Source organism: Ochotona princeps, chromosome 18 (genome assembly GCF_030435755.1).
Source record: "Ochotona princeps isolate mOchPri1 chromosome 18, mOchPri1.hap1, whole genome shotgun sequence".
NCBI classification, from domain to species: domain Eukaryota; kingdom Metazoa; phylum Chordata; class Mammalia; order Lagomorpha; family Ochotonidae; genus Ochotona; species Ochotona princeps.
The window spans coordinates 40,584,316-40,728,494 of record NC_080849.1 but is presented as its reverse complement, the minus strand read 5'-3'; the positions used below and the strand labels follow the sequence as shown (position 1 = coordinate 40,728,494).

The 144,179-nt window shown below is 42.4% G+C and overlaps 1 protein-coding gene across 1 annotated transcript; it reads left to right on the top strand.

The window, feature by feature from the left end:
* Nucleotides 1-23,593: 23,593 nt before the first annotated feature.
* On the top strand, nucleotides 23,594-142,944 carry MIB1 (MIB E3 ubiquitin protein ligase 1). Its single transcript, XM_004579605.4, has 21 exons — nucleotides 23,594-23,823; nucleotides 53,259-53,430; nucleotides 57,616-57,745; nucleotides 59,034-59,138; nucleotides 60,442-60,508; nucleotides 62,070-62,274; nucleotides 67,903-68,086; nucleotides 70,778-70,922; nucleotides 74,021-74,154; nucleotides 76,772-76,879; nucleotides 82,858-83,055; nucleotides 93,354-93,505; nucleotides 117,450-117,582; nucleotides 120,681-120,767; nucleotides 122,338-122,499; nucleotides 124,379-124,560; nucleotides 127,788-127,980; nucleotides 129,965-130,043; nucleotides 136,533-136,646; nucleotides 138,909-139,009; nucleotides 140,374-142,944. Exons 1-21 carry the CDS (start codon nucleotides 23,595-23,597, stop codon nucleotides 140,512-140,514), a joined length of 3,021 nt encoding a protein of 1,006 aa, XP_004579662.1. The 5' UTR covers nucleotide 23,594; the 3' UTR covers nucleotides 140,515-142,944.
* Nucleotides 142,945-144,179: the final 1,235 nt, after the last annotated feature.

Below are 144,179 nucleotides of genomic sequence, written 5' to 3'. Positions count from 1 at the left end.
ACACAGGCGGTGCTTGAACAGGTTTTCCTTATTATTATGTGTAACTAGATGGTTAGTTTAGGTCTGAGTGAGCCGGAAGTCCCTGCAAGCTCACAGTGTAATGCTGTCTGTCTACTCATCAGTCAAAACACCCCTTTCACAAGAGGCACCTGTTTTGCCTGGGACCAAGAAGGAGTGAACACCAAGAAAACTTGGATATTAAGCTCCATGTGGAATTTATGGGAAGTATATAATTCCCACGTGGCTTCATGCATGTCGAGGAGTTACTCCCTGCTTCACAGAAGAGGCTGACACACCAGGAGTGTCCACTCTTCCCATTCTACAGCTGCAGGTATTTCTCTGGTGCCCTCTCTCTTTGCCCTTCACTGCCTTCTCCTTTGGGCAGTCGTCCGGCGCCACCATAATTGGTATTGCTCCATGTGGGGCAGCCCACACTCACGTGTATATGTGTGTTCATTTTTTTTAACTTTTTAAATGTTTAATCCTCTGTCTAAAAGCCCTGGCATCCCATATGGGCACTAGTTCCTATCTTGACTGCTCAGCCTCCCATCCAGCTCTCTGCCTAGGAAAGCAGCAGAGGATGGTGTGATACCTTAGAATGCTACATCCACGTGGGAGACTTAGAGGAAACTCTGGCTTTGAGCAGCTCAGCTCTAGCCGCTGCAGGCATTTGGGGAGTGAACCAGCAGATTGAAGATTTCTCTGTCTTTCGGTTCTCTCTGTAATTATGCCATATTGGATGCTGGCACTTGGAGTTTGAGGATTAGCCAGTTGATCCATTGCTCCGGTCCCCAAAACAATTGTTTAATACACCCAAAATGATAACATCACTAGCCTAAATACACATGTTTCTTATGAAAATGTGTATCCTTAGCAGAATGTTTGCTTTTTGAATACCTAAACATCATCCAAATATCATCAATATTAGTCACAAACATGGGTGAAAATACAGAGTGGATATATGCAGAGAGGCAAGACAGTGGTGCAGGAGGAGAAAAAAACTAAGGCAGAGGTGGAGATGATGAATGGTCCATGCATGTGCAAGTGAGACGCTCAGGGCTGACATGAAGAACTCAGCCCCATGATGGTTAACTTTACGTACCAATCTGTTTAGGTCATGGAGTGCCCAGATACCCAGTTAAAGATTGTTCCTGGGAGTGCGGCTGTATGAGATTAGCATTTCAAACCACAGACTTGAGTAAGGACCATCTTTCCCAGTGTGATAGGCTTCCTCTCTTTTGTTGAGGGCTTGAATACGGTGTAGGGAGTAGGAAGGAGGAGGTAGCATTGTGGCATAGTGAATTAAAGTGCTTGCTGCAGAGCCAGCATCGCATGTAGGCACCGGTTAGTGTTCCTGCTGCTCCACTTCTGATTCAACTGTGCCAACGGCCAGGGAAACACAGCAGAGGATGATCCAATGGAGGATCATGTGGGAGACTTGGGTAATGCTCCTGGCCCTTGGCTTCAGCCTGTCACTGTTGTGAAATGTTGAGGTCACAAGCACAGAATCAGAAAGCTAAATTAAAACATGCGCTTTTGAGTCCTTAACAAATACATACTAACAGAAAATAAGGCAGATGAGTGTCTTAGGTGACATAACTGCATGAACCAATTTCTTAAAATAAATCTCTGTATCTTTTTTTTTTTTTTTTTGCTTCTCTCTGTAGAGAACCCTAACACATTACCCTCCATAAAAGTTTACTGACAGGGATGGCAGTATGGCACAATGGTAAAGCCACTACTTGTGACACTGGCATCCTATATGGGCTCTGACTCATGTTCTAGCTGCTCCACTTCTGATCCCACTCCCTGCTAAGGCCTCTGGGTAAAAGAGCAGAAGATGGCTAAGTGTCTGTCCTCCTGCCATCCATGTAGGAAACTAAGTGAAGAGCCTGGCTTCAGCCCTGCCTAGCCTTGGCTCTGTGTCCATTTGGTGAGCGAGCCAGAGGATGGAAGATCTCTCACTCTCTTTACTCCCCTCCCTGCTGATACCCTATCTATAACTCTGCCTTTTGAATAAGTAGGGGCTGGCACCTGGCTCAGTTGGCTAATTTGCCTTCAAGTACCAACATTTCAAACTGGTGTCAATTTAGGTCCTGGCTGCTCAACTTCCCATCCAGCTCCATGCTTATAGCGTGGGAAAGCAGCAGAAGATGGCCCAAAGCCTTCGGACCCTGCTGCCATGTGGGAGACCTGGAGGAAGCTCCTGGCTCTGGTTTCAGATTGGCTCAGCTCTGGCTGTTGCGACCATTTGGTGAGTGAACCAGTGGATGGAAGATCTTTCTCTCTGTCTCTCCTTCTCTTTGTAAATATGCCTTTCCAATGAAAATAAATAAATTTTTAAAAAACTAAAACAAATAAATATTTCAAAATGTAAACATAAATCAAATGCTGTAATTGTACAGTTGAGGATACTCAATAAAGAACATCAAACCTTGGATGGCAAATATTAATTTGTTACGATTTATTTATTTATTTATTTATTTAATTGAAAGGTAGAATTACAGGGAGGAGATCCAGAGAGAGAGAGACTCTCTCATTGGAAGGTGGCTGCAGCAGCAGGCAGAAGCCAGTAGACAGAAGCCTCATCCAAGGTCTTTCTTGTGAGTATAAGAGCCCAAGTGCTTAGGTTCTCTTCTGCTCTTTTCCCAGGTGCATTACCAGGTTGCTGGATGGGAAGTGGAGCAGCTGGGAGACCAAACTGGCACCTACGTGACATATTGGCACTGTAGCAGTTAAACTCACTATGCCACAATGGCAGCCCCTGGATTAAAAACTTGACATTTCAGAGTAGAAGCCAAAGATGGAAATAGTTCATTTAACTGGGAACATCCTGTTGGAATCTGTATCTTCAGTCATTGAAAATCTGATCCCTGATTTAGAAGCTCCAGCTGCAAAAACAAGGGATGACATTTTCCTACAATCTTGGATCATGACCAAACTGAAGGTCCAGTCTTGGAAGTTCTTGTCAGTTGGCTTTAGTTATCTGGGTTTCTAGAATGGCTTCCTTAGAGTGGAAGGCTAGCTTTCCTCCCACCTGCCTAGACGCAATAATCCTTGGAGAGACTTGCCAGAGGCTCAGGACTCACCCTGTCCACAGGTTGTCTGTTACTCATCTCAGGCCCAGCACTCGCTGTCCTCCAGGAGCCCACTCTACCCCTGCGGACAAGGGCCAGTCATGACCTGATCAGGACGGTGATCTCGAACCAGAGTTAATGAGGAGCTTCCGTTTCCAGAACAACAGCTTACTTGGTTGAGGTGTTGGATGGTTTCTCATCTCTTCTTTCTTCTTTCATTTTTTGAAAAAAGATTTATTTATTTTTATTGGAAAGGCAGATTTACAGAGAGAGAGAGAGAGACAGAGGAAGATCTTCCATCCACTGATTCATTCCCCAAATGGCTGAAATGGCTGGAGCTGACCTGATCTGAAACCAGTAGCCAGGAGCTTCTTCCCCATCTCCCACATGGGAACAGGACCCATGCCCAATTGGGATGCTGGCACTTTTAGGTAGAAGATTAACCAGCTGAGCTATCGCAACAGCCTGTCTCATCGCTTCCTCTAAGAACAGCTTGACTAATGGGGTGTAATCCTGGCTGGTAGTCCTTTAGTGTTTCCAGATGAAAACTGAATTGGTGCTTAATCATTCAGTCTCATTTTACACACATGGTAACAGTTTTAATTTTAGTGGTTTGTAATTGTATGTTTCCAGGTATAGCAATGCTCTTGGAAGAATCTGTCATTCAAATCCAGAAAGTAAAATGTCTGGTTTACCCACTAATTTGGCACAACAGAGACTGCATTTCTTATTGCTACAGAAAAATAAAATTATCTATATGTCACATAATAACAAGAGTTGGTGAGAATGTGAAAATGGGAAGAAATTCTCATCTGTTACTAGTGAAAAAGTAAAATAGTGCAGTCATGTTGAAAAATAGAAATTGAAAAAACAGGTGAACTGGGCAGCATGTGAACTTAAGAAAGTTAAAGAAATCCAAAATGTTAGCAGCATTTCCAAATATATCTCATAAAATGTTAGAAATCTAGTGGAGAAAAATCATAATTACCCAAAATCAGCTCTTCTGTTACACCAAATTCACTTGAACTATACATTTATCCTTTAACACTGACATCAATCTACATGGTTCTCTATGCCAGGTCAAGTAATCTGGCTACAGGTTGCAGCAAGTTTATTATGACTTACTCACCATGAAGAAAGAGTTGGCTCTCTACACTCATGGTTTCTGCATCCCTGAGTTTAAGCAACTACAGACTGAAAAAACAAGGTGTGGAGGCACAAGGCTAGGGAGGGGGACAGGGACAGGTATTTGGCACAGTGGTTAATTTGGCACTTGGAATACATGCATCCTGAGTCAGGATCCCTGGGTTTGAGTCTTGGTGTCAATTCTGATCCAGTTTCCTGATCCACGTGTTCTCTGGGAGGTAGCAGACTCAGGACTTGGCTCCTTGATGCTCACCTGGGAGAGCTGGATTGAGTTCAAGGCTTCTTGCTTCAGCCTATCCTAGCTCTAGTTATTGCAGGCGATCAGTGAATGAATCAATGAATGGAAGATCTCTCTAGTTTTTCCTGCATTTCAAATCAGTAAACTGATTATATATTTTAAGATTTAATTCCTTATTTTGAAAGAAGTATAGAGATGGGGGAGAGACACACACAAAGAAATATTTGATCTGCTAGTTCACTTCTCTGATGGTCACAACAGCCAGGAGTTTCATCCAGTGCCCCATGTGGGCACAGTGTACCAAGCCATTGGGTCATCTTCTGCTGCTTTTCCAGACCATTAGCAGGGAACTGGATCAGAAATGGTGCAGCTGTGACATGACCGTATGGGATGCTGGCATCACAGGCAACAGCTTTATTCACAACACTACAATGCCACCCCCGAATGCATTAAAAATATCTTTAAAAATTAGAAAACTGGGGCTCTGCATGATGGCTCAATTGACTAATACTCCCCCTGGAAATGCTGGGATACCATATGGGTACTGTTTCATGTCCCAGCTGCTTCACTTTCCATCCAGCTGCCTGCTTACGGCCTGGGAAAGTAAAGCCTTGGGATCCTGCACCCATGTAAGAGACTTGGAAGAAGCTCGTGGCTTCTGTCTTTGGATCAGCTCAGCTCCAGCCATTGTGGCCATTTGGGAGAGTAGAGCAGCAGATGGAATATCTTTGTCTCTCCTCTCCGTAAATCTACCTTTCCAATGCAAATGAATAAATCTTTTAAAAAAACTACATCTAGGGCCCGGTGGCGTGGTCTAGCAGCTAAAGTCCTCGCCTTGAACGCCCCGGGATCCCATATGGGCGCCGGTTCTAATCCCGGCAGCTCCACTTCCCATCCAGCTCCCTGCTTGTGGCCTGGGAAAGCGGTCGAGGATGGCCCAAAGCTTTGGGACCCTGCACCCGCGTGGGAGACCTGAAAGAGGTTCCTGGTTCCCGGCTTCGGATCGGCACACATCGGCCGTTGCGGTTCACTTGGGGAGTGAATCATCGGATGGAAGATCTTCCTCTCTGTCTCTCCTCCTCTCTGTATATCTGACTTTGTAACAAAATAAATAAATCTTAAAAAAAAAAAACCAAACTACATCTATACCAAACATGTACAGACTTTTTATGGTTATCATTCCCTAAACAATATGAAAATTATTTACATAGCATTTTTGCTATATTAGATAATGTAAGTAATCTTCAGAAGAGTTATACTAAATGGGGTATATTGGCTTTTATTATTGTTAAAATAGTGAAATATCTAAATCTGGGTAATTAAATGAAGAGAGCAGATGTCACCATTTTGGAAGTTCAGGGATGTGGTACTGGGGCATCAGCTCAGCTCTACTGAAGGCTTTTTGAGCACCATCATCACATATTGTGGCAGGAAGCCAGTATCTGTGATCTTGGTCTTGGACCCAATCATCCTTATGAGAACTCAGGATCCCCTGGGAATCATTTTAAGCCTTTTTCAGGTCAGTGACTTCAGCGACTTAAGGACCCTCGACTAGGCTCCACCTCTGAGAGTCACACCTTCCCCTCGCAGTGCTTCTCCTAAGTGCATGAGCCTTTTGGAGACACATACAGACCACAGCATAGGAAGATGCGCATAGTTTATGTATAGAAAAAAGCCATTGTCTCTGGGGTGTGCGCAACCACAGACCCGGCTCCTTTAAACACTCCCTTGTGGCTATAAAGAGATGACTGTACTCCTGAGAAGTCTGCATTCCATGGGTGTTTATTGTCAGCCACCCACACTGCTAGAGGGCCTTAGTTCAAAATGATCAGTTTACACACCTGAAAGCAAGAGGGGTAACAGGATGAGAACTGAAGTTGTTCCAAGACTGTGAATTTTTGTGCAAATTTGGCCCAGGGGAGTCAAAAGTTGAGAAGTGACCAGAAAGGCATACAAATAAGGACAATAAAAATCCAAAGCAGATTTTACTGGTTGCTATATATCACTCTTAATTTCTGGGTCTCTTATAGGCTAACTATCTCAAACCTATTTCCAATTATCCAGCTAAACCATGAGCTGTGGGGTTGGTGTTGTGGCATAGAGGGCTAGACTTACACCTTTGGTGCTGGTATCTAATACGGATGCTGCTTCAATGAAAATTGTAGGAGTATCAGGAGAAATTAATCAAAATTTAATATTTTTAAATACTTCGACTTTTTAAAAAAATGTTTTGATATTTTTAAGTTTAGAAACCACCAGCTCCTTTTTTTCTAGGAAAATATATCCTATAAAGCATTTTAATTCTTCAGAAACAGCCCAAGAATTAGTCTTCTAGTCAGAAACACAGGGTTCTTGGCTCCAGATATGCGTCTAATTTCCAGCTATACTGTTTAAAAACTAAGCCTTTAAACAAATGCTTGAACTCAAAGTAGCATATTTACATCCCTTTTGTTGCAGATACCAGTATTTCATTCTTTTTTATGACTGAATATGTTTCCATCATGTGTATCTCCCACCTTTCCTTCATCCATTCATCAGGTGATGGACATCTAGGTTAATTCCAGGTCTTAGATATTATGAATTGAGCTGCCATAAGAGGTGAGTGGTGGGTCAGGTGACTCTTACATGCTGATTTCATTCCCTTTGGAAATGGTCCCAGGAATAAGGTAGCTTGGCTATAATTTTCTGAGAAACACCATACTGGTTTCCGTAATTGCTGTAATGGTTTACATTCCTGCCAACAGTGTATTAGGGTATCTTTTTTCTCTGCATCCTTGCCAACATTTTTATTTTTTAAAATGTTTAGATAATAACTGTTCTAACTGGGGTGAAGTAATAGCTCATGGTGGTTTTATTTGCATTTCCCTGATGGCTAATGATGCTGAGTATTTCCTCTTGTGTCTGTTGGCCATTTGTATGGAGTCCCTTGAAAGTTGCTTATTTGTCATCCTTTTCCAGTTTCTTTATTGGATTGTATCTCTTGCTGTTGTTGAGCTTCGTACTGAATCCTGTATTGGATGCACAGTTTGCAGATATTTTTCCCATTCTGTCAGTTGCCTCTTTACCTTAATTGTTTCCATTCCCTAGTTTGATTTAATCCTGTTTGTTCATCTGTGCTAGTACTGTTGTGCTTCTGAGTATTATCCTAGATAACTGGCCTTTCTTCAGGGAATGCTTCTAGCCCATTTGTCAAACATTAGTTGGCAGCAGATGCATGGCTTCATTTCTGAGGTTTCTCTTCTGTTCCATTGGTCTACATGTTCTGCTTTGTTTGTTTATTTTTATGCCAGTACAGCCCCACATCATGTCTTGAAATCTGGTATTGTGATGATGCCCCTGGCTTGGATTTTATTGTTTAAGATTGCTTTGTCTATTCTGGGTCTTTTGTGTTCCCATCTGATTTCTAAGATTTTTTTTTTCCTAGATCTGTGAATAATACTGTTAGCATTTTGATTTGGATTGCACTGAATTTGTAAATTGCTTTGGGTAGTAGTAACATTTTGGTGATATTAACTCTTCTAAACCATGAAGATAGAAGATTTTCCGTTGTGTGTGTGTTTCTTATACTTCTTTCATTAGTGGTTTCTGATTCTCATTGTAGAGATCTGTCACTTCCTTCATTAAATTTAATCTTGAGATATTTGAATTTGTCTTATCCATTGTGCATGGGACTGATCTTACAAGTGTTTTCTCAGCCATGGTGTTGTGGGTGAATAAGAATGTTATTTGTGTGTGTGTGTGTGTGTGTGTTGATTTTATATCCTGCCACTTTACTTAGTTCTGTTATAACTTGTGAAGTCTCAGATTGGCATTTTCTGTATACAGAGGACCATGTCGTCTGCTGATAGGTATAATTTGACTTTCTTCTATCCATGTGAGTTCCTGTTAATTTCTTCATGCTGAATGGCTCTGGTTAAAACATCCAGAACTCTACTGAGTGATAATGGTGACAGCAGGCATCTTGTCTTCCTAGTAGGAATGCCTCCAGCTTTCCTCCAATCAGTACGATGCTGGCTGTGGGTTTGTCATGCATTGCCTTGATTGTGTTGAAGCATTTTCTGATACTAAAATTAAACTTTTTTTCATCATAAGATGATGTAATATATCAAAAGCTTTCACTGCATCTATTGAGAAGACCATGGCTTTTATTTTTCATTTGGTTGATATATATATATATATATATATATATATATATATATATATATATATATATATATTCAGCTTTCCCTATTTTTTTTTTGGTAAATCCCACTTAATTTGGGTGAACGAATTTTTTATTTATTGTTGGATTCTATTGCTAGTGTTTTTCTTGAAAATTAAAAAAAAAAGATTTTATTTCAAAGTGGTGTTTACAGAGAAAAGGAGACACAGAGAGAAAGATCTTCTCTCTACTTCCCAAATGACCATAATGGCTAGTGCTGAGTTGATCCAAAACCAGTAGCCAGGAGATTCTTCAAGGTCTGCTATATGACGGCAAGGACCCAAGGACTTGAACCATCCTCTGCTACTTACCCAGGTCACAGCAGGGAACTTGAAGGGAAGTGGAGCAGCTGGAACATGAACCAGTGTCCATATGGACTACTGGTGCTTGAAAGTAGAGGATTAGATAATTGAGCCACAACACCAGTCCTGTTGAAGATTTTTACATCTGTGTTCATCTGGGGGTATTAATCTATAGTTCTCTTTTTGTTGTTGTATCATTTTCTGTTTTTGGTATTGAGGTGACACCAGTCTCATATAGTGCACTTGGAAGGTTTGTCTCTCTTTTGGTTAATTTTTAAAAAGTTGAAGTTGAGGGACATGCCTGGCTGGGCTAGGCTGTGCTACTCAGCTGCGGGTGTTGGGGTAGAGGGTGAATGCCACTAGGCTGAGAATGTGAAGGAACCAGATCTGGGGGCATAATCCAGCAGATTATAGATGCGTGTCTTTGGGACTACAGTACCTGCTGGTTTGCATGAGAGCTAGTCATGGTGATGGGCCCACCCTGGCTAGATCACAGAATTCACCTGAGTGTCACAAGGGCGTGCAAGCAGCTGATGTCACAGGTCCCGGAAGACCAGCAGTGCGGGGAAGCAGATAGGTGGCTGAGTGGAGCCGCTCCCACTCACTGCATTACCCATGACACAGTGCTCCTCAGCACCATTCCCAGGGGTCACCTCACCGGCGACACTGAGGGCTCTGACAGCACCTTGGAAGGCCAGGCCCAACCTCGCTTGCCCTAAAGCTGCCCAAGGCTATCTCCATGCTACCTGCGGAGACCCTACTGGCACCAAAGGCAATATTCTCACACCACGCTGCCAGGGCAGGCTCAAGGGGTGGAAGATGCCCAGGGCACAGCTGCAGGCAAACACCAAGTACACACCCAAGACCAGGGAGAAGACACCCAGGGCAAGCAGCCACCTCTCAGGCATTCCCCATGCAGCCGGCCACACAGCCCTCAACACCAAGACAGCACTGAGGCCAGGGCCGCCCAGCGAGCTGTGGACAATCCACCGGCTCAGGAAGCTTTGTAAGCAAGCCCACTTAATATATCACTGCTGTCCCCTTTGGAATATGTTCTTGAGTTTCCAAGTATGTTTGTGTTTCTTGTAATTTTCTTTTGCTGTTAATTTGCATTTTATTCTGTTGTGCTAAGAAATGACACATGAGGTTGGTGTGAAGGCCTGGCGCCTAAAGTTTTTACTTTGCATGCACCAGGATCTCATTTAGACACCAGTGCTAATCCTGGAAGCCCTACTTCCCATCCAGCTCCCTGCTTGTGGCCTGGGAAAGCAGTTGAGGATGGCCCAAAACCTTGAGACCCTGCACCTGCGTGGGAGACCTGGAGGAGGCTCCTGACTCGTGGCTTTGGATTGGAACAGCTCTGGCACAAGCAGTAGCTTGGGGAGTGAATCAAAGGCTGGATCTTCCTGTCTCTCCTCCTCTCTGTTTATTTGACTTTGTAAGAACAAAAATCTCTTTTTAAAAAAAGGGAAAAAAAGAAAAATTACATGATACACATAAGCAACTGCCAAGGTTGCTCTACCTAGAAAAGTGATATGCTGCTGGGGAAGAGCAGCCAATAGTTGGCAGCCATTCTAGGCCTGGTTAATGCCAAATCTGTGTTAACTATACCAGTGTACCAGCATCGTTGCCTCTTCTATTGGGAAAACAAACAAACAAAAACAATAAAGAAAAGAAAGAAAACTGCGCATTTCAGTGAACTCTGTGACAATTGCACGGGAGAAGGCAAGATATGCCAGGCCAAGAAACGCCACCCTACTCAACAGACACAACTTCCATGGCCATAAAATGAGGATGCAGGTTGTAGATCGCCAAGGGAAGGGGGTTTAGGGGCTTGTTGGAGTTGGGGCTACTGAAGGAATGTTTGACAGTTGAGGACTGACTGCTAGGGACATCCATGGATGGAGCCGTTGCATTTGCAGTCAGGTGTGGGAACTGAGACAGGGTGGTTGGAGGGGGAATACCTGAGGGCATTAGGGGTCAGGCCAAGAAATCCACTCATGTGGAAGGCCCTGGGCTGGGCCAAGTAGTATTGCTCATGGTCCAGTGGTACATGCAAAAGCTGGAGTTCAGAAAGACACCTGGCTGGGCTAGGTTGCAGTACCCAGCTGCAGGTGCTGGGGCAGATGGGGGGCTCCATCGTGCTGGGCTACAGCACATACAAGAATGTTAGAGAACCAGATCTGGGGACGAAGTCTGCAGGATGGTTGTACTCACATATGTGGGACTAGAGCACCTGCTGGTTTGCATGAGAGAAGGGGTAATAATGGGCCAAGCTATTCTAGACCACAAAACTCACCTGCTAGGAATTCGCCAAACTTGCAGAGCCAGTTATGTGATCCAGCACTGGGAGGAGACTGGGCTGGGCCAGGCCACAGCACTCACTGGCATGCATGAGAGCTAGGACTAGGAACAGACCTAGTAGGGCAACTTGAGGAACTATCCTGCTAGACTGAAGATCCTACTTCTGAGCGTGAGAGCTGGGGCTGGGGGAGGGGCATGCCAGGCCAGACCAGGCTGCAGCAGTTGGTGGCATGTGTGTGGGCTGTGTGTGTGTGTGTGTGTGTGGTGGGTTGGGGGCAGGCTAGGCCAGGCCACAGCACCCACTGGGATGCATAAAAACCAAGATGTGGTGGAGGTGCTGCTGTATTCACCCTGCTGTAAAGGCTAAGGTCAAGTTCTGCCTTCAGGCAACAAGGCTTCAAGGGCACAGGAATAGGCATTTCCCAGGAGCTTCTGAATATGGGATCTGAGCCTCCTGAAGGAAGCTTGACCTTTCCAAACAAAGCAAGAATGTATATGAGCAAGGGGAAAAAGTTCAATTCCACCCCTGTCTGGCAAGGTTCCCATGCTGCAGAAAAGCAAATAGACGCTAAATTCTGTCCACTGAGCACAGATGAGTGAGTCCGCCGGGGCTTCCTGCCTTGGTTGGCATTTCTTCCTTTACTAGGTCAAGTCAGACCTTCCATGCTAATGTAAGTAATGTATTCTTCTCCTCCAAGTTTCATGTTTTATCAGAATTGGAAAGCTTGTGATTAACATTTATTTTAAAACTTTTTAATGGCATATTGACTCCTAAGATGTTCTGAAAATGGAATGACAGGTAAATCAATTACAAAATCAAAGAAAAAAATACAGTTTCCTATCTCATGTGTATGCTGATTTTAAAAGGTAGTTTTGGGCAGCGGTTCAGGGAATTGGAAGCACTAGTAAAATGCCAGAATCAAAGTCTGCATTTCCTTAAGTTCACTGTCACTGGAACACATCTGTGATTACTGGCAGACACAGCCTAAGTAAGAACATGGCGAGGAAACGTTCCAAATCTGCCCCAATGAAATGACAAAGTGTGTGCACTGTAATAATTTGCACACATTTCACACAGTAGCTGGAGTAGGGGATGAACAACAGAATTTCAGTTTCTAGGAGAACATTCCACAGCAGGCCCTTCTGCCCAGCAACAAAACAAAACAAAGCCAAACACAATCCTACCTAGGGAACAATGACTTTGAAGGCTACTGCCATTGGGAAAAGCAGTAGGTGATTGTGATTTCTGTATTGAATGTCATGCTACACGTTCAGCCTCCTGGCAGAGAGGGCTCTGGGAACTGGAGGGCAAAGTGGCAGCTGCAGAGTGAGGCAGGTCAACTTCAGCACATCCAGACAAGCTTTAAGGCTCAGAACACTCCAAGGACCCTGGAGAAGTGCCTGTCTCCTCCTGCTCACAGAGATCATAGTCAAGGAAGATCTGCTTATTCACCCAATTGGATCGCTCCATTCATGCATTCACTCAGCCACATGGCAGCAAGTAGGATGCAAGTCAACCACTGACTTTGCAATGTCCCTGGACTCACACCCAGTGCTCTGAGACAGTGGGAAGATCACTTGTGTCTGCTCTTTGAGAAAGGGACAGCCTTACCCTCCCATGGAAACCCCTGCTGCCAGGAAAGGCGCATTGGGGTACAGGCTGTGCACATGCTCAATGACCGTCTCCAGGTCCTCCGTGTTGGCGCAACAGTAAGTCCGCGGCGTCTGTAGGCAGTGGGGAGGAACAGCACAAGGATTAAAATGTGAATGTACCAAAGAGTAAGAAATGATAAGAATAACACTAATTCATCACTTTCATATCTTGCAACACACCTATCTGCTAGAGCCGACATGACTGGGATTGGCATTAACAAAATGATTTTAAACCTGTAAACAGCAGGGCAAGACTCACACACAAAAAAGTGAACAGATACAAAGAAAAACACTTAAATATGTCTCTAATTTCACAAGAGCAATTGATTTGGGAAAGTAAAGAGGAGTGTTATTATTGTTTCAACAGGAAAAATTTAATTTTATGCCCTCCAAAAGCTGAAATAATAGTTAATCAAAAAGCAAGAAAGCTGGAGAATCAAGATGGCAGAATAGGCAAGGACATGTTTAAACAGATAGAGAACCATTTAGCAAGGTGAAGCAGAGTGGGCACATTCCAGGAAGTAGGAGAGGACAGACGATGGTACAGGGGCACCTGGAGACTGACAGTCACAGGAATCAGGAGAGACAATAGCGTGGCATTGCAGTGACCAGATACCCCTGTGGCAGTCAGCAAGCGTGAACTCCATCTGCAGCCAGTTCACATTGATAGGTGGAGTTCTAGCAGTAGCCACGCCAGTACAGGAATTCACCTGGAGTTTAGCCTGCCGGTCCTGCTGATTTGTTGGATTCGACCAGGAGCACAGATAGAGCAGCAGATCCCAAACAGGTGGTGTGGGAACAGGGTAGATTTCATAGCCCAGATCCCCACCAAAACCACCTCTGGCACATTTTGTATAGGGAGGCAAAGGCTGTGGGATGGGACAGCATATGCACTAAGCTGGGAGCAAACTTACTTCCAGTTCAGTGTATCGCACTGACATGCCATCCTACAGGTTCCAGTCAAAATAAATCTGGGTAGTCACCAGACCTAATGGCCGGCGGATCCAGAACCTCATGAGTGGCACATTAAGTGCCACCTTGTACACGGTGGCAAAGGCTGAGATTGGAGGGACAACAGTGAGCTGCACATGTGCTGGGATAAACTCACTTCCAGCTCAGTGTATCACACTGACTTAAGCATCCTACGGGGCAAAACAGGTCCTGCTGGCCTTCACACATAATGACCAGCAGGTCCTGGCATGATCAACACTAGCAACAGCCGAGTTATTTAGGACATCTAGTGTCTCCCTAATCCTGGGAACTGCTTGAACCAAAAGTGGGAGAAAGGTTGTACAGACAATGGTCCAGCCACAGCATGAAATCACTGGAGAAAAAGAATGTTACAATAGTATAGGGGAAATCAGTGGTTGAGAGGGAGTGTGTTTGGGGAGGTGGTAAAAGAAATTCCAGAGCAAATGGAACTGTATCGTAAAATAATGATAATAATAAGGAAAATGTGATTACTTGGCTTTAAAACAAAAGTTGATACTTAAACCAAGAGAACAGGCATTATGGACAGCAGGTGACCATTTCACTGGCCTCTTTTCTGTGGCAGCTTTTTGTTTCCCATTCTATATCCAGCAACTCATTCTCATGGAAAACCATTAGCCCTGGCAAGAGTTATTCTTAAAAATTTATTTTTGATGATGTTTACATAGTTGATTAGGGTGGCAAGGATCAAGAGTTAGAGTAAAGTGGAGACCACTGTTTCCAAATTTTATGTTTATTCTTCATGTCCCCGGGGCAAGAGAAAAGGTAAGAGGAGTAGCTGGACTCAGCCTCCCAACAACCTCAGTACCTGTGAATGGGGAATGCCACCCAATGTCATCCCAGGGTCCTGGATGTAGAGCATGATCCAAGGGTTCTGCCCAAGTGTTTTTGATAGTTCTGAAAATGCTGTCAATCTGGCCACTCCAAGGATGAGGAAATCCTTCCAAGGTCCATTGGCTAACATAGTTCACCTTAGAGTTTAAATTCTCCCAGATATTTGCTGTCAACAGTTGGCTGGGGTAGTAGACCAAAATTTTTTAAAAGATTTATTAATTTTTATTGGAAAGACAGATATATGTAGAGAAGCAGAGACAGAGAGGAAGATCTTTCTGACTGAAATGGCCGGTGCTGCGCTGATCCGAAGCCAGGAGCCAGGAACCTCCTCCAGGTCTCCCATGCGGGTGCAGGGTCCTAAGGCTTTGAGCCGTCCTCAGCTTCTTTCCCAGGCCACAAGCAGGGAGCTGGATGGGAAGTGGAGCTGCCAGAATTAGAACTGGCACCCAAATGGAGTCCCGGCGTGTTCAAGGCAAGGACTTTGGCTGCTAAGCCATGGCGCTGGGCCCAGTTGAAAAATTTGTTCTGCCCTCCTTCCTCTGTTTTGGTACCAGATGTCCTCTCCAGGTTCCAGTGGATTGCCCTATCCTCCATGTGCATCTGAGTATGCCATCTACTGCTCCAGCTAAGCCACTGAAGAGACCCAGTTTTGTCACATGCACTCCATGAATCTTAAAAAAAATAATTAAAATGGGAGATATAAATGCATGACAAATATAACTTTGTGCTAATTGTTAAATTTTGAAAGGAAGAAGATGGAAAGCCTAGAGAACCAATTTGTGAGGTAATGCATTTCAAGATTTACGTATGAGTCAAGAACTCAAATTAGTTTGGATTGCTTCTAGCTCCAAGTTACAAAACACTTTCTAAAGTAACATATACACAGATCTAGAAGAAGCCTAGAAAGCAGAGCTGCAGGACAGTACCAGAATGGGCTAATCCATCCGTGCAACGGTACCATCAGAAATCTAGAGTCTGTTCCATGAAAAGTGGGGGTATAGACAGAGAAAAGACGGGACTCTGAGACTTCAGCTGAAGATATCTCAGTAGACTCAGACAAATCAGAGAAACTTGAACCCAAATTTCCCCAAGATTCTTTCTATACTTCCTTCTTTCCTAATTTCTTATCTTGAAATAGTTTAAAACACACCTTAAGTTGCAAAAGCAGCACAGAGTTCCTGGGTACAAGTTGCCATTTTCTCCAGTGATAGTATCTTGTATTACCAAAGGAGCTAATAACCACTTGGCAGCCAGGGTGGGTGCTTTGGTGTGGGGGAAGCTCCCTGGGATGGCCACACCCACTGGAGTGCCTGCTTGCAGCACTCTGCCTCTGAGCCAGCACCTTCCCGACACATCTGAGAAGCAATGGATGAAGGACTTTAAAAAGCCACTTCTCTGTGTATTTATTCATTGGAAAGGCAGAAAGACAGAGGCAACAGATGTCATCTGCTGCCTTCCCAGAGGCATCAGCAGGGAGTTGGACCAGAAGCAGAGGAGCCAGGATTTGAACTGGCACTCTCATGTGGCCAAGTGCCACATTAACCCTCTGCGCCATAATGCTGGCCCTGATGTAGGCATTGGAATTGCTACATGCTTACTTGGTCACTATAGTGCTGTCACCTTAGAGTGTTACATAAATGAAATCATACAGCATGGAGTCTGATGAAATCATGCCCTTGAAATCCAACCAACATGCTTCTTTCTTGCTTTCCTTCTTATCCTTCCTTTCTTTCTTCTTCTGTAGATTTCTCCTGCACTGTTTTTGCCAGCCAAAACCTATTTTCCAAAGTCTGAGGAGACTAGCCTTCTTTTGTATGGCATACATATTTATTTATTTGTTACTTTAATTTTTTCTTTTTTAAAAGATTTATCAACTTTTATTGGAAAGGCAGATATACAGAGAGGAGGAGAGACAGAGAGGAAGATCTTCCGTCCACTGATTCATTCCCCAAGTGACTGGAGTTGAACTGATCTGAAACCAGGTGCTTCTTCCAGGTCTTCCACGCAGGTGCAGCATCCCAAGGCTTTGGGCCGTCCTGGACTGCTTTCCCAGGCCACAAGCAGGGAGCTGGATGGGAAACAGAGCCACCAGGATTAGAATTGGTACCCATATGGGATCCCGACGCGTTCAAGGAGAGGACTTTAACCACTATGCTATTGTGCTGGGCCCCTGGAATCTTTTTTTAAAGCTTTTTTTTTTTTTAATTGGAAAGTCAAATATATAGAGAGGAGGAGAGACAGAGAGGAAGATCTTCTGCCTGTTAATTCATTCCCCAAGCAGCTGCAATGGCCGAAGCTGAGCCAATCCAAAACTAGGAGTAAGGAGCCTCTTCCAGGTCTCCTATGCAGGTGCAGGGTCCCAAAACCTTGGGCTGTCCTCAACTGCTTTCCTGGGCCATAAGCAGGGAGCTGGATGGGAAGCAGGGCACTGGGATTAGAACCGGCCTGTATGGAATCCTGGCATGTGCAAGGCAAAGACTTCAGCTACCAGGCTACCACACCGTACCCTTTGTTCGGAATTTTATAACAAATTCATCTGAAGTAGTTTCTTGCTTTATCTCAAAAAAAAAAAAAATAAAAAGATTAAAAATGAAGAAATATTAACGTTTAAACGAACACATTGCATATACTTTGGTGGCTACATCATGTAATTTGATGTGTTATAGAACATATAACTAGACCATATAGGTTTATAATTATACATTCTATGTCTGCAGAATAAAATATAATCATACATTTCTCAGATTACATTTTTGTTCAGTGACACATAACTTTATTGTGAAAATTTTCTGGATTTGCAACGTTAGAGAAGTGAAAATGGATTTAGAAGTGCTAGATGAGGAAGAGAACTTACTAATGGATTGGGCAGAATTAATGAGCATGGAAGCACTTACCAGGATTTTCAAACAAAATGAGTAGCTCAAATAGAATGTTAGTTAAATGAAAATTGGTCTTTAGCTAACTTTCAATAGGATCAGATACCGAAAACTTCCTTCATACAGTTTAAAGAGGGAAACCATAAGCTTTGGAGTAAAAGTTTTCCTATAGGATATGTCTTTCTAAAATACTAAAAAATGCATTTATGGGGACCATTGTGGTAGCTTAGTTGCTAATTCCTCACCCTTCATTCACTGGGTTGCCATATAGCTGCCAGTTCATGTCCCAGCTGCTACATTTTCCATCAACTCCCTGCTTGTGGCCTGGGAAAGCAATAGAGAAAGGCCCAAAGCCTTGGGATTCTGCATACACGTGGGAGTCTCCAAAGAATCTGCTTGGTTTGGATCGGCTCAGCTCCAGCTGTTATAGCTACCTGGGGAGTGAATCAGTTGACTGAAGATATTTCTCTCGGTCTCTCCTCCTTTCTATAGATCAAGCTTTCCAATAAAAATAAATAAATCTTTAAGATAATGAAATGCATTCTAAAGATGATCACCTGTTTCTTTAAACAGTCACTGATGGCTTCCATTTGCAGGTGCAGGATGATGGCAGGACATCTCTGTATTGAAATCGGTTCCTTGCCTTCGGTTTTGAGCAACAGAGCGCAGGTGTCAGTGCTTCACTGCTCGGGAGAAGGTGAATGTGATTACTAAAATAGGCCATAGGGTCAGAGTAGCAATCAGAATGACTTACCTCATATAGTTCTTTGACGGTGGCTATGAATCATCACAGGCACTTCACCTAAGAAAGATTTAAAACTAGTTAATAATAATGAGAGAGAGAAAAGAGAGAACATGAACCCCCAAGTACTGATTCACCCCCAAATACTCACAATGCCCAGTACTGGGACAAGCTCAAAGTCAGGAGCCAGGAATCCAATCCCATGTGGGCAAAAAGGACCCAATTGCTTCACTCTCACTGCTGCCTCCTATAGCCCAGGAAGCTGGAGGGATGCATGAGACCTAGACATTCTGACACGGGATGCAGGCTGACATATGGGATGCCCTGCATGTTAGGTCAAGTGCTTGACTGTAAGTAACTTTTGAGATCAAAATTGCTCTATATTACAGAAAAGCTCTAGCTTTGACAAGCAGACACCTTACTTAAGTCACAAAGTGAATCATGACTTGATCAGTGTATGAGCATCAGCCAATCCACAGGTCCTTGAAGGAAGAAGGGGGTCCCCAGGAGGAAAGACCCTGTGATACAGTACAAGAATTTATCTCATAGTTCTTCCTCATTTCTTCTTCTCTCATAAAATGATTGGAAAACTTTTTCTAGAGCAAAGAGGCAAAGGGAAAGGGAAATTTCCTTTTAAAAATTAATATGAACTGCCCATGAAGATGGAAATTTCTACAGGACCTCAGAAGCCATCAGAGTCTATTGCCTTGGCCCGTGTACCAGTACCTAAAGCAAGAGAAGAGTCTGTTGCAGACATGGACTGTGGAGCAAGCTTTCCTGCCACCGGCCATAAAACCTCACAAAGCCAATGTTAAAGTATCTGCATGGACAGATGAAGACTCTCCATGGATTCTTCTTCTTGCCTCAGATTTTTTTGTTTGTTTGTTTGAAAGGCAGAGTGATAGAGAAAGGAAGAGACAGAGATCTTCTACCATTGACTGCAATAGCTAGGACTGTGCCAGGCCAAAGTCAGGAGCCTGGAACTCCACTGAGTCTCTCACATGGGGGCAGGGGCTCAAGCGCTTGGGCCATTCTCTCCTGCTCTCCCTAATGCATGAGCAGAGAGCTGGAATGGAAACAGAGACGCTGGGACTCCAACTGGTGCTGTAGGATGGCCGTGTCACGAGCAGTGGCTTAACTTGCTGCACCATAGCACTGGCCCAATGGATCCTCTGTGAAATGACAGTTGTGGAATTTCAGTGCAGACCACTAGTGTTTTAGGCAAAATTATGTCTTCTTCTCTCTCTAGCTATTTTGCCTTTGAGAATTAGCTTGTTTGCTCCTGAATTATTGTTGAGAGTAAATGCCAGATCACAGAGCACCAAGTGAGTAACACTGTTTGGACAGAAGACACACTTTGGACAAATACATGATGCTTCTATGACCAGAATAGATAGGTTCAGGTGTTAAGAGGTTGACATAGTTTTACTCACAATTTTACTATCAGAAAATGCCCTGGAATATAAAAATAATTCCCACTTCCCTGTATTTATTTTTTATTGGTTTTATTTCCCACACGCAGGGTGTTTAGGCTGAGGGAGACCACAGTATCTTCACAGAGTTGGAAGATGGAGCTGCCTTGTGAACATATAGGTTTCCTCACGTCATTTGACGGGCAAAGGAGAGAGGTACTCTATTGGAGAACTGATCCCAATTATCACGTGTGAATGTGTCTTTCTTGCGCTCATAATGCAGTACTTTCTTAACTTCTATGTAGCCCCATACCCTACGAAAAGAACATTTTCTCAAGAGAACCAATAAGAGAGATACATAAGCATATTTGATAAATGTTCAGGTAAACCAACATCTGATGTGTCTGTGGCAACAGTGCCAGGATCAGCAGGCAGCAGGCTGCAGACCAGGAGCGCCCAGCGTAGGCCTAGTCTGAGTTCCATGGCGTGAGTGTGACAGAGTTCATTGTGCACTTTCTAGTCCAAGAGCCAGCCGACCTGAGACTCAAGGAGGGCTGATGTGTCAGTGGGCGCCTGACCGCTGAAGAAAAGTGTCCCAGTTGCAGCAGCCAGGCAAGGAGGAGCTCCCACCTACTCAGCCTCTTGAATCTCCTCAGGTCTTCCACTGATTGGATCAGGCACATCCATGTGGGGCTGGGCCACCTGCCTCACTCAGTCTATGGATTCAAATGTTGATCTCAGGCAAACAATCCTTACAGACACACCTAGGGCAATGTTGGACCAACTGTCTGAGCACCTTTGGCCCAGCTGAGAAACAAAATTAACCTTCACGTTACAACAAAATACCCAGGGATGTGAATGAAGCCTTTCTGGAAAAAAAGCTTTAGGTGGCACACCAACTTTGAAGCTGGCCAATTAACAAACTTGAGAAGGTTAAAGGGATTGCTTATGGGCTAGATACTGGACTGAGGGACATGGACTATGAGAAGCAAGCACAGTATCCAAGGTGCTTGGGGCCCTGCATCCACGTGGGAGACCAGGAGAAGCTCCTAGGTCCTGGATTCAGGCTGGCCCAGCTCCGTCTGTTGTGGCTATTTGGGAGAACCAGTGCATGGAGGATCTCTTTCTTTCTCTGTAACTCTAACTATCCAGGTAAAATAAATAAAATACATGTTTAATAAAATAATTTAAAAATGGATTCTGGGTGGTGGAATGTAAGTGATTGTGCCATTTGCGGGCCAAGATTGAAATGGGTATGGTCCCTGAATATTCTGTACCTTTAGTTAGACATACAACATTAGGTATGAGCGTGCAGCATGAGGGCATGAGTCACCATGACAGCGTGAGCCTAGCATATAATTCAGATATTCAATTAAATTGTATCTGAGTCTGTATATTCTGGGATCTATTTGTTATGGAAGGTACTGTTACTCTAATAAAGCTCTTACTCCTGTTGTGGGGTGCAAGGGAGATCACACCAGATAAATCTAGGGTGTGTTAAGGAATCTTTATTATTCAAGCTTGGTGATAACAGAGTCCACTAGAAATCAGCAAATGACAAGTTCATATGGCAGCTTAGTCTGAACTGAAACCCTGGGAGGAAAACACGGTCATATCCTAAAGTTTGTCCGTTAAACTGAAGACTTATGCTGTAGTTTACCCTGGTATATAGGTTATCCTAAGAGACGCACAGCAAGCTGGACACACAAAGCTGCAGACATTCACTTTATTACTGGTTTCTCTGCCTACATTCCATTACAACTAGTCCTCACCTCTCTTGGCACTCTTCAAAGAACACAAATTAGAAACACGAAGCATCTCAGAATTAACAACATTACTGTCCTGCCCAAGCAGTGAACAGTGGGTGAGGAATGCAGACACACATGGGCTATGTTTGGTGGCTACCTGACCTCCGAGTCTTCCTGTAGCAAACCAGAGAACATGTAGGTACTGAGGAGGTAAAAGTCAGGGTGCCATGAACAGGAGAGTGAGCTCTTCCCTGTCATCAGCATTTGTGGGGGCTTGCGAGGGAAGTGGCTACCCAAAACTCAATAATGCCCTTCTCCAGTTCCAGGTGATGATACATGAGCTGTACAGGAGGCCAGCAGGGACCACATGGGTGGGTGGTAGAGTGGTCTCCAAGCTCTTGACCATGAACTAGCTGCCTACTCCAAAAGCACTAAAGATTTATTATCAGTTTTTGCGATCTGAAAAGTAGCCAGGAACTCATATAGTCAAATTGTGGGTAAACAGAAAAACCATTTCAATTCTGGGGCAATGTCTGATAGAAGCAAAAAATCTTGCAAGTTTTTAAAGTGCCTAAACAAAAGGACTTTCTGGGAAAACAACCACTTATGCTGTGAATCTGTACCAGGCTATGGAAACTAGTTTTAAATCGTTCATGTCAGAATATCATTTCAGTAATAGCAACTTCTGGTTGCTAAGAGAGCTGTTCAGCTAAGACATATTGTTGCATATTTCCCGTTGAGGGGATGAAGTGTCTCGGGGACTAACAGGCAAGGTGTGGCGTCTTCCCATCACGATCTTGTACAAACGGAAGCTGTGCCTTTCACAAGGCTTCACGACGTTCAACACCTTCAGCTCACTGGAAAGCCCTATCACTCATGAACCACTTTGGTTTGAAATGCTTTGAAGATAAACAACTGAGAAAGACAGGCTGTCCTTGAGTTAGAATCTGTTCTACGCAGCCCCCGTTAAAACCTGAAAGAAAACCACAGAGAAGCCCAAATTCAGACTTCAGTACACTTACGAGCAGCAGAAGCGCAGGAAAGACAGACCTCACTGGGGTTGCGGGGCACAACAGCCTGGCTCTTATCCACATCCTCACTTCCTCCAGCCCCACCTGCAGGCAAGCCCCGCCCCTTGTCCCCTCAGCCAATGGCGCGCTCCTCGGTGAGGAGAGGCCCGCCCCCTGGGTCCAGCCCTCCACCGCCCCAGGCGGGGGTGAGGCTTCCCCCCACCCCCCCACGCGCCCGGGACGCGCACGCGCACTCGGACTGGGCCCCGGGAGGACGCCGAGGGCTCGGTTTTCCGCTCCTTTCTCTCCCCGCTGGCACGACCCTCGGAAACCCTTCCCCCTCCCCCAGACTGAGCATCGCCTCCCCCCGCCCCGCGGGCGCTCCGGGCAGGTGCCGCTCCGGCCTGGGCTGCGGCGGGACCCGGATGTGGAGCCGCTCTCGGCCGGCGGGGCCTCTGTGGCGGGGAGGAGCGCGGCGGCGTGCGCGGGGGCAGCGAGCAGGAGGCCCCTGGGCCCGGGCGCTGGCCGGACGCCGGGAGGTGCCAGCGCGGCCCACGGGGGAGGCGCCGGCGCCGGCATTGGGGCGGCCACCCCTGGGCGAGAGGCCCGGGGAGAACCGAGGCCGGCCGTCCGGCTTGCTCCCCGCGGTCCTCGCTGTTCCCCCCGGGCCAGCCTCCCCCGGCCCTCTGCGCTCCCCGCGCTCCCGGCCGGGGGAGAGCGAGGTTTGCTGGCGGCCGTCGCTGTAGCCCGGCCGGGGAGCCCGGAGGAAGCGAGAGAGCCCCCGGCCCCAGCCCGCTGCTGTCCGGCCCCTCGCCGCCGCCGCCTCGGAGCCGCCGCGGGCCGGCCTGCAGTGCGAGCGGGGGGCGCGGCGGCGGCGGCTGGGGAGCGGCTGTGGGCTCGGCGCGGAGCGCGCGGGCGTCCCCGTGAGTTCCTCCCACGTCGCCCGGGGCTCGCTGCCGCCCCCGCCGGCGCCGAGAGTCCGGCCTGGGCCCGGCTCCCTTCCGGGCCCCCCGGCGGCGGCGGCGGCGGCTGCGGCGGCGGAGCCCACCGCCCGGGCCCCGATGAGTAACTCCCGGAACAACCGGGTGATGGTGGAAGGCGTCGGGGCCCGGGTAGTGCGTGGGCCGGACTGGAAGTGGGGGAAGCAGGACGGCGGCGAGGGCCATGTGGGCACGGTGCGGAGCTTCGAGAGCCCGGAGGAAGTGGTGGTGGTGTGGGACAACGGCACGGCCGCCAACTACCGCTGCTCCGGGGCCTATGACCTGCGCATCCTGGACAGCGCGCCCACCGGTAAGCCGCGGCCACCTGGCCTGGGCCTGTGGCGCCGGGGAGCAGGGGGCGGCCGGGGCAGGCCTGGGGGCAGCGCCTCCGCGCCAGAGCCGGACTGGAGCGAGAGAGAGGGCAAGGGCCAAAGGGAGTTGGAGGTTCAGTGCCGACAAACAAAAAGTTGCAGAGAAAGGCCCCCTCCCGGCCCCTGTCCCAAGGGAGGTGACCGGAATGCTTTCAAGCCAGGGAGACACAAAGCATCGGGAAGACTAGCGATGCAGATGCGGCCCCTCCCCCTCTCTGGGGATGGGGTCTGTCCAAAAAACCACTGGAATCAATGAGCCAGCAAGTGGTAACTGTGAAGGGGCGTTGGCCTTGCCATATGGTGCTTAGCTGCCGAGGGGCCCAGGTACTCAGATCTGTGGAGGTTTTCCTGTTTGTGCTGCCCCTGACACAGACTGACTTGAGCTCAGTACCCGCGTGGTGCTTAGCCTGTGCAATGATTTTAGCCCCAAGTCCTTTAATTGTATATATTTAGTATCTGTAGAGGAAAGAGGTCTGAGCACTTGAGTCATTTCCCTGTGTTCCTTTTTCCAAGTGGAAGGCAAGCATAGAGCCCGCCTTCTAAATCTTTTGGTTAAGTTTTCAGTGTGATCATGTCAAAATGCTGTCCATTCCACCGGGACTGAATCCGTGGCTCATGGTGACTAGGGGATCTGTTATTTCCATTTCTTCGAGAATTTTTTTTTTTTAAACCATGCTAAAGTAAAGACTGATGTTAAGATTTTTTACATGTAGGCCAAAACCCAGCGATGGCCTATCTGGTGGTTCATTCCCTAAATGCTGGCAACAGAGCCAGCCTAGAACTCAGTGTACCTCGGGTCCCCTCTGTGGGTGGCAAGGATCCCAATGGCCTGGACCATCACAGCATACCTTCCAGGATGCACATTGGCAGGCTGCTGGAACCTGGAGTGAAGATGGGTGGGACTCAAACCCAGACCCTGTGCATCCCAGGGAGTGTTCGACTGCTAGGCCAAGTGTTTGCCTCTCCAGTTTGTCCACTTCAGTCAGATTCATCTTTCAACCTGTATTTCATGGAAACCAGTTCAAATTTAAATTGTATACTTTTCAGTGTTTCTGAGTGAGCTACTTCAGAGAGTTGTTTATTTAGGATTCATTTATTTTTATTGGCAAGGTAGATATACAGAGAGAAGGAAATACAGAGAAGAACTGCGGTCTGCTGGTTTATTCCCCAAGTGGCTGCAATAGCTGGAGCTAAGGGGATCCCAAAGCAGGAGCTCGGAGCTTCTTCTGGGCTTTCATGTAGGAACAGGGTCGCAAGGCTTTGGGCCATCCTCTGCTCCTCCCCAGGTCCCAAGCAGGAAGGGAAGTGGAGTTGCCAGGACATTAACTGGCATATGGAATTCTGGATCCTGCAAGGAAGGATATGGCTACTAGGCTATTGCACAGTCCACCCCCTCTTTTTTTTTTTTTTTAAGGTTTTCTTCCTGTATTTGAAAAGCAGAGTGACACATTTTAGAGAATCAGTTTTTAATCTCTCTTCAAATAGCTTCTATAGCTCTGGCTGGGCCATGCTGAGCTGGGAGCCAGGAACCCCACCTGTTTCTCCATGTGGAGTGTAGATGCATAACTCTTTAGGCTTGAGGCCTGCCCTGCTGCCTCGCCAGGTGTGTGTGTTTGCAGGAAACTTGATTGGAATCCTGCAGTTGGGACTTGAACTTGCCTTCCTGTATGAGCTACAGATGTCCCAAGTGGAAGTTAACCTAGTGTACCCTAACAATCTGCCCCAGTCATTGTGCCTGAGTTTGGCAAAGCCTTGAGTTTGACCGAGTTTGAAATGAGGTGTTACTGTTAGTATCAAAAAAGGGAAACCGGCAGACGCCAATTCCATTTTTGAGCAGATAATTAATAAAATTGTGCGTATTAGCCAGCTTTTTTATCATCAGGATGTGTATGTGTGAGCAAAAGAAGATAAAGGTTGAACAAGTGGCAGCCATTGTTACCAGTTTCTTGTGTGTTCTTAGAGAATGTTGTGTGCGTTGCAAGGGCATAGATACTGAATATACTGAAACACGTGTACTGAAAATATGAACATATCCCCTTTTTAAGTATGAATGTTGATAAACTATTTACTTGCACTTTTGTTTCTCTCGTTCAATGATTGTTCCATATTAGCACACACTAACTAGATCTACCTTATTTTTGCCTTGTTCATAAAGTTTTCCAGAGACTAGATGCAATAATTCATTTAGCCAATACTTTATTGATGGGTGTTTATAGTGTTTCAGGTCTTCTTATTGAGAAAGATGGCAGTGAATAAATTCTTGTACATATATCCTTGTGTACATGTACTAAGTACTTCCGAAGTAGAATTTTATACAACAAAAAGCATTGATGTATTTAGTTTTTTTGATAGATGTTGGTTCATTGCCTTAACATTTTACCCATTTACATTGCTTGCAACAGTGTATAAGGTGTATGCCAATTTCTGCACACTGTTTAAAGAAGTTTATGATGATGTTTGCACTGGGATCTGACCAGCACTTGGTAATTTGTACGAATTCTTGGGATCAGTAATTGTAGGGTTATGGGAGAATTTAAATACCTTTCTAAGGCCATGGTAAAGTGTAATGGACCCTGTGCTGCAGTGTTTTTTGCGGGGATTATTAGTGTCAGTCTATGTTGTGGTATACAGTGTATGTGTCCTTAATGTAAAGGTGGATGTTTCTAGGGGTAGCTGTTTGACTCTTGTATGTTAACTCTTGCGTGGCAGCTCGTATTGTTCGCTGGTTCTTGCAGTGAACTTTTTCTTTTAAGTTTGTTTATTGGAAAGGCAGAGCTCGAGCCAGCAAGCAGAGAGCCTGCGAGGGAGCACTTGGATGGGCTGGTTCATTCCCCATATGCCTGTGGCAGTTAGGACTGGGCGGCTGAAGCCAGGTGCCTAGGACTCCACATGGGTGCTGAGTGTGTGTGGCATGGACTCAGTACTTGGTAGATCTTCCCAGGAAGCTGCATTGAAGTGGAGTAGCAGGACATGAATCAGGCACTCTAATGTGGGATGTGGAATGAAGGAGTTGCAAGTCCTGGCTTTACTTGCTGTGCCACAGCACCTACACCTAGCAGACTATAGACACTTGTAAGGGTGCCAGCTTTCACTGGAGACTTTCATTGAGATGGATTTTAATTTTAATGATTTTTACTTGTTTAAGTTTTATTTATTTGTTTTTGTAAGTGATTGAAAATGAAAAGCTGTTTTTGGGCCTGGCGTGATAGCGTAGTGGTTAAAGTCCTTGCCTTGAACGTGCCAGGATCCCATATGGGTGCCATTTCTAGTCCTGGCAGCCCCGCTTCCCATCCGACTCCGTCGAGGACGGCCCTGCACCTGCGTGGGAGACCCGGAAGAAGCTCCTGGCTTCGGATTGGTTCAGCTCCAGTTGTTGCGGTCACTTGGGGAGTGAACCATCGGATGGAAGATCTTCCTCTCTGTCTTTCCTCCTTTCTGTATATCCGCCTTTCCAATAAAAATAAACCTTAAAGAAAAGTGCCTTTTCCTTTTTGGTCATGACCCAAAGCATATAGTACTACCTGTGGCTTTTTTTTAAATTTAATAATTAGTGTTTGTTGACATAATATTTTGCAAGACTTTGACATTTTCTTTTTTTTTAATATTTATTTTTCTTTTTATTGGAGAGTCTGATATACAGAGAGGAGGAGAAACAGAGAGGAAGATTGTCCATTGATTCACTCCCCAGGTGGCTGCAATGGCTGGAGGTGCATCAGTCTGAAGCTAGGAGCCCAGAGCCTCTTCCGGGTCTCTCATGGGGCAGCAGTGTGCCTAAACTTTGGGCCGTCCTTGACTGCTTTCCTGGGCCACAAGCAGAGAGCTGAATGGGAAGCGGGCTGCTGAGATTAGAACCAGTGCCCATATGGGATCCTGGTGCATATAAAGCAAGGACTTTAGCTGCTAGACTACCGTGTTGGGCCCAGGTCTTTGATATTTTCTTTAGTGAATAAATGGTATTTATTTCCATAATACCTAAAAGTTAAGATTTGAGTTTTCATTTTGAAATAATGAAAATTGGAAAACTAGAAAAGGTTTTTTTTTACCTTTTATAAACTTTTGACACATATAATGTCTTATAGTTGTTGAAATTAGGAATCAGAAAATTAACTGTAGTACCATGGTGTTAACTCTGAGTCAGGTTAAGATTTCATCCATTGACCCATTGATATGCTTGAGGCTTTTTCCAGTTTGTGCTTGTCCTTTCGTCATTGTCGTTCTTGACTTTGACAGTGAGCAGTATTAGATTGCTATTCAAGTTGGGTTTGCTTGGGGGCCAGTCTGTTGGGTCAGCTGCCTAATCCTGTGTCTGCATGCAGCAGATTCTACATAGGTGCCAGTAGGTGTCTTGGCTGCTCCCCTTCCCATCCAGCTTTCTGATTGTGGCCTGGGAAAACAGTAGAGGATGATGGCAGGGCTTAGGGACCTGCACCCGTGTTGGAGACCCAGAAGAAACTCCTGGCTTCTGGGTTTGAATTGGCTCATCTCTGGCCTTTGTGTCCCACTTGGGCCATGAACTCCTGGGTGGAAGATCTTTCTCTATCTCTCATTCTCTTTGTAAATCTGACTTTCTAATAAAAATAAATAAATCTTAAATTGATTTGATGTTACTTATGATTAAATTTGTGTTCCATAGTCAGGTCAGAAATACTATAGAAATGGTGCTTTGGTGTTAATTGCATCATGATGGGAGATACATAGATACATCCTTTTATGTGTTACTAATTGTGACAATAATTTGGCTACATCCCCGCAATTTTCCCCCCATTGCTTGTGTGCTGTCAGTGTAGTGCCAACAAGCAAAGGGGGAATAACACTTTTGCCCATATGAAGCACCTACAAGGGTCTTGAGTCCTTTGTTGAGAATTAACATAGTGCAGTTTGAAAATCACTTAGAATTTCTCACTGTCCACAGAAAAGTTTGTGTAAGAATGTTCACTGCAGTGTTGTGTGTAACAGCCAGTTGGGAAAGAAGCTACATCAATAGGAGAATGAATAAATGAACTGTGTGAGTTGTATTGTGGAGTATTGTACAGAAGAGGAATGCTTTAAATGTTTTTTTTTTGTTGTTGTTGTTGTTGTTGTTGAAAGGCAGGGTCACGTACGAGAGAGAGAGAGAGAGAGAGAGAGAGAGAGAGAGAAATAGAAATAGAGAGATCTAGTATCTGGCTCACTCCCCAAATGCTTGCATCATCCAGGACAGGAGGCAGCAACTCGGTGCAGGTATCCAGCAGGGATGGCAGGGACTCAGCTAGAGCCAACTGCTGCCTCCCAGAGTACATGTTTGTAGAAAGCTGGAATTGGGAGAGGGGCTAATGCTTGAACCTAAGCACGTCTGTAGTTGTGTCTCTACCACTAAGCTGAATGTCTGCTCCACAAGAGAAAAGTACTGTTAAGTGAATAAATTAGTTGTAAAAGAAAGCCTGCATGGCGTGTTGAAGTGCAGAATAGTACTATGTGTGGTTCATGATAGGGTTCTTTCACCTTGGCATTTGAGATGATTCTTCATTGTAGGGGATGTCCAGGGCATTGTAGACCCATCATGCTTTGTCTTCTACCTGTTAGACGCGATAGCCTGGTATCTTCGTGACAGCCTACAGCATCTCTGCATATTGCCCAGTATCCCCTAGAGAGGAGGCAGAATTATGACTGAGACTGATTGGTTCAGGAATTTGTGCATATGTGGCAAAGGCATGCTTGCAAGATAATACTAAATACCAAGTTCAAGAGTTTGTGTCTCTTTATTGTGAACAGTGGTGTGTGGAAGTGTACTAGGGGCTTTAACTGCTTTGATAATTAAACAAAAATTGTTTATGCATGAGGCTGAGAGAGTGAGTGCTGGTTCACTTCCCAAATGTCCACAATGACTAGGGCTGTAGTCTACAGTGTAGTCCACAATGACTAAGGAGTTAGGAATTCAGTAAGGGTCTCCCCATTAGTTGAACCATTACCTGTTTCCTCCTGGGGTCTACATTAGAAGGAAGCTGAAGTCAGAAATTGCAACTGGGCATTGAACCCAAGCACTCCACTGTGGAATGCTGGATCTTAAGTGGCCTCTCCTTATTTTGATAATGTTTTATGTCTTAAGCTGGTCCTGTGTGCTTAGGTGCTTGTAGCAATATGTGGTGTGTTTGATGTAGTTCATCATTAAAGCCTTACAAACAAAAAGGGCAGCCTCAGGTTTCCTGGGAGAACTGAGGTTGACTCTGATCATATTCATTCTTCGTTTCCTGTTTACACCCACAGTATTGTGAGCAGAAAATGTATTACAGTATGTTTGGGAACTCGGAAATGAGTACCTTCCACCATTTCTGTGAGATCTTTCTTAGAGTTAGAATTCTGAGAGAGAAGTTTGGGTCACTGTGAATCTTTCCGATACCTTTTAGAATGTGTGTGAGGCTTTGCCTCTGAGTATATGTCTGCAGTATTCCCCCCCCCCTTTTTTCTTTATTTTTGACAATATTTACATAGTTAATTAGGACACAAAGGGTCAAGGGATACAGGAAAGTGGGTAAGACTACTATTTCCACTTTTTTTTTTCTGTGTCTGGGGTAAAGGGAAAGATAAAGGGAGAAGCCCCACCCAGCCTCCCACCCATCCCAGGTCCGCGATGTGGGACGTGCTCGAGGGTCTTGCTCAAGTGGTTTTGACAGTTCAACAGTTCTGAATTGCTGCCAGTCTCACCATTCCAAGTCATGATGAAGTCTCTGCTGAATCCACTGATTGACACAGTCCACCTTAGAGTCTCTGTTTGTCCAGGTTTACACTGCCAACATATGGCTGGGGTAGTTGATTGATTTGTTCTGTCCTCTGTTGTGGTGCCAGGTATCCTCTACAGGTTCCGACAGACTGCCATATCCTCCATGTGCACCTGGTTATGCTGTCCACTGCTCCATCTGAGCCTCTGAGGAGGCTTGGCTCTGACACTTGGCACTCCGTGGCAGTCCATGGAACCTGCACTTCTCTTCATGGTTAAGGTTCTGGGTCTGGCAATTCGACTGGGGAGACCCCCAAAGAAACTTTGTCTGAGATGTTCCCAGATACTTTGTATATTGTAATCCAGATATACTTGGCTGATTTGTAGTAAAGAAGAAGGCTGTAGAAATACATCGATTAATATTTTCATGTGGAGAAAATTTTGTGAAGTCTGTAAGTGCATAAGTGCAGTCAGTTTTGTGTCATTCAGTATTTTTCAGGTTGTGGTTTTATAAAATTTGATGAGATGTTCTGTGATCACTTGATTTACAGTGTTCAAAGAATAAAAACTGGAAAAATGAATTTGAACTTTCTGTTAAGGCTTTTTTTTTCTTTTTAAAGATTTACTTACTTTTATTGAAAGGTAGGGTTACAGAGAGAAAGATCTTTTTTCTTCTGGTTCACTTTCCAAATGGCCTCAACAGATTGAGCTAAGCTGATCCGAAGCCAGGAGCCAGGAGCTAGGAGCTTCTTCCAGGTTTCCCATGCAGGTGTGGGGGTGGAAGGCCTTAGGCTATCCCTCCACTGCTTTCCCAGACCAGAACCAGGGAGCTAAATGGGAAGTGGAGTAGCTGGGACATGAATCAGTGGCCCTATGGAATCCCAGTGCGTGAAAGGCGAGGATTTTGGCCATTGAGCCATTGCACCAGGCCCGTGGTTTTTTGTTTTAATTCATTTTCTGTTTGAGTCACAAAAGGTGAGAGGAATTGAAATTTAGACATATTGAAGACTAGCTTTTGAACATAGTTGGTTGAAGATGTTTAGGAGATAGTTCTTTGCCCTGATTTTTTTTCACCCAGAGCAAAAAATGTTTCTTGGGTCGCATGTGGAAAACTGTTAAGATGTTTGTATTCCTTTTAAGGAGAAAGTGCAGACTGAATAAAAAAAAAAATGGATTAGTAATTGTCTATTTTACCTTTTCTGAGGTCTGCTAGTCTGTTCTGATATATTTTAGAACGGTAGAAAAGGTGGTTATTAGGAGACATACATTGCCTGATTAAGGTTATCCTTAATAAAGTCCATCTGTTGAAAACAATTTTTTTCTCTTAAGACCAGAGTTAGACAGGGATGGAGAGGTAGAGAGAACCCTTGCATTTTCTGGCTTTCTTTGTTAATGTCTAGAATAGCAGGCTGGGAACTGACAGCCAGGAATGCCAGTGGAGTCTCTTAAGTGGATGGCAAGGACTCAACTACCTGAGGGGTCATCCTCTACCTTCCACAGTGTACTACTTCATCAGGAGCAGAGTCCAGATAGGATACGGCAGGGGAGCATACCAGAGTCCCAACAGGCAGCTTAGCGCTAGGCCAGACTCACAGCTGCTTTTGGGGATGAAAGTCTGTCTAGTTCTTAACGATGTGAATTGCAGCTTGGATCGAGGATCTCGTTTGCCTACTAGACCTAGAACCCTGTGTCAGTACTTCTCACACTTTGATAGGCAGACACATTACCCAGGGAGCGTCATAACCTTCCACTCTATCCTAACTACTCCTCCCACCCAGGCACTTTTTAGCAATTATTTATTTGAAAAGCAGAGTTACGGAGAGCAAGAAGGAAGGAATGTGGGGATCTTTTATAATGTATATTTGATTCATTGTGTCTGGAATTCTGTAGGAGTCCTAGTAAGTATCCAGGTGATGGAGATGTTACTGGCTCATGGACATACTTTGAATAGCAGGACAATAAATGACTATAGCTTGAGGTGCCTAGGCTCTTTGTTTCCTTTCTTCTCTTGGATTGAGGATCTCAGTGGCCTACTAGACCTAGAACTCTGTCAGTACTTCTCAGACTTGGTAGATTCCAAGCCTTGAAGGTCTGTTAGTAATTAATGACTCAAAAATTAATCTGGCGTTCTTAGTTTTCAAATAGAGGAGTGTCTGAGTGAAATCAGGGAACATGTAGCAGCTTTCTGATGTATGCATACGTGTACACACACTTTGTAATCTTAATGCCATCTTAGAATATTTGCCTGATTCTATGCTTCACAGCCTTTTCCCTCTGATCAGATTTTACTTGTTTTGAATGTTGTTCCCAGGGTCTGTTCCTATTTTGTTGCTAGCCTGTATGGTTTCAGTGCACCCCTTTGTTCATCTGTTAGGAAATACATACAGATTTACAGAGCAGGAGAGACAAAGAGAAAGGTCATCCATCAGATGGTTCACTCCCCAGGTGCCACAACGGCCAGAGCTGAACCAGTCTGAAGCCAGGAGCCTCCATGTGGGTGCAGGGACACGAGGCCCTGGGGCATCCTATTCTGCTTTCCCAGGCCACAAGCAGGAGCGGGAAAGGAAATGGAGCAGCCAGGACATGAACAGGTGCCCATATGGGATCCTGGCAGGTGGAAGGCGAGGATTTAGCCAGCAGGCCACTGCGTCAGGCCTGAAAGGTGTGTTTCACACTTGTGTCCCAATGTTGTAGGAGAGCCATGGCTGTGAACATTTTCTGGATCAAATGTCTTTCAGAGAGTTTTGGACTGTTAAAACAGGGCAGAGAAACAGGTTCAGAGAGATACAGACATCTGAGTGCCCAGCTGGTAGATGGCAGCTGGTGGGGGTGGCAGGCATTTCATCGAGGCCCCCTTGTGTCACTCTGTATACATTTGTAGTGCAAGGGGTTCAGAAATGATCACTGTGTGGAACATTTTATGTGTGGGAGGCATTTGCTAAAATTTCAAAAAATCAATTTAGAAATAAAATTTTATGGTAAATTAATAGATACCTTTAAAAATCAGTTATTTTCCTTCAGTTATTTTAGCTGGGTAAGCTGTTTTAAATATGTTTTTGTAGTAAGTCTCCATATTCATTTAAAAAGATTTAGAAATAAATGAAGGGAAAAAAGACTGCTTATGTTTCTGTTGTCCAGGGACAACTATTGCAGTATATATATTTTTCATTTTGTTTGCAAATACATTCTTTGCACAGCTGGGGTTTTACTGGATTTTTAGCACATTTTCCCTCCACAAATGTTGTAAATGGTGATCATTTCTGAACCATTGCACTATAACAACATTTTATAGAAAGTATCAGGAAAATTAGTTACAAGTTTTTGTTTACATTATTTTCCCTCTCACATTTGGGTTCAACAGCGGGTTTACTCCCCAAATGGTGTGGCTAAACTGGTCCAAAGTTAGCAGTCAAGAATTTCCTCTGGGTCTCGCACATGGGCATAGGACCCAAGGACTTAGGCCGTCCTCTATTGCTTTCCTAGGCCACAAGCAAGAGCTGGATGGGAAATAGAGCAGCTGGGACACGAACCACTGCCCGTGTGGGATCCCAGTGTGGTGTGTTCAAGATGAGGACTCTGCCACTTGGCCGTTGTGCCGGGTCCTATTTTTTATTTTTTAAACAAGGAGCTTTTAAAAAGGTTTTGTTTATTTGAAAGGCAGAACAAGATTTAAATAAATTCATATGTCTGTCTGTCTATAGAAAGGGAGAACAAGCTGTTCATCTGTTCATCTGCTGGCTCACTTCCTGAATGCCCACGGGAGCCACGAGCCAGGAGCTCTGTCCTGGTTTCCCATGTGCATGCAGGGTCCCAAGTGTAAGATTCATCATCTACTGCCTCCTAAGGTTCACGTTAGCTGAAAGCTGGCTGTGAAGTGTAGGTGGGACTTCATTTTTGGCACTCGGTAACGTATGCAGGTGTTCTAAGCTGTGACTTAAAGTGATGCAGTACAGTGCCTTCCCCTACCCTACATTTTTTTTAAAGGAGAATTTTATTTATTTGAGGGAGAGATTGATTGATTGAGAGAGCCTGTGTGTCTACTAGTACATGCCTCATATTCCTGCGAAATGAAGGGACTGTGCTGGGAATGAACTGATGTCAGGAATTCACTCCAGATGTCCTGTGTGAATGGCTGGAGTCCAGTTACTGCAGCCAGGGTGCGCGTCCCAGGAACCGCGTTTAACAGAAAACTAGAACCAGGAGTTAGCATGAAGTACAAGGAGCTCTCATTTGGAATGTGGGCATCTTAATGAGTTCCTGAACTGGTAGGTAAATGTCTGCCTAGGTTACACTCTTTTTTTTTTTTTTTAAAGATTTTTATTTATTTTTATTGGAAAGGCAGATATACAGAGAGGAGGACAGACGGAGAGGAAGGTCTGATGGTTCTCTCCCTAAGTGACTGCAACAGTTGGAGCTGAACCAGTCTGAAGCCAGGAACCAGGAACCTCCTCTGGGTCTCCCAGGTGGGTGCAGGGTCCCAAAGCTTTGGGCCATTCTCAACTGCATTCTCAGGCCACAGGCAGGGAGCTTTATGGGAAGCTGGGTGGTCAGGTTTAGACCTGGCGCCCATATGGAATCCCGGTGCGTTCAAGGTGAAGACTTTAAACTGCTACGCCATCACGCTGGGTGCATACACTCTGTTTTTAAAGATTTCTTTATTTTTATTGGAATGGCAAATTTTACAGAGAGAAGGAGAGACAGAAAGATCTTCCATCCACTGGTTCACTCCCCAAGTGGCTGCAATGGTTGGAACTGAGCCGATCTGAAACCAGGAGCCAGAATCTTTCTCCAGGTCTCTTATGTAGATGCATGGTCCCCAGGCTTTGGGCCGTCTTTGCTTCTTCAGGCTACAAGCGGGGAGCTGGATGGGGAGTGGAGCAGCCAAGACATGAACCTGCACCCCTATGGGATCCTGGCACATGTAAGGCGAGTACTTAAGCCATTAGGCTACTGTGGTGGGCCCCAGGTTACATTCTTGAAGCCATGCTTTGCTTTTGGAAAAGGATGTAGCTTTGTCCTATTTATTCAGTTGTTGGATGATGCTTTAAGTTACTGGAATCTCACCTCATACAAAAACTTCCTTTCACTCATGAAGGAAAATGGCACCTGAATATTTGCATATGTGTGGTCAGGAGCAATATAGTTTATAGAATTTGGAATCTATGGCCAATAGAGGGTTGAGTGCACTTTTTCTTTCTCTCATTTATTAAACCAGCAATGGAAATTTATCTGGTAATTTTCTTTTTTATGATGTTAACAATTTCTTTTCTTTCTTTTTTTTTTTTTTTTTTAAAGATTTATTGTTATTGGAAATCCGGATATACAGAGAGAAGGAGAGACAGAGAAGAAGATATTCCATCCGATGTTTCACTCCCCAAGTGAGCCGCAATGGGCTGGTGCACGTCAGTCCGATGCCGGGAACCAGGAACCTCTTCCAGGTCTCCCACACGGGTGCAGGGTCCCAAAGCTTTGGGCCATCCTCAACTGCTTTCCCAGGCCACAAGCAGGGAGCTGGATGGGAAGTGGAGCTGCCGGGATTAGAACCAGCGCCCATATGGGATCCCGGGGCGTTCAAGGCGAGGACTTTAGCTGCTAGGCCACGCCGCCGGGGCCGATGCTAACAATTTCTTACAAACAAGATGGAAGGTATTTCGCTTTTGTATTTTAAACAAATGTATCAAGTCCAGTAAATTTAAAATTACCTGGAAGTTGTCATAGTTAATGATGTGCATATTAAGTGCAGTGAAGATGCTTGTCGTTTGCAGCATTCAGAACTAAACAGTGATGGGAGATCTCCAAATGTTAGTTTTTCACATTGCTCACTATGGTGTCTTTGGGACAATTTTTCTCATTTCCTCCTCATTTAGTGCAAAACATCACTTTTTCTGAAAGGCACAGTTATCTTAGTATAATTAAAAAAATTATTTATAATTCTAAGGAATGTGCTGCTAACAATGACTTTTCAGGACAGAAATGTGTATTTTTAAAGCCCTGTTTTTCTTTAAAGAATTTAAATCAGTTGGGCCTGGCGGCGTGGCCTAGTGGCTAAAGTCCTCGCCTTGAACGCACCAGGATCCCATATGGACGCCGGTTCTAATCCCGGCAGCTCCACTTCCCATCCAGCTCCCTGCTTGTGGCCTGGGAAAGCAGTCGAGGACAGCCCAAAGCTTTGGGACCCTGCACCCGTGTGGGAGACCTGGAAGAGGTTCCAGGTTTCCGACTTTGGAGGATCGGCGCAGCACCGGCGCAGCACCGACCATTGAACTCACTTGGGGAGTGAATCATCAGATGGAAGATCTTCCTTTCTGTCTCTCCTCCTCTCTGTATATATGACTTTGTAATAAAAATAAATAAATCTTTAAAAAAATAATTTAAATCAGTTGAAAAGGTATGTATTTATTTGAGTCTGAGCTTCCAATATGCTTGCGGTGGCTCAGTCCAGGTTTCCCTGTGCGTGGCGAGGAGGGTCCCTGGTAGCCTCCCCCAGTGCACGCCCAGCTCGCTAGCAGGAAGCTTGAGTCAGGAGGGGAGCAGAGGCGCTGGGACTCAGGGTGTAGGCCCCTCACCACTGGGTAAATATGCTGCTCAGATTTAGCTTCTAGATGATACATTTGTGACCAAACTAACAAGAAAGCACAAGAAAACATCAATCCAGTGCCTAGTCTGATAATTTGTTTCTTTTGTTTGTGCTGTGTGTGGCTTGAGTGTCATTTTACTATGCTTGTAATAGAGGAGCAAAGTCTAAAAATATAGGAGAGACAAATTTATCCAACAGAAAAATATGGTAAGAATTGTAGATTTTGGGTGAGATACCTTCAAAGATATTTTATGTCTATTAAGGGTTGCAAATAATATTCATCTTTACTGTATGAATTTAACTGTAAAAGGGCAGTGTTCTTATTGCTAGTTTGTACAATGTATCTTTGAAGTGTTTTTCAATATTAGAGTAGGATCTATTTTAAATCCATTAGAGTGAATGGGCAGCACATACTTTGGATATGTAATTACTCTTCAGTGCTAAAAAGGAGGAATAAGAATCCTGACAGAGTGAAGTGCTTCAGAGGCCAAGTGCCAAGCTTTTTAATAAGACCCACTTGGTTTGATTTAAAAAAAAAAAGTTTTATTTATCTGAAAGTTACACACAGAGAGAGGGATAAAGGGAGGGAGAAGCAGAGAATTTTGGGTCATCTGTTTCATTTCCTGGAAGGCTGGGGACCTCTGCATTACAGGTGGCCAGGGGCCCAAACCCTTGGGCTGTCTTGTGCTGTTTTTCCTAGGGTATTAGCATAGAGCTGAGTTGGAAGTGGAGCAGCTTGTATTGGACTCTGCCCATATGTTATGCTGATGTTGCAGGTGGTGGCTTCATTTGATATGCCACAACACTGGCTCCTGATTTGAGCCTGCCACTTATTAATTTGTGAGTTTAATTTTTTTTAATATTTATTCATTTTCTTCAAAGAGTTATACAGAAAGAAAAGAGAGAAGAGCAGAGCAGACATACAGAGAGAGCTTGTGTCTGCTGATTTGCTACCCAGATTGCTGCAATGATCATAGCTGGGCTGGTCTGAAACTAGGAGCCAGGAGCTGCTTCTGGGACTCCCACATAGATGGGATTCAAGGACTTTGGCCATCCTCTGCCACTTTCCCAGGCCATTAGCAGGGAGCTGGATCTAGTAGCCAGGACTTGAGCTGGTGTACAACTTGAACAGCTGGAGGATTAGCCTGGTGCAGTACCATGCCAGCCCCTAATTTGTAACTTTATTCATGTTACCCTCCTGAGCCTCAATTTCTTCATTTGCAGAAACAGTAGTAACAACTATTTTGTTTTTGAGAAGGTTAAATAAAAGAGTGCAGTAATAATGAATAATGGCTAGTATTTTTTTCCTTGATCTTGTTCACTGATTTAGTGTTTCTTAAGAATGAGGAGTGTGGAATAAACCAACTAGCTGGTGAGTTTCAAAGACCTTGCCTGCAGTAGGATTTTTGTTATTGTTGAGATCATCTCTAAACCAGCCTGATGGTTCAGGAAAAACAGACAACTATAGTTGGTTAGCCCTCCTTAATGTCTGTAATAACTTTTGTTACATTTGATTCTGGGTTAAGATTGAGTGAATCCATAAATCAGAAATAGAATTTCTTGGTTGGTTGAATAACATTGGCAATTACACCAGTATCATTTTATTTGAATAAAGAGTAATGATTTATAAATTCTTAATGTTAGGTGAAGTCTGTATATAGGGTTGAAATTTAGAGGATTGACTAGGTATTATGCTTGTCTTCTTAGATGTTCATTTTCATTAAAAAAACCTGATACTTAATCTAGATTTGCTGCTTATTAATAATAAGTAACCAGAGTAGAGAATACAGCAAGTACCTACAAACTCATGTAGAAGCAAAGCATTAGTACTAATACATTTGAACACCCTGTGTACTTTGTAAAAAGGTTTCTGTGCTTATTTGAAAGTCTAAGTTAGGGGAAGAGAGGCAGAGAGACTTCCACCCCTTTGGGTTCACTCCTTAGATGACCACAATGGCCAGGGCTGGGCCCGGTTGAAGCCAGGAGTCAGGAGCTTCTTCTGGGTCGCCATGTGGGTTCAAGGATCCAAGCACCTGGGTCGTTGTTTCTGCTTTCCCAGGCACACTAACAGGAAACTGTTTAGGAAGTGTAGCAGCAGAGCCTGGAACTTGTGCCCATGTGAGGTGTTGGTTTAACCCATTGCAGCAGAGTACCAGTCCTCCTCTGTGTATTTCCGTTAAGGAATCTCTCAGAAAGAAATTTTGATCATTCCTCTGGATTTTTTTTTTTCTGTGTCTGAAGCAACATTGAGTAGCTTATTTACAATTCTTTTTATTATATAATTAAAAAAAAAAGTCTTGTGCCAAGCATGATGGCTTGAGTGACTAAATCCTGCCCTTGCAAGTGCTGGAATCACAGATGGGTGCTGGTTTGTGTCCTGGCTGCTTCACTTCCTACCCAGCTACCTGCCTTGGGATCCTGCATCTGCTTGGGGGACCCAGAAGACGCTCCTTCTTGGCTTCTGGCTTTGGATCAGCTTGGTTCTGGCCATTGCAGCTGTTTGGTGAGTGAACCCACTCACTGATGAAAGATCTTTCTCTTTGCTTCTCTCTGTAAATCTGCCTTTCAAATAGAGTAAATCCTTAAAAAAATTTGTTAGTGTTAGCCTTAAAAGGATCCTTTCCCAGAAGGTGTGCTACATGTCTGGGCCAGATTCTGAGGCAATGGTCAAGTACCCAATAACGTGTCCAGAAATGGCATGAGTTTAATTGTGCTCCTGTGTGTAAATTATCAAAGGCACACTCACCAAGACAATATCAGAAACATTAACTTTCAAGCTCTCATCGGTTGCAAAAACCATCTCACAGGGGCAAACAACAAAACCTCAATAGATTACAGAATTCTTAGTGGGAGTGGGGTGGTTGAGTGTCCATGTGAAAGGGGATGAACTGTCAGGGTGGTCAGAGAGAAGTGAGAGCTGAAACTGCTATGGCAATAAATATTGTTACCTCAAAGGTTAGTCTGTCTTTGCAGTTTCTTTGGAGCATAGAAAATATAGCTGTTTTAGCCACTTTTACAATTTTTTAACTAGAGAAATTATAGGGTGATTATATTAACATCATAGAGATATACTTTTGATTATTATTTGATTGTTTATGAGGTTGTAGAGCCTGCAGTTGCAGGAGGATTTAATGTTTGAAACTTTTTTCCTAGGTCATTTTGTTTTTTTCCCTTTTGATGTATTTTTCCCACTAAGTGATACATAAGTTGTGAAAATAAAATGTAGTAGGAATGTTTTACTGATTAGTAGGTTACCATCTGTGCTTTGGCCTTGGAGTTCTGGCTGTCACCTAATGGCTACTTCTGAAGAATGAATAACGGCTTGCTTTAAAGAAACTGATTATAGTAACATACAGAATTATCTTTAAGAACACCTGGTTGACCATAAAGTAAAAAATAAAATAATGAAACATCTGTGCATACCCACTTAGTCATGAAGTAAAAATAAAACAATCAAACGATTGTGCAGAGGTTTGTGATGTGTCTGAGTAAATAAAAAGGACAGCTTCTTGAGCTGTAGCAAGAACGCACCAAGAAAAAAAAAAAAAGGATCCTTAAAAAAATTGTTAGTTGATTCATCCACTCTGAATTGCATGTCTGTTGAACATTCGTTTTAGGTAGTTCTTATTTTGTTAATGAAAACTGTATGAAGTTTCTAATTTTGCTGTTACATCAAAATGCTAATTTATATGTTCTTATTCTGAGTGGAGGTATTTCATACACTAAACTTCCTATAGCAAAGTTTGTAGTTCTCTTAGTTGCTTTGTCTCTAGAAATTCAACATTGCTCTACAATAATCATTGCTTTGTAAATTTAAACTGTTGATTGTTTCAAGAGCTTTATGGTTGTTTATCTTGAGTAGCATGTTTTACTGTTTTCACAAAATTTTCCAACAGCGAATCTTAAGCTATGTAAATTTTGTAACTTACTGAACTTAGGCAAGATGTCATTAAAATAGAGCAGATGGCCCTTTGAGTGTTAGGAGAGAGGGTCAAAAGCTGTCAGGTGGTTCGTTTAATGGTGGCAGTTGTCTTCCTAAAGCTTAGTAAAATAAAAGAATATTAATTCTGTAGGACAACATGATATTCAATAGGGGAAAATAGTAATGGGCTTATTTAGGGAATTACGTTTTATGAAATGGAAGATTTAGGGAATAACTCTTGCCAGGGCTAATGGTTTTCAATGAGAATGAGTTGGTAGATATAGAATGGAAAGCGAAATGCTGCTACAGAAGAGGCTAGTAAAAACGCCCGCCCTCTGCCCACAGTGCCTGTTCTCTAGTTTTACGTTTTAAGAGTCAACTTTTGTTTTAAAGTCAGTTAATCACATTTTATTAAGATCCTTCATGCCTCTTTTGGTAGTGGAATGATTGTTTTGTTTACTTCTTCCTGTGTTAGGATTGTGTCACAGATGTTCAGTAGCTGTCCTGGCGTTGGAACTGTGGGAACTGAGAAAGGATTTGGATGTGCTTTTGTGTGCATTAATGGCTTTCCTGAAGCAGTCGTTAAAACCATGAATTATGGAAGGGTTTTTTTTTTTTTTTTGTTTAAACCAATTGTCATTGTCTGCTTAAATGAGTGCTTTCAAAGAAAGCCTGTGTGTACATTTTGATGTTGTGAATGTGTTATAGTTAATGAAAAGTGAACTTAGATGTGAAAAATATACACATAGAGCAGTAGTTGTAAACTGAGCTTGTTTTTGATTTTGAGGGGAAGGTTGGGACACATTGTTCTGAAGTCTTTGTTAACTCATTTGAAAAATCATGCAAGACAAACCTCTGAATGTGATATGCATAATGATTTGTTTAGGACATTCTGCTTTTTTTGCAATGAGAAACTGAAATTAGGGTCCTGTGGAACTTAAGTGTATGTGGTCATTTATTGTCACTTGTATTTGGTATTAATTATATTTTTGGTCATTTTTTTTGACAATATTGATGTAGTTTAGCCTCCAACTTCAAGTATATGTACTTAGGTAAGGCACATGCTTTTATAAGCATGATATATAACTCAGTGTAAGGATTTAAAGAAGTAAAATTTTGTAAGCAGCACTTAAATACTGTTGCTTATCCAATATCTGAAAATAATTTGAAAGTGGATTTCTGTAAATATTTGCTTTAGGGACCTTCATGTTTTTGTTTTTATTTTTAATTTTAAATGACAGGTGTAACATTTCTGGTATGTTGCACTTCCATTGAAAGACTCCTACGTACCCAGGTTCTTCCTGGAATTAGTAAACATTTGGGGTAGAAAACTTGAAAAGTAAATATCCTCAGCACATTTTAGAAGTTATCTTCCTGATATTTCTATCCATGTATATTATTGAATCATGTAATTTATTTGTCCAAGTGTTACAGCATAGTTCCTTGAGAAATGCTTCACACTATAATAGTTTTACTGTATCAGTAACATTTTTCTACACTATGGTCTAATAACTGCATAGAATTTCCCTGTGGATTGACATATTTTCAACATAAGTAGCCTCATGTTTTCTTTTTATAAGATTTATTCATTTTTTTAATTAGAAAATCAAATATACACAGAGGAGAAGAAACAGAAAGATCTTTCATCTGTTGGCTCACTCCCCAAGTGGCCGCGGTGGCCGGAGTTGAGGTGGACCAAAGCCAGAAGCGAGGAGCTTCTCTGGTCTCCCATGTGGGTGCAGGGTCTCAAGGCTTTGTGCCGTCCTTGACTGCTTTCCCAGGCCACAAGCAGGGAGCTGGATGGGAAGTGGAGCTGCCAGGACACAAACTAATGCCCATATGGGATCCCGGTTTGTGCAAGGCAAGTACTTTAGCTACTAGGCTACTGTGCTTGGCCCAGCCTCATGTTTTCAACATAGGTTTGTTTACATGTTTGTATTTACCTTTTACAAAGAATTGAGTATTTTGAAGACCAGAGTCAAAAGTCTTTGAAGGTGTGAAAACATTTTGAAAGTGTTGTTTATAGAGGTAGTGTCAGTTTGTTGTTTTTTTCTCGGTGGTACCTGACTCTTTCTTGACACTTGCACTGAGATGCTATTCTTTGAAGATTTCCTTGTTTTTATTTGAAAGGTAGATTTACAGTGAGAAGGAGAGACAGAGATCATTATCCACCGGATCGTATTGTTCCCTAAATGGTAGCAACAACTGGAGGTGAGCTGATCTGAAGCCAGGAGCTAGGCTGTGGGTCCACATGTGGGTGCAGGGTTCCTAGGACCTGGGCTGTCCTCCATTGCATTCCCAGGTCATAGGCAGGGTGCTTGGTTGGAAGTGGAGCAGTCAGTACGTGAACCAGTGTCCATATGGGATGCTGGTGCCGCAGGTGAATTTTTAGTCTGATACATCATCATGTCAGCCCCTTAGATAATATTAATCTGAGCCAGTGTGAGAGGATAACATTCTTTGCTCACTCCTAAAGGTCTGAAATTGCTGAGGCTGTGCCACACACAAGCCAGGAACCAAGAACTTATTCTGTGTTTCTCATGTGATTGAACCCAGGTGCTTGTGCCATCACCTGCTACTTTGCAGATGTGTGTTAGCAGGAATTTGGAATTGAGAGTAGAACTCGCATTCGACCCTCTGTACTCTGACATGTGATGATTGACCTGTCTAAAATTAATAGTATGTTTAAGGTAAATTTTAGCAATTTAATAACAGAACAAAATGTGGATGTGTTTCCCTCACCTGTGTACTTCAGCTAATGTCTGTTTCAAATGGCATTTGTGTGACTTTGAGGGTTGCTTCATGTTTGGGAAGACTTTCCTAAAGACAATAAAAATGCTGTTACACATGTTACTAGAATTTCTGTGGTTTTCTGCCTAGCATATTTAGCTCTTTATTTTACTTTGAATTATTTTGGTACCTTGTATTGCGAAGGAACTATTAACAAAGATCATAAAATTGTTTCAGCTTGCTTTGTTCCAGTGACTGTGATTGCAGAGCCCATGACCACAGTGTTTGGTGGAGTCAAACGATTTCAGTGCTCTTGACCTCTGTGGATGGCACAGAGGGATCACCTGTGTCAACTCTGCGGTGTTGTGGCTTCTGAGTCACACAGCCAGGGAGTCTTTGGCAGCTCTGTGCTTTTGAGAAAGATTTCATTTGAGTGGAAAAGGTAGAAGCAGAGAGAGGTGGTCCAGGCCAAACCCAGAAGCTTCATCTGGGTCTCACACATGGCTGTGGGGTCCCAAGTTCTTGGGCCTGCTTTCCCAGGCCCATTAGAGGGGAAGAGATTGAAAGTGGAGCAGTCAACCTTTGAAATAAAAAAAAATATGTAGGTCTTAGGGGGAAAAAAGGTATTTACAAGCCACAATTCCATAAAGAAGGAGACAGAGACCTTTCAGCTGGTTCACTCCTGAAATGTTGGCAGGGGACTAGGCTGGGCCATTGTGAAGCCAGGGGTCAGGAGTTTGTGCATATCTTTCACATGCTGAGCATAGGCCCAAGGTCCTAGTCCATCCTTTACTGCTCACTCATGCACATTAGCAGGGAGCAGGATTCCCAAAGGGCAAGTCATGGATGCACTCAGTGCCTGGGTGGGATCCTGGTATCACAGAAGACAGCTGCTTGACCCATGGCGACACAGTGCTGGTCCTCAGAAATTCCTACTGTGTTTGAACCACTATCAACCCCCTCCCATTCCACTCCCACCCTCATACAGAAACTTGCTTGCTGTGTGTTTTGTGAGTGGCTCATTTAAGGGTTCTGCAGATATTCCTCCAACCAGTTTTGGGAAGTTTAAATCTTTACTGGGACAATGTCCAGCTGGTCTTGTGGACAGTTTACGAATTTCATCTGTCTCTAGAAGTGTGTAGCCCTTCCCGTTGGACCTTGTTTTGCTCCTAGTTCTTTAGTTTGCTCTTGCTTTCTGCATTTATTTTGTTCAAGTCATCTTCTGCAGACCATTTCTTGTCAAATTGTACCCTTTTCCTCTCTCTCCATGAGTAAAACAGCACACTGATTTTCTGTCTTCTGTGGCAGAGAGCCGCAATTCCCTTTTGTCTCCTTGCTTGAAGATCCTCTTAAACCTTCCTTTTTTTTTTTTTAAAGATTTATTTATTTTTATTACAGAGTCATATATACAGAGAGGAGGAGAGACAGAGAGGAAGATCTTCCGTCCGATGATTTACTCCCCAAGTGACTGCAACTGCCAGCGCGCGCCGGTCCAAAGCCAGGAGCCAGGAGCCTCCTCCAGGTCCACACGGGTGCAGGGTCCCAAAGCATTGGGCCATCCTCGACTGCTTTCCCAGGCCACAAGCAGGGAGCTGGATGGGAAGTGGAGCTGCCGGGATTAGAACCAGCGCCCATATGGGATCCCGGGGCGTTCAAGGCGAGGACTTTAGCCGCTAGGCCATGCAGCCGGGCCCAGTCCTCTTAAACTTTCTGTGTAGGTTGTGAGAGGAAACTTGTTGGGTGTTTCCCACTTCTTAGCAGGTGAAAGTAGTTATTCCTAGCTGTTTCTCTAATATGAGAACTGTATTAGTTGAGTCAGCTTGCTGTCTTGCTGTCTTGCTAACAAGGTGTAAGTTGAACTTGACAGATTGACAAATTAAAATTCCTGAGAAATATCAACTTGCAGAGATATAAAATAATTCAGTAAACCTTAAAAGGTGTGCTGAGCAAACAAATAGATTTTCATGATTAGAAAAGAGACAGCCTTAGGTGAAACCCAGGGGCCCTAAAATGTGCAAATAGTTCTATCCATTTGGTTACATGACCAAAAAATAATTCTAACTGCATCCGGAGGATCTTAATCTCCAATATTGTGTTCTTTACTCTGAGTTACACTTCAGATTTCTTGATTGCTGGGTGAGTAAAGGGGATGGTGTTGGTAATGTTAGCTGTGGCTTCCCTACACTGCTTCGGGAGCAGGTGGATTGTCAGCAGCACTCTGGGTGGCTCTGGCCTCTGTGCTGTCTTGGTGTTTGGCGCTGTGTGGCCAGCTGTGTGGGGAGCGCATCAGAGGTGGCTGCTATCTTTGGGTGTGTTCTCCCTAGTCTTGGGTGTGTACTTGATGTTTGCTTTCAGCTGGGCCCTGGGTGCCTTCTACCCCCTGACTTCGCACCAGATCTGGAATTTTGGATCCTGCCTTCCATCCCAGTAGGGTTTCTGGTGGTTGCAGGTGGTAACCTTGGCCAGCCTTGAGGCCTGCAAGGTGGGGTTGACCTTCGCAATTCAGTAAGAGTCCGCAGTGTCACTGGTGAGATGAAGGTTCTGAGTCTGGTGCTGAGGAGTCCTGTGTTGTTGGTAGCTCCAGGAACGGTCCCACTGGGCCACATATCTGCTGCCTGCACAGCTCCACCGAACTAGGGCATGGTCCTCCATCCCACCCGTCCAAAGCACGCTAGCTCTTTGGCCTACTTGCCCCTCTTTCCAGCTCCAGGTTTAGCTCCCATCAAACCCCAAGTGACCCCCAAGTACGCTAAAGCTCCTATAGAGAGTGTGAGTGAGCGTTGGTATGAAAATACAGGGACTGGCTTGCTGATACCCGCACCCACACCCTGGTTCTACCTTGTGCCAGGGCTGAATCTCAGATCCCCACCAGAGTGCAACTTCCCACTCCTGTGTGCTCTGGGAGGCAGCCGGGGATGGCTCAAGTGTCTGAACTCCTGCCACATTGATGGAGCACAGGTTGGAGTTCTTGGCTCCTGGCTCCTTCCTGCCCTGTGCGGGCTGTGGTGCGCTTTGGGAGAGTGAGCCCTTAGTAGATGCCAGCTGGTACTCTAAACTGCTGTGTCATTGAAATAAGTAAACTTAATTTAAAAGAAAAAGAGAAATAATGAAATGAGTATTAAACCTGAAATTATATAATCCTGCAGTATCTTCCTAGCATAAAAATTTACATGAAGTAGTTACAGGATGTAAAATTGGTATGAATAAATCATAGAAGCTTACTTTACTGAAGGTAGTTAATTGTACACATTGTATATTCTTGTGTTTCATTTCTATTCCATGTACTGCCAAAAGTTACTTTTGGAAGTGTTTAGGCTTGACAATCATTATATAAAATTTGACTTTTGTTAACTGCTGTTTTTAAAAAAATAAGCACTGATTTATTTCAAAGGCGGAGTTAGAGACAGAAATGGAGAGAGAAAAAAAACAAGCTTCCAGCATCAGTGTAATCTCCAGATGGCTGTAAGGGCCATGGTTGGACCACGCTAAAGGAAAAACCTGTCCCAATGGCTGACAGGGGTCCAAGCACTTGGGCTGTGCTTTCCCACTTCAGCAGGTACATTAGCAGAGAGCTGGATCAAAAGCAGAGTGGATGCTGGTGCTGTGTTCTAACTGGTAATGCTGCCTACCAGGGGAAGCTCCAGTGTTTCCCTTCCTGGCCCACTTCCAGCCTCGTGTGTTGTGCATGCCAGCAAATGCTGAGGACGCTGTGGCGTGGCTGGTTCGGCCCGCCCCGTCCCCAAACCCAGCTCTCATGTCAACCAATGCATTCCATATAGCCTTACACAGGCCATCCTGCACCCGTTTTGGCTCTGTAGAGCTGCATGGAGTGCTGGGTCCCTGCCCAGTCTTTTCCACTCCCAGATCCAGCCCACAGGCATGTGGAAGGATATTGCAGCCTTGCCCAACCTGGTGCTCTTCCAGACCCGACTCTTGTGCTCACCAACAGGAGCTGCAATCTAATAAGACTGTCCTTAGGGTTCTCCACCAGACCTGCTCCAAGCCCCAGTCTTGGGTGTGCTGATGGGTGCTTCAACCCAGCCTGTCAGGGCCCACTGCCAGTCCTAGCTCTTGCCAGAAGGTGTAGCAGCAGAGTTTAGCTCCACGTGGGGTGGTATAGCATGGTGCAACCAGCAACCCAACCTGGCTTCTGTGCATGTCTGTGGGTGTTGCAGCATGGTCTGGCCATCCTGTCCCCATACCTGGCCCACACCAATGCAGCGACTGCTGCAGCCTGGCCTGGCAGTCCCAGTTCTCATGCTGCACAGCAGGACCTTTCTTCACCTAGCAGGGCAGTTCTCCATGGTCCCCCACCAGGCCTGCTCCTAACCTGGATCTCATGGATGCCAAGGGTACTGTGCCCCTGCTTGGCATGGTATACCCTCATTCTAGTCCTTTGCATGTGCTGGCGGGTGTTGTATCCTGACCTAGCCTCACCTCCTCCCAAACCTGAGTCTTGGAAGTTTGGGGAGGTTCTGCCCTGGGAGTTCTTTGGTCTAGCTTGGATTGGCCGATTCCTACCCCCAGCTCTCTTGGAAAGCAGCAGGTGTTGTATTCCCACAGATGCTTGCTGGCCTATAAATCTCCTGGAATCTGCCCCCAGAATTGGTTCTCTCACATTCTCACATACGCTGTAGCCCAACCTAGTTTGGTGGATCCCCAATCTGATACCCCGCCAGTTGTGTCCCTTAATGCCAGCTTTTGCATGCACCAGTGGGCCATGGGCAATATCACTTAGCCCATCACAGGTATCCTACGTGGCTGTGGGCTCCACTCACTTGGACTAGATGACAATACCTGACGGAGCTGAGACTGTAATGGGGCTATGCCAGATTAGGTCAAAGCACCCATCAGAAAGCCCAAGAATGACGGTAGGACAGGTGTGATATGTAGCCTCATCTGCTGGGTTGCAGCTAACCCTGGTGAGTGCCAGGGGTGGTACTGTGGACTGGACTGGGTAAAGCTGACACACTTGGGGGCATGTAAGTGTGGTGGGTTTGGGGGCCAGCCATACCGGGTAGGCTCTAACACATTCCAGTGATTGTGGGAGCAAGAATGGGTATGGAATAAGGTGAGCTAGGTTTCTGTACCTGCAGCAGAGTCTCGGAGCGGAGTTTGAGAGGTGGAATGGGTGTTTGTTATTCCAGCTAGACACAGTACCCACCTGTAAATGCCAAGACTGGAGGCTGGCCATGTTAGTGTGGCCAGCACCCCTTGCCAGCACAGACAAAACTTGTTACTGGGAGCAAGCCTGGTAGGGAATTTTGCTGTTAGGCTGTAGCTCCTGATGGTGAGTATGAGAGTTGGGGCTGGAAGTAGGCTGTACTAGGCTAGGTTTCAACACCTGTTGGCATATGTATGAGCTTTGTCTGAGAGCAGGTTGCACAGGGTCAGTCTATAGCACATACTGGCATAAGTGTAAGCCAAGACAAGGTACAGGCTAGGCGGGGTTGGATTGCAATACCCAACATTTTGCCTGAGGATGGGGTGGGCCATGCTGGCCTAGGCTGTTTGGTGGGAGCTGGGCCTCGGGTGAGTTGGGTTGAGCCAGGCTGTAAAAAGTCCTGGCAAATGCTGAGACTAGTTGCAGGCTTTCTCAGACTGGGCCACAGTACTTTCTGGCGCTGGCAAGACCCAGTGCTGAAAAGTAGGGCTTATAGAGGATTTTCGGGGATGCCCTTGAGGGCTGCTGCCTCCACTGGTGTGTGTAAGAACTGGGACTGGTTATGTGTTGGTATGAGGTGGGCAAGGCTTGGATGGGCCGCCACACCCAGTGGTGTGTGTGAGAACCAGACTGGGTGCAGACCAGGCGGGCTGGCACACAGTACCAACTGTCAAGTGCTGGGACTGGATATAAGTCATGTCAGGCTGAACTGCCATATACCCTGGCAGGCACAAGTTTTGGGCTGGAAACATGCCTGTCAGGGGAACTGTGGGCACTCCCCTGCTAGACGGTTCCTTTCACTAGTAAGCACAAGAATGAAGGATGGGATGGGATAGGCTGGATAAGGTAGTGGTATCTGTTAACATATGTGAGGGCTGGGTCTGGGGGCTGTCAGGCTGAGTTATGCCACCATTCATGGATGTGCACGAGAGTCTGATAAGATACTGGTCTGGCCAGGCTAGGCTGTAGCAGAGGTTGGCATGCACAAAAGCTAGCACTGGTGTTCGACCTGAAGTGTGTTATTGGAGGTTACCCTGACTAGGCTGTGGTGCCCACTTCTGTGTGTGAGGACCAGGTCCGTGGCGGGCTGGCTGGGCTAGGCCGTAGCACCCATTCCTCTGTGTTTAATATGGGGCTGGGCAGAACTGATCAGGTGGTTGAATCTACCAGTGTGTGCATTGGTTGGTGCAGGTGACAGACCATACTTGATTGTGCACTGGCTGGTGCACACAAGTCAAGTCTGAGGTTACCCCAGGCAGGGTTACTTGGGGAGCTGCAACTGGACTGCTGGATTCAGGCTGTAGGCACAAGGGAAATCACATGTTGTCTGACCTTGGAGTGTTTGTATTAGAACTGGGCCTTCTTGGTTGCTGATGCCTGTCCTCAGTGTTGAGGACAGCATGTACAGATGCACATGGGGGACATGGCAGCCAGCTCATCTAGGCCAGGAGTGGATGTCCATTGCCTCATTAGAGGATGGAAAACACAACAGGTTGGACAGTTTTCCTGGCCAAGCTTTGTAGCAAGTTCCTGGGTGTGTGGATGCACTGAGGTGGACTTTGTCTACCCGTAGACCTTGGAAAGATGTACTCAGCCTTGGTGCAACGAATTTGATGATGTCTCAGAAGTATCAGAATCACTCCAGTAATCACTCCAGAATCACTCAGAGCACTTCTCCACATTGGGGTCAATTGGGCATCATCAAGTGACTGTCCCCCATCCTTGGGATCTGATGTGGTTTGACAGCAAGGAGTGGCCCCCTCCCCCTCCTGCGCTCTGGACACAGGAGAAGAAAGAAGAATACTGAAGTGTTAGTCCCTCTTACCTTCCTTTGTACCTGACCTCCCCCAATCCTAATCAGAGTTCTATATGCCCATGCATCATTTCCAACTATGTAAACAATATATAAAAAGTTTAAAAAATGTTTGTGAATTGGGCCAGTGTTGTGGTTTAGTTGTTTATGTACTGCTTGTAATGCCAGTAGCTCATACAGACACCAGTTTGAGTCCTGTCTGCTCTGGTTCCCATCCAGATCCCTGCTGTCGTGCCTGGGAATGCAGCAGAGGATGGCCAAGTTCTTGGGCCTAGAGGGTGAACTAGTAAATGGAAGACTACTTTGTCTGTTCCTCTCTGTGTAACTATGCCTTTGAAATAAATGATTTTTTAAAAGAATTTTATAGTTTCTCTACCTTTTTACCCTAGTTTTTGCTTATATTGCACATTTATACTTGATTTTCAGGATGCCTTGCTTAAGCTTAAAGAACACATTGCGATTTCCAAAGTGGACTTGAAGTTGTTAAGAATGGAAAGGGTCCTTGCTTATGTATCTCAATACTTAAGTGAAAATAAGCTTTTTTTCTTTTTTTTTCTTTTAACATTTCTTTATTTTTGCCTGAGAGACAGATATAGTAAGGAGACACACACAGAGGCATGGGGGGGGGGGGGCGGGCAGAGAAAGATATTTTATGCACTAGTTCACCTCTAATATGGGCACAACAGCCAGAGCTGTTAACCCTGAATATAAACTCATCAATCAAACATCGTAGATTAGTAGACTGGATTTAAATAAAAAAAAAAAAAAAAAACACGGGCCCGGCAGCGTGGCCTAGAGGCTAAAGTCCTTGCCTTGAACGCCCCGGGATCCCATATGGGCTCCGGTTCTAATCCCGGCAGCTCCACTTCCCATCCAGCTCCCTGCTTGTGGCCTGGGAAAGCAGTTGAGGACAGCCCAAAGCTTTGGGACCCTGCACCCATGTGGGAGACCCGGAAGAGGCTCCTGGTTACCGACTTCGGATCTGCGCGCACCTGCCCGTTGCGGCTCACTTGGGGAGTAAATCATCGGATGGAATATCTTCCTCTGTCTCTCCTCCTCTCTGTATATATCCGGCTTTCCAATAACAATAAATCTTAAAAAAAAAAAAACAACAAAATCCATCTACTTGTTGCCTGCAGGAGATGTGTTTCACCGACAAAGATCAGTGGAATCTATATCATAGATATTTATGATTTTTTTGGTTTTAGTTTCATCTCTTCCTAGCACTTTCTTCCTCATTAAATTCTTCAGTGATTCATAGATCTTACAGTAGCATCAATTTCTTCAAGAAGGTTTTTGATTTTCTTTTTAATTTTTTGGGTGACAGATTAGTCATTGATCTAGCATGTTATTTAACATCATGACGGTTTTACTTTCTTTTTTCTTCCTGTTGTTGATCTTGTGGCTTTTCATTTAAGGGGATATATAGTAACTGTGTAATGGAGACTATCAAATCCAGATGTGAGGATACAATGCAGTATGCATCTCTACTTCCAGACAAAGGTGGACTCCCAATGAAACTGTTTACTATATCTTGACAATAGAATGCTGGACTCTTTGTCATTGTCCATGCCTGCAATGATGGACCTATGACTGTGTATGAAGAACTATACTATAGTAATAATATAGGGGAACTCAGTGAGGGGGGAAGAGGATTAGGGAGGGGATAAGGGAAATCCCAGGACCTATGGAGCTGTATCAAAAAATGATGATAATAATAATAAAAAAAAATGCTGGTTTTGATATGAAGCAAGTTACCTTCATGTCACAGTACAGTGAAGGAGCGCTACCCTCATTCCTATTACCCTAGAAAGAAGTATACTTTATAGTGGTATTTTTTATAATTCTAACATCTTTCTTATCCATTTGTGTAAACCTTTTTCCATGGACGTTGTTTTACTAAGTGCTTATTTTTTTCTTATTTTTATTTTCTTGAGTAAGGGAGAGAATCTCCATTATGGTTTACTATTGTCTTCTAAGGAAATTGCTTGTTAATTATTTTCTGAAGTTTGTTTATGAAAGTTGCAATATCTTCAGGCAAATGCTTAAATCATGTTTCCTGACATGAGGATAAAATTGACTTTTCTGTGGGAGTAGTTGTTTAGCTGGAGAATATGTTGACCTTCTTCCAGGATTCCTGAGGGTTTGCAATCTCCCTCATCTGTGTGGTGATCAAGGAGTCGTCTTTCTGTGTGTTGACTTAAATTTTGATTTGGGGACGAGAGCAGGTAGACTACTACTGAAGTATATTCCTCCTCATGAAAAAGGAAGGGCAATTAGAGTTTTAGTTTGTAGTTGTTTAATTAAAATGTTTTCTATCTGTTCTCTTGAAATCTTACGTGATGTATCTGAAATGTTTTCTCCCTGTTTATTAAAATATTTTTCAAGATGTTCTTTCCCACCCCTACCCCCATAGTAATGTTCAAATAAATAATATTTGTAATTAATGTTTGCACACATTCTTATTTTAATAGGCATCAAGCATGACGGAACCATGTGTGATACCTGCCGCCAGCAACCAATCATTGGCATTAGATGGAAATGTGCAGAATGTACAAATTATGATTTGTGCACAGTTTGTTATCATGGAGATAAACATCATTTAAGGCATCGCTTTTATCGAATTACCACACCAGGAAGTGAGCGGTAGGTGAAGCAGTTGTCTCTTCTGTGTTTGCACACGTTTTATAGGGTTTAGCTGCAAAGATTGGCTCAGGAAGTAGCTTCTGACAGCTTGTTTAGTACTAGGAGGTAGCTGAAGGTTGGCTTGAAACAGCCTGCGCCTCTGGTGCGGTGAGGAAAGAGCAGCTCTGGGAGGAGGAACTGCGTGTGTTGTCTGAGCTCCTATGGGCTAGCGTACATAGTTGAAGTTGCTGAACGTGGGAACATGTCAGCAGAGCCCGGAGAGGCTGCTTGTCTTCTCCCTGTGCTTTCTTTTTTTTTTTTTTTTTTTTTTTATAATCCATTTTATTGTATTGTTGTTGACAATCTTTACATAGTTAACTATAGTTGAAGGAAAATCAAGAAAGAGAAGAAAAAAAAAAAAAAAGGTTCAGGGGGATAGGGAGGTGGGCAATGCTCTTATGTCCATATTGTTTCCATCATGTATCTGAGGTAAAAGGGGATATTGAGGGAGAAGCCCCACCCGGTTTCCCGCCCACCCCAAGTCCCGGATGTGGGGCATGCTCTGAGATATGTGCTCAAGTGGAGTTAATAGTTCTCCAGTTATGAGTCACTGCCAGTTTCGCTCGATGAGGTGGTCCACTGATTGATATGGTCCATCATGAAGTCTCTATTTGTCCCATATTTCGCTGCCAACATGTAGCTGAGATGAATGATTGTCCTATTCTGTCTTCTGTCTTTTCTTGGTTAGAATTCTGAGTCCAGCAGTTCAAGTGGGGAGATCTCCAAAGATACTTTGAGGTATTCCCAGACCAGATTCTTGTATGTTCTAGCAAGCACAGGGCCCGGCACAGTCCATCACCCTGATCAGCTGGTGGTTGCAATTGCTGTGTTGGTTCTGTTTTCAGTCCCGAGTTGCACTGGAACCAATGGGTGTTGCAGTCCAGTCTGGTTCGGCTCCCTGTGCTTTCTGTTCTGTTCATGGCCACCAGATGAACACCAGAGGTTATTGATGGACTTAGCAGAGCTGACAGCTGCTGTGTTTGCAGAGACTTGAAACTAGGCATGCAGTATTTTTTTAAACAGATTTATTTATTAATTTTTATTGGGATGGCAGGATTACAGTGAGTGAAGGTGAGAGACTGAGTGAATTTCCTTCTTCTAGTTCACTCCCCTAATAGCCACAGTAGCTAGAACTGAGCCGATCCAAAGCCAGGAGTTAGGAGATTTTTCCTGATCTCCCTTGTGGGCACAGGGTCCTGAGGCCCTGGGGCAGCCTCTGTTGCTTTTCCAGGCCCTAAATAGGGAGCTGGATTGGAAGTGAAGCAGCCAGAACTTGAACTAGTGCTCATATGGAACTGTAGGTGGAGGATTACCTTGTATGCTACTGCTCTGACCCCCATGTGCAGTATTCTTTAGAAATCTACACGTAAAAACAAATAATGGGTCAGTGGTGATTGTCATATGATGTTTTGTGTTATGGTAGTGATAAACATTAAATGTGCTAGAGGCCTTGAGAGAAAGTATTGTTAAAGAGATTCAGAGTTTGAGGGGATGGAATCTTGTCCTGTGGATATACATGGATGAAAGAATGCATCCAGTGATAGGGAGATAGCTAGGAGTAGAAGCACAGAGTTTGTTTGGAGTTAGGTTGTTCATTGCAGATCATATTCTTGCCATTTCTTCAACAGAGTAATTTTAATAAGTTACTTCTTTGAAATGTTTATTATAATTTATGTAAAGACAGTAATGATGGAGGAGGGAGAGAGAGAAATCTTACATCCACTGGCTCATGACAGCTAGGGCTGGGCTAGGTTAAATCAGGAGCCTGGAACTAATTTGGATTTCTCATGGGACGGAGGTGGCCCAGGTTCTTGAGGCATCACCTGCTGCCTCCTTGGATGTGTTAGCAGGAGGTTGGATCAGAAGCAGTCCAGGTGGGACTCATCCCGGTGTTCCCGTGTGGGGTAGAGGTGCCCTGATACAGGCAGTGTAAGCCTCTTTGCCACAGCGTGTGTCTGCTCAAGTTACTTAATGAACATAAGGAATAGTAAAGGGATTTTAAAAATGAATAAAACAGTGAGATAATGTTTGAAATACAAAAAGAGAAACAAAACCCAATCCTTTATGTCCTTTTTTAAAAAATATTTGTTTGCAAAGCAGAGAGAGTTACAGTCTGCTCGAATGTGCACTGAAGCCAGGAACTGAATAACGCACCATGTGGGTCTGATGCATGGTGGCGTAGTCCCATGTCCTCCAGAGGTGCGCATTAACAGGATCAGTGGCAGACTGCAAGCACTCTGATATAGGTGTTGGGTGCTCCAAGTGGGAACCTCACTGCTGTGCCACATACACATGACCCGTGCCCCCAGGTTCACCTGAACCCTTTCTGAGTGTATAAATGAGGAAGGCACACAACATGGGCTGTGGGCTTCATAAGGACTCTAAAGTCATTTGGTCTGGCCTTGTCAGAGTAACTACGCGAGACTTAAAATTTAACTAATCAATAGCAGGCTAATTTGAGGTTGATAATTTTGTATGACCTATGTATGATGTAACAATATGAAAATGACCCTTGGTAGAAAGGAGGTTCCTTGCTTGCCCTTACGCAGATTAGCGATTCATGGCTTTGGAGAGAATAGAGCTGTCTGAAATAGTTGAGTGTGGAATCTTTCCAAGCTCTGTGATTTCCTGTATGGATGTGGTGCTTTGGATATCCTGCAGTATAGGTCAATTTCTTGCCACCGGTGGGTTTTTTGGTATATATGGTAGTTTTGAGTTTTTGAATAATCACTAAACCATCTCCCCTTTTTTAACCCTTTAAAAATTAGGCAGTATTACACAAGTATAAAAGATTATGTATTTTTAAAAATATTTATATATTTTTATTGTAAAGTCAGATATACAGAGAGGAGGAGAGACAGAGAGGAAGATCTTCCTTCCACTGATTTATTCCCCAAGTGACCACTTTGGTCGGAGCTGAGCCAATCTGAAGCCAGGAGCCAGGAACTTCTTCCAGGTCTCCACGCGGGTGCAGGGTCCCAAGGCTTTGGGCTATCTAGACTGCTTTCCCAGGCAACAAGCAGGGAGCTGGATGGGAGGCGAGGCTGCTGGGATACGAACCGGAGCCCATATGTATGCAAGGCGAGGGGAGGACTTTAGCCACTAGGCTACTGTGCTGGACCCAAGATTATATATTTTAAAAACACGTTTGTGGGCCCGTAGCGATAGTGTAGTTGTTGTGGTCCTTGCCTTGTACGCCTGGGATCTTGTATGGGCACCGGTTCTAATCCTGGCAGTTTCGATTCCCATCCAGCTCCCTGCCTGTGGCCTGGGAAAGCAGTCGAGGATGGCCCAATGCTTTGGGACCCTGCACCTGCGTGAGAAACCCGGAAGAGGCTCCTGGCTCCTGGCTTTGGATTGGCTCAGCGCCAGCCGTTGTGGCCGCTTGGAGAGTGAATCATCGGATGGAAAATCTTCCTTTCTGTCTCTCCTCCTCTCTCTATATCTGCCTTTTCAATAAAAATGAATAAATCTTTAAAAAACAGCAACAAAACAACAACAACAAACACGTTTGTAGCAGAAGAGTTTCCAACCTGGACTTTCAGTTGTTCTAGGGAGGAGTTGACTAAATCATCAAGATCCTACTTGTAAACAAAATGTGATGTTGAATACCCAAATCCCTCTTACTGCCTCTTGTTCTTAGCACATGAGGACCCGTGCCATTGGCCATTTGTCTTCCTAGCACTAGGCCCTTGGTTATGTGACTTGACTGGCAACTGCAGGAATTTGGGTTTACATCCTGCAGTAGTGAGAGAATAGTGGTAATAAAGAGGTTCGTTTGGATTTCTAGAGTAATTTCATTTCTTTTTAACTTTTGTGACCTTGGGCTGATTGCTTCTGTCCTTGTAGACTCAGTCTCCTCATTTGTAAAACAGTTAATAATAAGGGACCTTTTTCTTCGGGAGTGGGATGCACTGTGCAACTGTGTAAGTGCTTTTACGTTTGATAAAAGCTCAGCTGTTATTGTCATCGCTCTTACTATTATCCTCAGCTGTGGAATGTAATAGGTGTCCCTGAATGGTGCTATGTTGCTATTAACTGGAACAAAGGAGACTCTTTTCTACTTTCAGAAAATCATTTTTATGATTTGTTTTAAAAAAACTTATTGCCTGTTTGGATAAATGCTTAAAATAATTTTGTTTTTAGGGTTTTGTTAGAGTCTCGTAGAAAATCTAAGAAGATTACAGCAAGAGGAATCTTTGCAGGTGCCAGAGTGGTACGAGGAGTAGACTGGCAGTGGGAAGATCAAGATGGAGGAAACGGGCGGAGGGGAAAGGTACAGCATTTTTTGCATTTCTCACGTGTTCTAGAATGTTGTATGAGTGTGTTCAGGAGATTTTTCTTGCTACTGTAAATCAGTTTCTTAGCATATTTTCCTGTGTCAGTAAGTCTTTTAAATCTGTGTTTATTGTTTGTTTCTTTTTTTCAGGAGCATAAGGTTGCTCCTGCTGTTGTGTAGGCGTTAGTGTTCCCTGAGAGGGTTGGTTGGCTTTCTCCTCTGCCTCAGGGTTGATCCAGTTCATTGCTGTTGTTACCCAGAATGCCTTCCTGGACATTCCAGCAGGCCTCCCTAAATGATAAATGATACCTTGTATCCTGGATTTTCCTGATGCTCAGACTCATTTGAATTTGCTTTTTTTTCTTAAAGGTTTGCTTATTTTTATTAGAAAGGCAGATTTTCAGAGAGAAGAACAGAGAGATCCTCTGTCCACTGGTTTACTCCCCAGGTGGCTGCAATGGCCGGGAGCCTCTTTGGGGTCTCCCATGCGGTACAGGGTCCCAAAGCTTTGGGCCATCCTCTACTTCTTTCTCAGGCCACAGGCAGGGAGCTGGATGGGAAGTGGATCAACCGGCCTCCGCATGAACTGGCACCCACATGCCATCGCGCTAGTGCAAGGAGAGGATTTAGCCACCGGGCTATGGCACCAGACCCTGAATTTACTTTCTGTGTTTCATGTCTTCTAAGGTCTGTTTCAGAGTAGGCAGCAGCTTGCTGATCCAACCCACTTAACTGCTGAAACCGGTCTCATGTTGTGTGGATTTTTCCTTGAAAGACAGAGATGGGAGGCGAAAAGGTAGTGAGAGAGAAAGACAAAGGGAAAGAGACAGATAGCTGTCTGTAATGGTTGGGCTGGATCAGAGCAAGTGGATTTATTGTCAGATTTTGAATGCTTGGTCAAGCATTAAGGAGTGTGTTTTGAGCAATGTGCTTAAAAAAATATATAGTTCTTAAACTTTTAAGAATGCAAGAATTTCACATTTTGTATTGATACTGTTTCCTCATAACCAATTGCTGTAATTCCTAAGTATTTTGATTTAAAGATTTTAGATTGGGATTTGAAATTACTTTGTAATTTTGTAAAAATGGCTTCAGTGATAATCTAATTATGTTAGAAGGAACTTGTGTTTGGCAAGTAGGTTTTTTTTTTTTTTTTTTTTTTTTTTTTTTGATCTGTTTCATAGGCTCAGGTGAAATGACTTTTAAGATGTAAACATGATGATTCCAAGGACTGGCCTCTTTCCTCTGCTTTAAATAAAATTATTTTTTCCAAAACTTTTGTCAGGTCACAGAAATCCAGGACTGGAGTGCATCAAGCCCACACAGCGCAGCCTATGTTCTCTGGGATAATGGTGCTAAGAACCTCTATAGAGTTGGCTTTGAGGGAATGGTAAGTTATGAAGACTCACAGCAGATGCAGTGTTGACTAGATAAATGAAAGGAAGTCATAGCCTTATTGTGCTCTTTTTTCTTGTGACATTTCCTTGTGTCAAAATACAGTCATTTCAATCAGGATTTGTGCAATAGGAAGGAAATTTGTAAAGTGAGAATTTCATTCACTTGCAAGATCTTTGCAATGTTTGACTATGTCTAGCTATTTGGTAGTGAGTATGATTTTTGCTTGTAAGTAACATTTGAGTCCATTACTATATAATAATTGTATAGAGCTGATCTCTTCATCAGTATCAGTCTGGGGGAATTTAGTTTATTGACCAAAGCAATTTACCATTATTGGGAAGACCATTCCTTAGGAGTAAATTATGTAGCTCAATAATTTCATCACTGTGATAGCTGCATTCCAGATGGGGGTGCTTGGTTAGAGTCCCAAAGGTTTGGGCTGTCCTCGACTGCTTTCCCAGGCCACAAGCAGGGAGCTGGATGATAAGCAGGGCGGCCAGGATTAGAACCAGTGTCCATATGGGATCCCGGGGCGTTCAAGGCAAGGACTTTGGCCACTAGGCCACAGTGCCGGGCCTTACACTTGTCTCTTATAATCGAGAGATAAAAGGAGTTGAGCTTTTTATATTTTTCGTAAAAGTGGTTTTTAAATGGAAGAATTATGCCCATAATACCTAGATACCTAGCATTTGTTGTAGTTCTTTGTTTGTTTAGATTTGTTTATTTTTATTGGAAAGGCAGATTTACAGAGAGGAACAGAGACAGAAAGATCTGCTATCTGCTGGTTCATTCTTCAGATGGCCACTGTGGCCAGAGCGGAGCATCTGCAGGAGGCAGGGGCATCTTCTGGGTCTCCCACATGGATACAGTGCCCAGAGCTTTGAGCCTTTCTCCACTGCTTTTCCAGGTCTTAAGCAGGGTGCTGGATGTGAATTGGAACAGCTGGGACACGAACCAGCACGCCAGTAGCATGGGAAAGATTAACCAGTACATCGTGCTGGGCCCTGTAGTTCTTTTTTAAAGTATCTTTTTGCAAATAGTGTAATGTTAAAGATTCAGATATTTTCATTCCGAATTTTAAAGAAAGCTTAAGGTAACTACAATATGATTTAGCTAAAGACCAGATTTATAGTTTTTGACATGTGCTTTTGAAAGCCATACTTCATATGATTGTTAACTCAGAACTACTCTTGGCTATGTTGTGGGTGTGTTCTGAATCAACATTTATGCCTCTTGCAGATATTGCCCTGTATTTCAAGTTTTTTATGGGTGATTTTTCTGGTTTCTTTTCTTAGTCTGATCTGAAGTGTGTCCAGGATGCCAAAGGAGGTTCTTTCTACAGAGATCATTGCCCTGTGCTTGGTAAGTGTCCAAATGAAAGAGAATTTTTGAATGATGACTTAGAATAATTATGTCTCAGTTGTATTTTAAAAATCCACCACCACTAAAGTTAGTTGGAGAAATATTTCTCTTGGTTATAAACTGTTTTTTGTTTTTTATTTAGGATCAGAAGGGGTTATTAAATCCTGAGAAGTATATGCAATTTAAGCTATAATATATGATTGAAACTATTTTTTGTAACTATCAACTTACATTGTTGAAAAAATTTGTATTACATTACATCAGCTTTTATGTTTATATTGTCTTTAGGGTAGAATTTGACAAGTTAGTGATTCTGAAAGTTGCTTTCAATTTCTATAAAAATATATTTGTATGACAAGAATAGCTCAAAGGGAAAAATATAATTTCATATGTAATTAAAAGACAACTTGAACAGTATTAACTTCATTTTAAAAGTTATTGTTGCTGGGATGAACATTTCTTACAGTCTTCTGTTTAAGTATTTAGTTTCTAGATGGTTTCTCATGTACTTTGTGTTTTGTACTTTCCAAGTTACTTTTTTTTTTTTTTGATAAAACACAATTTTGTTGCAGCTTTTTTCTTAAGAAAAGGGGAATGTAGAAGAAAAACTTTTTTGATGAGATCAGTCATTTGTTTTACTTTCAGAAACTTTGTGATTTATGTTTGTGAGAATAATGTGGAATCATTGTGTATTTTAGGTTCTTCAGCATAGTGTTTGGTGATCATGAATCATATTTTGGAATGAGTTTCTGAAAATAATAAAAGGAAGGGTCTTTTAAATAGTTAAGAAGTACTCTTTAAGCAGGAAACAAAAAAATTTTAATTGTTTTCTTCAGTTCAAAAAATTTTTTTTTAACTTGTTGACTTAGTGAAAGGCAGAATGACGGAGAGAGAGAGAGACTGAGAGAAAATAAGAAAGAATGAATATATTCCGTTTATTCTCTATCCTGCGGCTTCACTCTGAATGACCCCAGTGGCCAGGATTATCCAGGACTCAGCCAGGAAGGTGGAACTTCCTCCAGGTCTCCCATATGAGTGCCAGGAACTTATGAACTTAGGCTATTATCTGCTGCCTTCTGAGGTGTATTAGCAGGAAGCTAGATCAAAAGCCGAGTATCTGGGACTTGAAGTGGCACTTCCATATAGGGTATTTGTGTCCCAGGCAGTGGCTTAATTTGCTATGCCTAGTCATCGGCTCCATCCAGGTTAGCTTTTGTGATTGTTATGTAGTATTAGTTAAGAACTGGTCCAGACAGAAAAATGAAGATTTTTGCCACCCAGACTTGTTTCCTTAAATAGGTTTCAGTAGGCTTTTGTAGATTAGATTCTGCTTAGTTTTTGTTATAAATCATCATGTTATTTCATGAAAGGTTTTCAAGTTTGAAGTTATTTTTTTAAACTGAGTTCTAGAATCTCATACAGTGAGTGGACTCTTAAAGTTCTGATTGTATGAGACCTAAGATATTAGCCGATACTCTTTAATAAACAGTGCAGTTTTATGTAATTGCTGTGATTTCTTCTCTTTTCTTGCTTTCCCTTTTCCCTTTCCTTGAAAATGCAGGTGAGCAGAATGGCAACAGAAATCCTGGTGGATTGCAGATTGGAGACCTGGTGAATATAGATCTTGACCTAGAAATTGTACAGTCTTTGCAGCATGGTCATGGAGGGTGGACTGATGGAATGTTTGAGACTTTAACTACAACTGGAACTGTTTGTGGTATTGATGAAGATCATGACATTGTGGTACAGTATCCAAGTGGCAATAGGTGAGTGATATTTAACTTCTGATAATGGTAAATAAAGTTAGTAAAGAAAGAAAAGAGTTATAAAAGCAAGCGAATAATTGGCTGTCGCTAGAGATCAATTAAAGCTAGCTCTTAGTTCATAAAAATCTCAAGTATTTTGATAAGGTGGAAAGGAAACACTAGTAAGAATTTCATATTTTGTGCATATGTAGATTTATGTGAGTATATATTTATGGTACAATATTCTGTACCTATTTTATTTGTTGTTTGCAAGTAGAACAGATCATCCTACCACAAATGGAGAGGGGTTACATGAGAGCTCCTCTTGCCCTGTCTCCAGGGTAAGTCTTTTTTTTTTTTAAGATCTATTTCATTTTTTAAAGATTTATTTATTTGTATTGCAAAGTCAGATATACAGAGAGGAGAAGAGACAGAGAGGAAGATCTTCTGCCCATTGATTCACTCGCTAAGTCTGTGGCCATACCACCCTTAATGTGCCCGATCTTGTCTGATCTCGGATTCAATCCCCAAGTGGCTGCAACAGCCAGAGCTGCTCCAGTCCGAAACCAGGAGCCAGGAGCCTCTTCTGGGTCTCCCACGTGGGTGGAGGATCCCAAAGCTTTGGGCCATCCTCGATTGCTTTCCCAGGCTACAGGCAGGGAGCTGGATGGGAAGCTGGGCGGCCAGGATTAGAACTGGCGGCCATATAGGATCCTGGTGCATTCAAGGCCAGGACTTGAACTGCTGGGCTACTGCGCCAGGCCCTCCAGGGTAATTCTTGATCACACAACTCTGTCTTATAATAGACATGTACACAACATGTGATTCCTTATCAGCAGTGTAGAAGAGCATTTGTATTCTGACTGCAATACAATGTTAGAAGTAATACGATAAGTCAAAATTCAGGATCCTACAGGTCTAAGAGAAGAGCAACTGTCACAATTTTTATTTGTAATTAGAAATTTTAAAAGATATATAAAATGTGCATATTTATGGAGTACTTATAATAATTATATTTTGTTATGCTAATATTGTTACTTGCGTAATGTTCAATCATTTAGAATAAATATATTTATTTTTTCAAGCGTTTAACATTTCCATATAGGGAAAACATTTAAGATTTATCTTGTACATTTTTCTAACTTTTAAAATTGGAATGATCATTCTAAAGTTTGGAAAGAATTAATCCTTGCAGTAGTGTATAGGGTGATGGGGCTGTTCTAGCCCAGAGGAGTCCTCTAGGCAGAGAAGGCAACTTGAGTCAGTGTTGCTATTCAGACATCAAAGTAAGGCTGGGGAATTCTGCAGATTGAGAATGAGTGTTGAAAGGTTGCTAAGATATTTCATATTGAATTTTAATTTTTAACTTGAGAGACTTTTTTTTTCATTTTTAAGACTTTTGGCAGTCAGTCTAGAATGAAGTATGTCAAACTGTAGCCCAGCTGTTTGAGAATTTAATAGTTATTAATATGATGCTTAGGATGATAGTAGCAGATGGAAACATGCCTTTATTAAAGAAATCAGAATTCAAGTTTGTTTTGATACAGTGATGAAAAACTATATAAAATATTTGATGTATGGCACTTTAAAACTAGATACCATTTGATATATGAGATTGGCAGTGATAAGGGATACTTTTTTTTAAATAGAGAAATTGGCTCTGTTTTATAAACCAATTGTGAAAAAAAGAAAATATTTATTTGAAAGGTAGAGTTGAAGAGCCAGAGGGAGAGACAGAGAAAGATATCTTCTTGCTGTGGTTCACTCTCCAAATGACTACAATGACCAGGACTGAGTCAGGTGGAAGCCAGAGGCCTAGAATGCCAGCTGCGAAGTCCTGCACGAGTGCAGTGCCCTGAGCACTTGGACCACCTGCTGCTGCTTTCCCTGCTGCTGCATTAACAAGGTGCTTGGGTGGAGTTGGAGTAGCTTGGAATCAACCAACCACTTGTAAGGGATGTAGGTGGTGACTGAACTTTCTATGCCACAGCACCAGCAAGAAACACATCTTGAATCAAGTAGTTCTTTGAAGAATTGAGTGAAATACTTATTTTATATATAGATGCATATGTAAGAATCAAGTGAAATTCTGTGTACAGGTGCATATATAGGAATGTTCTTTAGAATATCAGACATGCTAGTGAAAACTTGGAAGGGCATAAGTGATAGTAGGAGAATGGCTAAGAACATTAGTATGTCTTCTAGACAGACTGTGGGCTGGGATACTTGGTTGCTGTTAAATTTCATGACATAGCTATTTATTTGTGAAATGGAAAAATCGTATGTCATGCATTGTGTGAGGAAAAAAAGTTGCCTGTTTTATGAGGAAAGCAAGTCTCCTTTAATTCTATTAATTGTGCTATTGATAGAAGATCTGTGGTACCAAGAGAAAACAAACAAAAAAAGATCTATAATGATACACAATTGAGTATTATTTTTCTTAAGGTTTATTTGTTTCAGTTTGAAAGGCAGATTTACAGAAAGAAGATCTCTGTACAGAGTGAAAGAGCTTCCAGTTACTACTTTACTCCCCAAAAGTCCTCAAGAGCCTGAGCTGAGCTGATCTGCTGCCAAGAGGCAGGAACTTCTTCTAGGTTTCCCACATGAACCCAGGGTGCCAAGGCCTTGTCTTATGCTGCTTTCCCAGGCTATAAGCTGGGCCTGGATGGGAAGTGGAGTATCTGGGCCACAGACTGGTGCAGAATTAGCCAAATGAGTTATCACTGCAGCCAATGGAGTATTTTTTTAAACATATATTTTTATTGCATTTTATTTTTTTTTAATTAATTACATTGCATTATGTGATACATTTTTTATGCACTGGGATTCTCCCCGCCCCTCCCCCAACCCTCCCCCCCCCCCCCCCAGTGGATTGCTCCACCTTGTTGCATTTCCATAGTTCAAATTCAGTTGACATTCTTTCATTGGAGGTATTTACCAAGCATAAAGTCCAGCATCTTATTGTCCTGGTAAGTTCAATGGTTTCTTGGTGAGACCATCCCTGGTCTGAAGGTAGAGCCAGCAGGGTATCATCCTAATCAATTAAAAGCCCCAACATAATGTTTCCAACCATTTACAACATTATGGCATTAATTGACATGGTACTGATTAACCAATATGTTAATAGGAAAATGCAGGTTCTCAACCACAACCTGTGACTTCTTCATAGACATTTCAATTTTGGTTTATATTCAACCGTGTTCTATATACCTTAAAATGGCTTAGATTGCTATTCAGCTGTCTCATGCCTATTTTAATTTTAGTATTTAGCAGTTTATAGCATTGAAGCATGTTTTCGCTGAACCTGGCTGTTTTTCAGGTGGTCTAACTCTATAATTATAACAGGATATATGTCAACAGTTTAGGTGAGCATGTTTAGGAGGGGTGTGCAGAGAAATCTTCCATACCCCAGTGAAGAGTAACTAATCTTTGTGTCCCACCCAGTGAGTTATAAGTGCATCCTGGCTGACCGTTTCCTGTCTGGTTCTAAGTTTTCCTTGTTGTTCTCTATCTGTTCTAGTTTTGTTTGTTTATTTTGAGGGGTTTCTGGAGCGCTCCTGATGGTTATTACGAGAGGGGGTGGGGACCCAAAATTGGAAGCAGACAAGGACCAGAGAAAGCTCCTCTCCCTAGTCCTGAAGGAAGTTTACTGTTCTTCTGTTTCTGCGGACCGCTCAGGGATCCTGGTTGTTGTTCCGATGATCTTGGATCCTACAAGGCAGGATTTGGGCTTCTTCCATCCCATGTGGTAGATCCAAATGGGGGTGGGTGACCTCAGAGTTCTTGGTCTCCAAAGGCACTCCATTTCCCCGTGGTCTCCTTGGCAGTAGGGATGTAGTCCTTGGTGCTCATACTGATAGTCCTTGGTGAGGATCTAGGAGTCTTCAGGGTTGGGATAAAAGCCTCCTGTCTGCCTGCTCCACTCTGGGGACCCCTCCTTGCTGATTCCCTGATTCCCCCATATGCCTTTGTAGTTTTGCTATTGTCTAATGCTAATTCGAGTCTGTTGTCTATGAGTTACCAGTTATGATCCTGATAGGTTGTATTTCCCGTCTCCTTCACACCTTCTAGGGTGATGTAAGATGGAGTATTTTTTAATAGCATTTTTAAATATTAAAGACAAAGTTCACATGCCCATGCCCAATAATAATAGTATGTTAAAGACTGTATAGATATGAAACAAGCAAAAGATTACCATAAGCACTCTTAAAGGTTATATACATGGTTGTATACATAATGACGTAAAGATTATATACATCTGATTAACTAATTTACATAAAAGAGGGAAAGAAGCTGTTAAGGAGACCCTAGGAATGCTCTAACTTTTCAGTTTTTAGCTGATACTGAAGAGTACAGATAGTAAATAGACCCTTTTCTCCTGGTGAGAAGCAAAAGCAGTAGTTTCTGCAGCAGGTGCAGAATGTTCAGGAAGGCCCTGCTGCTAAAGATGAGCCTAGTGATATAGTTCCTGTGGCCTCTGTCCATGAGGCCTCACCAAAACCTGTACACACGCACAATCTCTAAGACTGGTCCCTGCATTTGTTTTCCTGAGCATCACAAGCATGACCCATGTGAGGGGAACAGCTGGTAATCTTTTGGAGGATAGTTGTAGTGTGTTCTGGGGCACAGCTTGGACTATAATGCCTAACTTTGTAGGCACAGATAAGCCAACCACAGATGAGCCAACGCAACATACGGGGCTCTGGGCTTCCCCAGTTGGTCCTCCATCAGTGACTGGTGGCGACACATGAGGCTAAAAATCTAGGAATACATCCCTGTTCAGAGAACTGTTCAGAGAACTAGGAACTGAGATTGACACTAGTGAGGGCAAGATCTCCCATGCATTTGGGCCAAGCCCTGCATGGAGGGATGGTCAGGAATCAGATGCCCTCAATGGGATAAAGGGTTTTGGGTCCTTCTTGGGCCCTCTGAGCATTCCCCTACCAGGGTTACTGGTCCCACAGAGACAGTCCTTGCAGATGTGTAGCACATGCCCAGATCCCTGGTCAGAGCCTTAGTCTTGTTGAGTCCCTTGAGGCTGTACACAGTGACCAGCCCTTCTTTGCCTAGTGGGAATAGCTTGTGGATAGGGAAGAGCCACCGTGGCATTGAGGCATGCTCAGTGTGCTTGGAGCCGCAGCAGCTGGGCCCCTGGCCCTGGGGCTCTCAGTGCAGCCCTCAGAGCCCTCGCTTGACCCGGTGCTTGTAGGCCCTGCAGCTCTCAGGCCTATAGGTGGATCCCATGGGAGGTGCCTGTCTCACAGAGGATTCCTAATGAGTTTCTAGTAAAGGTGATCTGGATTGTTTGTATAAAATTAGGATTTTCATTTTTACTTATGTGCTTCTGATCGAATTTTTAATGATTTAATATTTTTATAACATTTGAAAAATGCCTGGGATAATAAATTAAACAAAATATGTTAAATTATTAGCATATAAGACTTGGCTCCCAAAATTGTGTAATAGTCATGAAAAAGAAATACAAATCATTCACAGTATCATAAAGGATTTCCATCTAAGATTTTTGTCTTTGCAGTGTTTAAAAACTTTGTATTATAAAAATTAAAAAATCAAAAGAAGCTAAAGAAGGATGTTGTATTGAAATGTAGTAAGCTTTTCCCTTTTTCTATTTTGTCTTTGCTTTTCCAGGTGGACTTTTAATCCTGCTGTTCTCACTAAAGCAAACATTGTGCGAAGTGGAGATGCTGCTCAGGGTGCAGAAGGGGGTCCCTCACAGTTTCAAGTGGGTGACCTTGTGCAAGTTTGTTATGATCTGGAAAGAATTAAACTTCTACAAAGAGGACATGGCGAATGGGCTGAAGCGATGCTTCCAGTAAGTTTATAAAATGTAGTTGGAGGCCAGCATGATCACAGAGTAGGTTAATACTCTGCTTGCAATGCCAGCATCTATTATGGACGCTAGTTGGAGTCCTGGCTACTCCACTTCCAGTCCAGCTCCCTTCTAGTGTGCCTGGGGAAGCAGTGGAGGATGGCCCAGGTCCTTGGTTTGCTGTACCCACACAAAGCCACCCAGAAGAAGGTCCTGGCCTTGGCCTGATTCATTCCCGGCCATTGCTGCTATTTGGGTAGTGAACCAGCAGGTGATAGATCTTTGTCTTTGCTTCTCTCTGTAAATCTACCTTTCAAATAAAAAGAGATAAATCCTTAAAAAAGTCAGTTTGTGTTTAGGAACTGCATCTTGCTTTTACACTTTTAAATTTTAAAGATATATTTATTTTTATTGGAAAAGCAGATCAGGTTTATGGAGAGAAGGAGAGACGGAGAGAAAGATCTTCCATCCACTGGTTCACTACCTAAATGGCTGCAGAAGCCAGGAGCTTCTTCTGTGTTTCCCATGTGAGTGCAGGGCCCCTTGGCTTTTTGCCATCCTTTATTACTTTCCCAGACCATAAGTAGGGAGCTGGATGAAAGTAGAATATTTGGGACACGAACTGGTGTGCATATGGTCTCCTGGTGCTTGCAAGGTGAGGGTTTAGCCATTGTGCCTCACCCTGCTTACATGGTTTTAAAAGTGAATTCATTTTAGGAACTAAATTTGCATGAATCTTATTTTTTTAAGTAAGATTTTTTTTTAATTTGAAAGGTAGAGTTACTGAGGCAAGGGAGACAGAGGAGATCTTCTCTCTGGTGGTTCAGTTTCCAAATGGCTCAGCAGCTGGAGTTGGGCCAGCCTGAAACTGGGAGCCAAGAGCTTGGGCTATCCATCCTCCGCTGCTGTCCCAGGTAGCTTAGTAGGGAGCTGGACCGGAAGTGGAGTGTCCTGGACTTTGAATTGGCCCCCATACCAGATGCCCTCATGGCAGGTGGTGGTTTTACTTGCCATACCACAACAGACCCCAGCCTGAAACCTCTTAGAATTATACTCTGAAAGGCAAGCTGGTGTAACTTGTAACTTTTGTGTTCCAGTTTAGTTCAGTTTATTTAGTCTGGAGAAGTTCAGACAAGGCTGACATTTGTGTGTTTTGATAGAACTGTTAGAGGGGAATAAGATTATGTTCTCTGGCAGTAAAGGCTTTCCTGATAGTCAACCTCAGAATCAGGTAGGCTGTGCTGTGCCAGTCTCCAGCAGTGCTGGGCAACTGGGACTTTCCTGCTTTGGGGACCCACCTGTCTATGAGCTCAGAGTATATAAGAGCAGATCAGAGTGTGTAACTTTTGAGGAAATTTTGTTGCTAAAGAGCTGTAGAGCCACTTTGAATTGATTGATTCCATGCATTCATTTAGCGTTCCTGAGCTCCAAGACCTCTTGGCAGGCCCAGTAACCCTAGTGAGGGAACACTCAGAGGGCTCAACAAGGACCTGAGCCCTTTGATCCTCTTGAGGGCATCTGGTTCCACCATGCCTTCCTGCAACACATGGCCCAGATGTCTAGGTGATCTCCTGCTCTCACCAGTACCAACCTCCATTCCTAGGCCAGGTCTCTGACTGTGGAGGAATTCCAGGACCTCTTTCTCCATGTGTCACCTCTGACCATTTCTGTACTACTATATTTCATTCTGTTATCCACCCTGTTGTCTTGTCCTGTGCCCCGTCCAGCCCTGCTTTTTGCGCTTTTCCCTCCTTGTCTCACTCAGTTTGGTTGTGCCCTCATTCAGATGTCATGGAGTGCTGCCATCCTATGTTGTCATGCCTGCTTCCTCTCCTCTCCTTGTCCACGAATTCTGCCCTACTGCGTTGGCTCTTCCCTCTGTCCTGGTTAGCACTTGTTTTCCTATTTGTCCAGGCCCAACTTCTGCCCTAGTTATTCCCTTCTCGTCTTGTTTTGTCTCTCCTCCTTGTCCTTCTTGTTGCCCTGTGCCTGCATCAGTCCTTCATCTTGAGCCTGTGAAGCTTTTGAGATGTAGTCATGATCAAAGCAGAAGCATCTGTTGTAGTGTTTTCATTTTGTTATTTGTGCACCATTCATGTATGCACATGTGCGCACAGTATTCTTATGGGTGGTGGTGTGGCATCCTTAATTTAAAGATAGGACATCACAGTTGAACTGGTGGGCTAGTATCTAGGATATGATTGTGGCCATAGGCAGAGTTTTATTCTTGATAAATCTTCCAGTAAGGGGCTAGTACCTTCGCATTTCTAGTTAAGCCTCTGCCTACAATGCTGGCACCTTACATGGGAGCCTGTTTGAGTCTAGGCTTCTCCACTCTTGATCCAGCTTTGCTGAAGACCTGGGAAAACAGTGGAAGATGGCTCAAGCACTTGGGTCTTTGCATTCACATGGGAGACCCAGAGGAAGCTAATTGTTGCTTGCTTCCAGTCAGCCCAGCTCTGGCCATTGCAGTTAGTTAAGGATTTAACCAGAAGATGGAAGATGTCTCTCTCTCCGCTTCTCTCTCTGTAACTCTGCTTATGTAAATACTAAATAACTCATTTGAATATGCCTATCTTTGAAAGTATTAGTAACAAGTAAAATTTGTACTTCAAATGTACAAAAACTGGTGATTGATTTTATAGTATAAACTTTAGATTTAAAAATATAAATATTTTTTTTTCCTGTTTTAAGACTTTAGGTAAAGTTGGCCGAGTACAGCAGATTTATTCAGACAGTGATTTAAAGGTGGAAGTTTGTGGAACATCTTGGACTTACAACCCAGCAGCAGTTTCCAAGGTGGCCTCTGCAGGATCAGCCATTAGCAATGCATCTGGTGGTATGTTTCGTAATCGCATTTCTTTCAAAGTGCTCTGGTCGACATTAGAACCTTTGCAGTGATTCCACAGTTCTCATTTGTGGATAATGTTGTATATTTGCTTGACTGTATCCTGGGTTATAGAACCTCACTTGAATTTTGAAGATCTTTTCAACTTTGCCAAAAGGTATTTCTTTTCCTTTTTTGAATGTGGCAGACAGGCAACCTTGATTCTGACTGAAGCATTATATAAGTTCTATCAATCAATGCTGTTTCTTGGATTTTTCCAAGGCTTCCCTGCATTCAGTCTGACATGCTGAAGTTTGAATATTCTGCTTTTTGCTCAAAACTTTTATTTTCTGCCAAAGAATCATCACTTTGTTAAATTGTTTTTAGTTTAGTAAGAGCTGCCATACTTACCATAGTTAGGGGAAAAACCATGTGAAAATGCCAGTGTGCCTGGAACTTGGGTACACTCCTTCCCAGAGTCAGTGTTCTGTTTCCTCTACACACAATTCTGCCAACTCCTTTGTATGGAGACGTTGCAGCCTTCCAGCAAAGGGGATTGGACCACCAGGGTAGCTGACAACCCAAAGGAAATCACTAGTGAGCTTCAGTTGCATTTTTGTGTTGATTTTTGTTTCCTATTTTTTTCTCTTCTTTCCTGCTGCAATTTGCTAGTGTGTGTTAAATCAGTGTTTATGTATATTTTTAATGTTATATGATGTTATGATAGGCTACATAAAAGTAAGACTGAAGCATGGTTATTATTCTACTCTCAAATAATGCAAACTTGGCCCACTTTGTGACTTCCCTTCTTTTCAATAAGTATTCCCAGAATATAGAGTAGAATGTAGCAGCTTCGATATTGATAGTATTTAGAAAATAAATTTTATGAATGGATCTATGTAGTCATCCCAGGTTTTATCTTACTTGGAACTTAATCGAAGTGTGTTGTTAGCATTTAGATGTTAATTTTCAAGTGACAATTTATATGTCTCTAAAATATATCCCCAAATGTTGTAGAGATTGTATTACTCCTGAATCATAATCTTTGCAGTATTGAGCTCTAAGAGTCATTGTTGTATGGCTAAAGAATGAAAGGATTTGTTACCATTGTGGTCCAAAGGTTTTTCTAAACTTCATAATACCTTAGTGAGGAGTAACTGATCTTTGTGTCCTACCTGGTAAGGTGTATGGGAGTTCAGGCTGACTTTTTCTTGTCAGTTCTAAGCTTTCCTTATTGCTCTCTCTTTGATCAATATTTTGGGGCTCCGGAGTAACCCTGATGGTCTTTGCAAGACAGCGTGGGGAGCCAAAGTTAGAACTAAGTAAGGACCAGAGAAAGCGCCTCTCCTGAGTCCTGCAGGAAGTTTACTGTTCTTCGGTTTCTGAGGACCGCTCAGGGCTCCTGGCTTTTGTTCTGATGTCATTAGACCCTGTGGGCTTCTTCCATCCCATGTGGTAGATCCGATAGGGAATGGTTGACCTCAGAGTTCTCGGTCTACAAACACTGCAGTTCCCTGTGATCTTGGCAGTTGGGATGTAGTCCTTCGTGCTCATACTGATAGTTCTTGGTGAGATACTGGGAATCTCCGGGGTTAGGATACGAGCCTCCTTCTGTCATCCTGTTCCACTCTGGGGTTCCCTCCTGCTCTGTGCATATGACCTTCTGTTAAGAGACTGTAAGGATCGCTCTTGGATCCCACTGTATGTATGTCTTTATAGTTTTTCCTAATGTCTAATGCAGATTTGAGTCTGCTGCTTGTAAGTTACCTGTTACAATCTTGATAGGTTATACTTAACATCTTCCTCACACACTCTAAGAAGGTGGAAGATTTCTCTGCTCCCCTGACCCATTGCGGAATAACATAGGGCATTAAAAGCATATCAGCCTTTTCAGTTCTTTGATGTAGATCATAAGCAGTCTGTCTCATTGATTATTGGTTCATTGGTTACATCGCAATATCTTCGTATGATACAGGCTGTTTGAGAGTGTAATAGTATTACAATTTACAGATACTATTTTTAGGATTGACATCATTTCATCTTTTTTTTTTTGTTGCTCATTTTTTTTTAATTATTTATTATTTAACTTCATTAATTACATTGTATTATGTGACACAGTTACATAGATACTTCGGTTCTCCCCACCCCTCCCCAAACCCTCCCACCATGGTGGATTCCTCCACCTTGTTGCATAACCACAGCTCAAGTTCAGTTGAGATTCCCCCATTGCAAGTGTATACCAAACATAGAGTCCAGCATCTTATTGTCCAGTCAAGTTCAACGGCTTCTTAGGTATACCCTCTCTGGTCTGAAGACAGAGCCAGCAGAGTATCATCCCAGTCAATTGAAAGCTCCAACATACCATCAGCAAAAATTTACATCATTATGGAATTAATTGACATAGTAATGAGTAACCAATATGTTAAAAGTAAATGCGAGTTCCCAGCCACCTTCTGTGACCACCTCACCTATACTTCAATTTAGTTTATACACAACATATAACATTCAAAACATAACATGTTATACATAACATCATATCATCTTAAATTAAGGCAAACATGTGGTATTTAACCTTTTGGGATTGGATCATTTCCCTTAGCATAATGGTTTCCAGTTGGGCCCATTTGGCCACGAAGAAATGCGTTTCATTTTTTTTTTTTTTTTTTAATGGCTGAGTAGTATTCTGTGGAGTAAATGAACCATAGTTTTCTTATCCAGTTTTCTGTTGATGGGCATTTCGGTTGCTTCCAAGTTTTTGCAATTATTGATTGTGCTGCTATGAACATAGGGGTACATGTTGTTTTCTTATGTAACAGGTGTTTTGGATATATTCCTAGAAGTGCTATTATTGTGCAGATTTTCATTGTTTGAGTGTTCTCCATACTGATTTCCGTAGAGGCTGTACCAACCTGGAATGCTTTGAATATTGAATTTGATGCACCTTGGTGTGATAGTGATTACAACTTGCCTAAATTGTTGTAGCATAGTAGAGAAATAGCATTAATGATGTGAATTTTAGGAGAGATTCTAGGAATATGGGTAATAATTGTCTTTTAGTAGTTAATGTTTGAAATCCTGCTATTTTAACAGCTTTATTTGATCCTTTACAGAAAGACTCTCACAACTCCTGAAGAAATTATTTGAAACCCAAGAATCTGGTGACCTCAATGAAGAATTAGTTAAGGCTGCTGCCAATGGAGATGTTGCCAAGGTGGAGGATTTACTAAAAAGACCGGATGTGGATGTAAGCATTATAAAAATTATTTTAAAACATACACCAAAAACGTTGAACAGTAAAATTAACAGTCTACTCAGTAAGATTTTAGCAAATGTGCTTCCTCTGTTCCTTCTTGTTTGTTTTTTTTATTTGGGGGCAGCATGCAGGCTAAGCTTTAGCCTGTGGCGCCAGCATCCCATAAGGCACTGGTTCAAGCCCGATGGCTCCACCTCTGATCCTTGCTGATGGCCTGGCAAAGCAGCAGAGGAGAGTTCAGCTCCTTGGCATCTGCACCCATGTGTAAGGTCTGGAGGAAGTTCAGAATCCTGGCTTCGGTCTGGCCCCGCTCTGGCTGTAGCAGTCATTTCGGGAGTGAACCAACAGATAGAAGATATCTTTCTCTCTCCTCTCTGTGATTCTGCCTTTCAAATAAAAGTAAATAAATGTTTTCAAAAAATGGTATTTTCTTGCTTTACAGCATGACCTTTTCTGTTTTGTGATCAGTGATTTAGGTTTATAGGTGATTAGTGCCCTCTTGGGAAACTCAGTGAATTTTTCTCATGCAAATTCTGTTGGGTTATGTTTTTTAAATGTTTCAGTAAACTTTATAAATGATTTCTGTGTCTGTACTCAAAACATTTAAACTACTCTCTTATGAAAGTTGAATATTTCACTGCTTGTAAGCAGGTGGATTAGATGTCATACATTGATCTCTAGCTTAAATGTTGTGCTTTGACCCTGCAGTTAGTACTATGCTGGCTACCAGTATTGTGTTCAATGCCTGCCTGAGATTTATAGTTGAAGTGGTAGTTAGAATTATTCTTGTTGTAGTGGAAAGGCTTTTGCTGCTATACCTTGTGCATTTGTTTAAGTATTCTGCAGAGTTGGAGAACTACCAGGTCTATAATTAAAAGTTGTCTTATTTCTTTTACAAAATCATATGATATTTTAACTTTACTAGAGAATAGTCAGTTGCAGCATACAGCAGTAACTTCTGAATTGGTTATCAGATAAGTGACAAATTATTAGTTTCAAATATTGATGTATCACCTCCTTTATATTCCCACCCTATTTTATTATATCTTTTTTCTTCATCTTGTTGCTAATTTATTTTGATTTTTATACATGCTAACTATTTATAGGATAAAATAGTTCAATGTTTATGACATCCATTCCTTCTTTTCCCTATTTTCCCATTTTTCAAATACAATTGGTTTTAACTGTGTTAGCTATTACACTTCATCTATACATCCTCTATTATCATTTAAGCCACCTTTTGCTTTTAATTAAAAAAAAGCTTATTTGAGAGAGAGAGTGACCGACAGTGGGAGTGCCCTTCACTCCCCAGGTTTTTGCACTGGGCCAGGTTGGAGCAGGCTAAAGCCAAAGCCTGCGAACTCTGTGTGAGTTCTCATGTGAGCGGTGATCACCTGCTGCCTCCTGGGATGACCATTAGTGTGAAGCTGGAATAAGGAATAGTTGGTTACTTCCGTGGGCTACTCCTGGTACCAGTTGTCAGGTTTTTTCTTTTGGGCTCATCTGATGCAGGGAGAGCCCTGTCATTTAACAGTATGTACTTGATGGATGTTTAATTGTTGACAGTAGAAAACTTGTTTTTCCTTTTGAGAAACAGAGTCCAGGGGATTAAGACTTTGTCGTTGAGCCGAGGCGTGTGCCTGTGGTGTGGCCGGGGCATGCTGCCCTCACTGCTGGGCCCCTCTCGTCAGCCTTTTATGTGCTTGTGTTGGTACGTTTTGTTCTGGCTGGCGTTTGCTGTGTTCTGTCGCTGTGACTTCCTCCTCCCTGTAGAGTCAGTTAATGTTGTTCTGTTCATCTTTCGTTCAAAGACATGTTGCTTTTTCTCTGGGGTTAGTGTTTTCTTTGTGAATTTGTGTGTGTGTGTGCTTTATTTTACTGTCATTTTTGTATGGTTTTGGGAGAGCTATGGTAAACATGTGGCCAGGCTATCACCTTGAACCCCCTTTTTTTTTTTTTAAGATTTATTCATTTTATTACAGCCAGATATACACAGAGGAGGAGAGACAGAGAGGAAGATCTTCCATCCGATGATTCACTCCCCAAGTGAGCCGCAACGGGCCAATGCGCACCGATCCGAAGCCAGGAACCTGGAACCTCTTTGGGGTCTCCCACACGGGTGCAGGGTCCCAATGCTTTGGGCCGTCCTCAAGTGCCTTCCCAGGCCACAAGCAGGGAGCTGGATGGGAAATGGAGCTGCCGGGATTAGAACTGGAGCCCATATGGGATCCTGGGGCGTTCAAGGCAAGGACTTTAGCCTCTAGGCCACGCCGGGCCCTCATTTATGTGTTTTTTAAAAGATTTATTTATTTTTATTGGAAAGGCAGATATACAGGGAGAAGGAGAGACAGAAAGATCTTCCATCCACTGGTTCACATTTCTATGATAGTTTTTTGGATAATTGAATTTTTTTTTCTTTTTAAAATAAGTTTGTCTTTCTTCCGTAAATTAAATGGCTGTAACATGGAAAGCCAACTCACACATTAAGAAAAGCTGTAACATGGAATATGAGATTATTGTGATTGAATCATGATACTGAATTTCTGTTATATGTATATTGATTCTTTTTTATTTGTGACAATTGTTCATCCTCTCTTTTTTTATTCAGGTGAATGGGCAGTGTGCTGGCCATACAGCTATGCAAGCTGCTAGTCAAAATGGACATGTTGACATCCTGAAGTTGCTTTTGAAGCAAAATGTGGATGTAGAAGCAGAGGTAACTAAAATGAGCTTGAAAATATTTTCAGTAAAATGTCATGTTCTCAACAAATTTCTGTGTGATATACATTTTTATTCTTGACTGTTGGTATTTTCGTAATGCTTTTCTGCTTGATAATAAAATTAGAAGACAGCTTGTCTGTGAGCTCTTGGTAGTCTAGGCGTAGGTCTTGGTGAAGATACAAGTTGAGTTTTCTGTTACTGTGGTAGAACCACTTTGTTATTGGAAACCCTGTTTTGTTCACTCAAAAATAATACCAGGGTAGCTGAGAAATTGGGGAGTGTGGGTCTCCTGGTCGAAGTGCTTCATGATATCTGTGCTTTATTTTTGTTTTTGAGTTAGCATTTGTGTAGTTTAATTTTTTTTTAACTGAATGTGGGGGGCCTTTGAAGAGTTACACTGTGTTTGTATACATTATTGATTTTGAATCTGTTTTTAAGAGGGAAATAAATCTTAGGACCAAGGTTGTGGCATAATGCATAATGGCTGCTGCTTGCCCTGCCAGCATTCCATATGGGCTCTGATTGGCATCCCAGCTGCTCCACTTGTAATCCAGCTCTCTGCTAAAGTGTTTGGGAAGTCAGTGGAGGATGGCCTAAGGGCTTGGGCCTTTTCACTCAGGTGGTGAACCTGGTTGAAGCTCCTGGCTTGGTTCAGGCCCTGCCCTGGTCATTGGTACCATCTGGGGAATGAACCAAGGGATGGAAGACCTTTCTCTTCTCTCTCTCTCTCTGTCCCTCTCTGGCTCTGACTTTCAAATAAATATAATAAATCCTTAAAAATATATAAATTCAACTCATGGCCTGAGACTAAAGTAGAATTTCCTCATCCTCCTTTTTATACCGAGAGAATTTATACTGCCCATTAAATGGCAACGTAGTTTGCTTAGAACCGTGAGTCTCAAGTAGGGGGATGCTTGAACAGGACTAGAGATTTTAATATTTTTTAACAGAGAGAGAAAAAAAGAGCTTAAAACATTTGCTGGTTCACTTCCCAAATGTCTGCTGTGGCTAAAGCCTAGAACTGGGAATTCATCCAGGATCCAACCCCTTGAGTCTTCTGCTGACTCCCAGGATCTGCGTTAGCAGGAAGCTAGAGTCTTGGAGCCTAAACTGAACTCCAGGAACCCTGTTGTGGGCATCAGGCATTTTACTGCTGGGCCAAAGGCCCACCCTTTTACACTCTTGAAAATTTTGCACATGAGTGATGGAATGCTATTGACATCTGTTGGATGGAAACCATTGTCTACTACTTTCTCAGGCCATTAGTATGGAGTTGACTGGGAAGCAAAGCACCCCAGAAACAAACTGGCACCTATATGGGATGCTGGCACTTGAAAGTGCAGGATTAGCCCGCTGAGCTATCACCAGCCCAGCATATTGAATTCCATGTGCCCGTGATGCACTTCAGGCATTTATCTCCAGTTTTGTTGCATCTGGAGCTCTTCTCTTCTGTTTCTTCCGTTTTCTTCTGCTGTATTTTGGATAAAGTATCACGAAACATTGACTATTATTTACAGTTAATAAAAACTGCTTTAGACAGAATTAATTCTAGTTTTTGTCATAGGACCCAAGCTTTAACGAATATTTCATAAGGTTTAATTTAGGTAGCCTTTAGTTTCTTCATTTATGATAGTAATTTAAAGCACTGGAAATTGAAGGAAAGCAGATACTTAAGGTACTATTTAATATTCTGCACCATGGGCATTTATGTTATTCCCTATGTTTAACTCTTCTTTATTAAACATTTCTTTCCACCTGGCAGAAACAAACAGTAGTTTTTCAGTGAATAGATGCTGCTTCTGTCTGACTCTGCTTATTTCACTGATGAAAATAAAATTACGGAAGTACTTTTGTAACTGTAAAACTGAGTGGGAAAGGGCAGATGGTCTTACAGATAGGCAAATTTTAAGAGAATTGTTTTATTAAATACAAGCCAGACTTCAAAATAGTAACCACAAAAGTGGCTGTTAGATATCTCTAATTCTTAGGAATTTACATATATTTTTTCCTTTTTTTTTTTTAAGATTTATTTGTTTTTATTGGAAAGACGGATATATAGAGAGGAGGAGAGACAGAGAGCAAGATCTTCGGTCTGATGGTTCACTCCGCAAGCGGCTGCAACTGCTGGAGCTGAGCCAATTCAAAGCCAGGAGCCAGGAGCTCTTCCGGATCTCCCATGTGGGTGTAGGGTCCCAAGGCTTTGGGCCGTCCTTGACTGTTTTCTCAGGCCACAGGCAGGGAGCAGGATGGGAAGTAGGGCTACCGGGATTAGCTCATATGGGATCCTGGCGCGTTCAAGGCGAGGAATTCAACCAGTACGCTATCGCGCCGGGCCCAGGAATTTATATTAAACTCAGGTTGCAATTAGCGCCTTCCCTATCTTTCCCCTTTAAAAAAAACAAAGCAATAGAAAATGACTTGATAAAATGGGACAACAAAAGGAAGATGAATATTATGAATACGTTTTTTTTTTTTAAGATTTATTATTATTGGAAAGCCGGATATACAGAGAGGAGGAGAGACAGAGAGGAAGATCTTCCATCCGATGTTTCACTCCCCAAGTGAGCCGCAATGGCCGGTGTGTGCCGATCCGAAGCCAGGAACCTGGAACCTCTTCCGGGTCTCCCACGTGGGTGCAGGGTCCCAATGCATTGGGCCGTCCTCAACTGCTTTTCCAGGCCACAAGCAGGGAGCTGGATGGGAAGTGGAGCTGCCAGGATTAGAACCGGCGCCCATATGGGATCCCGGGGCTTTCAAGGCGAGGACTTTAGCCACTAGGCCACGCTGCCGGGCCGAATATTATGAATACTTATGAGACCCAAGGGCGAGTTGTTCAATTCCTTTTTTTTTTAAAAAAAGATTATTTTATTTTTATTGGAAAGGCAGATTTACACAGAGAAGGAGATAGAGAGAGAGATCTTCGGCTTGCTGGTTTACTCTCCCGAGAAGCCACAGTGCTTGGTGCTGAGCTGATCTAAAGCAAGGAGCCAGAAGCTTCTTCTGGGTCTCCCACATCAATGCAAGGTCCCAAGGCTTTGGGCCTTCCTCTGTTGCTTCCCTAGGCCACAAGCAGGGAGCTGAAAAGGAAGTGGGGCCGCTGGGACATGAGCTGGCACCCATATAGTGGGATTGTGGCACATGCAAGGTGATGAGTTTAGCCACTAGGCTACCACACTGGGCCCTTCAGTTGCTTTTTATAAGATGGTAGACCAAAATCTGAGTTCCCCAAATTTGAAAAGGGCATAATTACAGTTTTATAGTCTTGCCTTACTAATAAATACTTTTGTTTTTTCAGATTGAGTATTGTTGCTGATTTGTTTATTTTTTGCTTTCTGTTTTTCCACTGAGTCCTTTTGGCCTGACCTTTAAAAGTTTTGTAGAATTCTGGAAGCATGGCCCTTCCTGCTGCCAGCTCCGTGGTGTTTCCAGCTCTTGTCCTCCATCGGATGTTTACGTGGCTTTCCCTCCGGTTGTCTTCAGACACTTGCTGAGATCTCCTCGGGGGGATTGCCCGCTTAGCCAGCCTCCAGTCATTCAGCAGAGCTGTTCTTGCCCGTGACCGCGCTAGAGGACTCGGGCAGAGGAATGCTGAGCATGGCTCAGGGATACTGACTGAGTGTATCCTCTGTGATTCTGGGACTGTTGACTATAGCATCGGTGCTTCCGTCAGCTAAAACAGGGAATTACTGGGATAAGATCAGGTTTTGAAGAATTGAGAGACAGAGAGTCAAGATCATTGTTAGATTTCGTAGGAGTCCCTTAATAAATGTTGTGAGATAACCTTGGGAAAGTCATCTATAACCTGGTCTCTTAAAACTCTAATTTGGTATCTGCAACTAAGACAGGCTATATGTTAGGTTTATTTGGGATGTTTAATATGGATTCAGAAGAACACAAAAACTTAATAAATTAAGGTCTCAGTGCACCTGTACTTTTCTAATCTAGAATAGACATCTGGAAATAAATTTAAGTAATTTCTTATGTGTGTATGTGTATATGTTTCATAATCTTAAATGTTCCAGTGTATTTCCTCTTGAGATATATCTTATGCAGGTATTTTTTTTAAGATTTGTTTGTTTTTATTGGAAAGTCAGATATACAGAGAAAAGGAGAGAAAGATCTTCTGTCCACTGTTTCACTCCCCAAGTGACTGCAATGGCCAGAACTGAGCCGATCTGAAGCCAGGAGCTAGGAGCTTTTTCCAGGTTTCGCACGTAGGTGCTGGGTCCCAAGGCTTTGGGCCGTCCTCGACTGCTTTCCCAGGCCACTAAGCAGGGAGCAGGATGGGAAGTGGAGCAGGAGAGGTTAAAACTGGCACCCATAAGGGCTCCCGGTGCCATGCAAGGTGAAGACTTTAGCCGCTAGGCTACTGTGCTGAGCCCAATTTCATGCAGGTTTTAGAGCCCACATAAAATGTTTTAGGAGTGGCTTTGTAACAACCATAAATGTATAGTACACTTTATAAATATTTGGTGAGTTTTAGTAGCAGATTGCTGTTTCTTTTTTGAATGGAAGGGGAGTAGTCATGTTGGCATGAAAATAACAGGAAAATACTGCGGATTGTAGCTTAGGGAAATCTTTTAAACTTTTAAGATTCTGATATAGTGAGAGATTAATTGTAAATTATATGTGTGTATGTTTGTACATACTTATTTATTTAAAATTTAAGGTGTTCAGTATAAGGATTGAATCTGAAGTATTTCACTATGTGTGAGTTTTTTTATTCTTAGGAATGGTAGATAATGCAGCCCAGTGTGGTGGTGTAGTATGCTGATTTTCTGCCTGTGTTGTTGGCTAATGGTCTCTGGTTTGGGTTCTACCTTCTGTACTTCCAATTCAGCACCTAGTTGATGGCTTGGGAGAGCACTAGAAGATGGCTGAAGTGCTTCAGCCATTGAGCTACGTGAAATCGTTGGCTAATGGTCTCTGGTTTGGGTTCTACCTTCTGTACTTCCAATTCAGCACCTAGTTGATGGCTTGGGAGAGCACCAGAAGATGGCTGAAGTGCTTCAGCCATTGAGCCACGTGAAATCCAGGAGAAGCTGCTGGTTTCTTGTTTCAGACTGGTCTTGCTTGGGTTGTTGTGGCCGTTTGGGGAGTAAACCAGTTGAAGGAAGATCTCTCTGTGTCTCTTTAATTCTGCCTTTCAAATAGAAATAAGTAAACATTTTTTAAAGTAGTATAGATATTTCTGGATGCTATGTGGAGTTTCAGAGCTTTTGCAAAGATAGGAAATCCACCAGGAACTGGCACTGGATTGGGACCCTTGGGAAGTATGCTGCTTTCAAGATTAAGTTCAGGCTCATCCCTTCCTGCCTCCCTTTCAAACATCTTTTTCTCAAGTGAAAAAAAAATTAGGGAGATTTTTTTCCCCTCTTTTATCACTTCCTAAATATATCTGTGTGATTCCTCTGGAAGGATTTTAGAATCCTGAATATGTGTAATTTTGCTGGTTTAGACGTCCATCTTATTTTTAGACTTCCATCTTATTTTGATTTGCCACTTAATTTTTTTGAAATGTGAAAAGATGCTCATTGCTTACTGAAAATGAATGCTAGTGTAATGATGTTTCTCCTTTGAAGCTGAGATCACATTATTTTTGTTTTGGTCAACTGAAATTGGTGTGATTTTTATGTTACTGGAAATGCTGCATAGAACAGTTTGTGTCCTGTTATGTAATTTGTTTAGCATTGTTCTAATGTTCCCTAGCATTGGTATCATGACTGACAGATTAGGAGTAGAGAAGGATCAAATGATTTCCCTTACTATTAGTGTAGTGTATTTCACTATTGAACTGATAATATATTAATCTGGGCTCCTTATTGTTTTTCTTTGGAGTGAGTCACTGTTTGGGTGATAACTTTGTTGGCTCTACTCTGCTTCCTGAAACAAATATGGTTCTTGGTATATTACTGTAGCTTTGTTTTTCCTTGTAAAATATTTACTAATTCAAGTTTAAATGATAATGTGTAGGATAAAGATGGAGATAGAGCGGTACACCATGCAGCCTTTGGAGATGAAGGTGCGGTTATAGAAGTACTACACCGAGGCAGCGCTGATTTGAATGCTCGCAACAAGCGCCGACAGACACCGCTTCATATTGCTGTTAATAAAGGTCATCTTCAAGTTGTGAAGACGTTACTGGACTTTGGTTGTCATCCCAGTCTCCAGGTAAAAACCTTTATATAGATGTTCTGCTTTGTTGCTAGGATCTCCTGAAAAGGAAACGTTAAGTTCTGTAGCAGGTGTAACAGAGGTAAAGGACATGATAACATTGGCAACCATTCCTTCTCAGAAGACCCTAATTATTTTCCTTTCTTTTAAAAAAATTTTTTTTCTTTGTAATATTGTTTACATAGTTGAGAGGGCTGTATGTCCATGTGGGCCTCTGATGAGGGTAGGCAGAGTCTGTGCATGGAGGAAGGTGGGTGTAACAAATGTTTCAAATGTTTCAGTTCTTTTTTTTTTTTTCTCCCTGCTCTGTTCTCTGTTGGATAAGGGAAAGGGACCGCTGCTTGCTCTTAAACCACATCAGTACCTGGGCAGTGTCAGGAGATGGTTATTTGGTGATATCTTAGAAATTCCAATGGGGAAGAGTATTCTGAGGGTATTACTTGAGTGGTTTTGATATTTCTGAGACATTGTCAGTTTGTTCACCTGGGTTCGGAAAAATCTTTTCAAGGTCTATTGGCTGACCAAGAATACCAGTGGATCCATAGATCCATAGATCCAGGCACTTGCAAAGCTTGGCCAAGAAAGTTGTGCAGCCTGTTCTGCTTTCTATCCTCTGAGGAGGTACACTGTGTCATCGGCTGGCCTAGGAGTGTTAGTCTTCATGTTCCACATCTGCATCCAGACCCGGTGTCCACTGCTCAGGCATTGGGAATGAGGAGGCCCTGTCTGGACGCAAGCACTACCAGGTTGGACTGCATCTCTATGATTTTCCCTCTGGTTGGGTTTGAGTCGAGCGGTCTATTTGCGATGAACCCAACAGACTTCATTGGGTTGATTTCACTTGTGTGCGTGTGCCAGTTTTGGTGCACCACTCGTACCAGCCAGTGCATATACCAGTAAATGCAGCTGCTTGCTCGGTTCTGCCCTGGCCCCAACTTTCGTGCAAACTGGAGTGTGCTGTGATCGAGCCCATCACAGGCCTGGTCTTCAAGCACACTAATGGGTGCTACAGCCTAGTTGGCATGACGCCCAATAACCTGCACCAGGCTTGTCCCCCGTCTGGGTTTTTGTGTGTGCTGGCATGTGTTAAGGCCTAGACCGGCCCATCCTGTGTCCCATGTGTTTCTTATGCACACGCATGGGTGCTGTGGCTTAGTTTAGCCTGACCTGACCCCATATCTGGTCTACATGTAAGCTGTTGAGTGCTGCCACCTTGTTGATCCTAACCAGCCCCCAGCTGTGACTCTTCTACTCACCAGTACTCACAAGCAGCAGCTTAGCAGGGAAGTATGCAAAGGCCCTTTACCAGGTCCACTCCCAGCCCAGCATCATATGCTTGCCAGGGAATATTGTGGTCTAACCTGGTGTTTGCTGCACCCAGTCTTGACACTTGCCAGCAAGTGCTGTGACTGGTGGATTTTCATTAGCATTATAGGTGACCCTGGCCTGTAAGCCATCTTGGGGAGCATCTGAGAGATGGCTGCTGGATATAGGAGTCTTTCCCTAATCTTGGGTGTACCCTTGGGGTTTGTGCACAGCTGGACCCTGGGCACCTTTTCAACTCTTGATCCCGCACCAGCTTTGGAGTGTGGGAATCCTCTTTTGGGTGCCAGTAGGGTCTCCGGTAGTAGCAGATTGGGAGGCTTTGCCAGCCTTGGGGCCAGTGAGGTTGGACCTGGCTTTTGCATGTGCTCTCTGAGCCCTCAGTGTCGCTGGTGAAGTGATCCTGTTGGGAGGTGGTGCCGAGGAGCCCTGCGTCATGGGTAGTACTGGGAATGGCCCCATATCTGCTTCCCCACACTGCAGTTCCTCTGTGACATTGGCGCTCTGCATGCCCTTCTGGCCCTCAATCATGTTGAACTCCACTCTCTCACAGTTTCCTAGGTTGGACCGGTGCTTCCTGGGCTTGTGGTTCTGAATGGTGGTGTGGTGGACAAGTATGTCCTCTTTGATGTCATGTTGGCTGATGAAGCCCTTTCTGGTCTTCACATTGAACCATTTCATGGTTCCCAGAGCCTTAATGGCAATCAGCTTTTTGTCCCCCATTGTAGAAGGCTTGGGCTTGGTGTCAGGTTGAGGCTTGGCAGGTGGCTGCTGCTGGGTCTCAACATCAGCTTCAGTCTTGCTGCTAAGGGTGTCAGTGTAGGTGGCCAGGGCCAGCTGTGTCATCTGCAGCTCCCCCCAGGGTGTCAATGTCCCCAAGCCAGCATCATTAGTGGCACTGCACAGGGCTCTCAGGGGTCTGCTCTCTGCTCCCACTCCTGCTCGAACTGCAGCCAGTCCGTCTGCTTTGGGCAGGGCTTCAGGCAGGTGAGAATCTTGGGCCTGTGGAAGATGGTGGTGGTCCCTGTCGCACTCCTGGCTGAACGTGTCTTGTAAGCTCTGCAGCGCGCTCTGCAGGACCTGTTCCTGCAGGTGTTTCTGCCTCGTGGCCAGCAGCATTGCGTCTCTCTCCTGCTGCAACAGCAGGATTTGCTTGAGGATGGCCTCCGTGGCACTGAAGAGCTGCTGGGATATTTTTCTTTCAGCAACTGCTCCTGAGTGTGGAGCTCCTCCCTGAGTGCACAGGCAGCCACCTCCTTTTCTTGCAAGGATGTGAGCATCTTTGTGTTGGAGTCTCGGAGTGCTGCGTTCTTTTCCTGAGCTCTGTGTCTCTTTTCTCACATTGTTGTTTCCATTGCTGAATCTCCATCTGCAGTGTTGACACTGCCTCTTCTAATTTGGTTACAGATTGCTTCAAAATCCTGTTCTTTCCTTTCTTCACAATGGTTTTGTTTGGAACAAGTAACTGCTGTGTTTTGGCTTTCAGAATAAGCCCTTTTCCTTTCACTAGCTTCTGTAAAGTATGTTGTTTCTTCTTCAATTCCTTAATTTTAGAAGACTTTTGCTCATTTTCTGTCTTCAGTGTTAGGGTCTCAGTCACGTAGTGAGTTTGTTTTTTTTTTTTTAAAGATTTATTTATTGTATTACAAAGTCAGATATACAGAGAGGAGGAGAGACAGAGAGGAAAACCTTCCATCCGATGATTCACTCCCCAAGTGAGCCGCAATGGCCGGTGCGCGCCGATCCGATGCCGGGAACCAGGAGCCTCTTCCAGGTCTCCCATGTGCGTGCAGTGTCCCAAATCTTTGGGCTGTCCTCAACTGCTTTCCCAGGCCACAAGCAGGGAGTTGGATGGGAAGTGGAGCTGCCAGGATTAGAACCGGCGCCCATATGGGATCCCGGGGCGTTCAAGGCGAGGACTTCAGCCGCTAGGCCACGCTGCCGGGCCCAGTGAGTTTGTTTTCTCCTTGTTGCTAGTAAGTGTTATTTTTCCCTTTTTGTCTGCAAGATTCTTGTTCAGAGATTGTAGCTATTGGTTTTGGCATTCATGAAAATGTTTTTACCGTTCAGTAACTTTTGCAAGAAATCCTGTTTCTTCTTCAGTTCCTTGATTTCAGAAGACTCTGGTTGTGTTGTTTCCAGTCTTGATTTCTCAAGACGTTGGGTGGCATTCTTGCCTGCAGTTTTGTGTGTCAATCTTTGAAGAAGCCATTCTGTGCATTTCTTCCTGAAGGAACCTGATTGTGGTTTCTTTTGCTGTAAGTGATGTTCTTAGCTTTTCTGCCGCTCCAGTGAGGAATGCAGAAGACTCACTCAAGGTAACAGGATCCGTGAACTCTGGAGACTCTTATGTGAATGGTCTCCTATTTGGAGGCCTCTAGCAAGCCTCTGAGGTATCTTAGCAGATCTTCTTTGGTAGAAGAAAACTGCACCAAAAGTTTCCAGGAGAGTTCAGATTCAATTCTCAGTTCATCCAGTGTCTTCGGTAAAGTTGACTGGCAGTGTGTAGTTGTACAGCTCCCATGCCTGATAGCGTGCTTCCACACCTAGGCAGAACTTGTCAGCATGTCATCCTCACATCCTTGGAGGTGCTTCCTCCGCACGCCTTTTAAAGGTATATGTGCAGGATAGCTACCAATGTCCTTTGCCTCTCCCAGGTAGTGGGCTTAGCTGGTGCCTATGCCATAGATCCCTGAGGACATGGCTGTGGGTTGCTTAACTGGTTTGGAGCGCTTAGAGAGTATCCAGCTCAGTCAGACAGTCCCACAAAGTGTCGCCAGACCAGTATGCATTGGGTCTTATATAGGCAGCCCACGGTGGGAGTTGGTTAGCAACAAGCTGTTGCCTAGAGGTGCCTGGAACTGGGGAGTGAGTCCCTTGGCCCCAGTGCCAGACGCAGCTCCCATGAAATGCAGAAAAGCCCTCCAATACCCTGTCGTTTCCCTGGAGTGTGTGAGTGAGCGTTGGTATGAAAAATTCAGGAACTGGCCTTCCGGTGCTCCCCGTTACACACACCGCTTGAGCTATGGTTCTACCCAGGATCAGGGCTGAGTCCAAGATCTATGCCAGAGTGCAACTTCCCACTCTGTGTGCTCTGGTAGGCAGCCGGGGATGGCTCAAGTGTCTGAACTCCTATGACATTGGTGGGGGCGCAGGTTGGCTCCTGTGTGCAGGCTCTGGCGGGCTTTGAAAGAGTAAGCCCTTAGCAGATGTCAGCTGATGCTCTTTTTCTGCTGTGTGTTTGAAATAAGAATAAAGCAATATTAAAAAGAAAAAAGGAAAAATAAAGATTAAGGCTCGGGCCCGGCAGCGTGACCTAGCGGCTAAAGTCCTCGCCTTGAAAGCCCCGAGATCCCATATGGGCGCCGGTTCTAATCCTGGCAGCTCCACTTCCCATCCAGTTCCCTGCTTGTGGCCTGGGAAAGCAGTTGAGGACGGCCCAATGCATTGGGACGCTGCACCCGTGTGGGAGACCCCGAAGAGGTTCCAGGTTCCCGGCATCGGATCGGCGCGCACCGGCCCGTTGCGGCTCACTTGGGGAGTGAATCATCGGATGGAAGGTCTTCCTCTCTCTCTCTCCTCCTCTGTGTATATCTGGCTGTAATAAAATGAATAAATCTTTAAAAAAAAAAAAAAGATTAAGGCTCAAGTTGTATAGTCCTGCAGAATCTTTATGGGCTAAAATTGCCTATGAAGTAATTACAGGATGTTAATTTGGTATGAATAAACCATGGAAACTTACCTTACTGAGGTTTAGTTAATTGTGCACAGTGCATACTTTTGTGTTTCATTTCTCTTTTATGTACCTTTAAAAATTACCTGTAGAAGTGTTTAGGCTTGAGCATTGTTATGTAAAATTTGGCTGTTAACTGCTTTAAAAAATTAATTTGTTTCAAAGGCAGAGTCATAGAAACAAATGGAGAGTGAAGAACAGCCCTCCACCTGCTAATTTAATCTCCAGATGTCTGTAGTGGCAAGTGCTATACCATGCTTAAGATAAAAAGCATGTTACTCCTCTGGGTCTGCCAGTGGGTGAGAGTGGTCCAGGCACGTGGGCTATCTTTTCCTGCTTTGCCAGGTAGCTTAGCAGAGAGCTGGATAAGCAGTTGAGCAGGAGCTGGCGCTATGTTTTCACTTGTAAAGTTTCTTGTGGTGTGCCCCTAAAGTTCCTGTACCTGGCCCGCTCTCAGCTATGGTTATTGTATGTCCTGGGTGCTTTTGCTCTCCAGTCTTGCATGACCTGCCCCCAAACAGCATTTGTCAGGTGTTATAGCTTGTTTCATTTCAATTCCCCTCCCGGCCCAGGTCTCCCTGGAATTGCCGTTGCCTAGCCCAGCCTAACCTTGCACACCACTAGCCTTCATTGAACTGGTAGATGTTGCAGTGCATTGTAGTCTGGGCTACATCCTGATCTGGCTCTTGCCCTTGCTGGTGAATGCTGTGTACTGGCTCAGGCTGGCCCACCCGCAGACCTGGCAGACTCGCATGCCAACAGTTGCTGCATCCTGCTTAGGCCTGGTCTTCTTTCATCCTTGGCTCTCCTGCTCATCAGTGGTAGCTTCAACTTAGCATGGGCTTCCTCTTCTTCCTCTGCCAGGGCCTTTTGTAGCCCTGGATCTTGTGTATGCCGGTGTGTGCTGCAGTCCAGCCTGACTTTGTGACCCCCCCAGTCCTGGCACTCACCAACTGGTGTTGGCACCTAGCCTGACTGACCTGCACCTATTCTAGCCATTATTGGTTATTACTACATCCTGGTCCAGCCTGGCACACCCCTATTCCCAACTCCCATGTGAATTGGTGGGTTCTGCAGCCTAGCCCAGCCTGTCCCATATCCATTCTGGATCTTGCGAGTGCCAGCAGGTGCTGGAAGCTAACCTAGTCTGGCTCACCCCCAGACATGCCCACACACATGCTTATGGATGCTGCAGTATTGCCCAGTCTAATCCACTCCTAGCCTTGGCTCTCATACTCAGATGAACCTAGCAGGGAGTTGAACCTAGCAGGGCAGTCTCCCATGTTCCCCTTGCAGACCCATTCTCAGCCCTGCATCTTGCGTGTCAGTGGGTACTTTAATCCAGCCTGTCATGGTCTGCCTGAATTCTTAGTTCTTGCTGCTGGGTATTTCCACCTATCTTAGCTGGACCTTGTCTCACCCTGTGCTGGTTCTTCCGTGTGCCTGCGGGTGCTATGGCCTGACTTTGCCTGGGCTACTCCCAGCCCTTGCCCACACAAGTGCTGATGAGTGCTGCAGGCTTGCCTGGCATTGCCCACCCTTGGCCCCAGTTTTGCTGCTCCCTAGTGGGAGTTGTGACCTTGCAGGGGAGTTGCCTTAATTTCTCTACCATGCCCACTCTTAGCCCCAGAGTTGACGCATTTTTGCAGGTGCCATGGCCCTGGTTGGTATGCTCTGCCCTGAGTCCAGGCGTTTTCATGTGTCTGCAAGTGAGGTAACCTGGCTCAGCCTGGTCTCCCAGCCCTTGTTCCTGCAAGTGTCAGGTCAGTTCCACCATCCAGCCTGGCTGGTTCTGCCTGTCAGCATTCCCAGCTCTCACCCAAACTAGTGGGTGCAGCAGTACCTCAGAGGTGAAGGACCCCCCCCCCATTTTTTTTCTGGGAAAATGTCTGCAGATTTGATTTAGATAAGAGTGGATATGAAAATTGGGTTTTCCTGTCAGAAATGCTAGTTTATGAATATTTGTTGATCATGACATTAGTTGTGGCAGCTTAAAGAAGTAGGACTGCCTTTGAAATTTTAACTTTTGGTGATGTTTATTGGGTTCATTAGGATGGGAAGGGTTGAGGATCGGGGTAGTGGGTGGTGAGACCATTGTTTATACATTTTCTTTTCTTAAATATGGGGAAGCGAGGGATACAAGAGGAGAAACCATGCCCAGCTTCCCAAACGCTGCATTACCCTGAGGGATGGAGAACTACCACCTGATGTCATCCCAGGGTCCCCATTATGGACTATTTTCTGGGGGTTCTGCACATGTGGTTTTGATAGTTCTGAGATGCTGCTGATATCATCGCTCCATGGATAAGGAAATCCTTCCAAGGTCGATTGGTTGTCATAGTCTGCCTCTGAGTCTTCATTAGTCCAGATATTTGCTGTCAAGCTTCACTGGGATAGTTGATTAATTTCTTCTGCACTCCATCCTCAGCAATCCAATTGCTGCTGTGCCCTTGCCCAGCTCTGCCCAACACAGGCTCGGCTCTTACATACAGCAGGGGAAGCTGCAGCCTGGTCGTAGTGATCTGCAGTAATCCCCATGAACTGGCCTTCCAGCTCTGGTTCCTGTGTCTGCCATCATGTGCAATGCACTGGTCCAGTCTGCCCCACATCTTGAGATCTTATATATATCACTGGGCATTGAGGCCTAACTCAACCCAACCAACTCTACCCTCCAGCCCACACTCATGCCAGCGGGTGTCACTGCCTGTCCAGCCAGGCCCACCCCCAGTCCTGATTTTCATGCTCACTAGTAGAAGTTGCAGCTCATCAGGGAGGAGCCCACAACCTTCCCATGGACCCACTCCCAGCCTGAAACTTGCATTCTCCAGGTGGTTCTGCAGTCTAGCTAGGCAGTACTTGTTCCCAGTCCCAACACTTGCCAGCTGATACTGTGACAAATCCCAACCTGCCTGCCCTTATTCTGGCTGATGCCTGCACTAGTGGATATGTTGGATAGCCCAGCGTGGCTTTCTCCCTAACCCAGGATGCATTTAGGCCAACAGGTGTTGTAGCCCTGCTGAGCTTGGTCTGCCCCCAGTTCCAGCTTTCACACTCCCCAGTCTGAGTAGTGGCCCAGCAGTGCAGTCCCATTACTCCCCTACCAGCCTCATCCCCGTGTCCCGGTCTTGCTTGTGCTGGTGGGTGCAGCGATCCAGTCAGGTGTGGCCTGTTTTCACCTCAGCATTTGCCGGTGGGTGCTGCAGCCTGGCCTAGCCATGTTTGCCTCTGTTCCAGCTTGTGCTGGCTGGATTTGCCACCCAACCCAGTGCAGTCAACCCCCAGTCCTGGCCCTAATGTGAATTGGCTGGTGATGTGACTAGACCCACCTGTCCTACACTCCTGGTTCCCAGATCTGACAGTGGGTGTTTATTTGAAAGGCAGAATTAGAGCGAGGGAGAGATAGATCTTCCATCCCTTGGTTCATTTCACAAATGACCATAATGGCTAGGATTGGGCACGCTGAAGTTAGGAATCCAGGACCTCATCCACTTCCCCGACATAGGTGGCAATTGGGCCATTTTGTGCATTCTTAGGTTCACTTGCGGAGAGCTGGATTTGAAGTAGAGCAACTGAGACTTGAGCTGGTGCTTATATGGGATGCTGGAGTTGCAAGTTAACCTATCCTGCCACATTGCCAGCTGCAAAGGTGCAAATTTTTTTTAAAAGATTTATTTTTCATTGGGAAGTCAGATACACAGAGAGGAGGAGAGACAGAAAGGAAGATATTCCATCAGCTGATTCACTCTGCAAGTGGCTGCAATGGCTGGAGCTGCACCAATCTGAAGCCAGGAACCCAGAGCCTCTTCCAGGTTTCCCACATGGGTGCAGGGTCCCAAGGCTTTGGGCCATCCTCCACTGCTTTCCCAGGCCACTAAGCAGGGAGCTGGATGGGATGCGGGGCAGCCAGGATTAGAACCAGCACCCCTATGGTATCCCGGCACTTGCAAGGTGAGGACTTGAGCTGCTAGGCCACCGTGCTGGGCCCCAAAGATGCAAGTTCTTAATTCATCAGATAACAGGAGTTTGGAAAATGGATGGTTGGGTTTAACTCAGGTTAGGAGTTTCTCCTGTCGTTGAATGAATAAATGCCTATTTATATGTTTTTTATATAGCCGATAAGAGTATTACAGGCTTTAAATGTGTTTCTATCTTAACTATCCAGTTTTGCTGTTTTAGGATGAAACAGTCATAAATGATACCTAAATGAATGGTGTGTCTGTCTTCCAATAGAAACTGAATTTACAGAAACAAGTGGCATTTGGATTTGGCAACTTTGTGCTGCATGTCATAGGCCATACTGTTTCAGACTTAGAGTAATATCTAAGGAGTTATGAATTGCACTTCATCTTAGCCAGAAGGGTGAGAAACAGTAAGGAGCTATGAACTGAATTAAGTCAACATTATCCATTTCTACAAATGAATGATGAGTAGGAGCCTACTAAACCAATTGTTAATGTGAAAAATGGCTTGATAAAAAAGACTGACAATAACAAATTTTCCCTTATTTGTTTTTGCTTTGCTCTAACTAGTCACTTTGCCCTTTGAAAGCATTTCAGTTGAATTCTCTCATTTGGGGAGCTCTGGTAAAACTACAGGTGGAGATGTGATTGATCTGGAGAACACCTGGGCATAAGGATTTTTCAGAGCTCATCAGTGGACTCTGATGTGCACCTGAAGTTGGAAAACCACTGACTTCTAATTAACTATGGTAACCTGAGTCTGGTGTAGGTTGGATATGGAATTTCAGGGTACAGCCATTAGTAGTAACAAGGTGTAGCAGGCCGTTTAAAATTCGTTATGTCTTTTTGTGAACTTTTTCAGCTTACAGATTTTTGCTGTTAACTTACATATGATTGAGATTATTTTTGTTTTCTTTTGGAAAGCTACAGCGTGTTGTTTCTGTCTTGATTTGAGTGTGTCTAATGTGGCTAGCGTGTGTTACCTGTATTTTCTTATGAAGAGTCTTTAACAACTTTGTGAGAAAACAGACTTATGAAAAAGCTATGCATCGTTTCCAGAATTCTTTGCAGCCAAATAAACTTGTGTTTTAATTCCCCTTTTCAAAAAGGTGAGCTTTATGAAGTGAAATGCGCTCCCCGTAATCCAGAGCATAATCTTTGTTAATGGTTGTTGGATTTGGCCTGTTGCCTTTTCCTTGTTGAGTAATTCAGTGTTACTATTAGCTGTGTTGATTTGTTTAAGAAAGACTAATGAATATTCTTTAATCCAAACAACAAAGGATTCTGAAGGTGATACCCCTCTTCATGATGCAATAAGTAAGAAACGTGATGATATCCTGGCGGTTCTTTTGGAAGCTGGAGCAGATGTTACCATCACAAACAATAATGGATTCAATGCTCTACATCATGCTGCCCTGAGAGGAAATCCCAGGTAAAAAGGTCATCTTTTACTGTTTTCAGTGTACTTTAGAAATATTTTCTTGTTACTGGTTCTCTTTTTTTCTGAAACAGATGAAGAAATGATTTTAGTTTATTTTAGTATTTTGAGCCAGTTTAAATGTTAACATAGGTTTATAACTTAATTTATGTTAGTTTTGTTGGGGGATTTTGTTAGTTCCTAAACTAATGTAAGTATTGTGAGATGATTATGTTAAATGTAGATGTAAATTCTTAAACATTTAAATGCATTCCATTTGGAGACTTATATATCTTCAAGCTCATTCTCAAGGCATTTTTCCCATTTATACATCTTCATGGTAACTGTTTTTTAAACTTGTGGAAAATAAAACTACTACTTGGGTCCTTTCCTTATTCTATGATTAGTTGTATAAACTCCTACTGTTAAATGTCCTCTAATCATTGTTACAGTAACTTGTGTTACTGGAAAAATGAATTTCTTAATTAAACTTCGAGCACTTTTAGAGAGACTCATTATTTATAAATAATAGTCTCCAGAGTCTCACCAAAAAGAAGAAAAAAGAAGAAGAAAGGAAGAAAAAAAAAATAGTTTCGATTAATCTACAGATTTCTGTGAACTCATTTTTTTGGGAACAGTGTTCAATCACACTGTGTGTGTGTTTTAACACCTGTGTATCTCTACTGAGGAAAATGTTTGCTTTGATGTTTATTTTTTAAAGAAACTGTGAAAAAGAGGCAGGGTAACAGAAAGAGGGAGAGAAGTGAAAAAGAGATCTTAATATTTGCTGATTTCCCCCCCCAAGTGGCTATAGTAACTGGGGTTGGACGACTGAACCCAGGAGCTGGGAACTCCATTTGGGTCTGCTGCATGGGTGACGAGCCCAGTACTTGGACCATCTGCTGCTGCTCTCTGAGGTAGATCACATCAGCGGAAGCTGAATTGAAGGCAGAGGAGCTGGTACTTGACAGGCAGTCTGAAACGGGATGCTGTCATCACAAACAGTGGTTTAACCTGATGTGCTACAATGCGGGCCCCGATTTTGATATTTGTTTTGAGAGTTTTGTTTATCTTTTTTTTTTTTTTTTTTAATTTTAAAATATTTTTATGATTATTGTACCAAATACTTTAACATTTTACTAAAACATGATTAATTGTGAATAAAAACTTCCCATCATTAAGACTTATAGGCATTTTCCTCAAAAACTTGGAGGGGGGTTTGTTTATCTTAAGCTCTAAATTGTTTTTAATCTTTTAGCTTCTTAGGATCACCACTAGAGGGCAATCCCAGAAAACAAAAATAATTTTATTGCTGTTGTTTGTTGGTACCCATAGCAGTGTGTACATATTGTAGGATATAATGTATGACCTTGTTTTCGCTCATGTCTTGATTTTAAAATTGAAAATATTTGCATATTCATATTTTCATTGTGAAGGAGACAGAAAAGTACTATATGTTCTATAACTTTCAGACACAATTCTGTGTGCATGGCCTCACTTAATCCTTTTAACAGATTTTTGAGGCAGCTGTTAATATACTTATTTCATAGATAAAGAATATGAAGCTTATGTGGTGAATTTACTTAATCAAGATCACATAGTTGATTATTGAAGCCGCTGGAATTTGAGCAAGGGCTATGTGACTTCGATGTTTCCAAGCCACTTCATATTACTTTTTTGTGTGTATGTTCTCTGTGTGAGACAGGGCATATGAACAGTGAGTGTTTAATCAAAAGTAATTATTAGTGTGCCATTCCTATTGCTGCTTTACAGTGAGGGTTCTCTAAGTAGTTTTCAATTTGCTGTTAATCCTGTTTATTCTACCAGTTTTTCTAGTTCATTCCATTATCTCTATTCCCAGTGCTATAGACCAAATTACCTACCCACCACTTTTATCTAAACTACCGTAGTGTCTTTTTAATTAATTTCCCTGTTCTGTCTCATCACTGATTGAACTTTCGTGCAATTACAAAGTTGGCCTTGGAGCCATGATCTGCTTCTTCCCATGGTATGCATTAGCAGGAGGTTAGATGAGAAGCAGAATGGCTGGAGCCAGAACCAAGCACTCTGATGTGGGGTGTAGGCAACACAAGCAGCCACCTGACTTCTACGCCAACGCCTGCCCCCTAAATAGATGTTTGTAGAATGACAACTTTGTAATTGTATGCAAGTTGAGAGCTACCTTAGTGACTGTTTTACCTTGAATTGTAACATTTGATTTAGTTGCTTGCCATATTTGTTTTGTGCCCCAGTTATATTTATTTAGTATCCTTGGCTTAACTGTTGTACTTAATGTATAGTCAGTCCATTTTAATTGAAATGGATTATACTTTATCTATTGTAATACTGTAATAGTAAAAATATAATTCTTACCTGTTTTTGAAGTTACTTTTTTTACTTTGTATGTATTTATTTCCTACAGTAAGTTATCATTGTGAGTATATTCTAATGCCATCACAAATAGTTACTTAACATTATTAAAATTAATATTATGCTTACAAGATGTGTTCTTTTTGGTTAGACTTTATAAAGTTCTTAGTATTAAAAAATGGCAGTTACCACATGCTTCAATGTAATTGTTTTTAAGATATTTTAACTAAGAACCATTCAATTTATATACTCTTACATTTGGTATTTATTGGCATGTTTTTCTCTGCCTTTTAGCCGTATCATCTCCTAAAATTAGGAAGAATTTTAGATTTTTGTCTAAAAGAGAGATTATTTCTGCTGATAAAAATGAAAACAAAGTTTCGATAAGAATGTTACTGAATAACTTCCCTGTGAGCTGCCTACAAATTTCCGTAGTTTCTTCACAGTCATGAAAATAAGTCAGAAGTTTTCTGCAGAGGCGACAAAAATGATAGGTATTTTGAAGGTACTGATTGCCAGATTGTAAAGTTAATTTCTGTTGTGTTACTTAAGCATCGTTCATTACTATAAACTGAATTTGAAAAGTAACAGTAAAGTATGAGTGAATCCCATGATACTTTGTACTTACTGTGTTTTCAGGTTACTATTAAGATAACATGATACGCATTTCTTACTCATTAATTTATTCTTAGAAATATATGTAACTGTAATGAACATTTGAGCAACTCATAATTTTCTCAAGAACATTGTGATACCTTTAATTTTTAAATTCTAAAATATCTGTAATATCTGGTAAATAGACCACATTGAATGCAGGAAGATTTAATCATTTGAACTATATCTTATTTAAGGTTTTTCGTTACCAGTAACTCTGAACATGCTGAATGCTATATACAGATAGAGCTGACAGTTTATAAAATGGTAGCAGATTTATAATAGGTCCTTTTTCTCTACTATGTGCTTACACATTTACTTTGAAACACATGTGCCTTGTAATGTGTAAGTGTGTTTAATATGGCTGAGATTTGATTAATAGGAAGCACAGAAACGACTTATTTGAATGAAATGATGAGGTTTACACACACACACACACACACACACACCCCTACCCACCCACCCACACACATTCTCCCTCCCTCCCTGCCTCCCTCCCTCCTTTTGTCCATGTTGTTTAAGGGGGCGATTTCTTTAAAGAGTGGTCAGGAGTTGAGAATTGCCTTCAGTAACCTTCATTAACTGGTTAAATATCTGTCTGAATAAAAGACATTAAATTATTTATAGATTTATAGCTAAATTACAGTCATTAAGAAGGTTGGATGAGTATTAGATCATTTGTCACTTTCTCCTTAATTGAGTTTCTGCACCGAGAGAAGAGGAAGACGGAGGGAGGGGGGATGAGAGAGTTGTGTTTGTCTGTTTTTGTAAAGGACAAAGAAGACAAAGGTAAAGAAGTCCATCAAATGTAATGAGGAGAGTTTCACTTTACAACTGAGGAAACTGGTATTGAGAGCTGAAAGAACTTAATGAATAGTAAGGTTGAGGTTAGTATTTTCTTCCTTTTTTCAGGATTAAATACCTTGGGTTCAGGTTCAGAAGAATTAGGTAATTACTATGGGAGTCTTCGGACAAGATCTTGTATTTAATAGTCTCCCTTTTTCTTCTTTTCTGCTGTGGGAGACAGTGACATTTCTAGAGTGTAGCTTTATGTACTGTTACAGTTTTTAAAACCTGAAATATGTGTACATTGATGGAATTTGTAACCCTGCCCCTCATTGTGTCATTCTCATCATGTTTTCAGGTGGGTTTTAGGTGGCCTTCCCAGATATTTTCTTCTTTTGAAGGAAGGGTATATATTTCTTACGATGAAGTTCAGCCTACATAATTACATTTTACTTCTAAGGGATAGGAAACTTAATACCAAGAGACCATAAATGAGCAACATTGTTTTATTTGAGATCCTTAAATTTTACATACAGGAATTTTAAGGTTTTTTTTGCAAACAATTTTAAATACTAGAACTCTTCAGAAGTAGCGTTAATAGAATAAAAGTATTTTATATAAAGAACTACATTCTTATTAATTTAAGTAAGTTGAAATGTTGATGTTTGACATCCTTGCTTGAAAACATTAGCTGTCCTGTAGTAATCAATGCATAGCTACAGCTGGTTGAAGGGGACCAAATCCATTAAAGAGGCGATTTGGTTCCATTTTACCAGCTCTAGCAAAGCATTGTATGGAGTGCTGCTAGTTTGGAATCCAGAAACATTTATATTATTTTCGTTGTGCAGTTATTATTCTGGATCTTATATGAGCAATAGAAGTTCCTGCTATCAATGCTGTAGTGAATATACAACTTCTTTTTTGAAGACACTTTTTCTTAGAGTTCAGGAGTCTTTTTAACACAAGGAATTATTGTTGTACATCTTTGTTTTCAACATCTTTGCTTATTTTGAAGTGTAGACAATAACTTGTTGCAAAACCAACAGTGTTTGAAAGAACAAGTAGACCTTGGTGTAATGTTTTCTCTGTATTGCTAGGCAGCAAACCAGATTACTTAAGTGGTTAAGCTAATGCACGGATAGGTTGAGAAGAGTACTGTTAGTAACACATTTCTACCACCACTGATTTTTTTTAAAGTATTATAGTTGAGGATGAATACTAAGTTGCTAGCGTGGGATAGAGGAATATGAGTGGCCTTAAAGTACCACTGCTTCTGCTGTATGAACAGATCACACGTGTTGTCAGTGAATCTGTTGGACTTGTGCTGAAAGGAAGACTATGAATGCCAGATTTTTTTCTTTGTTTTTGCTTATGTATGGGTATTAGTCTAAAGTAGTCTTCTTAAGGTCTATTTCTTTATCTAAATTCTCTGCAGTGTTGGGTTCAGTTTACCTAGTTATTTTTTTAAATTACCAATTTAGTAAAATATAAATTTATGATAAGCTTAATCCATGAATCCGGGTATTGAAAACCTATCATGTGACTTATACTTTAAAAAATTAGCACAGTAGATTTTTCTTAACGCTGTATCTATTGATTTCTTGTCCTAAGGTAAGTTCTTACAGTAAAATATAAAGCAAAGAAATATGCTGTATAGTTAATTTGAAATTGAACTAGGTCAACACTAATTTAGGCAATATGAAAACATTTCTTACGTTCAGCATATTCTTCATTTTTTGGTCAGTGAGTATCATGCTCCTGATAAAATTAATGTCACTGCAATTCTGTCATTTTTTCTAGTAGAAGAGTAACAGGTGTTAAATGCCCTGAACTTAAGTACTGAAGATAGCAACAACACTGGCTTCTATTTTTACTAGTTACACGGGAGCTATTTAGCAGATCCAGTTGCTCAAGTGTGCTTTTGGATGGTAGTTCATTTTCATTTACTGGCCATATTGGGGCAAGGAGAGGCCATGGGGAAAAAAATAGTACAGCATTTGATAATGTCAGCATCTGTTATCCTTGTCAGGGAGACAGTTGAAATGTTTGAGTTACACCAGTGTCAGCAGATGCCCAGAGTTTAACATGCAGTCAGTTAAAAATGAACAGCTGATCTAAGTGGTGGTTGTGACATTTTAGAGTGATTGAAAATACTCTTAAATATACTAGGTTAAACTAGTAATTTTTAGAATCATTGTACAATTTTACTTTTAAATAGCGTAGCATTTTGTTTTGAGGATTATATATTCTTAATATAACAAGATTCTTAATCATGACTGCCTGTAATTTCCAATAAACATTCGGTGGCATTATTGTCTTGCTCAACAAAAATTATAGTTAAACGAAGTCATCTTTATTTTATTTTTAATGCAATGAATCTAAAATATTATACTTTTCATATGTATGTAAATATTCTAGTTGAAATTCCTTTATTTTAGAAAAGATTAGAAAATATCAACAAATGGAAATAATAGTATTACCCACTTTCCTATAGCCCTTGAACCTTTTTACCCTAATTAACTATGTAAAGATGCTAAAAAATATAATAGAAAATGAAAAAAAAAACGAAAATAGCAATACTAGTATTGTTCCTAGTAACTTTGTCATTTATTTTAGTGGCTTAAAAGAAGTACCATTAGAGGTTGTCACTAGGAACACAGTTGGTTGTGATTTTTAATGAATATGCAAGATAAACCATATCAAGCATGTTTCAATATCTCTTGTCATATCCAAGCTGTATACAGTGATCCATTATATTAAAAATGAATTGTTTTATGGTACCAATAGAAATGGTTATTTTATCTATATAAATTGGTTCTTTAGTATAGTCTTAATTTTACTTGGATCTTTTTGGAGAAAACAAATTTAAAGGTAATTCATGTAGTAAGCTAATTGGTTCTAAATATGTGACAGCTTTATTTTACCTATTGACTTAACTGTTACCCAGAATTTTGTCATTTTGCTTACTTAAATCTTGTGTTTTTTAGTTAATCTTAAATATTAGCTGCATTTAAAGCAAAGATTGGATTGGGGAACTGATAAACTTGAGGAAAAAAACACGCCACTTTAATTTTTACAATCAAATTTTACTTAGAAGAGTCTTTTGATGATTATGCCTGTTGTCGAGTAAGAAAACTTAAAACTATGTAAGTTTTGCTTCAGAACCTTTTCTACTATTAATAAATTGTAAATTTATCAAAATCTGAAGAATATTTGTTAAAATGTGAATGAATTCAGCTTTTGTTATATCTTATTTTTCATATTAAAGCAGTCAACACTCTGTGGTAAATTGATATCAGATTATGGAGACAATCTCTCGCTTACTCTGCTGTGCTGGTAATATTAGTTACCTTTATGTGGTCAGGAGTTGTCACATAAGTACATAATTTAAAAATGTCTAATAAATGAACTATGCTTTAAAATTGTGCTTTCAAAGGAATTTCTTGAGAATTTGAGATCTACAAAAGTAAAACTTCTTCATAAAATGTAACTCTTAGGAATATTTCATTTTTATCTTTCAGGAAGAGGTATGCTTGTCTTTGATGTTAGTGTAGGCAAAGGCTGTCTATTTGATAGTAGGCTAATTTATCATGTGATGATCATTCAGTTAGAAAAAAGCAAAGGCTCCTTTAGCTGCAGTTTAGTTCTGTCTGGATGGCTTATTACCTACCAAAAATACATACTTCTTTACATTCCATAGCATTGTATGTTCATATGGGTACATAAAGAAGTATGTACTCTGAGTAGGTATTACTAAGTTGTTAGCTGTAAAAACATGAAATATTTTTCCAGTTGTTAGTAAAACATTCTGTGTAACGTTGTACATCACTTGTAGGTCATTTGTAGAGACCAACTTATAAAAGACTAAGCTTTAAAATCAGGTTACCTGGTCATGGCATTAATACCACTTATGATTCCTTATTCTTGGTGACATAAATGTTTCTAAACATTTGGCCATTTATCTATTCAACTTTGTCTTGTTTTGGTTCTTTTTCCAAGAGAGTCATAGAATTAGTGGAGTTTTTCTGAAGTTGCATAGATCAGCATAGCACTTCTTCACAGTCTTCAGAATGAGTGTCGTCTTTTGGGGAGTTGCAGGGGGTGGGGGATTTGCTTCTGAGGCCTACAAGCAGATAGTAATTAATTCATCACAGAATCTTCATACAAACTGCATATCTCACTCAAAACTTAAATAATTAACCAACTTTCACATTGAAATAACAAGGTAAAAAAAGAATTACATCTTTTTAAAGTGTTGGGAACTGAATTTTTAGAGGTGGTGAATTTTTTGAAAATTTTTTGTTTAAAAAAAATCTTAGAATTCATGATCGTTTGAAACATTCTTTGTTGCTCATTTATCTTTATTAGTTACCTGAATTTTATAGTTTGATGGTTCTGTTTGGGTTGGACACAAATTCAAATAGATGTTTAAATATCTAATTTTGATGAGTTAGGTTCAATTTTTAAAGGGATTTTTAATATTAACTATGAGAAAAGTCAACTTTTCCAGTCTCAAGAGCTGACAGGTTTCAGGCTATTAACACCTCAGTTTTCCCTTAATCATTTAGCATGAATAGAAACTGTAGTTGGTAATGGTATTAAAAGATTGATTTAAAAGACCTCAAGAAGTTTCTAAATTTGACCAAGGAGATTTCATAAGGGCAGAAGTAGCAGAATTTCTGCAGCCTGTGACAGAGGCTCGTGCAGCTTGCAGAGAGCACATCAGTAGGTAGTCTAGGATTGTAGCAGTTTCAGCAATGCAGCATTAAAAGTAAACTATGCATATTCTTAATGTTTTTGCCACTAATTAATTATAAGCATGCAAAATGATCTGCTAGCATTTTTGGTTGGTTAAACCTTGCAATAAATAGTGAATCATTTTTAAAAGATAGCCTACTTTGGAGGCAAGATGTGATTTACCCGTACTGCAAAACCATCATTTAATCTGAAACAGTAGCGACTATATCTTTAATAATGTAAATGATAGTAATGAATTTGCACATTTTTGAGATCACACTGTCTGCCTCAATATTTGAACATTTCTTTTTACACTGCCTAAGCTCTCAACTGGAACTGTGAAATGAGGCTATGCCGGGATGGAATTTAACGATAAGAGCATGTATCTCAGTCAACAATAGATAAACATGCAGAAAGTCATAAGCATCCTGAGAGGTACTGGCCAAGGAGTGCCGTTACCTGTAAGCTGGGTGTAAGCTGGGTGCCGGGCGGCGTTTGCAGCAGGAAGGGTGGCAGTGACCTAGCCAGTCACAGCAGCAGCAGCCATCTCATCTCGCTCCTCACTCCGTTTGCTGATTCAGCACTTCTTTTCATGAGCAGGCTGAAGTAAGAGGGTGTATCAGTGAGCAAAGAGCCTCACCTTGTAAGATAAATTTGAAAAACAAACAAGCAGCCAAAAGGAAGCTTGGTTTTCCCCTTTCCCTAAAAAAACAGAAAACAAAACACTACAGTACAGTTGAATCGGTGTAGGCCATTTGATATGGAATGTCATATACCAGTGTTGCACAGAAATGTAGAGAAAGTTAGGCATCCAAGAAAGGTTTCTGCCAGGACTGAGAAAATAAATCTAGCTTATTTGTCAGATGAAATGCTTGGGAGGGGGTGGAGGGGAGGGAGGTCAGATACAGAGGAAGTTAATTTATAATCTTAAAAAAAAAAGCAAAGCACACGCCCCCCACCCTTACCCCTTAAGTAACTGGAAATTAGCTTCTCCTTGTTTTCATTTGCCCACCAGAATACATTTGGTTCTTCTCACTTCTCAGGAAATAGTCTGCATCTTTCTTGCTCTGAGGGTGTTTTTTTTTTCCTTTGCTTTTTAGTTTCCAGGATTAAATGGTAGAACTGTAGTGAAGCTACCTTGTCATATCCAGAGGTCAGGACTTCCACATGATCACTACAGAGGCCAACTTATATTCTTCCCTGAGTGACCACAGGCTAAACTGCTACAGCTTTATAGGCAGCTAAGCATTTGAAACATGCACTCCCAGGCAAACAGGCTCTCTTCTGCCTCTGCCTTCCCTGACCATATTTAGTCAACCATAGCAAAAAATAGTCTCTCAGCTGTCGATTGTCGATCTAAAAGCTGAGGAAGCCTCTATCTTGCTTTCTGCCTATTGATTGTTCATCCTGCAGTCCAAGCACCGATTTGCCATTTGTCCTGCCCCACCCCCCCACACCTTTTTTTTTAAGGACTGCCAAATAAAGCAGTCTCTCATGTTTCCACTTACATTTCCCAGGTTTTCACTGGGCTTGTGCTGAGCTGAGGAAAGCCTGGTGTGGCTGTCACTATACTTAGAAGCACTGTGGAGAAAAAAGAAAGAGGGAGAAAACTAGCCTGGCTAGTAGCAAGATGATTTTTAGATAGATACGGAACAAGTGAAAATCCTCCTGCTGCCAAAAGATATTTCAGAGCCTGATTTTTTTGGTTGATAAAAAGTGCTTTTGAATGTGATACATAACATAGCTGTAAGCCTGAGGGGTTCTGTAGGGTGCATTTAGAAGAGTGGGTTATCGTTGTGTATTTTGAATTTACTGAATGGTATTTGAATGGAAAATATATAAAAGTGGCAAGGAGAACCTATATATTGATGGTGGAAATTGATGGTGAAAGTGAGGGAGTAGAGGGTAAATGAAAATATTGTAAATGCTACATAAAACTTTTAATTCATTGTCAATTTCAGTTCATTTTTTGTAGTGTGTAGGTGAAAAATGGGGTCCAGAATACTTTTAAGTAATCATTTTTTGCTGAAATTAAGTATAATGTGTAAAGGTATTAAATACATTTTATTAATTCTATTTTATGTTCAAATATGAAAAGATTTATTGTCTTCCTTCAGCATTGCTATGGCTTTCTGACTTTCTGAAGGGGCATTTCAGAGTGGTCGTTGCACTCTGCCACAGAGTAGTCATTAACCTTTTTATAACTATGTTGATTTATTTTTTATAACTATGCAGTTTGTTTTTTAACCATAGAGAAAAGGATACTAAAATATCAAAAAATCTGTGGCAGTATAATTTTTGGGTGGGGGGAGTGTAAGGTGTCACCAACAGAATTCTTGAGAGGAACCATTTATACTTTGGTCTTAAATCAGAGATACTCTCTCAAGTATTGATGAAGTTGAGAAACAGGGAAAAGCCATTATCGGTTTTCTGAGCTCATTTGCTCATTTTTTTGATATTGCTTTTTTTTCTTTAGTGTTCAGCTTAATCATTTTGGATGATTAGTTTAAAACAATGATATTAGGAGTGTTTTGACTGTTTTTAAAAACCATGTTTCCTAGATTGAAAAAAATGCACACACATTTTGAGAAAATGACACCTCAGATTGTGTTTGAAAAATTTCAAGTTTCTAAATTATCCTTTTGTTAACCATTTTGACAGTGAAGTTTTTTTTTTTTGTTTTCTTGAGGTTTTTAGCAAACACTCATGTACTATATTATGTGCCATGCACTCTTCTAAGTCCTTTATAAATATTATTTCACTTAATTTTCATTCACACCCATTTGAGGAAGGATTTTTGTCTCTTTTCACATGTTACAAATAAGGAAACCGAGGAATAGAAATGAAGTTATCTGCTCCAGTCAGTAGACATTCTGACTAGGCCCACAGTTTGAGCTCATGTAGTTCATGCCATGCTGCTGCTCTAACTGTAATAATGACGTGTGCCTGGGAGTTGTTTCTGTGGAGACTCCACCAGATAACACAAGCAGGATATGGTGCTATCCTGGCCTTACTGAATTCATAAGGATGACTGTCTCGGTTCACTCCTTCCATTCAACAGAACTTTGAGCTCTTTATGCTGGTTCTGCAAAATACATATATTTTAAACAAAACATGTTTACCTTGTGTATGACCTTCATACATTTTACCCCAGAAAACCTCCCCTGCTGTTGATTAACTTTCCTGATAATGTCCTTAATGGCTCACTTGCTTTACCATTTGTAGAGATTGTTTATTAATTCAGTAAACATTTATTGAATGACTAGTGTGTATTACAGTGTTATTCTAATTTTTAAGCATTAAATAATACTAATAATTAAGGCCTCTACAGTGTAGCTCCTGTGATTTATTTGGAGAAATATTGGCTGTCTCTGAAGAAGAATTCTGAAGCACAGCAGGCCCTAAAGGTTGAGCCAGTGCCATTTGAGTTCTGCATACCAATGTGGACAGCTGCTTGTCCCCTCTGTTGCTTAGAATTCATTTGTTCATCATTCAGCAAACGTTTGAGTAGTACCATGTGCCAGGGATTATACTAGACACCACTATTAGTTGTTCCAGAACTTAATGCTGCTTTGGCAGTATTCGCAAATGCCTGCTTAACTGGTAGTAAGACCTTACCTTTCAAGCATCCATGTCCTTAACCTTTTGGAAAACAACCAGATTGAAAAGTAAAGAAGAGTGTTTGAGCATTAGGGGAGAGTCATCACATGTCTTATATTATACTCCACAGATGAGATTATAATGGCTTAATAAAATTACTGATTTACTGAGCTAGTAGCACCCTCACCTTTACTCTGGTAGCTTTGTGGGACTTCATGCCACAGCATGGTAACTTGCCTCTGAATGAAGCACAGTGCAGTGCCACACAGTGTGCAGCTTGCCTTTGTGATTACCATTTGTGTTCCTAACATTGCATGTTGTGAGGAAAGGAAGGAGACTGTTGTCATTCACAGGAGGGTGAGGGGACAGAGACAGTTCTGCTTAATTCTCTATTAGCTTCCTCCTGGCTAAGCCCAGGAATGGCCAGGCTCTCTACCTTGTTTTTTTGTTTTTCTTTTCATTTCGTTTCATTTCAAGATTTATTTATTTTTATTGGAAAGGCAGATTTACAGGAAGAAGGAGAGACAGAGAGAAAGATCTTCCATCTGCTGGTTTACTCTCCCAAGTGACCATAACAGCTTGGAGCTGAGCTGATCCAAAGCCAGGAGCTTCTTGCAGATTTTCATGCAGGTACAGGTTCCCAGGGCTTTGGGCCGTGCTCTGCTGCTTTTCCAGGTCATAAACGGAGTTGGATTGGAAGTGGAACAGCGGGAACATGAACTGGTGCCCACATGAGGTCCTAGCACTTGGAGATGGAGGAGCCAGATGAGCCATGGTGCTGGCCTAACTACCTTATTTAGTTATGTATTTATTTTGAGGGTTGACAAGGGTTTTTTTTTTTTTTAAAGTCTAAAAATTGTTACAGGTTATTTTCTAAAGATACATGTATACATTTTAAGGATTTATTTATTATTTAAAGACAGAATCACAAAAGCTGGTTCATTCCCCAAATGGTCTTAACGGTTGGGGTTGGGCTAGGCTGAATCCAGAGCCTGGATTTCCATTCAAGTCTCCCATGTGGGTGGCAGAAGCCCAAATACTTGGGCCATCTTCTGCTGCTTTCCCAGGCACATTAGCAAAGAACTGGGTTGGAAGTAGATTAGCTTGGTCTTAAACTGATATTGCAGAAAGTGGTTTAACTGGCTTTGCCACAGTGCCTACCATGCTAATTTTTAATCAAGATAGCAAGCTATAGGTCTTTAAAAACTAATCCACCTTAAATCTCTATTGTATAATAATTACAAATAATTTATGTCAGTACGCTGCCCCTGGGGAGTATTATTTCTTGCAAAATGACTTACTTCCAAAGAGTGTAGTATAGAAATGGGGTGAGGCAGGTCTGAAGAACAGCTTCACTGGAGAAGCCTGGCAGCCACTACCTCAACCAGGTGACCAGAGATAATGCGCATAGGGATAAGCTGTGTTGATGGTCTTTGTTCTTGTATGTGGTGCAGGGATGCTGCCCTGTTTGGTCCTCCCACAACTCAAAGCCCCTGTGAAATTACAAGGAAAACATGAGCGATTCCAACCAGGAACAGTCTACAGAATTCTGTTAGTACTTGTCAAAAGTGTTGGTTATCAGAAACAAGCAAAGTGTGAGAGCCAGAGGGAGCCTAAGGAGGCATTTAGAGAACATTGAATGAAACAAATGAAATCTCAGAATGTGGCCAAATGTACCATGTGCTAAATTGCTCCACTAGTAATAGGCATGAACGGTGTATGGGAGCTGTGTCCTATCATTGCAGTTTTCTGTTAACCTAAAATTGCTCCAAAATATGTGGAAGACCTAGAAAAAAATCCTGGCTCCTGGCTTTTGCCTGGTCAAACCCTGGCCATCATTGTCAGGTGGAGAGTGAACCAGAGGGTCAAAGGTCTTTGTTTCTGTCTCTTAACTGCCTTTGCAATGAATATTTAGGAGAAAAGGAGGGGGAGCAGCAACAAAAATTAATCCAGCCCTTCCTGGCAGTTGGCAGTTACCTTTCCATTAACTTTTGAATTTTTAAAAAAATCCATGAAAGGACTCTGATTCACTGGATTACTCCACAGACAGCTACAATCTCCGTTCCCTTGCACTGGCCAAAACTGTAGCCAGAAGGTAGAGACTAATTCCAGGTCTTTTACATGGGTGGCAGGGACCTACCTGTTTCAGGCATCACGTGCTATGTGAGAATACTTGAGATGCCATATTATGGCATGTGGGCATCTTTACTGGTAGGCCTCATTTGCATTAAATTTGATTTGAGACTCTGCGTAGCATTCTCCATAATTTATACTGGTAAATGAAGAGTGATTTTGCCATGATTGATTTCAGTAAATGCTAAGTTTAGTTTTATCTCTTTGAAAAGTATATTAAGGGGTCCGGCATGGTAGCCTAGTGGCTAAAGCCCTCGCCTTGCATGATCCGGATCCCATATGAGTGTCAGGGTTTTTTTGTTTGTTTGTTTAATTCTTTTATTTTGATAATCTTTACGTAGTTGATTAGGACACAAAGGGTCAAGGGCTACAAGAAAGTGGATAAGACCGTTGTTTACACATTAATATTATTTTTTTCTGTATCTGAGGTAAGGAAAGAGATAAAGGCAGAAGCGCCACCCAACCTCCATCCCGTCCCAGCGTCCCCAGTTTGAGGCATGCTCTGAGGGTGCAGCTCAAGCAGTTTTGATAGCTCAATTTTGAATTGCTGCTAATCTCACCATTCCACACAGGATGAAATCTCTTCAGAATCCACTGGCTGACATAGTCTCTTCATGGTTGAGGTTCTGAGATCAGCAGTTCACTTGGAGGGATCCCCAAAGAAACTTCGTCTGGGGTGATGCCCAGACCTGATTCTTGTGTGTGCTTGCCAATACAGAGTCCAGAACAGTCTGTCCATGGGCACCAGTTCTAATCCCGGCAGGCCCCACTTCCCATCCAGTTCCCTGCTTGTGGCCTGGGAAAGCAGTTAAGGACAGCCCAAGGCCTTAAGACCCTGCACCATGTGGGAGACCTGGAGGAGGCTCCTGGCTCCTGGCTCCTGGCTCCTGGCTCCTGGCTCCTGGCTTTGGATCAGCTCAGCTCTAGCCATTGCGGCCACCTGGGGAGTGAACCAGTAGATGGAAGATCTTCCTCCCTGTCTCTCCTCCTCTCTGTATATCTCATTGTCCAGTTTTTTTAAAAAAAGTAAACAAACAAAATGCAGAAAATGTAGAGACCCAGCAGCAGCTGCCCGCCGAGCCCGAGCCCTTTATGATGGGGAACGTAAAGCTGATCACCACCAAGGTTCCAGGAATCATTAAATGGTTCAACATCAAGACCAGATACGACTTTATCAGCCGACAAGACACCAAGGAGGACGTATTTGTCCATCGCACAGTCATTCAGAACCACAACCCCAGGATGCACCTGCCCAGCCTAGGAGCTGGCGAGACTGTGGAGTTTGATGTGGTGGAGGGCCAGAAGGGTGTGCAGGCCACCAACGTCACAGGCCCCAGAGGAGCTGCAGTGTGGGGAAGCAGATATGTGGCCGAGTGGGGCCATTCCCGGTGCTACGCACAATGTTGGGCTCCTCGGCGCCATCTCCCGCAGGGTCACCTCACCAGTGACACTTAGGGCTCTGACAGCACTTGGGAAGGCCAGGTCCAACCTCGCCGGCCCCAAGGCTGTCCAAGGCTACCACGATGCTACCTGCGGAGACCTTACCAGCATAGAAGACAGGAGTCCCACACTCCGGTGTGGGGTGAACAGGTGGATGGTGCCCATGACTTGGCTGCAGGAAAGCTCCAAGTGCACACCCAACACCAAGGAGAAGACACCCAGGGCCACCAGCCGCCTCTCAGGTGCTCCCTATGCAGCAGGCCACACAGTCCTAAACACCGAGACGGCACACAGGCCAGGGTCACCCAGCAAGCTGCTGACAGTCCACCTGCTCCCCAAGCAGCGTAAGGGAGTCCTGCTTCACATCGTCACCGCCGTCCCCTTTATTCACCCAATAACCAAGGAATCTGACATGCAACCCAGAGAAAACAACATAGTTCTAATTATTCTTTGGCAACTAAACCGACTATTATGACTATAAACATGCTTTAGGCACCTAAGTTTTATGCAGGGCTGTCCAGTTTGTGATCATGGAAACTGGAGAGATCAAACGCATTACTCTCTGTCATCAAAGACACACAGTCATTCTATGACTGATGGAATCAGAAAACACAAACTGAACAGAAGATTTCAGTAAGCAGGAAGAAACTGAACTAACAGCTTTCAAAACAAGATCCAATGGGAAGTGCTTCGCACTTTCTGGAGGCTGAAATCTAAAGTGTCCACAAGAACAGGTGAACAAAATCCTAATAAAGTTTTTAAACTTCTCAGAACTGGTTGCAGGACTATCTATAGAACCCCTAGATGGTCCAGTCACTGGACACACAGCAGACAAATACCTGCTTGATTGTGGGTGTGGAATGGGAGTGGGAGAAGGGTTGAAAGAAAGTAGGCATTTTGGAGGGCCAGCACTGTGACACAGCTGGTCAAGCAGCCATCTTCTGGGATACCAGCATCCCATCTGAGCACTGAATCTAGTCCTGGCTTCTGCTCCTGCAACCCAGCTCCCTGCTCATGTGCATGAGCAAGCAGGAGAGGGTGAACTAGGTGCTTGGGCCATTGTTCAACACATGGGAGATATGGATGAAGCTCCTGACCTTTGGCTTCACACTGACTCAGCTTAGGCCCTTGCCACCATTTTAAGAGTGAACCTGCAGATGAATATCTGTGTGTCTCCTCTCTCTGTAATTGTGCCTTTCAAATAAATACCTCCCCCACCAAGATCTATAGATTGTATAATTTGAGAGGCAACTTTTCAGAAATAGTAGGAGAGATTTAAATCATCTGTCTTCTGGTTCACTCCCCAAATGGCTACAAGAGCCAGACCTGTAGTAGTCTGAAGCCAGGAACCTGGAGCTTTCTCTTCGTCTCACCCCATGGATGCAGGGGCCCAAGGGCTTGAATCGCTCTCTGTTGGTTTCTCAGGCACATCTGCAGGGAGCTGATGGGAACTGGAGCGGTAATGACTGGAATCAGCTCCCACGTGGGAATGCTGGTGCTGCAGGGGAGGCTCCACAGCACTGGTCCCAAATATCTTTCATAAACATTTACATGCAACACGCAGGGCAAGACATCAACAGCTTTGGTTCAATGTCTAGGCTCTTCAAGGGAGGAAAGTAGTAATCGTTTTTCATTATTAATTGGTTTTAATTTGAAGTGCAAAGTGACAACAGAGAAGGTAGGAGAGACAGAGTAGCATCTTTTCATGCTATGGTTCACTCCCTAAATGGCTGCAGTGGTCAGCACTGAGCCAATCCAAAGACAGAACCAGGGCCTCCTTCAGGTGTCCTATGCCGGGACGGGAGCCCAAGGCCTTGAGCCATCCTTGCCTCTTCCCCAGGACATCAGGAGAGACCTAGATTACAAGTGCAGCAGCTGGGACAACAACTGGCATTCAAATGGGATGCCAGTGCAGCAGGCTGAGACTCCACTATACCACAGGATGCCCTCTCCCCGACTGGACTCTTAATCCAAAGGTTGATGAAGGGCACAGAATCATCACTTGTTCTGTACTTCCTGTTGATTAGGGTGTAGGGCTTGCCAATCCCTTCTTTGAAACTCTCTTTTCTGAATGGATCCCTTTCATGAGTTGGAGAACTTCCTCTCAGTGTTAAGTACTATGTTCCCCTGCATCTTCATCATTACTCTGAGACAGTGTTGCCGCCTTTGCACAGGAGTCAGCAATGTGTTTGTAGAGGCCAAACCAAGTACCCACAAGTTCTGGTTCCTGAGACAGCACAGGCTGATGTGTCTGAGGGCAGCATGAGATGAAAGGACTGCTGACACCAAAAGCCATTGGTGGGCCTTTCCCTGCGATAGCAGTTGCAATTAGCTGGCCCACAGTGGTTCTTGAGGACCCTTTCCCAGCCTGTCCCCTTTTTTAGCTGTCACACACACGCACATGTGCTATCACCTGGTCTGGAAAGGCCACAGTACTGGATCTCTTTCCTTCCCTGCCCCCGCCCCTGCCCACACCCAGCCCATGTACTTGTACAAGTCTACAGATTCAGTACCTGGCTTGGCAAGTCCATGGTCTCAATGCTGCATATTGCAAAGCATCAGTGACTGGGCCACTATGCAGCACCCATTGGCTCAAGCAAGAGCCAGGACTGGGTACAGACCAGGTTGCGTTGGACTACAATAGGTGCCAGTTCACAAAAGAGCCAGGGCTTAGGGTGGTGGTTGCACCCCCATTGGGAGCTGTGACTGGGGGCAGATTGGATTGAGTCAGGCTGCAGCACCCTGCTAATAAATGCTGAAACAGAAAGCAAGTCATGCCAGACTTGGCTGCAGCCCCCGTTCATGCCTATAAGCCCTGGGGTAGGGCAAATACCTGGCAGAAGAACTTTGTATACTTCCTTGCTGGCTGCTACTTCCACTGTGAATATGAGATCTGGACTAGGGGTAGGCCCATCCAGGACTGTAGCTCCTGTTGGCCAGAAAATGTGCTGGGTTTAGGGACTGTCTAGGCTCAGCCAGGCTACTGAGCTGCAAGCGAAATAATCCAGTGCAGGCCAGGTGGACTAGGCTGTAACACCTGCCGACAAATGCCATGGCACTGAGGGTGGGAAGTGTCAGGCTGCATCACAGTACCCCCTGGTAAGCAAAAGATCTGGGTCTGGGAGTGAGCATGGTATGGAATCTGTGGTTATTCCCCTGCTAGATTTCAGCTCCAACTGGTGAGCACCAGAGCCAGGGCTGGGGACAGGCCAGTTGGCCTGCTGGTGGCATATATGTATCTGGGTCTAGGGTTGGATCTGGCTGAGCTAAGCCGCATCACCCATGAGTGTGCATGAGGGATGGATGGGATGTGGGACCAGAAAAGGTTAGGCCTCAGCACATTCTGGCACATGCAACAACTGGGGCTGGGAGTGGCTCTGTTGGGGGTTATTGAGGGGTGCTCCAACTAAGCCATGGTACCCACTGGTGTGCTTGATGACTGTGCCTATGGTGAGCTGGGCTGGGCTGGGCTAAGCTAGGCCATAGTACCCAGTGGTTTGTTTGCCTGAGAGATGGGACTCGGAATAGAAACGACCAGACAGTAGACTGATGTACACTAGAATCAAGTCTGAGGTCACCTCAGGCCATGGTTCTTTTTTTTTAAGATTATTATTTTATTTTGATAATCTTTAAATAGTTTATTAGGCTACAGAGGGTCAAGGGCTGCAGGGAAGTGGGAGAGACCATTGTTTCCACATTGTTACTATTTTTTTTTCTGTTTCTGTGGCCACCCAGCCTCCCACCCATTCCAGGGCCCCCGACGTGGGGCATGCTCTGAGGGCTCTGCTCAAGTGGTTTTGATAGTTCAGCAGTTCTGAATTGCTGAATCTCACCATTCCAAGCACCATGAAATTTCTGCAGAATCCACTGGCTGACATAGTCCACCTTAGAGTCTCTGTTTCCTGGCCAGGGTTCTTGGGGTGACGCCCAAATCAGAACCCTGGACTCAAACCCTAGCCACAGGGAAAATCACAAGAGATGTGGTCTGACATGTGAGTGCATGTGTCGGGACAGGGCCTCCTCATTGCTTACACCAGCAGGCCCAAATGCACATGGAGGACATGGGGGACATGACAGCCAGCTCATCTAAGCCAGCAAGGGACGCTGTGTGCCTCCTCAGGATGAAAAGCTGGACAGATTGGACAAACCTCCTGGCAAATGCCTGTGTCTATGGATGCACTAAGGTGCACGTGGTCAGCCAGTAGACCTGAAAGGTTTTCTCAAGCCTGGTGTAACAAAGCCAACAGTGTCTGAGAACTCTGAAAACCACTCAGGTAACACTTTGGGAACATTATTCCCCACAATTATGTAAACAATAGTAACAATTATCCGATTGAAAAAAAAAGTTTCATTTTTCAGTGTCTCTTCATCTCTGACTCTGCCTTTCACACACACAAATGTACAAATAAGTACCTCTGGAAAATATTCAGCGGCAAGCCTTTAGGTATGTCTCAAAGAAGGCATAAGAAAGAATCTAGAAGCCTCTGTTCTCTTCAGCTGGCCCCAGTTACTGTATTAATACCTTTGCTACGATCTTATGATGTATTCTTTCTACAGCCTGGATACTAATCACAGGTTTTGCATGCAGAGCTCAACCAAAGTATCCCTCCCTGATATCCAGGGGTGACCAAACTTCCTGTAAGGACCCTACAGCATTACTCTGTTTTATCACTGCTCAATTCAGCCTGTGAAATGAGAGCAGCCACGTACAATTACTGTGGCAGCCCAGGCAATAGATAACGGCAGCAGTCAAACTGGATCTCCTAAATACTTTGACGTGTCCATGACTTGACCCTTGTCGTAACCTCAAGTTCTAGGGGAGTACCCTGTAAGGGTGAAAGTGTGTATCTCAAGAAAATATCTCATTCCCAGATGGAATCTTTCTTTTCTTTGTCTGCCGGAGTCTCTGAAAATCACATCCTGTTTCACACTGGCCTCCCAGAGAACAAGAGAGATTACAGAGACACAGTAACATAATTCACAGTGGTCTTGTTTCTCCTAGTGGTTCCTGGCAGTTGGGTTGCACATGATCAGCCAGAGTAGCTCTCAACTACAAAGTTTCCCCTGACTGCCAGGCCAAAATGTAGGCTTTTTGTGTGCTTATCCCCTCCTGTAGTTGGCCAGTTCAGAGATTGGGTGTTCCCATGCATCTGCTAAGACTCCAGAAGCATCCCTGGGAGGAAAAAGTGCCCAACCTTGAGAAGACAAAAATAATTCCTACAATTCCCCTTAGTCACATAGCACTAATGTTAGCCTAGTTCATTGGATAGTCTTATGCTCACACCAATGTTAACATAGTTGATGGGATAGTTTTTCACACGAGTGTGACAGCGGCCATTCAGGGCTGCTCCCCCCTTCCACTTGCATGGGACAGTCCACCAGCCAGTGAATAAAGACTCCTGAGGTTCTTAGAGTCTGCCACTGACTGTTTTAAGATTTATTTATTTTCATTGGAAAGTCAGATTTACAGAGAGAAGGAGAAACAATGAGAAAGATCTCCTGCCTGATTCACTCCCCAAGTGGTTGCAATGGCCAGAGCTGCACCGATCCGAAGCCAGGAGTCAGGAGCTTCTTCTGGGTCTCCCACACAGGTGCAGGGTCCCAAGACTTTGGGCCATCCTTGATGCTTTCCCAGACCGCAAGTGGGAAACTGGATGGGAAGCGGGGCTTCCAGGACATGAACTGACGGTCATGTGGGATCCTGGCATGTGCAATGGCCGGAGCCAAGTCATTCCAAAGCCAGGAGCCAGGAGTTGCTTCTGAGTCTTGCATGCGGGTGCAGGGTCCTGAGGCTTTCGGCTATCCTCTCATGCTTTCTCAGGCCACACGCAGGGAACTGGGTGGGAAGTGGAGCAGCTAGGACACAAATCAGTGGCCATATAGGATTCGGTGCATGTAAGGCAAGGACTTTAGTGATTAAGCTAACCACACCAGGCCCCCAACTCATTTGTAGAATAGAATTTGTCAACTCAAAACATCAGCAAATGCAGGTGGATGTGTCACAACACAGTGCTTTTCAAGAAAAAGCACTGTATGTATGATGGCAATGGCCTACGCCACAATGCTTGGCTCCCCAGTTTTATTTGTAAAAAGGGGCCACATTTTGCCGGCCACAGTTTGTCTACCTTTCAGTTATTCCTGTGCTGGAGAGACTGAGCGAGCTAGGACAGGTAGCCAACATGGGAACTTCCCAGAGAAGCTTTCATAGGACTTTTTATTCTGTAGGGTTTGAATCTTACCAAGTGAAGAGACTAATTCCCACCCAAGAACCAACTCTACCACAGTGAAGAAGCACATGTGGAAGTTCTTAGATCACACCTTCTTTGCATAAAATGTGGGCAAACGTATCTGCATTGTAGTATTCAGGATAACACATGAAACATCAAATTACTTTCTATTCCATAGTAAAAGGTGACTTAGTCATAAGGTACTGTGTATTCCAAAAGGCTGCAAGAATGGATTTTCAATGTTCTCACTACAGATAGTAAAGTCTGAGGAAATAGTTATGCTTACTCTGATTTATGCAGTGTATGCATGGGCATAAGCATTGCATGGTTCTAGCACATTACCTTTATTTAACCCTGGAAACTAACTACTCATGAAAAACCCCAACCCAGCGGCAGGCAGCTGCCTAGGTTGCCTTTTACCTAGGGAAGTGCTACACTGCTAAGAGAAAAGCAGCTGGACCTGGTGAATGCAAGTTTGTGTTAACTATACCAGTATGCCAACATAGTTGCTTATTTCTTTTTAAATATATATGGGTCAAAAAAGCAAAACTCATCTATCTGCTGCCTACAGGAGACACATCTGACCCACAAAGATAGGTGGAAACTGGAAACACTGATAATGCCGCCCTTCCGTATGAGCACCAGCTTGTGAAGCAGCTGTTCCACTTTTGACCCAATTCCTGACTTGTATCCAGGGAAAGCAGCAGAAGGTGGCCCAAGTGTTTGGGCCTCTGAATCCACATGGAAGATCTGAAGAAACTCATGTATCATGTTAGGAAAACCTTCCTCAATATATGTAGATCAGGGTGGGAGAGACGATGCAAGAGAGGGAGAAAGAGAAGGAGGCGGATATCTTACTTTTCCTGATGTATTCCCTAAATGGCCACAATGGCCTGGGCTAAACCAGGCCTAAGCCAGGAGAGAGGAGTTAAGAGGCCTAATGCTCTTTGTCACACCTGCCCCTCTTTTTTGTTTTAATTGGTCTTTTTTAGGGATAGGTATCCAGTTTAAGTCTGCTTTATATATGTGTATATATATGTGTGTGTGTGTACTTATCCATATCAGAGATCAGTTTTCTGATAACGTATATCAATACTGTGTGTGTCAAGTCCAATAATACTCTGCATGAATGATTATCTTAAATCACAATCTTAAAAAAATTAGCAGATGAATAGTAAAAATTTTTCTTGTAAGTTACAATTTTCCACATAAAATCTTTTAGAGGAAGAAGGGTACTATTGTATTAAAAGAAAAGTTGCCTTTTAAAAAATGATGCATTTATGTATTTTAAAGTCAGAGTTATCAAAGAGGCACAAATATTTTCTACCAACTTGTTTACCCCCAGGATGGCCACAACGGGCCAAGAAGCCAAAACCCCATTTGGGCCTCTCATGTGGGTGTGAGGGATCCAGGCACTCAGACCTTCATCTGTTGCTTTTCCAGGTGCATTAGTAGGGAGCTGGTTCTGAGGTGGAGGGTCTGGGTTTCTCAACTAGTGCCCGTGTGGGATGCGGTGTTGCAGGTGGTAGCTGACTTTACTTGCTACACCAAAACACTGGTCCCCAGAAAAGTTGCTGTTAATTTTACCTTGTTCATCTCTTGGTAATTTATTCTTCTCTTTTATATTTGGTCATAAAAATCCTTTATGTTCTTCAGAATAGCTTTATTAATCGATACTACTGAAACTGACTCTGAGCCATTCCATGAAATCAAAATTATGCTCTCATAGTCCATATTTCTTTTTCCCATTTTTACTTTACAGTGTTTCCCCTTTATAGCACTTCCATCTGTTCTGATTTTATGAAAATAGTGATAGTTTACCTCTCAAAATATCAAATGGCTACCTATTTGAGATTTAGAAAAATTGGATTTCTATTTGTTTTTAAGGACATGGCTTTCTGTAAAAAATTAGTATCTTCATTTAATTTCAGAACTTTCTTTTATTTTTCTATAGTGAATGTTATAGAAATATAATTTTATATTTTAATTAAGAGTATGAATTTCTCTTTCAGTGCAATGCGTGTTTTGCTGTCTAAATTACCCAGACCATGGATTGTAGATGAAAAGAAAGATGATGGTTATACTGCCTTGCATTTGGCTGCTCTTAACAATCATGTAGAAGTGGCTGAACTTTTGGTACACCAGGTAGGAAAGTAGTTTGATAGTTCCATTTTTTTCTTTTAAGCAATTTTGAAGTATTGCTTTGTTCCTTACTCTGTCAGCTACATCTTGGGAGATTACAGTAAAAATCATATATGATGCACCCTCTTCATCTGCTTAACACTGATTTGTGAACATAGGGGAGGGGAAGGGAAGAAAGGGGAGTGGAGAAGGGAGAGAAGGAGGAAAGGAGGGGACAGGAGAGGGTATCTATTTATTAAAATTTTTATGATGATTACATGGTTGATAGGGTGGGAAGGATTGAGGTTTGGGGAAACTTGGGTGAACGTATTGTTTCCAAATTTGCTATTTCTCCTTGTTGCTTCTAGGGGAAGGGGAGAGACAAAGGGGAAAGCCTCTCATGGCTTTCCACACATCCCAGTAGAGAGAAATGAGAAACCGCTACCTCGTATCAACCCAGAGTCTCAATGTGTACATATTCCAAGGGTTCTGTCTAAGTCAATCCAAGGATGATGTCACCCTCCCAATGTCCATTGACTGACATAGCAAGCCACAAGTCTCCATTCACTGAAATTTTTTGCTGTCATCGTTTGTTTGGGATAGTTGTTCAGTTTGTTCTGTTCTCCTTCTGCTACAGCATCAAATGAGCTGCCATATTCTCCTTTTACAACAGGGCCTATGTCCATTGCTCTGCCTTTTTCATTAAGTAGGACATGTTCTTGCAGGTGAGCCCAAGGACTCAGGCCAGGCATCGCAGTTCTCACCGATCCCCCACCGAAGGGGCGAAAGAACCCAGCACCCACCTTCTAGAGCAGCCCCCGGACCCAGGCCACATGATTTGAGCCCCACCAGATCCCCCATCCCTGGGGCTCACGAACCCGATACCCACCTCAGAGGCAGTGCCCAGGACCTAGGCTAGGCAACCCGAGTCCTGCCACATCACCCACCTTTGGGGCCACCTAGAAGGCTCCAGGATGTGGGCCAGACAAGCTAAGCCCTACCAGTTTCCCTGTCCCCAGAGCTCAGGAACCCAGCCCCTACCACATAGGTGGGCCCCATGACCTGAGCCAAGCTACCCGAACCCTGTCAGATCCTCCATCCCTGGAACTCACGAACCCTGCTCCCACTGGGCCCAGGTTGGCATGACTCGCCTCACCTTAGTATACACAATCTTGTTGCGCAGTCTGGCCGAGTTTAGTCAGCCCCCTGTTCCAACTCCTACTCGTGGGTGCTGCAGCCTATCCCAGCCCAGCCTGATTGCTGTCCTGGCCCTAATGGGAACTGGTTGGTGTTGCGGCCTGATCTGGCTCCTCCTGCCCCGTGTTCTGGTCCTCCGATCTGCCAGTGGGTGTTATGAGCTGGCCCAGACTGGTCTGTCCCCACACCTGACCCACATGTATGCTGATGGGTACTGTCACCTGGCTTGGTCTAGGCTGCTCCTTGCTTCTTGTGCTCACCTACAGGGAGTGTGTCCCAATGAGAGTTTCTCAAGCTCCTCCCTCAGGTCTCCTCCCAGTGACAGTTCTCGTGCACACCAGCGGGTCCTTGGCCCAGGTTGACTTTGTCCACCTTCTGTCCTGATAAGAACAGTGGCCTTGCTCAACTGGCCACACCCATTCTGTTTCATAGCCTCATAAATGAAGCAAAATCTAAACTATGGACAAACTAGGAAACTTAAAGAAAATCTTCCACTCTTCATATTTATGTGAGAACAAACTCCTTAAGAAAATAGTGTGAGGTCAGGTACTACATGACCATGCTCAGGGAGACGTAAATCATTATAATGAAAGTCAGTTGGACACTCCCATTTTCCAGAATCTATGTGGCATTCCTGAAGTTTCAGATCTACCTCACACTCCAAAGACATAGGAGATACCAAGTTGTAATCAAGTGGCATGAGTAGTTCTAAGTATTATCTTCAGAATATTTAATTCTTACCACTGTAATTCCATTTTTAAAAACCATGCCAGCATTCTAGGCAGTTTGGCATTTTACATTAACCCTGCCCTGAAGGTTTATTGTCAGCATTTTGGATAAGATGAAATGGTGGAAAGCTGGCTTAAATTCATGCAGCGTATAGGTGACAGAACTTAGCACACATCACTGTTTTGCTTCTCCACCCCTTTGTCTTGTTGGATATTGGTCCTTTGGCTGTCTTAGGAGCTGAGAAAGACTTTCTGTTCTCCTTTTAGCGATATTTTTATGTACCAAGTAAGCTTTGCCTTCTCATCTCAAAGTATGTTTTCAGTGATTAAACACGAGGAAGTGAACTTATCAGTGCTTTAATGTTAGTCTGAATCCAACATGACTCCATACAATAGCTTTTTCCAAGACATATTTACAGTTCAAGGAGTTAATTATCTTTCTTGCTTTATGTTGGAAATCGAAAAAGACATGTTTGAGTTCTGTACTGTATTTTTTTATTTAAAAAGCAAAAACATTTGTTAAATAAAATTCTTGTAACATCTGAAATGCATGTATTTTTGTATGGATAAAATGCACCTTTAAGAAGTTGCAATTTTTCAGTCATGAGTGTATACCTTGTAATTTTAGTGTCTACTGCCCTTGGGTAGAAGGGAGTGTGACTTGTCCAGAGCGTACTCAACCAATGTAAAGGAGCCGTGGGGGTGTACAGGCAGAACCCTAATCTGAGATCCAGCAGGCCTGGCCTCCCCACCCCCTCAGCCCTCCCTCTAGGGTCTCCCTTTCCATATCCTTGTGTGTCTCTTTCCCACAGAGTGTCTGTGATCTTAAAGTACTAAGAGATCCCCTCCAGCTTTGAAGTGTGAGCGCCCCCTGCTAGGAGATGTGCATTTTCATCCTTGCCAGCTTTCCCCAATTCTTTTTTTTTTTTCCTATACTGTATTTTGTCTTTCAGCTGTTCTTAGATAGAATCACTTTAACAAAAATATTTTTTAAAACTTACTGTTTTACTTTAGATTTGTTACCCTGGTTATTTTTCTATGTTTCCTAACAACAACTCTTAACACATGAAAATGCGACAGCAGCTGAGAGAGTGGTCAGTAGTATTCAAGATTCTCTAGCCTTTATAAATAGTTATAATCTTAATGTTTTTTGCTGTTGTCAGATTTTGCCATTTGAATTTTGTTGTTCTCGTTCAGGGTAATGCCAACCTGGATATGCAGAACGTGAACCAGCAGGCTGCCCTCCACCTTGCTGTGGAGCGACAACACACCCAGATTGTTAGGGTAAAGTATTTATCAGCATAATTTAGTTCACTGTTTGATTTTAACCAGACAGAATTTTGAAAGGTCTTGAAAATTCAAATGATACAATGTTAGATTTTTCAAAAGATATTAAGTTAGATATAAAACGATGGTTTTAAGCTAATATTTTGCATCAGTTGGATAGAAAGTTTTTTTATCAGCAAAATTTTAAGAATTCTGATATTCAAGGCTGTATAGGTTTGTTGTCAGATTTCTAAATTTATGTTAAATGAGAAAATTTCAAAATTGAAAATAAACTAGAAAGTAAAAGACCTGGCTGGGGCAGGTATTTAAAGTACTACTTAGAACAACCTCATTCATAGATCAGTGCCTAGGTTGAGTCCCAGCTCTGTTGCTGGGAGGCAGGAGGTAATGGCTCCAGTGTATGGATCCCTGCCACCCACGTGGGAGACCTGAATTCAGTTGTGACTTTTGGGTTTTGCCTGACCTGGTTCTGTCTGTTGTGGACATTCAGAGAATAAACCAGAGTTCTCTCTCTCTCTCTCTGCCTTTCACATAAATAAAAATAAAACCTTTGGACAGTTGCTACTGTAAATTTTTTTAAAAAGCTAAAATGTATCTCTGTTTTATCAGTCTGGTGATTCTAAACAAAATTTTTGAGAGTTTGGGTTTAAATTTTTTTGTAGAGCAGTAATTGCTAAAGTTTGGAGCTTCATCACCAGCATGAGCATCAGCATCTCCTGGGAGTTCATGTCTGGCCCCCACCTCAGACCAACTGAACCAGAACTTCTAGGGTGGTTTAGCAAACCTCAAGGCAATTCTAATGCTTGTTCAAATTTGAGAAATACTGCTCTAAGGTGATCTTTTCTGAAACCTGTTTGGATGGAGGAAGAAAAAGTGTAATTTGCCAAGGGAGAAAAGACTATAATGGAGATTGGTTCCATAGTGCTTTACTAAAACTCTGTAGTATTTAGAGAAAAGATTAAGAACATTGTTAAAGCTCTGAAAGTAAAGTCTTGAATAAATTTCTATCTGCTGCCTAAATTATCTGTGAAATATGTTAATTAATGATTTTACTAAAAAGGATTGTGGTTGAATAAATGCTGTTCATATTTGTTACTTGAAATTTCTCTTACTAAAAATTCTTCATTTATCCTCCATGTTGTTTGGACTTTATTCATGATCATAGATTTAGAAAAAATTATGGAAGAGAATGGAATAAAAAATAACTTTTTCTTGTTTATTTAAGTATAAAAATTGTGAACATTATCATTTGGTTTTTGTAGATATACTTCAACTGTGTTAACTCACATATCCAAAATAGGAGGAGAAAAAAGTGCTGAATTTCCTTATTGTCATGCTCTCATCTAACTCTCATTTTTTTTTATTTTTTCCTAATTCAGTGCATTTGAATAACTGGAGCACTTTCCCCTTTGTAAGGAGCCACAGAGTTTAGAACAGAATAAGATTAAGTTGTACAAACCATTAGTTCTAGTAGCAGTTCCTTCAGTAGGTCCAGGGCTCGTTCCATACATTGTTATTTCTGATAGGTGTGGATACTTTAACTAAATGTGAGTTCTTTCTGTTTTAGCTTTTAGTTCGTGCAGGTGCCAAGCTGGACATTCAGGATAAGGATGGAGACACTCCTCTGCATGAGGCTCTGAGGCATCACACTTTGTCTCAGCTGCGTCAGCTGCAAGACATGCAAGACGTGGGGAAGGTGGATGCTGCCTGGGAACCGTCCAAAAACACAGTGAGTAATGATACTCTCTCATTCAATAGCAGAGGGGTGTCTTCTAATGCAAGGCTTTATCTGATTATATGATCTTGAATAGGTAAAGGATTTTATCAGAGCTACAGACTTGGTGGACTAAATATTAATCAATACTAATGATACTGTTCCACATTCTTTAAAAGGCTTGTGTAAATTCGGCCATTTGAATTAGGTTTAGGTATGTTCTGTTTTCTTGAAGTCTGAATTTGCATTTCTCTACTTAACTGTTAATATTGATCGTTTTTTCATTTACTGTATTACTACATGTATTTGATGAAGTGTTTGCTCAGATTCGTTATTTAGTTGGGTTGCTTATTATTGAGCTTTGAGAGTTCTTTGTAAAATATGAGTATAAATTCTTCATCAGGTATGTGATAGACACTTTTTTCTTCCAGCCTGTGGCTTATCTTCATTATTTAAAAAGTGTTTTTGGAAGAGTAGAAAAACCAGAACTTCTTAATTTTGATGAATTCTCATATGTCATTTTTTTTTTCCAGCCTCCTTTTTTTGGGAGCGTTCCTCAACCAGTTTATTCCCCAATGACTGCAATGGGTGGGACGGGCTGGGTCGAAACCAGGAGCTAAGAGTCTCCTCCAGCTCTCACATGGATGAGAGGGGTCCAAGTATTAGAGCCATTTTCAGCTGCTTTTCCCAGACCATTAGCAGGGAGCTGGATTTACAAGTGCAACAACCAGGACTCAAATGGGTACCCTGGAATGCTCATGTCACAGGCAATGGCTGTGTCTGCTATGCCACAATGCTGGCATCCTAGCCTTTATGTTTTATATCACAAATTTTTGCCAGACCCTAAATCATTCTTAAAAAGTTCATAAAGTTGTAGCTGTTAAGTTTAAGTCTGTGATTCATTATGTAAATGATATGACACAGGGATCAAAGTTGATCATCTTGCTTGTGGCTAGCCAATAGTTCCACCACCATGTATTGAAAAGAGTCTTTTTACTGAAATACTTGGAATACCTTCATCTAGAATGAGTTCATGTAACAGTCTCTTTCTGGATCCTGTGTTTTATTCTGTTTGTAGCTATGGGATGCCTATACCATTGTCTTGATTACTGTAGCTTTATAATAAATATTGAACTCAGGTTATACAAATCCTGTAATTTTATTCTTTTATTTTCAAATTGTAAAGTCCTTCACACTTTCATTTTAACTTTAGAATCTTTTCTAGCATAAAAGGGTTCTGAGACCAAACTGGTTGAGAATAATGGCCTTATTCTATGATCATGGTTTTAATTCTCTTCTCTCCTAAATGTTTAACTTTTCTCATCTTAAAATGACAAGAAGCAGTTGCCTTTTTAGATTGTTGTACGGAGCATGAACAATGCTTAAAATACTTGGTTCATCATAAATGCTCAGCAAATGTTAACAAATTTTGTGACTATTGTTTGAATCAGTAGTTCAAATGATAGTATCCGAACTTTACTTATCCTGTTTTTTATTTTGGGGGGCTGATTTCACAGTTACTGGATTTTTTTCCTTAGTTATGTCTCCCCTAATTGTTTCAGGCTTGTTGCTCCAAATCTAGAGCCAATATGTTTAGTAGGAATTTTGCTGTTGACTTTTATTACCTTTAGTTGACCTTTGTTTTATATATATATATATATCTCCTTGAAATATTTATGTTGGCGTGATAGAGATCTGACATGTTTGAGCCACCTTTGGTCAACTTCTATAGCTAGAGAGTAGGTCAGTTCTTAAACCGTGTGACTGAAAAGTTATGACTAGTTTAGAAGGGGGGAGTTATTATAACTGAAATTTATTAATATCCACCATATACACAGGTACGCACAGAGCAGATTTCTAAAGGTAAAACCGCAACTCTTTGTTTTGGTTTCAGTTAATCATGGGACTTGGTACCCAGGGAGCAGAGAAGAAGAGTGCAGCATCTATTGCATGTTTCCTGGCAGCAAATGGTGCTGATCTTAGCGTTCGAAACAAGAAGGGTCAGTCACCCCTTGATCTCTGTCCCGATCCAAGTCTTTGCAAAGCACTGGCAAAGTGTCACAAGGAAAAAGTCAGGTTTGTATTTTTTTTTTAAGATTTATTTATTTTTATTACAAAGTCAGATGTACAGAGAGGAGGAGAGACAGAGAGGAAGATCTTCCGTCCGATGATTCACTCCCCAAGTGACTGCAGTGGCCAGTGCTGCGCCGATCCAATGCCGGGAACCTGGAACCTCTTCCGGGTCTCCCACGCGGGTGCAGGGTCCCAGTGCTCTGGGCCGTCCTCGACTGCTTTCCCAGGCCACAAGCAGGGAGCTGGATGGGAAATGGAGCTGCTGGGTTTAGAACTGGCGTCCATATGGGATCCCGGTGCATTCAAGGCGAGGACTTTAGCCGCTAGGCCATGCCACCGGGCCCTGTATTTTTTTTTTAATCATAAAACATAATATTTTATATGTAAGGTTACCATGTGATTTTATAATGGAGGACTTCACTACATGAAAATGTCTTCCTTTGTTCTGTGTCTTGATGTTGACCTTTTTTTCCTGAAAGTTTCTTACATGCATTATGTCTCTTCCTTCAGTTGTGCTCCCCAGATGATTTTATAAAATATTCTGATCTGGTAGTATTCCTGTGTCTTAGGAGAAGTTATCAGTAATAAAGTCTTATCGATAAAATTGTTTGATTAATATTTTATATACTTAAAATTTTAATAGACTTTTGAGATAGCTTGCACAGCATGTATCTGATATTGATGCTGTACTAATTCTAGCACTCCGTACCTGGCACCTGACAAACAGTAAGCTTAAAGAAGGGTTGAGAGATTAAACAATGAATCAGTTTTTTGGTGAAATTTTCTCAAAGATCATTTTATTTTTGTTTCTGAAATAAATAAAAACATTTAATTATTATTCTTGACATAATTAATTTACTTATTAGAAAGTATTATAGACATAGAAGAAAGTATATATTCTATTTTCATCAAAACAGTGTTGTGGGAATATTGTTACGCTTCCTACCTGCTTCTTATCCCTGAACATTTTGGTGGCGCACGTTCTTTCTCTTGCTCTCTTTCTCTCTCCTTCTCCCTCCTTCCCTCTCCCCTTTCCTCCCTCTCTCTTATTGTTGTTTTAGTTTTGTTTATTTGAAAAACAAAGTTATAGAGACATACAGAGAACTCTTCATCTGCTGGTTTGCTCCCCAAATGGCCACAGTGGATGGAGCTGGGCTGGTCTGAATCCAGGAGCCAGGAGCTTCTTCAGGTCGTCCACATGGATACAAGGGCCCAAATGCTTAGGCCATCCTTCACTGCATTCCCAGACTTGTTAGCAAGGACGTGGATCAGGAGTGAAGCACTGCTAGACACTGCCATGCCACAGCACCTGCCACATGGTGGCTGTCTAGCCTCTGTGCATGCAGTTGTGTTATAAGCAAAATTTAAAAAATGATATATGTACATTTCCTTAATTGTATCTATAAGGAGCAGAAAATCCTATTATTGGTGGCTGGGCTTAAGGCATAGTGGTTAAGCTTCCACCTGCGATGCCAGTATCTTATGTGGATGCCAGTTTGAGTCTCAGCTAATGATCCAGTTCCCTGCTAGTGCCCCTTGGAAAGCACTGGAGGCATGTCTCAAGAACTTGGGCCCTGCTTTCTACCAGGGAGTCTGCATAAAGTGCCTGGATCCTGGCTTGTGTCTCAGCCCATGCTGTTGGGATCACTTAGGAAGTAAAGCCCCTGTCTGTCTGTCTCTCCTTATCCTCAAATAGATAAGTCAGTCTTTAAAAAAGAAACCTATCATGGAAAGTAAGTGTATAAATACAAACACAAATTATTACAGTAATAGCTTGTAATAATAGACTCTAAAGTAGAACTTCTGTGTGCAGCTGTCTCTGTGTGTGTGTGTGTTCTGGTATTTCTGAAGAATGTGATGGAAATACTACCTTTTCCTGTAGCACTGGCTGCTCTTACAAATGTATTACTGTGCCTTTTATCTCTGTTTTGATACATTTATTTGAAAAGTGGAGTGACAGAGAAAGAAAGATCTTTTATGTGCTTGTTTATCCCTCAAGTGGCCACAGTAGCTGGACTTAGGCCAGCCCAGAACCAGTACCCTGGAACTCTACTACAGTCTCCCACTTAGATGGCAGGAATTTAAGTCTTTGAATCAGCATTAGCTGTTTCCTAGGCATATTAGCAGAAGATTAGATGAGAATCAGAACAGGACTTAAACTGGCATTCCGGTAAGAGATGTGGGTATCACAGACAGTGGCTCTGTGCATAATGCTCGCTCCTAATGTGTCTGTATATATTTAAAAATGCCATTCTTTCATTCTGTAATAGAATTTTATAGGGGAGGGGGTGAAGCACAATGGCTCAATTGGCTAGACCTCCCTATGGAAGTCCCAAGATCCCATACAGGCATTAGTTTATGTCCCAGGTGCTTTATTTCCAACCTGGCTCCCTGTTTATGGCCTGGGAAAGCAATGGAGAATGGCCGAAAGCCTTGGGACCTGGAAGAAGCTCCTGGCTGCTGGCTTCAGATCAGCTCAGCTCCAGCTATTGTGGCCACTTGGGGAGTGAACCAGTGGATGGGAGAGCTCTCTGTCTCTCTCTCATGCTCCCCTTCTCTGTAAATCTGTCTTTTCAATAAAAAATAAATCTTAAAAAAAATTTTTTTCATCAGGGACATATGTAAAGAAAGGTCAGAACAGGACTTACAGTGTCATTTTCCAAAGAACTCTACTTGTAATAGATTAAAAAAAAAAAAAAAAACCTATTTATTTGAAAGTTACAGAGAGGAAAAGGGAGATACTTCATTTGCTGGTTCATTCCCGAAATGGCCACAGTGGCTGAAGCTAGGCTGATTTAAAGCCAGGACCCAGGAGTTTCAGCTGGATCTCACATGTGGGGCAGGGGTCCAAGTATTTAGGCCATCTTCTGCTGATTTCTCAGACCATTAAAAGAAAAGTGAGTTGAAAGTGGAGTAACCAGGACTTAAGCCAGTCCGATTACAGGAAGCCAGCACCACAAGCAGTGACTTTATTGGCTATACCACATTCCTGGCCCTCCTTCATTCTGTCATGTTTGCTCCTTAGAGTTTTTCTTTTATTCCTGTGTCCCTTGCTGCTGGGGCTATGTAGATAAAATAAGTTAAATGTTATCTGTATTAGGTTTTACCTAGTGTTTTGATTGCTTCATTGAGAAAATTGTTATTTCCATTGGGTAACAATTTGTTCAACTAATTTTTTAGTTTATGGTAGAAATATCTTGAACTTGATTTGGAATATTTTCTCTCATTAGTGGTCAAGTGGGTTCTCGGAGTCCTTCTATGATTAGTAATGATTCTGAAACCTTAGAAGAGTGTATGGTGTGCTCAGACATGAAGAGAGATACTCTTTTTGGCCCATGTGGGCATATTGCCACCTGTTCTTTATGTTCTCCACGAGTCAAGAAATGCCTCATCTGTAAAGAACAAGTTCAGTCCAGGACAAAGGTAATATATTTTTAGTAAGGTATTTGGTCATTTTGTTCTTTTTTACTGTAGCTAACGATAAATAATATTATGTGATGTATCTATTTTGTTCTTCAAAACAATGACTTAGACACAGGTATTAAAAACTTAGACATTTATAAGCTGTTAGTTCAGAATTTCTTAATTTATTGCTGGTTTACTGTCTTGTTTTAATGTGTTTATTTGCCAAATTCATTACTGTTTGAATTTAACTGTACTGCTTTTATTCTCTGAAATTGTTTTATAGTTATACAAAACTTATATAGTTCCTTTTTTATACCTAAACCATAGTGATTAAAAATAAAAGTTAATATTTTGCTTTGAAAGCCCTTATACTTTAAAGATAATGTTTAATTATAGTTTGCAATTTGTTTTCTGAAATTTTTAAACCTTTGGAAAATGTGATGAACATGCCTACCCATTTGCCAGGTTGCTTGCAGAGCCTTTGACTGTAAAGAAATAGTGACCCCAAGTGGTTAAATAATGAACATCTTCATTGAGGAAAAACAAATTCATGTTATGGAAGGAAGGCTAATAAACAAGGTTGGGAGGTTTTGCTGTTAGAGAAATGGAGTTAACATGAACTAGTCCTGTGGAATTAGCACTTTTGCTAACAAGGGAAGTAGGAAATGACCATTCCCTAAGTACTAAATTAGGAGCATAGAGGCCATCCTGACCATATATATACAATCCCCTAATGTAACAATGTATTTTCATTTGGGGAAAAGTTGCCATTACAGATATACATATATATTTAGATACTGGGGAAAGTAAATGGTTATTAGGTGATCTTGGTATATTATTTAAAACTTTAATTATACCTCAGAAATATATACATGCATTGGAAATTGTTTTGAAAATCACTACAAGTATGTGCAGAGGATAATATCTTGGGCACTGATTAACTGATTACATACTACATGAACTAGATGCTTTTACACAGATGATTTACTCTTTTTTTTTTTGTAATAAAAATGTTTATTTGAAACACAGAGCCTAGGTTGTTAGTAGTTCCATGCCCAAAACTCAGGTGAAGCAGAGATGAAGAGATAAAATTGAGGGTGGTTAGGGATAAGTTGTAGGGTACTTGTGGCTCTTATAGCCACAGAAAAGGGGAATAGCTTAAAGGTGTGGGCTTCAGCCAGGATGCAGTTAACTGTGTCTTAGAAGAGAGCTTTAAAAATTGTTTATTTACTTGAAACTCAAAGCTGTAGAGGGAGGGAGGGAGGAAGAGACAGAGAGAGATCTTCCATTGGCTGGTTCACTCCCCAGATGGTTGCAACAGCTGGTACTGGGCCAGTGAGAAGCCAGGATCCGGGAGTTTGTTCTGAATTTTCCACATGGGAGCAGGGCCCCAAACATTGAGCCATCGTCTGCTGCTTTCTCAGGCCGTCAGCAGGCCTGGATTGAAAGTGGAACAGCTAGGGCTCGTACCTGTGTCTGTATGGGATGCCGGCACCACAGGAAGCAGCTTAACCACAATACCACGGCACCAGCCCCAGAAAGGACTTTAGGAAAAGTTCCCTGAGTGTGGGTGAACAATAAAATCACTCTTAGAGTTTAGCTATATCTAGCTAGATTTTATTAATATTAGAAAATTATCTTGTCAGTGATTTATTTTTATATTTCTTTACTTGTCCATTAGCCTTTTAGTTTCCTCTCAAAAGTAGTTTTGGGATGTGGAGTGGAGAGTACTGGAGTCTATCCCGGTCTTCTTGGCCTTGGAGGACTTGGCTTTGTCTTGTATGATTCTTCAGGACAGGTCAGGAGCCAGTGGGGTACTAGTGCCAGTTAAACTAGAGTATATGAAGATGTGAAAAAAGAGGAGAGGACAGTCATGCGTGCTAATGCTCAGTGCCCAGAGGGTTTCCTTACAGAGGAAATGCATTTAGAGATAAACAGAACTGTTACCTAGTGATTAGATGTCTCCGGGTGTGCTCACTGTGCTCCAACCTCTCCTCTCCAGATTGAAGAATGTGTGGTATGCTCTGACAAGAAAGCAGCTGTTCTTTTTCAACCGTGTGGACACATGTGTGCTTGTGAGAGTGAGTAGCCTCTACCAGATTTCCTCAGTGTTGCTATTAAAAATAGAAAATGAAACAGTTTTTATCTGTGAAGTTTCTTTTTTGCTTTGGTGTTTTTTGTTGTTGTTCTTTTTGGTTTTTGGTTTTATTTTGTTTTGTTTTTTTGTGTGTGTGTATGTGTTTTCAACAGGTAGTTGACAACAAGTTTGGTCCTGTAGGAACTTCCATTTCTGTCTAACCAATAGTCAGCCACTTCTCTGAGCTTCTGAGGACTCAAGAAGATGGAGTACACTGTGTTCCACCAACATGTATTTTTATTTCTTTTGAATAAGCACAAGATGATCTATCTTTGCACATAATGGAAACTTATTTCCAAAAATGAATATATGAGCATTTGGTTTTCTTTTTACATACAGGAAGGATTGTTACATACTTTTGTTCACTTTAATATTACCTTTCATGTAAACTTTCCCCACTCTTGAAGAGCCCATAGCAGCTATTTGGTGCTATAATATTTGGCCTTCCATTAACTTTTTGCCAAGAAAGCTTATAAAAGTACTTTCTTTGCAAGGACAATATTTAAGGAATATTTTATAAGTTCTAAATATATTGTCTTAAAAGTCCTTGCTGATTTTTTAAAAATAGATTTGTCTAGTTTTAGGAAAATTTTGTTTATTTGAAAGGCAAACAGGGAAAAGTGAAAGTGGGAGAAATTTTCTCTTTGTTGGTTCACCTCTCAAGTGCTCACAATAGCCAGGGCTGGGCCAGGCCAAAGCCCGGAGCCCAAAGCTCAATCTGGATCTCCTAACTGGATGACAGGTTCCTAAGTGCTAGAGCCATCTCCTGGTGCCTTCTAGGGTGCATGGTAACAGGAAGCTGCTCTAGGAAAACAGCTGGAGGCTCAGACCCAGACACACCAGTATGGGATACAGGTGTCCACAGAAGTATCTGTTTTTTTTTTTTTTTTTTTTTTTTTTAAGATTTGTCTGATGATTTTAAAGACAGAGTTACAGAGAGAGGTGGGGAAGACACACTAGTTCATCTACTGGTTCATTCCCCAAATGGTTGTAATGGCTGAAGCTGGACCGGTCTGAAGCCAGGAGCCAAGCAATAGCTTCTGAGTCTGCCATGGGAGTGCAGGGACCCAAGGAGTTGGGCTGTATTCTGCTGCTTTCTCAGGCATGTTATCATGATGGGAACTAGATTGAAAGTGGACCAGTTGGGACTCAATTTGGCACCATATGGAAGGCCAGTACTGCAAGCAGTGACTTTACCCAGTACACTTCAGTGTCAGCACCCTGAAAAATGTCATAACCACTGTGCCAAATATCTCACCCTTAGGCCTTTGCTTTATAGAAAATTTTTATTGGCTTGTTTACTTTTGATGATGTTTACATAGTTGACTAGGGTGAGGCCATTGTTTCCAAATCTTTCCCCCCTCTTGCTCCTATATCTGGGGGAAGGGAGAAAGTTACAGGAGATGCCACACTCAGCTTCCCTACCACAGCAGTACCCAGGGATGGGGAATGGCCACCCAGTGGCATCCCAGGGTCCTTGATATGGGGCCTGATCCAAGGGTTCTGCTCAAGTGGTTTCAATAGTTCTGAAATGCTCTCAATCTGGACGATCCGAGGATGAGGAAATCTTTCCAGGTCCATCTGCTCACACGATCTACCCGAGTCTCCATTCTTCCAGCTGTCAACGCTTGGCTGGGGTAGTTGAGCGATTTGTTCTGCTTTCCTTCCTCTGCTAGAGTACCATATGTCCTCTGCAAGACCTTTGCTTTTTATAGGCCCCTGTTCTTAAGTCCATCCATATATCTGTCTGTCCTTCCTCCCTTTTTGAAACTTTTTTTTTTATTTTTTTGAAACTCAGAGTTTGAGACAGGTGGCAGCCCTTCCATACATGGATTTATTCCCTAGATGGCCACAACAGTCAGGGCTGGGCCAGGCTGAATCCAGGAGTCAGGAGCTTCATCCAGGTTTCCTACATGGGTAGAAGGTGCTAGGGAAGTTTGGGCCATCTGTTGCTGCTTTTTCTAGGCCATTAGTAAGGAGCTTGATTGGAAGTGGAAGAGTTTCACATAAACTGTCTGATACAGTGTCGCAAGTGGAGGCTTTACCTCCTGGGCCACAAGGCCAACTCCATTTATATTTCTCTTAAAGCATTCTTAATTATGTTTTAAAGTTTTATTATTTTTATTTGAAAGGCTAAGTTAGAGAGAGGAATCTTCAGTTTGGTGTTTCACTCTCAAAGGGCCACAATGACCAGAGACAAGCCTTTCCAAAGCCAGGATCCAGAAGCTTCTTCTTGATCTCACACTAGGTACCGAGGCCCAAGGACTTGAGCCATTCTCTGTTGCTTTTCCGGTACAGAAGCAGGGATCAGTTCATAAGCTGTATCAGAAGTGGAGCAGCAGGACACAAACCAGTGCCCATATGAGATGCTGGCTCCATAGGTGGAGACAACTTACTGCACCCTTTTTTAGTATTTTCTATTTCCTTTTGCATTTTTTCATTTTGTCAATAAAAGATTTTAATGCAACATATACCTTATTTAAATGGGTCCAAGGTAAAATGTGTCTCATTATAAAATAGTTTACACATCACAGGTTACTATACTATCTGACTGGAATAATACACAAATTGTGGGATAATTTCATCTTTTTTTTGGTAGGTCGGTATTTTTGTTTTTTTTATTTGTAAGCAAATTCCATTTATTCAGATGGTGAAGTAGTTGGGATTTTCTATTGTAACAATTCTGCCTCAAGGAAATATTAAAGTTTACCTAAGTTTATTTTATTTGGTAAAATAATGTCTTAAATAAAAATTAGCTTTCTTAAACCAGAAGTCCACAAGTTTTCTTCAGTAGAGTCAAATTAAGAAAATCCTTTTGTCTTTGTAGGCCACATGGTTTCTGTAGTAACCAGTCAACTCTTCTCAGTCTACTGAACTTTACAAAAAAAGAAAAAAGAAAGAAAAACAGCCATGGAAAATATTACATGAATAGGAGTGATCTGGTTCCAGTAAAACATAACTAGTAACAGGTCAGATTGGGCCTGCTAGAGACCCTTGTCATAGACCGAAGTGATACCTACATAAGATTTGAAAGTTGATTACAATTAGTTTTTTCTTAATTTGACTCTACTGGAGGTGAAGAGGTTTTAAAGAAACACTATGATAGTGAACTCTGAATAGTTAAAAAGAATTTTATAAAATTGTGATGATAATGTATTGAGACAACCAAATTAATTCTTCAAGAGAAAATTCAGCCCTTAAATTGATGACAAAATCTCAGACCAAATTTCTACTAGCTTTACCTCCTATCTGGTACATTTGCATTAGAAGATGTCATACCCATTTATGTTTAGGCTTTGGTATGAGGTCAGCTTACTTTTTTAAAAATTTATTTATTTATTTTTATTGGAAAGGCAGATTTAGAGAGAAGGAGAGACAGAGAAAGATGTTCTATCTGTGGGCTCATTCCCCAAGTGGGTGCAACAGCTGGAGTTGAGCCAGTCTGATGCCAGGAGCCAGGAGCTTCTTCCGTGTCTCCCACATGGGTGCAGGGCCCCAAGACTATCCTCAATTGCTTTCCCAGGCCACAAACCAGGAGCTGGAGGGGAAGTGTAGCATCTGGGATATGAACTGGCACCCATACGGGATCCTCGTGCATGCAAGGCAAGGATTTAGCCACTGTGCTACCCTACCTAACAATTCTTTTTTTTTTTTCTTTATTTTTGACATTCTTTACATAGTTACTTAAGGCAAAAAGTTTCAAGGGATACAGCAAAGTGGGTAAGACTATTATTTTCACATTGTTTTTGTCATGTATCTGGGGTAAAGGGGGAGATAAAGGGAGAAGCCCCACCCAGCCTCCCACCCATCCCAGGTCCCGGTTGTAGGGCATGCTCTGAGATTCTTGCTCAAGTGGTATTGATAGTTCACCAGTTATGAATCGCTGCCAGTCTCGCCATTCCAAGCACGATGAGGTCGCTGAAGAATCCACTGGTTGACATAGTTCATCTTAGAGTCTCCGTTTGCCCAGTTTTTCACTGCCAGCATATGGCTGGGGTAGTTGTCTGACTTGTTCTGTCCTCTGTCTTTTCATGGTTATGGTTCTGAGTCTGAGGTGTTCCCAGACCAGATTATTGTGTGTACTTGCAAGTACAGGGCCTGGTACAGTCCATCGTCTCAATCAGCTGGTGGTTGCAATTGCTGGATCGGTTCTGTTTTCAGCCCCGACTTCCACTGGAACCAATGGGTATTGCAGTCCAGCTTGATTCTGCCCAGCACACACTTGGCCCTCACATAAACCAATGGGAGCTGCAGCATAGTTGGAGCAACCCACAATAATCCCCACCAGGACCGCCCCCTATCCTGGTTTGCCAGTATGTGCAGCAGACTAGTCCAGTCTGTCCCACGTCACATTCAGCTCTCATACATGTCAATGGGCATTAAAGCCTAGTTCAACCCAACCAGCCTGACTATCCAGCCCACACACATGCTGTTGGGTGCCTTTCTATCTAGCCACCCCAGCCCCTGTCCTAGTTTTTGTTCCTTCCACTGGTAGTGGTAACCAAAGAGGGAGGAGCCCACTATTTCGATTCTAGGCCACTCCCACTCCCAGATTATGCACTCCCCAGGTGGTTCTGCAGTTTAACTTGACAGAATTAGCCCCCAGGGCCAGATTCTGCCAGCTGATGCTGCAGCTAAGCCCAACTCTAATTTTTGTTTGCACCAGTGGAAACAATCATCCCAGCCTGGATTTTCCTTGATCTAGTCCTCATGAGGCGCACAGGTCTGGTCTGCCCCCATCCCAGCCCACACTCTCCATTGGGAGTAGCTGTCCAGCAGGGGGACGCTCCACATTCCCCCTGCCTGCTCCACCCCCTCCCTTCCTGATTCTCAGGTGTGCTGGTTGGGCCCTGCGGTCACATCCGGTACAGGTCACTTCACTTTGGCATTCCATAGTGTGCACTGGTTTTTTGGTCGCAACTGAACCTGGCTCGACCCACACTCTGTTCTGGTGCTCAGATTCGCCAGTGAGTAGTGTGAACTGGTTCAGCTTGGTCTGCCCCTGACCCATGCCAAATGTATGCCAGTGGGAAACGTCCCATGGCCTGTTCTGGGCTGTTTCCTATCATTTTTCATGTGCTTACCTGCCAGGTCTGTATCTTGCCAGAGGAGTTGCCCAGGCTCCTCCATCAGAACCTCTCCCAATGCCAGATTTCATGCATACCAGGGAGTCCATGAGCCAGCCCTACTCAGTTCGCCTCCTGTCCTAGCAGGAACAGTGGGCTTTTCCTGACTGGCTTTCAACCCAATCTGGTTCTTACTGTTGGATGTTTCAGCCCAGCCACGGCTCGTCCATACCCACATATAGCTCACACATGGCTCAGTAGTGGTTGAGACCTAGCCTAGTCTGTCCCACATCTACCCTGGTCCTCCGGAGCACAAGATGGTGTTGCAGTCTAGCCCGGCTTGGTGCATCCAATCCCAGCCCACACTTGTGCCAAGGGAGACTACAGCCATATCCAGTCAGAACGCAACCCCCATTACAGCCCCCGCGCTCCTCGGTGGGAATCTCAAGCCAGCTAAGGTGTCCCCTTAGCTCCCCAACTGGGCCTGTTCCCAGCCATAGATCACGCGCATGCCAGTGGTTGCTCTGACCCAGCTTGGCACAGCCCCTCACCTGTCCCAGCCCCTGCCCTAGATGCTGTGGCTTAATGTCCCTGGCTCACGCAGACCAGTAGGTGCAAGAGCCTAGCTCGGCGTGAGCTGTGCTCTATCCTGATTTCTAATTTTGCTTATGGGCTAAGGTTAGCTCAGTCCTGCCTGGTCCACCCCATTACATTACCAACCCACACATTAGCAAGCCATTCTACCTAACAATTTTTAACAAGTAATTGTGTATAGGTATTCCTCCTTGGAATAGTAAAGCATTCTATTGATAATATAGCTTACAACTTTTTCCATTTGACTATTACAAAGATGATCTTAAGAAAAAAATTTTTATACTTTCCAAAACTACTACATTCAAAAAGTAGTCACTAAACAGTTTACTTGTTACATTTACTCAATTTAATAGAAGGAAATATAGTATTTCAACGTTTTAAAGAAATTTTAGAGATAAGCCATCTGTAGTAGAAAGTATTTTTAGAAAATTTAGGCAGGCTTACAATTCTATCAGTTGAAATTTATCAAGGGTATCTATTATTCTCAAGCTGTCAAATCTTGAAATACTGTTTTGCTTATTTTAAAAAGAAACTTCACAGTTCATTCAACTGTATTAGAAAGTATCATTGTTTTCATTGTGATTCTGGAAGCTACCAGTGGAGAGTAACTCTATTACATTGATAACGTTTTAATTAAGAGGTAGAACTTTACTAACACAGCTTGTTTAACATTTTGTTTCAGTGTGACGTGTAAGTTATAGAAATCAACAGAGCAGGGCAACACGTTTATTCATATTGTCATTGTAACAGCTGTCTATGGTACTGTCTTCTAGACTGTGCCAGTCTCATGAAAAAGTGTGTGCAGTGCCGGGCAGTGGTGGAGCGAAGAGTGCCTTTCATCATGTGCTGTGGAGGCAAAGGTTCAGAAGATTCCACTGACGACATCAGTAAGTGAATTTTCAGAAACATTTTCTACTTTGCTTTCTTGATGGGATGTGCACAAGCATCTCTTCTTCATAATATATTGCTGCTTTGTAAAACATAAGATATGTAAGTTGGATAACAGAAACAGTTTTATTCTGCCTTTGTTAAATTATAAAAACCTGAAGTTAACATTTTTCTTATTTGTATGATTATGTGAATTTAAACCTCATTGCTTTAAAAAAATACTTCTTTTTCTTTGCCTGAATAGCAGAGAGAGCACACCAGATAGAAAAAATATGCTGGTTCAATTCCTGTTTGCTGGCAACATACGAGCCAAGGCTAAAACCAAGAGCCTGGAACTCAGTCCATATCTTCCTATAGGTGGCACCCATAGCTGAGTCATTTGTAGAGATGTGTATTAGCAGGATATGGGGTATGTTAATTGCTATGCCAAATGCTTACCACTAAACATTAGTCTTTTTAGAAAAATCCATGTATGATAAAAGAAGTGTTGGGTGCTGGCATAATGACTCAACTGATTGATGCCCCAAAATAAGTAAATCTTTTTTAAAAATAGTATTGTGTTATTACTTAAAGAAAATTAGCTCTTTTTTTTCAGGTATTATTCTCATACTTCAGAATGAGAAATCATATTAATTATTTTTTCAAATTCCTAAAAGTGTTAACCTGGTTTCTTTATGCAGCACAAAGTGGTTTCTTTTCATACAAAATAGAAAATTATGGGCACAGCAGGATGGCTCAGTGACTAAAGTCTTCGCCTAACACATGCCAGAATCCCATATGCATGCTGGTTTGTCTCCCAGTTGCTACACTTATGATCCAGCTCCCTGCTTGTGGCCTGGGGTGGTAGTTGAGGGTAGCCCGAAGCTTTGAAACCCTGCACCCACATGGAGACCTGGAAGAAGCTCCTGGCTCCTGACTTCAGATTGGCTCAGTTCTGGCCATTGCGGCCACTTGGGGAGTGAACCAGTGGACAGATCTTTCTGTCTCTCCTCCTCTCTGTAAATCTGACTTTCTAATGATACTAAATAAATCTTCTAAAAAACAGAGAATTACTTCCTAAAATGGATATTGGAAACTTTAACTTAATTCATGCAAGTATTTTGGAGATAGTTATAATAAGGGACAAAACCATCAAGAGTATAATCTAGCGGACAGGTGTAAAAGTGAAAATACATGACTTTCTTTTAGTCATTTAAGTAGTATATTAGAGATATTTTTCATTTTTTTCTAGATATTAACTGGATAATTTAATTATATGAATGTGTTTTATGAACAAATAAGGAGGAACATCATTGTGGCCATGTGTTTTTTTGTTGTTGTTTGTTTGTTTTGGAGGGGGGAAGAAGTGTTTATATTTCTTCCTTTCTTTGAAAAGCAGAGTAACAGGATAAAGAGGGAGAGGTCTCCTATCAGCTGGTTTACTCTCCAGGTGGCTGCAGCAGCTAGGTCTAGCCCAGCAAAGGCCAGGAACCTAGAACTCCATCCACGTTACCCAGCTGGGTGTTAGGGGGTCCAAGTAATTGGATCATTTTCTGCAGTCTTCCAGACACATTAGGAAGCCGGGATTCTTAACCTACTCTCTAATAATGGATGCACATGGTGAATTGCACCCACTGCACCACAGTGGTATCCCCAGTGTGGCCATTTTGGCTCAGGGAATTTGGTTTTAATCAAAGCTAGACCAGGATAGGGGCAGATTAACTGGAATAAAAGACCAACAATCTGGATAGCAGGAAAAGGAAGATCACATTTCCCTTCATGTTTGCATAATACTTGTTTACTCATCGTGGCCTTTCTTGTATTCTGCATCTCAGATCAGTAACAGTGAGCAAATGAGTTCCTGAGGAAGGGAAGCCGTGTGTATATGTTTTGGAGGTGTGTGGGGAGAGAGAGAGAGAGAGAGAGAGAGAGAGAGAGAGAGAGACAGAGACAGAGACAGAGACATCCTCAGAGGCTTCAAAGATAAAGCAGAAGTGGTAGAAAAAGCATGAAGTATACTTGTAAATTCAGTAAAGGAAGGAAGTAGAGCCTTGGAAATCCAGAAGTCTGTGTGGATTATTGCTGGGTGAAGTTAAACAGTTGTATAATTAGAAATCATTGTGCAAACCTATTTTAGTTTTGAATGTTATAAATGAAAGAGTCTAATATGAATGTTACTGCTTATCTATTATCCAAGTGTGAAAAATTGTGAAAAGCAGTAATAATTTTAGAAATGTTATGTCAAAACAATAGTAACTGAAAAGTTGTTATCTCTGTTATAGCAAGTGGGAATATTCCAGTGTTACAGAAGGACAAGGATAATACCAATGTCAACGCGGATGTGCAAAAGCTGCAGCAGCAGTTACAGGATATTAAGGAGCAGGTAAGGATCATGTCTTCATGTTAGATGATTTTCAAGATGGCAGTTAGTATTCCATAAACCAGTGTTTTCCACTGTAGAATGGTTTCTATTTTTATATCACTTGTATTAGTGAATATTTACAATAAGTAATGTCTGCTTACAAGATTTAATGATACGGCTTCTGCCTATGGTGCTAGCATCCCATATGGGCACTAGTTCAAGTCCCAGCTGCTCCACTTCCAGTCCCGCTCTCTGCCTGTGGCCTGGGAAAGCACTGAGGATGGTCCAAAGCCCACATGGGAGACCCACATCCCATGTTGGATTGTCTTGTTTGAGTGGAGCCAGGGCTCCACTTCGGATCCCAGCTCTCTTGCTAATTTGCACCCTGGGAAGCAGCAGGTGATGCCTTAAGTCCATGGACGCTGAGTGAACCTGGGTTGAACTCCAGGCTCCCTGCTTTAGCCTAGTTCAGCCTTAGCTTGCAGGCATTTGGTGAGTGAACCAACAGACAACAGATATCTGTCTGGATTCCAAGTAAAATGGGGCAGAAAGGCACTTCATTTTCTGAGGACTAATGGGATATCTAATAGGGACCGATTTCTTCAAGGTTATCAAGGAAACATCTGAATAACTCTCTTCAAGCTTTCAGTTACTCCAGTTCATTTTGGAAGAAAAGAATTAATCTTATTTCTTATCAAGGCTATATTAATCTTTAAGTAACTTGACAAGCTATACAGATGCTAACTTTTGGAAATAAAAATTGAATAGACCACTCAAAAGTTTAATGGAAACAAACAAAACATTTCTTTAGTTAGCAGTCTGAGAGGATGCAACAAATGGAGAGCCATCTCTCATCCGCTGGGCCAGTGAGCCCTATCATGAATCCATGAGCTCCAGTATCTGTTTTAGTGACACTGAAAAGGTGGTTTGATTCTTTGGAGAACAAAAATACTGTAATCTTGTGATGCAAGTTAATGTTCAACATGCCTTGAGAAGGATTTTAAATCCTACTAAACCTCAGTATCCTCACTTCTGAAGTGGCAATGACAATAGGACCGAGATCATGTGGTAACTAGCATAGAGGGAACCAACAGCTAGTTCCATCTCTGGGGGGCCCTGGCTGCCCAGATAGACTTGAAACAATGTGTTCTTCCATTCAGGAGCTGTCAAGGCCTTTGGGGAATCTGATTCAGGCTGTATAGGGCTGTTTTCTTAACAGAGGTGATATTTGAGTATGTAAGTTGTTTTTAAAAATCTGCAAATGGTTGACTGAAACAAAAGAAAATTGGTGTTACAAAGCTGTCATGTTATTCTTTTGGTTTATAAAATGTCTTAGCATTTATGACTTTACTATTTATTACTTTACTCCTTGCCTCATATCACAGACAATGTGCCCTGTGTGTTTGGATCGTCTGAAGAATATGATCTTCCTCTGTGGCCATGGAACATGCCAGCTCTGTGGGGATCGCATGAGTGAATGTCCTATATGTCGCAAGGCTATTGAACGAAGGATTCTTTTGTATTAACTGAAAAGCGGTGTGTTTTGTTAACTAAGGGATGTGTGATCATGAGATCTCAGTAAGCCGTTTGGCAGTTCTAATGAATTAACTTCTGAAATCAGAGTTTCTTTACTAGAGTGTAATTAAACTGCAATTAGATGAACAACAACAAACTACAAAGCAGTATTTGAAGGCATGTGGAGTCTTTTTGTGTGTGTTATTTTTCCTTTAAATTTGAAACATCTGATCCATGTAATTTATAGATAATTTACTTTTGGCTTCTAAGAGAAAATCCTTTAAGGATCTCCTGGTTTTGGTTTTGTGTGTGTGTTTTTTCTCTGGTTGTGTATAAATTCGTTAAGACCACAGAAGACATTATTTCTTGTGTTCAGTCATGATTTAGCTGAGTGAATTAGTGCAGGTATTCTGAAAAGTCATTCATGAAATTAAAGGGGCAGGTTGAACCATTATGTAACACGTGTAGAATGATAAAGTTGCAGGATAAGTTCCAGATTGTAAAGGGGATATTGAAGGGAAATTTCTTAAGATAATAAGAAATTATCCAGATGTTTGTTTATGAATTCCTAGAGCAAATGGAAGCATAGAATGAGACATAGTGACTTTGTATTTGATTTACTTTATAGCTTTAAAAGAAAAGTAGCTTTAATTTGAATTAAATTATGTGTTTCAAAATGATTGTTAGAAATAGAAAAAAAGAGGAAAATAAGCAATCATAGAATCATAGTGGAGAATTCAAGGGGAAAAATAAGAATACTTGTTAACTGACCATTGTTACTTGCATTTCCCTTACTAATTTCCACCTGTTTGGTTCACCCAGCCTTTAAAAGCCTGTCTGTAAAGGGAATTCCTGTTTCCCTCGTGGTTCATCTGACCAGTAACATGATGGTGCCTGTTTGGGCCCCTGAGATAGTGATTGTATTGGGTAATGGATTGTTCAAGACAGCAATCTTTTCTGTGCTGTATCTATTAATTCTGATAGTGTTACAGATTTTACCTTTGTCAAAAAGCCTTACTTCAAGTCTTTCTCAGACAGAAAATCTAACTGAAAAGATGTCTTTGTACCTGCAGATGACGATATTATACTGCAAACAATATCCAAGACATAATACATAACTAGTAAAGCGTGTCAGGGCATTTGCACAAATATGTCTGATTACCTGTAGATTTTCTGTTTTATAAATTTTGACTATGACATCTCATGTCCCTTCTTTTGAGTGAGTTGATATTATTGCATCTAAGGTAACTACACATAAATATTTTAAGATTTCTTGCTGCTAGATCATCAGAATGTCTGCTGTTAGTGTCTACTTGTTATCGTTCATTAGCTTACTTCTCATATGCAGTTATTTCCTATATTTCTTGTAGCTTTTTCCCATTGTGCATCTGGCTAGAAATTCCAGCTTTTCTGCAACAGCAACTCAGTTTAAAAGTACAGTCCCTAACACTCATCACACTGTGTTTGGGCTGTTCAATCGCTGCTGTCTTCCCAATTCCAGTGAAAGCAGCGGTGAGCTTTGCCAGCTGGTTTTGTAGTCTCAGTGACTTCCTATTTCTGTTTATCTGAGTAACTGAGCATTTAGTAGAACACTAAAAATGTTTGTAAATTGCAGATTTGAAACTTTGTATTGACTTTACACCATTATCTAGTAAGGAGCCACTGAGGCTTTTTTTATAACTATATTTTGAAGTTATAAAAAGATTGAACATGTGACTAATGCTGGTCACACAGAGACAAACATACTTATTTTCTTGCAGATTTGAAAACAAATGATGTCGGGATTTTCCTTTTTTTTCCTCCCCCACCAAATCTGCTCTTGAGGACATCCGGTGGTGCGGAGGGAACACCTGGCTGACTCAACGCTGCGCCTGGCCAGTCAGTGAAGGGAGAGGCACAGCTTTTCAGACTGGTCCTCTGTTTAATTTGTCTTCTGAGCTGTGATGGTAAAACTTAAGCTCCTAAAATGTAATACCATCTTTCAGATTAGTTCAGCTATTTTTTTCAAATTAAAAATTAACAACTTTATACTATAGAACTCATAAAATCATTATAACTTTACTACTCAGTAGTTGTGACTGCCTACTTTTTATCATTTTCAAATGTATTTTATGATAGAAAAGATTTCTCTATTCATGTTTTCTAGCACCTAAAATTATTTTCAATTTGTTGGGGTTTGTGAGAGAGAATAGGATTACATTTGCTCTTAGCCAGAAAGCTGAGAAGCAATGAAAAAGAAAGAACTCAAATGATGTAAGTGATTTTCCTCCAACTCTGAAGCTGCTACCTCTTATTCTGTGTCTCCTTGCAGTACTTTCTCTGGTGTGTTTTCTCCTCATTAACTGAACCTCTTTATCTCGTGCCTCAAAGATCTTTATTTTTCTGGAATCAATAATAAATAAATGAACAACTCAGCCAAACAACATTCATTCATTCATTCATTCATTCAAAAAAGTACTTACTAGCCTTCAGGAGCTAGGTATACAACGTTGAAAATGGTCAGCATCTTAGCATACTCAAAACTGATTTGCGATATTGTGCATTTGGAGCAGTTTATAGTCAAAAGGAAGGATCCCGAAGTACTGATACTGCTTTTTCCTATTGTTTCTGGAAAGTTGTTGTCGTCATTGAGTGGACTTAGATCCTCCTCTCTTCCGTCTCCCTACCACGTTTTCTGCTTTGTTCTTCTCAGTGTCAGCTTTGTTACTCAAAACACTCAAAACTTACCAGATGGTGCTATTCTAATTGCTCACACAGTTTGACATTCTTACTGCTTATACCATATGCATACTTAATTTTTGCTGGAAGTAAGATTTCAAGAGATAATTTTGTATTCATGTAGGAATATGATAATATTACACAAATATATTAGACAAATATTCAGTTTAGCTGACTGGATTATGCTTAAGATATTTGTAGTTTTAAATGTTGCAAGTTGACTAGCTGGCTTAAAATGAGTAGATAATGTTGGAAATCATTTTGTTAAATTTACATTTTTGATGGCTTTAGTGTGTAAGAACATTTTCACATGTTGAATTGCATGCTGCTTAAGATTGTCCAATTCAAATTTCTAAGCTTGCTAGTTGATTTTACGTGATTGAAATATACTATCCAGATACATGTTGCTGAGTAGTTGTTCTTTGTTTATTCTGAATTATGGACTCTTTTTGGACTAGGAATTATTCACATTTATGGACTAGGAGAATTAGGAATGGGGTATGGTCAGGTCAGGACAGTAGGGTTGCTCCAACAAGCAGGGAGGAGAGAAATTTGAACTAAGAAAAAAGAGAATCATGTGGACTTCTTCCCAGCATTAGTGGCAAGAGTATATTTAAACTTCCTTATAAAAAGGATCTTGCCGCCTGTTGGTCGTTACTGCATTTTAAATGACAGTTGCTTTATAAACTTCTACACTTTAATGCAGCTTGCTTTCTTTTGTAATATAAAAAGGAAAAGCACTTATCCTCTTTTGTGTAAGATGTTTTATAGTAATACTTTGTGTAAAGTGTTGAATTTTGAAATAGGGATTGTTTTGCATTATTTTGTTGTGCTAAAAAATCATGTAAGTTACCATCTTAACTGTTTCTAAGGGTCCAATTTGGCCATGGCAAGTACATTCACATTGTTGTGAAATAGCTTTACAACTTGTAAAACTGAAACTCCATACCCTTTAACA

Excerpts from the sequence above, each read along its gene's own strand:
- MIB1 (XM_004579605.4), top strand. The coding sequence starts at position 23,595 with ATGAGTAACTCCCGGAACAACCGGGTGATGGTGGAAGGCGTCGGGGCC. Across the intron at positions 59,139-60,441 it reads GAGTTGGCTTTGAGGGAATG|TCTGATCTGAAGTGTGTCCA; the intron begins GTAAGTTATGAA and ends TTCTTTTCTTAG. Across the intron at positions 122,500-124,378 it reads GGGAACCGTCCAAAAACACA|TTAATCATGGGACTTGGTAC; the intron begins GTGAGTAATGAT and ends TTTTGGTTTCAG.